The 144,179-nt window shown below is 38.4% G+C and overlaps 3 protein-coding genes across 6 annotated transcripts; 1 reads left to right on the top strand and 2 right to left on the bottom strand.

Moving 5' to 3' along the window:
- Positions 1 to 33,529: 33,529 nt before the first annotated feature.
- Positions 33,530 to 68,230, bottom strand: MRPL22 (mitochondrial ribosomal protein L22). The gene is made up of 7 exons (XM_063087078.1): positions 68,190 to 68,230; positions 68,067 to 68,115; positions 45,053 to 45,188; positions 42,822 to 42,887; positions 42,042 to 42,119; positions 40,570 to 40,639; positions 33,530 to 34,068 (listed from the first exon to the last, which is right to left on the bottom strand). Exons 1-7 carry the CDS (start codon positions 68,215 to 68,217, stop codon positions 33,857 to 33,859), a joined length of 639 nt encoding a protein of 212 aa, XP_062943148.1. The 5' UTR covers positions 68,218 to 68,230; the 3' UTR covers positions 33,530 to 33,856.
- A 1,458-nt stretch (positions 68,231 to 69,688) lies between these two features.
- GEMIN5 (gem nuclear organelle associated protein 5) lies at positions 69,689 to 117,412 on the top strand. Of its 2 annotated transcripts, XM_063085382.1 has the most exons (28): positions 69,689 to 69,925; positions 70,727 to 70,887; positions 71,726 to 71,907; positions 75,128 to 75,279; positions 75,497 to 75,613; positions 77,675 to 77,807; positions 78,705 to 78,870; positions 79,924 to 80,136; positions 81,323 to 81,408; positions 84,505 to 84,587; positions 86,086 to 86,222; positions 87,573 to 87,646; positions 88,438 to 88,619; positions 91,347 to 91,486; positions 92,478 to 92,649; positions 95,427 to 95,654; positions 97,271 to 97,384; positions 97,789 to 97,911; positions 100,604 to 100,699; positions 101,117 to 101,254; positions 102,408 to 102,555; positions 106,652 to 106,771; positions 107,426 to 107,636; positions 109,482 to 109,736; positions 111,527 to 111,689; positions 112,339 to 112,846; positions 115,636 to 115,732; positions 116,604 to 117,412. In XM_063085382.1, exons 1-28 carry the CDS (start codon positions 69,760 to 69,762, stop codon positions 116,769 to 116,771), a joined length of 4,533 nt encoding a protein of 1,510 aa, XP_062941452.1. In that variant the 5' UTR covers positions 69,689 to 69,759; the 3' UTR covers positions 116,772 to 117,412. The 2 variants fall into 2 exon arrangements, with proteins under 2 accessions (XP_062941452.1, XP_062941453.1); XM_063085383.1 differs by lacking the exon at positions 116,604 to 117,412 and having other exon boundaries at positions 115,634 to 115,721.
- Positions 117,413 to 120,656: 3,244 nt separating this feature from the next.
- CNOT8 (CCR4-NOT transcription complex subunit 8) lies at positions 120,657 to 135,546 on the bottom strand. 3 transcript variants are annotated; one of them, XM_063085386.1, is made up of 7 exons: positions 135,461 to 135,546; positions 130,130 to 130,313; positions 128,852 to 129,045; positions 125,634 to 125,795; positions 124,859 to 125,003; positions 124,039 to 124,149; positions 120,657 to 122,126 (listed from the first exon to the last, which is right to left on the bottom strand). In XM_063085386.1, the coding sequence occupies exons 2-7, from the start codon at positions 130,244 to 130,246 to the stop codon at positions 121,977 to 121,979; spliced, it is 879 nt and encodes a 292-aa protein (XP_062941456.1). In that variant the 5' UTR covers positions 130,247 to 130,313; positions 135,461 to 135,546; the 3' UTR covers positions 120,657 to 121,976. The 3 variants fall into 3 exon arrangements, with proteins under 3 accessions (XP_062941456.1, XP_062941455.1, XP_062941454.1); XM_063085385.1 differs by lacking the exon at positions 135,461 to 135,546 and adding an exon at positions 134,299 to 134,521; XM_063085384.1 differs by lacking the exon at positions 135,461 to 135,546 and adding an exon at positions 134,331 to 134,520.
- Positions 135,547 to 144,179: the final 8,633 nt, after the last annotated feature.

The following is a 144,179-nucleotide window of genomic DNA, read 5'->3' as shown; positions in this document are numbered from 1 at the left end:
GTTAACAATAGAAAGATTTTCCTATTTGCCAGTTCCTGGGACCCCAAAATCCCATTATCATCAACACCACAAAATACCAACATTTACTAGCACTTACTAAGTGCAAAGCATTACACTAACTACTTTCCATGGTTTTTCTTTTTAACCTTCATGTTCACCCTCTGAAGTAGGTACTATTATTAGCACCATCTTACAGGTAAGGAAATTGAAGCCTTAGAAAGTTAAGTAACTTGACTGAGTTACAGTAGTGATAGATTCAGGATTTAAATCCAGCTTTTCTGACCCCAAAGCCCACCAAAGTCTTTCCATGCTTTACTTTTGCTAAGCTGTATGATTTAGGGCAAGTAACCATCTTCTCTGGGCTTCAGTATCCTTATTTGTAAAAAGAACAGTGTATTAATTTTCTGCTGCTTATAACAGAGTACCTTAAACTGCATAATTTATAAGAAATAAAATTAATTCCTCACAGTTTTGGAGGCTGAGAAGTCCAAGGTCCAGAGAACACATCTGGTGAGGTCCTTCTTCTGGGTGGGAACTCTCTACAGGGTCCTGAAGTGACACAGAAAATCACATGGCAAGAATGGCAAGAGCTAGAGCTCTTTCAGGTGCTCTCTTTATAAAGCCACCAGTCCGTGCCCATGACAACCCACTAAACCATCAACCCATTACTCCATGAATGGATTAATCCATTCATGAGAGCACAGTCCTCATGATCCAATCACCTCTCAAAGGCCCCACCTTTCGAATACCATAATTGAACTTTCCACCCTCTTAACACTGTTACAGTGGGGATCAAATTTCCAGTACATGAACTTTTGGGAGACACATTTGACCTATAGCAAATAGTTCCTCTAGATTTATAAGGGCTCTTTCTACTATGAGTCTACAACTCTATGAATCTTTTCATCTGAATAACTAACTGATCTACATTTGAAATCCACTACAAAAAGATTTGCTTCCCACCCCATCCCTAATGTCAAGCAGATTATGCATGATTCAAATAAACAGGACTTACCCACATTCTGATAAGGGGCTCTGACAGCTTCATCAGAAGCAGCAATCATTTTCACCTGAGTTTGTGTTTTGGGGACAGCCTAACTGACCAGATAGGGAAAGACCAGCTCCAGCAGCAACACACATCTTTATAGCACTTGGGAAAAAACTTACCTTTCTAATTTGTTTCTTATCGGCAATGTACTTTTGGAATTAAGACAGAACATCAAGTTCATAATGTCTTTCACTTGACTTGAATGAATATTTCATATTCCCATTCTAGAGAATAGGTTAATGGAAAGTCTTTCCGTATTTCCTGATACCTCCTCTCAGCAATCCTCCTCTGCTTTTCATTCCATTTACCAACTAGGCCATGTGATGTGAGGCCCAGACATCATGTCAGATTAGAAACTGGCAAGGGAAGGGAGTGAGAAATGACACAAAGATTAGGGACAGAAAGGGAGCTGGTGGAAAGGTAAAGAACAGTGCTAAGAGTAAGCTGGAGCCAAAAATGATAACGAATTCATAAAATCTTCCATATCAAGCAAATGCTCCAACTATGGCTACCTTGTTAATGCAGAAGAAAGGAAAAATGAATCACATTTATTGCATGTTACTAGTTTCAAGCACATTTTCTCTTTTACTGCTCTCAGCAAGTATGTCGAGTAGCTGTGCTATGGTTCCACTTTGCAGATGCAAAAAACCAAGGCTCAGCTTGTAAATGAAACTCCAACCAGGGGTAGCTGATTCCAAAGCCTCTTTCCTCTAAACACAGGGGCCTGATGATCACGAAGGATAAAACAGACACCTCCCTCTTCCTAGGGTTTACATTTCCATTGGTGTCACAGTTGCCACTCTCAAGAGCATATACTCTTATTATTTTTTTTCATGGAGGAAGAGACAGGATTTTATTCTATTGAAGCCAAAAACAAATAAGACTACCCTAGATCCAGTCTCAGCACTTCCCAGTGCTTGAGAAGAGTGCAGGAGGAAGGAGGAAAGTGTCCTCTTCATTCTTGGTTCCCCTCCCTCTTACTCCACTGCAATGTCAGAATCAAGGGTTGAATGATTCCTTCCATCTCTCAAAGTTGCACGACCCTCATCCCCCGCGCTGTGTTCACTGCCACCACCTGGCCAAGCGCTACAGTCACACAGACCTACATTCCAGCCCTGGCTCTCTGAGCCTCCTTCATCTGAATCCCACCACTTCCCCAGTATCCACTCTCCCCTTCTTCCTTTTAGTAATTAAAACCTCAAGTTGTGATTGTACACTTTACAACCCAGCTAAAGATTACATTTCTTAGACTTTTTGCTACCAGGTATGTCCATGTGACCAGGTTTCTGCTGATTAGAATTACCAGGTACCTGATTAAATTTAAATTCCAGATAAACAACCAATAATTTTTTAGTATGAGTATGTCCCAAGTTAAAAGTCCCATCGTTTTTAAGTATATGTCCTATTTGAACAAAAAAAAAAAAAATATTTGAAATTCAAATTTAACTAGGTGTCCTGTATTTTTATTTGCTAAGTCTGGCCACCCTATGGCCAATGGAACATACATGAAAACATGCCTACAACTCCAAGGTCACGCCCTTAAAACTAAGGGGCCTGCTTCACTTTCCTTCCTCCTATCCCTTCCTCCTGGCTGAAGCACCATTATCTAGAGCGGTGTGAGTCATCTTTGACCCCATGGACCAGACAGCACTGTAGGACACACACAGTGCAGCAATATAACAGGAGGGGCCCTGTCCTGGAATGGCCTAATGAATGCTGCTGCTTATTTTCCAGGTCCGCCCGCTAGCTCAGACTTGCATCTGCCAATTAAAGCCGCTGTTATTTTATTCACCATTAAAGCAGCTAAACCAATACCCAAACATATGCAAACTTAGAAATAAATTATAGTAATTTGGGTGCCTGGTACATCAGCAAGCCTCAAGAAATGTTTATTTCCTCCTCTCACAGGGCTGCCCCCTCTTTTTACCAAATTTCACAGACCTGTTTTGAAAGAATTCAGCATCTTCATCCTTTATCAGCAGCTCTGAAAGCCCCATTTGTCTCAAAGAGCCAGGATGGGGCTGAGGGACTGCACTACCAGCAAAGGCTGCATGTCCTCTTGGCTGCTGATGAATAGGGTTCACATATCCCCAGGTTTAAAGTAAGCAAAGGGACCAATAAGATTTTTGGTTCTCCTAGCACTGATTCCCAACTGCCTGGAGAAACTTAAGCGTTCTATAACATAACTGAGATCTTGAAAAATTCTCATCTACAGAAACTCAGAGAAAAGACAAGGCACCCACTGGTGCTACCGTTGGCTTAGCCACAATTACAGATGCCCAGGGCAGGAAGGAACCTCTGTGATCTCTGTGGGGCATCATCTCTGTGCACCTGCCACGCCTGCTGCTTGGAGCGCTCTTCTGCAGACCTTCACATGCTGCTCCCTCACTTTGTTCGGTCTGGGCTCACCTCTACAGAGAGGCCTCCCCTGACTGCTCCTTCCAAAAGAATGGCCTCTATCACGGTCCAGCTCTTTGCCTTGCACTGTTTTTCTTTAGAGTATCTATCACTTCCTACTTGAGGTTTTATACCTACTTTGTTGCCTGCCTTTCCTACTGAAAGGTAAGCTCCATGGAGACAGGGAATTTGTCTGTCTTCTTCACTGCTGTATTCCAGCACCCCAAACAGTGCCTAGCAATTAGGGGGTACTGGATAGTTTTGAATAAATAGATATGGATACGGTCATAAATATAGATGGTATAGAGATAGAGATAAATATACCAGGATCACCAACAAGCCAGACATACTTTACAATGGCTTCCTCCATAGGGTGACATGAAAAGTGACAAACTTCCCTGTGCATGAAGATGCTAACTAATGTTTCAATAGAAAACAGCCTGTTGGCATAAGGCTTGTCTTCTTGTTGAGATAAAAACCTCTGCCAGCTAAGAAGTAACATTTCCACAGAATGTTAGAACTGAAAGGATCTGAAGTCCAAGCCCCTGATGGGGAAACAGAGCCCAGAGACAGGAATAGGGTCATGTGCACCTAACAACTGATATCTGTGAAGGACTTTTTACTTTACGAAGCATCTTTACGTCCTTTCTTCTCACTTGATCCCCATGATGATTCTGCCAGAAAAATGGTGGTAATATTGGTACTGTTATAATTGTATTTAAACACAATTATTAGCCTACTGAACTGTGCACTTAAAAATGGTTAAGATGATCAATGCGTATTTTGGCACAATTAAAAATACAAATTAAAATATATATGTGTATATAATTATTAGCCACAACTCTGTTTTGCAGATGAACCAAGTAAAGCTCAGAGAGGTTGTGATTTGTAAAGTCACACAGCTAAGGACTGGGGAAGCTAGCCTCAACACTGTGGACTTCTGAAGCTAGTTCTGCACCTCCTCCACAAGGAAGAGGGGACCTTCACTGCACAAGCAACCTTCACTCCACCAGATGCCAAGAACTGACCTGAAGCTACAACATCAGGGCCCAGATATTCCATGGAGCCTTCTAATATGCTTAATACAGGTCATGACACTCAGCTGCAGGGGTCTGTTTCTTCCATGACACCATGTGGGGGGGCGGCTGATCCAACAGACAACAGCTCAATACAGACCGTGTGTTGTTTATTCTCATTTTGTGACAATTGATTTGCTCAAGGATCAAGTGTGCTCAATGGTTACATTAACATGCAAAGTAAAATTAAACATTTATGCATCCTTTATCTCCTCATTTCTAGTGGATAAGTCCTGTCAGTGTCTGCAAAAGATATTTTCATTGGCATTGTTTAATCTGTTCCACTTGACTCAAAATTACACTCGAGGAACAAGAACTAACACACCACAGTGTTTTTATACAGGAGCCGTGACTAAAGGGGGAAAGATATTAAAGAAAAATATTTAGCCTGAGATTCTAGTGCCACATAAATTCAGTGTAATATGACATGAAGAATCAAGCCTGAGCATGTAAAAACTAAAAAGGCTTCTTGGAAGAACCCATCCGGGTTTCTTGTGTCTCTATTTAATATGCACCATTAAACCATATAGCATTAAACCAACGTGCTAGGATTGGCAGAAGGGATTCATCTCATGTTGCCAGCTTTGCTCTAATGAACAAATCACTGTGTTGAGAAAGAGTCTGAGGCCTAATTATAAGAGTTACAGTCATAGCATGCAGCAAATTCTATTGTTATTGTTCTCTTTTCCTCTATCAGCTCTCCCACCTCACTTGGATCATTCTTATCTCTTTCATACAGACTGCTTGGTCTCAATTCAATATCAGGTTTCTAAGGAAGTGCATAAAGGTTAATTTTGGAATCAAAGAGACCTGTGTTTGAATCTCAGCTCCATTATTTACCACCGGTATGACCTTGAAGAAGTTACCTAACCTAACTGATTGTATTTTCTCATCTCAAAAAGGGTAATTATAATATTGCCTACCTCATAGGATTGTTCTGTGAATAAATGAGATAATATATGCATAGCACTGAGTACAATGCCTTATGGCACTAAGAGTTCAATCAATGGGCTATTAATATATACCTCACTTGCCTAACACTGTGTTAATCACATAGTAAGGTTTCAATAAATACTTATTAGCAGTTATCTCAAGATCATGAGAGTGAATGACCCCTTAGTTGTTTTTCACTGTATTTTGTTCAATACTAGTTAGTATTTATTGAGCACATATTACATGCTAGGCACTATTCCAAGTGTTGTGTGTATTAACTCATTTAATCCCCATACAGTCCAATCATTCTTTTTTTTTTTTTTTTTTTTAATTTTATTTTGTCGATATACATTGTGGCTGATTATTGCTCCCCATCACCAAAACCTCCCTCCCTTCTCCCTCCCCCCTACCCCCCAACAATGTCCTTTCTGTTTGCTTGTCATATCAACTTCAAGTAATTGTGGTTGTTATATCTTCTCACCCCCCCCCCCCGGTTTTGTGTGTGTGTGTGTGTGTGTGTGTGTGTGTGTGAATTTATATATTAATATTTAGCTCCCACCAATAAGTGAGAACATGTGGTATTTCTCTTTCTGTGCCTGACTTGTTTCACTTAATATAATTCTCTCGAGGTCCATCCATGTTGTTGCAAATGGCAGTATTTCATTCGTTTTTATAGCTGAGTAGTATTCCATTGTGTAGATGTACCAAATTTTCCATATCCACTCATCTGATGATGGACATTTGGGCTGGTTCCAACTCTTGGCTATTGTAAAGAGTGCTGCGATGAACATTGGGGAACAGATATACCTTCGACTTGATGATTTCCATTCCTCTGGGTATATTCCCAACAGTAGGATAGCTGGGTCATATGGTAGATCTATCTGCAGTTGTTTGAAGAACCTCCATACCATTTTCCATAGAGGCTGCACCATTTTGCAGTCCCACCAACAATGTATGAGAGTTCCTTTTTCTCCGCAACCTCGCCAGCATTTATCGTTCAGAGTCTTTTGGATTTTAGCCATCCTAACTGGGGTTAGGTGGTATCTCAGTGTGGTTTTGATTTGCATTTCCCGGATGCTGAGTGATGTTGAGCATTTTTTCATATGTCTGTTGGCCATTTGTATATCTTCCTTAGAGAAATGCCTGCTTAGCTCTTTTGCCCATTTTTAAATTGGGTTGCTTGTTTTCTTCTTCTAAAGTTGTTTGAGTTCCTTGTATATTCTGGATATTAATCCTTTGTCAGATGTATATTTTGCAAATATTTTCTCCCACTCTGTTGGTTGTCTTTTAACTCTCTGAATTGTTTCTTTTGTTGTGCAGAAGCTTTTTAGTTTGATATAATCCCATTTGTTTATTTTTCCTTTGCTTGCCCATGCTTTTGGGGTCGTGTTCATGAAGTCTGTGCCCAGTCCTATTTCCTGAAGTGTTTCTCCTATGTTTTCTTTAAGAAGTTTTATTGTTTCAGGGTGTATATTTAAGTCCTTAATCCATTTTGAGTTGATTTTAGTATACGGTGAGAGGTATGGATCTAGTTTCATTCTCCTGCATATGGATATCCAGTTATCCCAGCACCATTTGCTGAAGAGGCAGTCCCTTCCCCAGTGAATAGGCTTGGTGCCTTTGTCGAAGATCAGATGGCAGTAAGTGTGTGGGTTGATTTCTGGATTCTCTATTCTATTCCATTGATTGGTGTGTCTGTTTTTATGCCAGTACCATACTGTTTTGGTTATTATAGCTTTGTAGTATAGCTTAAAGTCAGGTAGTGTTATGCCTCCAGCTTTATTTTTTTTGCTCAGCATTGCTTTGGCTATGTGTGGTCTTTTATTGTTCCATATAAATGTCTGGATAGTTTTTTCCATTTCTGAGAAAAATGTCTTTGGAATTTTGATGGGGATTGCATTGAATTTGTATATCACTTTGGGTAGTATGGACATTTTCACTATGTTGATTCTTCCAATCCAAGAGCATGGGATATCTTTCCATCTTCTTGTATCCTCTCTAATTTCTCTCAGCAGTGGTTTGTAGTTCTCATTATAGAGATTTTTCACCTCCTTGGTTAACTCAATTCCTAAGTATTTTATTTTTTTGGTGGCTATTGTAAATGGGCAGGCTTTCTTGATTTCTCTTTCTGCATGTTCACTATTGGAGAAAAGAAATGCTACTGAGTTTTGTGTGTTGATTTTGTATCCTGCTACTGTGCTGAAATCATTTATCAATTCCAACAGTTTTTTTGTAGTAGGATCATGTCATCTGCAAACAGGGACAGTTTGACTTCATCTTTTCCAATCTGGATGCCCTTTATTTCCTTCTCTTCTCTGATTGCTCTGGCTAGTACTTCCAACACTATGTTGAATAGGAGTGGTGAGAGTGGGCATCCTTGTCTAGTTCCTGTTCTTAAAGGAAAAGCTTTCAGCTTTTCCCCATTCAGGATGATATTGCCTGTAGGTTTGGCATATATGGCTTTAATTATGTTGAGATACTTTCCCTCTATACCTAACTTATAGAGGGTCTTTGTCATGAATGAGTGCTGAACTTTATCAAATGCTTTTTCAGCATCTATAGAGATGATCATATGGTCCTTGTGTTTGAGTTTATTAATATGGTGTATCACATTTATTGATTTGCGTATGTTGAACCAACCTTGCATCCCAGGGATGAATCATACTTGATCGTGATGAATAATTTTACGTATGTGTTGCTGTATTCTGTTTGCTAGTATTTTAGTGAGGATTTTTGCATCTATGTTCATCAAGGATATTGGCCTGTAGTTTTCTTTTTTGGTTATATCTTTACCTGGTTTTGGTATCAGGATGATGTTTGCTTCATAGAATGAGTTTGGGAGATTTGCGTCCGTTTCAATCTTTTGGAATAGTTTGTAAAGAATCGGTGTCAATTCCTCTTTGAATGTTTGGTAAAATTCTGCTGTGAATCCATCTGGTCCTGGGCTTTTCTTTGTTGGGAGCCTTCTGATAACAGCTTCAATCGCCTTTATTGTTATTGGTCTGTTCAAATTTTCTACGTCGTCATGGTTCAGTTTTGGGAGCTTGTGTGTGTCCAGAAATTTATCCATTTCCTCCAGATTTTCAAATTTGTTGGCGTATAGTTGTTTATAGTAGTCTCGAATGATTCCTTGTATTTCTGATGAATCAGTTGTAATATCGCCTTTTTCATTTCTAATTTTTGTTATTTGAGTCTTCTCTCTTCTTTTTTTTGTTAGCCATGCTAATGGTTTGTCAATTTTATTTATCTTTTCAAAAAACCAACTTTTTGATTAATTGATCTTTTGTATTGTTTTTTGGGTTTCAATTTCATTAAGTTCTGCTCTCATCTTAATGATTTCTTTCCGTCTGCTAACTTTAGGTTTGGATTGTTCTTGTTTTTCTAGTTCTTTAAGGTGAAGTGTTAAGTTGTTCACTTGCCATCTTTCCATTCTTCTGAGGTGAGGATTTAATGCAATAAATTTCCCCCTTAATACTGCTTTTGCAGTATCCCACAGGTTTTGGTATGATGTATTATTATTTTCAATAAATTTTTTGATTTCCTGCTTGATTTCTTCTTGGACCCATATGTCATTAAGTAGAATGTTGTTTAATTTCCATGTGTTTGTATAGTTTCCAGAGTTTCATTTGTTATTAATTTCTAGTTTTAATCCATTGTGGTCTGAGAAAATACATGGGATAATTGCAATTTTTTTGAATTTATTGAGACTTGATTTGTGACCTAATATGTGATCTATCCTGGAGAATGATCCATGTGCTGATGAGAAGAATGAATATTCTGAGGTTGTTGGGTGGAATGTTCTGTAGATATCTGCCAATTCCAATTGGTCTAGAGTCTTGTTTAGATCTTGTGTTTCTCTACTGATTCTTTGCCTAGATGATCTGTCTCATATTGACAGTGGGGTGTTCAGGTCCCCTGCTATTATGGTATTAGTGTCTATTTCCTTCTTTAGGTCTAATAGAGTTTGTTTTATAAATCTGGCTGCTCCAACATTGGGTGCGTACATATTTATGATTGTTATGTCTTCTTGATGCATCAGTCCTTTTATCATTAAGTAGTGTCCCTCATTGTCTCTTTTTATGATTTTTAGTTTAAAGTCTATTTTGTCAGATATAAGAATAGCTACTCCAGCTCGTTTTTCTTTTCTGTTTGCTTGGTAAATCTTTTTCCATCCTTTCACTCTTAGTCTGTGTGAATCTTTATGGGTGAGGTGGGTCTCTTGTAGGCAGCATATAGTTGGGTCCTCCTTTTTGATCCAGTCAGCCAGTCTGTGTCTTTTGATTGGGGAATTTAAGCCTTTTACATTAAGAGTTGTTATTGAAAGGTGTTGATTTATTCCTAGCATTTTGTTGGTTGTTTGGTTGTCTTAGGTGTCTTTTGTTCCTTGCTTTCTGATTTACTGTTTGGTTTCTGTGTTTGTTGGTTCCTTAGGTTGTAGATAGCGTTTTTGTTTGCTTGTTTTCTCTTCATGAATGCCATTTTTATTATACTAGTGGGTATTGATTTTTCTTGGGTTTTTATGGCAGTGGTGGCTATTTTTCAGGAACCAAACCCAGTACTCCCTTGAGGATTTCTTGTAAGGGTGGTCGTGTGGTAGTGAACTCCCGCAGTTTTTGTTTGTCTGAGAAATATACTATTTGCCCTTCATTTCGGAAGGATAGCCTTGCAGGGTAAAGTATTCTTGGCTGGCAATCTTTGTCTTTTAGTATTTTGAAAATATCATCCCATTCCTTTCTAGCTTTTAGGGTTTGTGATGAAAAGTCATGTTAGCCTGATTGGGGCTCCCTTATAGGTGATTTGATGCTTCTCTCTTGCAGCTTTTAAGATTCTCTCTTTGTCTCTGAGTTTTGCCAATTTGACTATAACATGTCTTGGAGAAGGCCTTTTTGGGTTGAATATGTTTGGAGATTGTTTAGCTTCCTGGATCTGAAGATCTGTGACTTTTCCTATACCTGGGAAGTTTTCTGCCACTATTTTGTTGAATATGTTTTCAATGGAATCTCCATTTTCCTCCCCTTCTGGAATACCCATGACTCGGATATTTGAGCGCTTAAGGTTGTCTGATATCTCTCTCAGATTTTCTTCCATGTCCTTGATTCATTTTTCTTTCTTTTTGTCTGCTTGTGTTGTTTCAAACAGCCCATCTTCAAGTTCAGAGGTTCTCTCTTCAACTTCGACAAGCCTGCTGGTTAAACTCTCCGTTGTGTTTTTTATTTCGTTGAATAACTTCTTCAGTTCAGCAAGTTCTGCTACATTTTTTTTTCAGGACATTGATTTCTTTGTACATTTCCTCTTTCAGATCCTGTATACTTTTCCTCATTTCATCATGATGTCTAGCTGAGTTTTCTTGTATCTCATTCAGTTTCCTTAGAATTATCACTCGAAATTCCTTGTCAGTCATTTCAAGGGCTTATTGTTCTATAGGATCTAGAGTTTGAGATTTATTAACTTTTGGTGGTGTACTTTCTTGATTTTTTGTATTTCTGGTATCTTTTTTTTTATGTTTATTCATTGTGGCAGGTGGTTTCACAGTCCACCATTTTGAGACTAATGAATAACTAGGATGTTGTTGTGGTTGCCAATTTGGTATGGCTACCTCCGTGACTGCTCAGTTGGCCTCTAGTGCCTTGTGTGTGTGTTTGCCTCAGGTCTCGGGCTTCTCCGGGGAGCCACCTTTCTGGTCAGCTTGTACTCTGCTGGGCTGGTGGATCACGTACCACAGGGGGTGTGATCGTTGTTGAGCTTTCACTTCCTGTGCAGGACTTCTCCCTGTTCCCTGTGCTCTGGCCCAGGCTGTTGGATCATGCAGTGGCGACCCCACAGGGTGTGTGGTTTCTGTCGAGTCTCCGCCTCCCTGGCCGCACGTCTTTCCACTCTGTGCGCACTGTGCTGGGCTGGGGCATGTCTTCTGCAACCCTCGTCTATCATCTGGGCCTTCAGGACCCTGCTCGGCACCGCCTCGCCCAGGAAGTCTACCAGGTTTCTGCTAGGCACAGACGACTGGTCGCTCTGGGTGCCTTTGTAGCACTGTGTAGATCTTTCTCGGGACTTGTTCACCTTTGTATCCGCCCGATATAAACCAAGTCTAGCGCCCGCCTGCAGCCAACTCTCCGGCAGGTTCAAGCGGACCTGGGACCTCTCTTACCACACTATTCCCAACCAGAAATTGGTTAGGCTTTTTTTCCGAGCTGGTGGCCGCAGAGATGGTATCTGCCTCCCAGTAACAGGAAGTTTACTGGGGGCTGGAGTCCAGGGTGCGGTGGAGTGACAGTCGGCCCACCTGTACTTCCTTGCCCTCCCAACACTGGCCGGGGACGCCCCCCGCCACCAACCCGCCAGAGAACCGCGGAGGGAGTGGGAGGGGAGGCTAGCCTGCAGGCTCCGGAATGCCCCGCACCGGGCCTAGCAAGTGGGAAGGCTCAGTGAGGGTCGAGCCGGGCGGAGCTGCCTGCACCTGGGAAAATGGAGGCAGCCCCGGGGCGGTGAGTGGCCTGGTGATGCAGGCGGGAGCCAGGTGGGCATCTGCCACCCACAGGGCTGGTCCAGGGGTCACTCACAGGGTTGTGCCAGGTCGGGCGCTCACTCTCTGTCTCTGGTTTGTCGCCTTTCCCATTCTCGGCCGCTGCCGCTTCAGGCTGTTCAGTTGCGGCGCGGCTCCGGTGCTCCCAGGAATCTTCTTTAATGCCGGCCTGAAACCTCGAATCCTGAATAGGGCAGCTGGCCGCCTTCAGCGCGGCCCCGGCCTCCGGGATCCTGTCTGCGTCCACAGCAGCCCTGGCGCCATGTTCCCTGTTTCGAGACTCGCTTTTGCAGCTAAGAAACAGTTCTTTTCCTGCTCCACACTTCAAAGCTGTTGCCTGTAAATGAGGCCCAGTCCAATCATTCTACTGGTGGGGGAGAAAGGAATGTGCACCCCATGCAGTCTGGCTCCCACACACCTGCCCTCTTGACCACCATCCTCACTGCCTCTACCAAGGAGCAGCTGTTACTTCCTTGTAATCAGAAAAACAAGATATTGTTTTTTAAAGAATTTAGCATTTTAAATACATATTTGTTGAATGACTGTCAACTCCTGTCTGAATCTTGAAGAACCTCAAGATTGAGAGATTGATACTTTAATTCTCATGAAAATTTTTGTGGAGAGCAGAGAGAGCAGAAATTAAGACACTGGGCTAGATGCTATGGGAAATAGAAGAAATAGAAGAAATGATGTCTACTCAAGCCCCTGTAGATGTGGAAGGTGAATTAGTAGCGTTAACAGCTGACAGTCATTCAGTGCTTACCATGTGCCCAGTCACTGTGTTAAAAGCTTTATCTACATTATCTCATTCAATCCTCATAAACAAATTGATGAGATAGGTACAATTAATATCCACATTGTGCAAATGAAGAAACCAAAGCTTTCAGAGGCTAATAGCCTGCTTTGTATTCCAAGAAAAAAATCTGAGGGAAACACATGGCGTCCACAGGCAATGATTCCTGTCCATCTTTCTTTTCCCCACCAGGTCTTAAAAAGCACGGTAACTGATAGGTGCTTATAACCTTCCTGGCAAAGTGAATACCAAGTTTTTAACACACTCCCATCACTAAATATCAGTGCATTTACCAGACACTAAACTTTAAATGTAGACACTTACAGAACCAATGAGTTCTAAAGAATTCCACTCTCTGAGTTTATGGACCTCTTCTTACATCTCTCCCACCAACATCTCTTTTCCCACCTTCAGCATTTAGAGATGGGCCTGAGATGAAAAGGAAACTATCTTACTGCTCTTACTTACTAATTCTCAATTTCAAGATGTCCTATTACACCTGATTTATGGCCTAACAGGGCTCATTCTAGTCCACAACCTTGAGCTTGTAAAATACACAGGGGGAAATTTACTAATGATTCTGTTCATCTTAATGCACTGTAGGGAATTTTTTAAGTGAAAAAGTCTCAAGAAGCAAGGATATATCAAGCAGCCAATTATGAATAACAATCGTTTGATGGCCGAGTGCAGTAGATCTTCCAGTTCATTCACTTTTCATCTAATTAAATCTTTCACTTCCACAGGCAGCATGCCATACAAGCTTGTGTTTGCCTTTGTCGGCAGGAGATAATCAATAGGAGAAATGTGGGTGCACTTAAGCATTTGTTAGCAGCTCAATTGAAAGTTGTTTCATTTTAATAACATCCTTGCCTTCGCTCTGTTCAGGGTAAATCGACAGCTTTGATGAATAACAGACAACAGAAAACTGGTTTACATTATTCCATTAGGAGTAAAGAAATCAGAGAATGAAAGGGAGCTCAGAGAGAAATTGAAAAACACTTTAAAACTGCATTTTCTTTGTTACAAAAAAGAAAAACAAACAAAAATGCCTTCCATTTACTCTAAAAGATCATCAAAACTATTTAATTTTAGCTAGATATACCTTCCAAGAGAATGACAATAAATTCCCTCTTTCTGAAGCTTTCCACCGCTTTAATTTGCAGCTCTTATTTAGTTATTCTTTGTTAATTTCAAAAAACAACAATATGGATTAGAAAGGGGGAACCAAAATGCCAATTGTTCACCAGAAGCAAACTCAAATGCCTGAACCTTCACATCCTCAAACGGTGTGCACAATGACAGGAGTAGGATGCCTTCTGAACAAATATGGGAGGTCCATTATGATGAGTTCTTTATAAAAGTTCTCTGCACACCTTGGTCAATGGGATTCAAACTGACCAAAAGATCTCTCTTCTGAAATCCAAGCTGGTATATCTAACCATGACTATCTCTTAAGCATCTCAAATTGAACAGCTAAAAATCTTGAGCGTTTTACCACAATAAGATACCACTTCGCATGCATTAGGATGACTATTATTAAAGAAAAAAAATCAGAAAATAACAAGGAGATGGAGAAGTCAGAACTCTTGTGCATTGCTGATAGGAATATAAAATGGTGCAGCACTTTGGAAAATAGTTTGGTGATTCCTCAAAAAATTAAACATAGATGGTCAAAGGGTACAAACTGAGTTAGATAAGAGGAATAAGGTTTTGAGATCTGTTGCATAGCACGGTTACTATAATTAATAATAATGTAATGTATATTTCAAAATTGCTAAGTGACTAGACTTTAAATGTTTGTAGCACACACACACACACAAAAATGGTAAGTATGTGAGGTGATGGATATGGTAATTAGCTTAATTTAATCATTCTATAATGTACACATACATAACATCACATTGTACCCCATAAATATATACAATTATTATTTGTCAATTAAAAAATTAAGTTAAATAGAAAGATTAAACATAGAATTACCATATGATCCAAAAGAAGTAGAAGCAGGGATTCAAATAGATGTTTGCATACCCATGTTCAGCATTATTCACAATAGCCAAGAGGAGGCAGCAATGCACGCATCCATTAATGGATAAACAGATGAGCAAAATGTGGTGTGTAAATGCAGTAGGACATCATGCAGCCTTAAAAAGGAAGGAAATCCTGTCATGTGCTACAACATGGATGAACCTTGAGAACATTACACTGAGTGAAATAAATCAGTTACAAAATGAAAAATAGTGTATGATTCGACTTACACAAGGCATCTAAAGCAGCCAAACTCATAGAAACAGAAAGAGAATGGTGGTTTCCAGGGGTTGGGGGAAAAAGGCGAATGCGGAGTTAATGGTTAACGGGTTCAGAATTTCATGTGGAAGATGAAAATGTTCTGGGGATGGATAGTGATGATGGGTGCACAAGAAATCCAGTAGAACTGTACACTTAGAAATGGTTGAAGTGGTAAGTTTTATGTTACGTATATTTTACCACAATAAAAAAAAATCTGAATATTTTAATCTCCAGATTTAACTGTCCTCTGATATTTCCCACCTGAGCATACTGGACATCCATTCACCCTACTGGTCAAGCCAGAGATCTGGGAACCTGCCCTGATACTTCACCACGTCAATTCTACTTTCTAAATGAATGTCCAGTCAGTCTACTTCCTGTCATCCCCTGCCATCTCCTTAGTCCAAGTGCCTGTCATTTCTTACCTGAATTCTTAAATTACCTCATACCTGGTTTCCCTGCAACTGCTCAGGCGCCACCCCTACATCCTCCATCCCCAGGCCATTATCCACAAGCAACCAGACTGAGCTTTCACAGACATAAACCAGATGCTGCCACTCCCCAGCTTTAAAGCTTCCCATTGCACTTAGAAGGAAATCTGGACCCCTCTTCAAGCCTACCTGTCCCTGAAGTCAGTCAATCTGTTTGTTCCTTGTGCCACATTCTCCCTCAGTCTCTCCTTCTGTGTTTCCCCATGCACTCTGTACTTCCTTTATTCTCAAACTGACTAGGTTTCATCCTCATTCAGAGCCCTTGCCCATGGCACTACCTTTGCCTGAAACATTCTCTCCTCATTAGTTGCCTGGCCAAACCCTCCTTTGACTTCAGGCTCCCACACAAATGGCACTTCCTCAAAAGGACCCTCATGGATGCCACACTGCTGAAAGAATTCCTCTGCTATCCTCCCAAGCACGCTCTTCTTTTCCTCCATGATGCTTTTTACACTTCTATATTTGTGTATTCCTCCCTACCCAGCAGACTGTTAGATCCCTGAAGTCAGCAACTATGTCTGTCTTGATTAATATTCCCAGTGCTTAGTACAATATCTGGTACATAGTAGGCACTCAATAAACGTTTGTTGGATAAACAAATAAAGGAATGTATGTTCTTTTAGGTTACACAAACAATGAAAACAGAAAACCTGCCTTTAACTCAGACAGCCTCTACTTTTTACTTTCTTAGATGCCCAGATGAGCCTCTGAACAGTTATCTGAAACAGACTTCATGTACGTTATTCCATATACCCTCTCATAACCACTTGATTTTGGACACATACACTTAAAGGCCCTCTTGCAAAGGGCCTCACTTTTCCTGAGACGGAGATAAAAGTGTTGCTTGTCAAAGACAAGGTAATTGCTTGAGTTGTTTCCTGCAATGATATAAATCTGTTGACAAGTGCCACACAGTTGTCCCTGTTCCTTGGTTTCAATGGCATGCTGCCTTCTGTATTAGTGAGCAAATTCCTTGAAACAACATGAGATCAGCAATATAGATGGAATATAAAATTAGGTCTGTAGTTGCCAGGCACCCTGGAGCGGTCCTGATTCCTTACCTCAGCAATGATGATAAAGCCATCAGCAACCTCTGCAGTTCCTCCTCCCTTTTGCAGGTGATCTTCCCCTAGGTAATGCTCCAACAAACAGTACTTGGGTAATGACCAGTGCTACAATGATTATTATTGTTATTATGGACTCTATTTTATTTTCATTTAATTAGTAATTATTTTAAATTACATGGCTGAAGAACTGCTACAATGGGTATTTCCTGACAGTCTGTGGCTAATTCTCTATCAATGCAGAAATATGGGCTATTCTGAATTCAGCTATTAGAGGCTATTAGTGATGAGCACCTCTCAGTGCCATATGGTGTAGTCTAAACCTAGTGTCTTTTCACAACAATAGTTTCATTCTTATTACCATTAAAGAGAAATATGTAAAAACTGTTTTTTCTCTAGACAGAGCTTCTGTGCTGGCAGCCTCTTGAGTATCTGGGAGGAGGAAACCAAATAATCCTGCAACATGGATCAGTGTTAATGCCTTTCCGTGTCCCCTCTCAAGGACAGTCAAGTTCACAGCTAATACTTAATTGGCCATAAAATGCACACCTCTTCTGTTGGGGTTGATACCTAAAACAAATCTGGTAACAACCCATGAGTGAAATCTCAAACCCAAAGAACAATGTGGTTGTGTATGCCCATGCAGACCAGATAACACACTATGGTTTTTCATTTTAAACATTTAGAAGTAGTCTTTTTTCTACAAATAAATATGCTCTATTTAAATGCTGAATCTAGGGAAAGAATAAGATAAGCCTGGAACCTTTTTTTTGAGTCATAAAGTAAGGAAGTGCTAAAACAATGATGAAGAAATGTCAGAAGGACACAGGAACCAACTTGAAGTGGCTCCCACTGGCCAAATCTGGGAAATTTTGAGCATTAACATAAATGGCAGTAATAGATTACAATCCATTGAATAAAGTAAACCCATGAATATATACTGAACTGATAGTAATAAATGAATAAATAATTGAGAAGAGAAAGCTCTTCTTTATAGTAGAAAGACAACTAATAGATGCAGAAGGAATGATTGTAAACTTAGAAAATCACCATTTGACAATAATCATAGCAATACAGTCAGGAAAAATCAATGGATGCTAAAACTAGTGAGTGAAAGGTTGATGATGAAAGAGATATTTACATTGTCTCAAAGTATCACCTCACAAGGTATTTGTTAATTACAAAGAGAGTAAATGTAACCTTGCAGACACCAGCCTAATAAGTGATCAGTGTTTAAAACACCAGTAACCAAATAGATGTCATGTGCTACCTGATAGGATGCAATGAAAACAAAAAGCACTGCATCTGCGACATTCCAGCCAAAATGCATAACTAACTCTAACCATGAGAAAATAGGATAAGACCAAACTGAGGGAGATTCTACAAAATAACTGACTTACAGTCTTCACCACGTCTAGGCCACAAATGTCAGGGAAAGGCTGGGGAACTGGTCCAGGTTGGAAGAAACCAGACAGACAGGACAACTAGCTGCCTTTAACTCAGACAGCCTCTACTTTTTACTTTCTTAGATGCCCAGATGAGCCTCTGAATAGCCATCAGCTGGAACAATTAGAGAAACATTAACGGGATCCCTAGATGAAGGTATGCCAGAGCTCCCTGTGCTGTTCTTATAACTTATCTGTGAGTTTGTTTTTGTTTTTGTTTTTTAAAAGATAACCGGTAAGGGGATCTTAACCCTTGACTTGGTGTCCTCGGCACCACACTCCCCCAAGCAAGCCATGGGCTAGACCCATTGTCTGTGAGTTTGAAACTGTTTCAAAATAAAATGTTTTCCTTTTGTGCTCTCTTCCACTTTTCTTGAAACAGGCAACCTCTCTTCTACTTTTCCTTTTGATAGTGGTGTAGTTAAAAGAAATAGCTGTTTTTCCATTTTTATTTTTTAAAAGAGCATAAATCCAGTAAAGAGTGGCACCTGACACATGGCCTCTGTATTAGAGACTCCAGGCAGTGATGGGGGCGGGGGGCAGGTGAGGAATGGGTGCTAATATTTTCTCTATAAATCTGTTGTCCTATCTGACTTAGTAAACTATGCATATTTATAACTTTGGTAAAAATTAAAAAGTTTTAATTTTTCAAATAAGAAGTTAGGAATTCAATCTCTCACGTGAAAAGATGCTCAAGATCCCTAATCATTAGGAAAATACAAATCAAAACCATGAGATGCACTTCACACCCATTAGGATGGCTGTTATAAAAATAGAAATAAATAACAACTGTTGTCAAGGTTGTGGAGAAATTGGAAGCTCTGTGCACTGACGGTGGGAAAGTAAAATGATGCGGCCACCATGGGAAACAGTATGTATGGAGGTTCCTCAAGAAAAGTAAACAAAGAATCACTATATGACTCAGCAATACAACTTCTGAGTAAACACCCCAAAGAATTAAAAGCAGCGACTCAAACAGATATTTGCACACGCATGTTCATAGCAGTATTATTTACAATAGCCAAAAAGTAGAAACAACCTAAGGGTCCAAAATGTGGTATGTGTGTGCTATGAAGACATGATGTTAAACAAAATAAGCCTATCAAAAAGACAAGTATTGTATGATTCTATTTATATGAGATTTCTTGAGTAGTCAAAGAAATAGAGACAAAAATAGGAATGGTGGTTGGCAAGGGGTTCAGGGAGGGGAAATAAGGAATTATTATTTAAAGCATACAAAGTTTCAGATAGGAATGATTAAAAAGTTCTGCATGGATGGGGTGATAGTTGCACAACAATGTAAATGTACTTAATGCCACAGAATTATACACTCTAAAATGGCTAAAATTTTATGTTATATATATTTTAAAAAGAGAGTTCAGGCTTTGGAGTCAAACCTGGGTTTAGATTCTGGCTTTGCCTCTTAGCTGTGTGACCCTAGTCGAATTATTTAATTTTTTGAACCTCAGGTTTCTCATTTATAAAATGAAGACAATATATTCAAGCCTACAAGATAAGACTATGAGAAGGGAGGTCATATATTTAGTAAAATGCCTGGCACATAGTAGGCATTTCATAATATTAGCAAGACTACAAATGCCCAGAGACATGAAATAACATGTCATGTGTGTTCAGAGAACTAAAACTATGGTTGGATTATATGGTGATGAGTGACTATCGCAGCATGAAAAGCAGATCTTCGTAAGATGAGGAGTTTAAACTTTGTCCTAAAGTCTGTGGAAAGCCACTGGAGAGTTGTAAACAGTGCTGGAAGATATTAGAGAAGAGGGCAGAGAGGGGAGTAAAAACTAAACTAAGTTTTTAAGGATATAGACATCTCTACATTTCACTTAGTCATGCATGGGCTTTCTCCTCTCCATTAACACAGACAATTAGCATGATGGCTTAAAGGAAAACAAATCATTAAGGGAAATGGGAAATGCCACATTTAACATTCTCTTTTTTTTTTTTTTTTTTTTTTTTTGGTGGCTGGCCAGTAAGGGGATCCAAACCCTTAACACCCTCATTTTGCATCAGCACTTTATGAGAACAGGGAACTCAGACATACAGAATTAACTAGCCACATAATAAAGTTAAGTTAGGCTTAAGCATAAACTCTAAAAAGACTGCTCTCCTTATCTCCCACTTCAAATCACTGGGTGTGGGTGTATAGGGACCTCCCTTGCTTCCGTGACTTTACCAAGCCTTCTCACTGTGTTTTCAATTTGTCCCTTGCCCTGTGCCAAGCTTTCTCTGGATTCAACATCTGTGAGGAACAGGGCTGGGTCAGAAGACAGTTTTGCTAAGGTTACAACCTACACATGCAAAGACAGCTTGTGTCACAACCTCATCTCATTTCAATATTCTAATGTGGTCACATCCACTTAATGTCATTTAATCACCTGCTCTCCCCTGATTTTTCTCTCCACCTATAAAACTTAAGGGTTTTATATGAAAACTCAAGGTAATGAAAGTAGCCAAAAGCATACATTTCTCCCGAGTTAGCCACGTTCTTCCATTCCTGGCTCTCCTCACAGTCCTCAACATGAGATTTATGTTAATTTTACTGTTTTTATAATTACCTGGGTAGTATATATTCGACATATAAAATATCAAAAATATAGAAAAACACACATAGTAAAATTAAAAGTCACCTATAATCTTATCACCCAGATAGATCTCTTAATACTCCTAAAATATCAATCTTTATGGCTTCTGTTTTTGCTTTATAAAAAGGCTTTCTTTCCAAGTCAGGTAGATTTCACCCATATTTCTTCCTTTTTTCAAAAGCATCTTATATGTATAACCTAGTTTCTTTTAAACTGGTCTTGGTTTATAAAGTTCAGAGTCTGTTAACTTACGCTAGATCATGTGGCTTCTTCAGCTGGTAGAGCAACGGATAGGGAATGAAAAACTGGACTGGGAAACGGAAGTAATCTATCACAAATAGACTTAGCCTCTCTGTGCCTAAATTCTCCTGTGTGTAGAATGCAGGAAATTATATTTGGACTACAAATTTGCCTCTTTTTTACTATTGTAAAATATGGCATATTTACAGAGGGCTGCACAATGTGATGAATAATCATAAAACAAATGCCCATGTAACTATCATTCAAATTATGGAGAGAGAGAAAACCTTCAATGGGTCCTTTCTCAAGGACACCTTCCTCTTACCTATTTGTAACCACTATCCTAACTTTTAAGGTCCTCACTTCTTTTTTTTTGCTTTATGTTTTTATCTCCTAATGTGTTCATCACATACATTTTCTATGTTTCTAAGTTTTTAATAGTTTGATTTTTGATTTTTATCGATAACATATTTGGAATTTGTCTTATTATGTGATGGGAGGAATGAAGTTATTTTTCTCAAAATGGTTACCGATTATTTCAGCACAATACTTTCTTCCTGAACCATTGTTTTTTAAGATTTCTTGAGATGTAATTCACATGAGTAAAACTCATCTTTTTTTCTTTGTTGAGGAAACAATATAAAAAACATCGTTTTTAAGAGTATAGTTCCATAAATCTCGAATATATAGTCGTGTCAATCAAGACATATAGATAGAATATCTCTATTATCCAATTTCCCTTGAACCCTTTTGTAGTTGATCCCCAACCCCCACTGCCAACACCTGTCAAGCACTGATCCATTCTCTGTCCTACAGTTTTGCCTTTTTCCAAATAGCAACATTATACAATCCTACAGTACATAGTCTTTCGAGTCTGGCTTCTTTCACTTAGCATAATGCTTTTGAGATTCATCCATGTTGTTGCTTGTATCAGCAGTTCATCCTTTTTATTGCTGAGTAGTATTCCATTGCATGGACATACCACAATTTATAGATTCAATGTTTCACATTAGGTATGATGCCAGCTATATGTTTTTCATAAATGCCCTTTATCAGGCTGAGGAATTTCTAGTTTGCTGAGTTTTTATCATAAATGGATGCTCAATTTTATCAAATGCTTTTTATGCATCTATTGAGCATTGCATCTTTGTCTGCCCTGGGAATAATAGATTCTTCCACCCCAGGGACTTGAGGCTTTAGTCTCTCTATATATATACATATACATATTTTTTAGTCCGGGGAAAATTATCCATGGATTTGGGCAGGAGAAAATTGTTCAAGTGAAGCTAGCTGGTTAGCTCATTTGGTTAGTGAGAGGAAAATGGAGACAGTATGGTCAGGCTCCCTCACCTCATATCTGGCTGGACATGACAGCATGTCCACTGTAAACATGTTATGTAAGAGTAGTATATCTGCACATGTGTATTCATGTACTCCTTGGCTAGTTGCCACTATTGTGTACTTCCATATAAATGACAATGGCTCTGATCCACTGGTCGGCTGAGCTCATGACTGAATAAAGCATGTCGACCTTGCCAATGGCTCCCAGAATCTTTTTCCAATTACATAGTTCATGACCTGCACAGGATGGGGTTGAGGGGTCTGTGATCTAGCCCGACAGAGTACAGTATTATAACACCAAGGTCAAGGGTTCAGATCCCTGTACCAGCCAGCCACCAAAAATAAGCAAAAAAAAATTGTTCAGGGAAGTGGACAAGGTTTTGTGCTTATCTGTCCCCCAACCAACCCCAATCCACATTCACAATCACTCCAAGCCCGTGGGCAACTCAATTTGCCTCCCTACCCCCAGTAGCTTAATGCTTTTGATTTCTATGAGCAAAGAATCCAGCGAGTTGTATGGCATTTGTATTCCCAACAGCCACTGATTGCCTCCTACCTACCTGCATCACTGAGGTGGGCTGGAGAGAGCCAGTTTCCTGTCTGTCCCCAATATTTCCTGTGAGTACCCTGTGGAAATCTATGGAAGAGTTTGCAGCTGAGTGCAAACTCTCCTTCTACGTTAGCTATTCCAGATTTACCCACTAACCTACACATGGATTTTGACAGTGTTTTACAATTTAGCTGATTTCTTCTTACTCACTTGAATAGTGGTGACCCCTCTTCTTGTGCTTTGCCAAAGCTGAGACAGTTTGCATAGCCCATCTCTCCTTGGAGGAGATTGTCTCTCTCTTAAATTAGGTTATTTGGTTGCCTCAGAACCTCATCTTTCTCATGGGCTTCATTAAAGTAATAATTTTGTCATTTACCTGCCATTTTTATTGTTAGGGTGGGAGTGATGTGCTTTGCAGCTTTCTATATTCTAAGCAGAAGTGTAAGTACATTTAAACTCTACCTTTATCCTATACCAAATGTATATATTTGAGGCTGGGGGGGTGGTATTTTTATTCTTACACAAGAATCATGCTGCTTTCATTATCTTTCTTTTTAGCAGAGTAAGTCACCCCACAATCTTCCAAAACTTCATCCTTTTATTGTTCCCCAGATGATCTTAGCATTATATTGTCTAGTTAAAAAAATACGTTTGACGTTTTTATTAAAATTGAAATGGCTGAATTATTGAGTGATGCTATTCAAGCATGTGGAATGTGCTACCATTTATTCAAGTCTTCCTCCAAGTCCCTCAGTAAAGTTTTACAGTCTTATTTATATGGGTCCTGCATACTTATGTTAGCTTATACTTTAGTCTTTGTTTTTAATGCCTGTCTCTGTTTTTAAAATTGTATTTTCTGATGATTGTTGATTTTAAAGGATAAGCATTGATTTCTGCATACTGATTTTGTAACCAACTGCCTTATTGAACTTTCCTTCTAATAATTCTTCTGTTGACTTTCTTGGGTTGCTAGGTAGAAATTATATGCAAGTAATAATTTGTCTCCTCCTTTCCAAGGATTTTCTCTTATTTTATTTATTTTATTGCTTTGAGTAAACTTTCAGAAAATATTAAATGATCAAGGATAGTGGGTATACTTGTCTTGTACCTGACTTTAGTGGCAGATACAATAAATCTGCTTACTCAACCATGCCCTTCTAGCTTATACTTGAGAAAGAAAAGAACAGGCTCTGACTTTCAGAAGCTGGCCAGGCATTCAAAGCTAAGCCATGTTGTTCTTTGTTGGACATAAGCCATGTCACAGAATGTCAACCTCAGACGAGGTTACTCTGTGACCATGATTAAATGAGACAATGCAAGTGCACACCACAATTTTGTCTAAACTCAGACAAAAATAAGGTCACTGCGCCACCTACAAAATGTCACACATCCCCCTCTCCTGGCTAGAGTGAGTGACTGTTAATGCTTTACCAATTACTCCTTTTTTCTCACTCTAGTTTGGTCTCCCTATTGATAAAATTTGAGATAATCATAGACCTACTCCCACTTTATGACGGCATCCAATACAGAATAAACCCCTGCTTCCTTAGACCCTCCACAAATAACCCAACCAAAGCTCAAATCTTGCAATAGGTTCTATCTAACAAACACTCTTACAGAGGCATCCCATGGCTCCCCATGATGAACGCTCTCCCTCCCTGCAACAAGTGATAAACCCAAGTTGTTCAATTACACTTGTGTTTGTGGTGGTCTCTGGCTGAAGAACACTGACATGTTTTAGAAACTAGAAAACTGAAAAGTACATTTCTAGATCCCCTTACAGCTAATGTTCAGTTGTATGACATATGTCAATCTTATACCTGTGCAAAATTCTGCTACAGAAGAGAACAATGTGAGGAAGTAGTCACAGACTAGGAGATTATATATCCTAGCAAGACAGTGCAGAGGCACCTGCCCTTTTGGAGCAGCTATGGCAGAATGCTGATATCAAGACCATGGTATAGTGGTCTTTCCACTAGAACAGTCCTGTTGCGGGGAGGGGTTTTTTTTTTTCCTGGCTATGTCATCCTTGGTTGCACTGTTCTTAGCTATGTAGCTCCAAAATTTAATTCTTGGGCTCAATTAGAGGTTCTTTGAACTATTGAATCTTATTTAAAATTTTTCTTTTGCAAGGAACCCTCCTATACTGTTGGTGGGACTGTAAATTAGTGCAGCCCTTATGAAAAACAGTATGGAGGTTACTCAATCAATTACAGATAGAACTGCCATACGATCCAGCAATCCTACTGCTGGGAATACACCCAAAGGAATGGAAATCATCACGTTGAAGGGACACCTGCACTCCCATGTTTATCACAGCTCTATTTACAACAGCCAAGAGTTGGAACCAACCTAAATGTCCATTGGGGACAAGGAAAATGTGGTATATTTACACAATGGAATACAACTCTGCCATAAAACAGAAAATAATTCTGCCATTCACAGCAACATGAACTTAAGAGAAAATTATGTTAAATCAAATAAGCCAGGCACAGAAAGAGAAATGCCACATGTCCTCATTCATAAGTGGGAGCTAAAAAAAATTTATTAAAAAAGAAAGATACAACAATCACAATAACTTGTTGAACTTTCAAAAGGAGAGAGCAGAACTTAGGCCACCAGAAGTGGGAACGGGGAGTTAGAAGGGCCACAGAAAATGATTACATTGTGTAATGTTACTAATTATCCTGATTTGAGCATCACATATTGCACACAGGTAGTGATATTCAATGCTGTACCCACAGGTATGTACAATTATGTTTCAATAAAAAAATTTTTTAAATAAAATAATAAAATTAAAGTTGACATTTAAGAAAACGTGTAAAAAACATGTAAAAAAAAAAAAATCTAGGTGAGAAAAACAGAAGCAGCACCAGCAGCAGCACCAGCATTTACTGAACCTACTGCTTTGATTCAAGCCCTCCAATCAAGAAAATCTGAATGCTGATAGAAAAAAAGAAAGGTACCAGTTCAAACTATCTAGCTACTTTTTTGAAGAAAACAGACATCTCCAAAGAGCTTTTTTGTGTTCTATGTAGCAAAAGAAATAATTGTTCAGTAAAAATGCACTGTTTATTTCAGCTAACATGTTAAATTCATAGCTAATGTAGTGGCTCCAAGCAGGGTAGTTGGCTCTCTTTACAATGTAAAATAATTAACGATTTATGCACCTGACAACCTTTTCATAGCCCTGTACACAGTCATCGTGTATTTATGACTGTTTTATTAAACCATTGAGTATAGTTTTACTATTTAAATGGATTATAATGTTTTGCTCTTCTGGGGGAAAAAATTCCCTTTTGCTTAGTCTTACAAGATGTTGGAATGAGATATTTGCTGTTTCGGTGGTCTTTGACTGAGGCAACACTATGATAGATATCAGGATGCCAAAATGATTGTAAGCATCACTTTCAACTCCTAAATCTTACTCAAGTTCATCTTTTGGCCTATTCTAACCCAGAACCATATACAAAGAAGGGAATTCTGGGAAATGTACTTCTGGGTCTACCAAGTTGGCAATAGAATGATCCAGCACATTCCTACACAGGACTTCTAATTTTCTCTGTATGCTGTATGCCCTATTCCCATTCCTAATTTTTTCATTTGTAGTTTTTGATTGGATTCACAGGATCTGTCCATTTCAATGATTTTTCCCCTCAAAGAACCAGGGGTGTTCTATTTTTGAGTAGCTTAACTATGTTTAAACTTTTTTAAAAAAGAACAAATGTCTAGTTTTAGGGCAGTATGATTTTAAAAATTAGTCTATATGATTCCTATTTGGAAGAACCTATTAAGGTCTTCTTTGTGATATGCTTAGAATCAATTTTATAAATCCTTACAGCCATTTGAAAAGGATAGGTATTCTCTGTAGGGTATAAAGTTTGAAATACTTATCACAGCCTTTACTGTGTAACAGACCTCCTCAAATCTCAGTGGCCTAAACAATAAGCAGTTATTGTTCATGAGTCTATACATCAGTTTGTGGTGGTTTTTCTCATCTCAGCTGGGCTTATTCATGCTTCCATAGTCAGTTTTTAGTAGAGTAAGCAGCTGTGCTAATGTAGGCTGGGATCTCTCACATTTAGGGGTTGGCTGGCTGTCAGCAAGGGAGCCCACAGCTCTCTTCCATGTGGTCTCTTGTCCTCTAGCAGGGAAGTCTGTTTGTTTACATGGCAGAAGCAGAGGTCCAAGGAAGAAAGAGGAAGCAAGCAAGGCCTCTGAAGCCTAGGCTAAAAACCAGCAAAATGTCACTTCTGCCACATTCTATTGGCTGAAGAAGTCACAAAGCCAGCCCAGATTGAAAGACTCCACCTCTTAATAAGAAGAGCTACAAAATCACATTGCAAAGAAAATGGATACAGGGAAAGGGTGAAGAACTATGGCCATTTAGATAGAAACACAGATAGATACTCATAAATCATGTAAGTCAGGATTTTTTACCTGACTTAATTGGAAAAAAAATTTTTTTCTAAAATTGCCTACAGAATGTGTTCCTCCATGTGAACACTAAACAACTCTTTTAAATTCATTTAACACTTTTTCCTTAAATTCCACATTGTTTGATATTATTTACATTCTTTCCTTTACAAAGTGGAATTTTTATGAGACTTCTTGGTCCATAAGTGAAAATAATTCATTCAAGTCCCTATTGGACAAACACTAAAAAAAAAATACTTTTAGAGGCAAGAGAGCAATGCCCAGGGTCGTAGGCAGGAGCCAAGGGCAGCCCCCTCCAACTGGAAGTAGGCAAGAGATAGCGCCCAGGATCCTAGGCAGCTGAGGGCAGCATCCTCCACCTGGAAGCAGGCAAGAGAGCAGTCTGAAAACACCACTTCCATGTGGGTGGCCCACCACAGCCACCACAATAGCCATGGCTGCTGCAAAAGCAGCTCAATGCCACAGCAATAGCCACAGCCACCATGCAGGCAGCCCACCAGACAGTCAATTGCATTGACATGAGGGGTCATCAGCAGAGACCAGAAAAAGAAGAGGACATCTCTCCTCAAAGCCCACTCCAGAGTAACAGAAGAAGCAACTGTTCTACCACATGACCAGAAACCAATGTAGAGATACTGGAAATATGAAAACCCAAGAAAATATGACACCACCAAAAGAATACAGTAATTCTCAAATACTAGACCCTTTAGAGCAAGAAACCCTTGAAATAACTGAAAAGGATTTCTGAGCAACAATCTTAAGGAAACTCACTGAGATATGAGAAGACTCAGACAACATAATGAAACAAGAAAAAAATCCAGGATATGAAGGAGGAAATTTACAGAGATTAATACCTTAAAAAAGAATGTAGCAGAACTCATGCAACTGAAAGATTCACTCAAATAAATAAAAAAAACACAACCGATAGCTTAAGCAGCAGGCTAGAACAAGCAGAAGAATTTCTGATCTTGAAGACAGTCATTTTGAAATAACCCAGGCATACACAAAAAAGGAAAAGAGAATTTAAGAAAATGAAGAAAATCCAAGACAGCTAGCAGACAACCTTAAGCACACATTTGAATCATGGATGTTCCAGAAGGGGAGGAGAAAGGAAAAGGCATGGAAAACCCATTCAATGAAATAATAATGGAAAACTTTCCAGGTAGAGGGAGGGAAACAGACCTTCAGATCCACAAAGCTCAAAGATTACCAAACAGATTCAACCCATAAAATCTCCAAGATACATTACAGTCAAACTGGCAAAGCTCAAAGACAAAGACAGAATCTTAAAAGAAGCAAGGGAAAAGCATCAAGTCACCTATAATGAAGGCTCTATCAGACTAACAGCAGACTTCTCAACAGAAACTCTACAGGCAGGAAGAAAGTGGGATGATATATTAAAGGGTAAAAACTGCCAACCAAGAATGCTATTTTATATACTCAGCAAGGCTATCCTTCAGAAATGAGGGAGACACAATGTATTTTTCAGATAAACAAAAACTGTGGGAGTTCACCATCAACAAAACCAGTCCTACAAGAAATCCTCAAGGAAGTCCTGCACCTGGAATCTGGAAAATGTTAATCACTACCACAAATAACACAAGAAAGAACAAAATCCACAAGTAGAACAAAAACGCAAATGAGAAAGAAAAAGAAACTAAATTTTATCACCATAAAAACCAGTAATGACAATGTAATAATGCCCCTGCTTTATTTCTGATTTTAGTAATTTTGGTCTTCTCTCCTTTTTCCTTGGTTGGTCTGGATAAAGGTTTGCAAATTTTGTTGATCTTTTTAAAGAATCAACTTTTGGGTTTATTTTCTCTATTGTTTTTAATATCCTTATTTCATTTATTTCTGCTGTAATCTTTGTTATTTCCTACTTAAATTTGCTTTTGGTTTAGTTTGCTCTTCTTTTGCTTTCTATTTTCTTAAGGTAGTAATTGACATTACTGATTTGAGATTTTTCTTATTTTTAATATAGGAGTTTACAAGTATTAAATTTCCTGTAAGCACTGCATGAGCCCTGCATCCTATAAATTTTGATACATTGCACTTTGATTTTTATCTCAAAGTACTCTCTAAGTTCCTTGTGATTTTTCTTTTTACCCATTGTTTATTTAGGACAGTGTTGTTTAATTTCCACACATTTGTGAATTTTCTAAATTTTTTTCTGTTATGGCAGTCAGAGAACATATTTTCTATGATCTTAGTCTTCTTAAATATATTAAGACTTGTTCTGTGACCAAAATAATATCAACTGAGCCATAAAAAAAGGAAAAAAAAAATCTTAAACAACAGAGCTGTTTTTGCTTACTGTCCCTTCCCCTATGACAAAAAAAATAAGAACATCAGTGACCTATAAGGATAAGGGAAACAGATTTCCATCTGTAAGCCTATAAGGGACCATTGAAGACAAGGGTATTAAAAGAAGTTTTAAAAGTTATGAGGAACACATTCAGAGACAACTTTCAAATGAAAACAAGCAATTATTTGGTAACAATAGAAACTGAGCATATGCCAAGTCCTGCTTTCTATCTCATGCCTCTTTCATAACCCTATGTAACCCTATCCTGAACTATGTGACCCTATCCTGAACTCTGTGACCTTCAGAGGAATGAAAGGTGCTCAGGACTATCACCACTGATAGAAGAATAAGAGACTAGTGGATTTATTGTTTAGAAACCATCCCAAGTAAGAATACCAAAGCAAGGAAATGAAACTTTATCTGAAAATAACTTTGGTACAAAGAACACATTGTTGCTGTAAGTCTATAAACTACATATAGTACTGGAATAACTACACAGGCAATGTGAAATGACATTTTAAGGAGTTTGTTTATTTATGCAAATACTAAATCTCGTTAATTTTAAAAAATATTTGTGACCTTGGGCAAGTTTGGTAATCTCATCCATAGAATGGGAATAACAAAGTACCTACCTCATAATTCGTTTTGTTGCTACTAACTCATACAATTTATGTAAAACATTTACAGCTGTAGCTGGCACAGAGTAAGCACTCAATAAATATTTTACCATGCCATTAATAACAATGAAAAAATATTTTAGTGCATAAGTATAATTCACCTACCAATATTTCCTTTCAAAGTATTTGTAATACCATGACAGATATATCCTAAATTATACATTAACAGAATCCACAGTAGGCTGGTTTAGGAATAAAGCTTTGAGCTTCTCTCTAAAATAGAGATCTGATCCTAAATAGTTATATCAGGAACATAGGCTTAAGAAGAGGAGCCCATTTCTAGAAGTGTTAATGTCCCTATGCAACTTTCTCCTGCTTTGGAATGTATGGATGCTCACCTGCTCCAGAAACATCTCCTGTTTTATACCCACAAGTGTGATTGAGGCTCTCTTCATCAATTAAAATTATTATTACAACCTCTGTATTAAAATGCATGGAAAAAATCTAATTACTCTTAATTGCTAACAGAGAAACACATCCACTTTATTTTGCAATGTCTGCAGTACATTTCACATCTTTCCCCTCTGGCTGAGCTAGAGCTTTATAAAATTTCTTGTACCTGAATTGGCTCCAAGGTAGTATATACCCTACACTACATCTCACATCCCACACAGATTTTAACTTGTGGAAGGACAAAGTAGTCTTAATGTTGGCATTTTGATAGCATAACTCTCTACTGATTCATATATTTGTCATTTTTTACCCTTTCCCCTCATTGTATCTCTTTAAGGAAATAAACTCCCCCCAAAATAGTAACTACTTTTTTAGGGACCCCTGATGTCTGCTCCCATAGCCTCCTGTTCCTCTGAATTCATAACACTCAGAACAGTAAACACTTGTGAAGACTTATTTACAGTCTGTCTTCCCCATCAGAGTGAGCTCCATGCGGAAGGGGCTGCGTTTACTCTATTTACTCCCTGTATCCTCAGCATCAGGCAGATAATGGTTGCCCTAAAAATTATGTTGAGTTGAAAAAAACAAAGGCTGACCATATTTCCTTAAATCTATCATATTTTAGTAGTCAATAGTTACCTTTGAATAGAAGGGAGTGGGAAGTGACTGGGAGGGGGCATTGAAAGGGACTTCAGGATTGCTATTCATGTTCTATTTCTTGACCTGGAGGGAATTACTTGGGCATGTTCACCAGCTGATAATTTATTGAGCTGTATACTTATGACTGGTGTGCTTTCTGAATGTGCTACACTCCAAAAAAGTTTGAGTCTATCATAGTTCTTTGAAAAAGAAAGAAAGAAAATTCACACACACACACAACCGGGGGGGGGGGGGGGGGAGAAGATATAACAACTACAATTACTTGAAGTTGATACGACAAGCAAACAGAAAGGACACTGTTGGGGCGGAGGGGGGGAGGGAGAAGGGAGGGAGGTTTTGGTGATGGGGAGCAATAATCAGCCACAATGTATATCGACAAAATAAAACTTAAAAAAAAAAAAAAGAAAGAAAAAGAAAGAAATTACAAGCATTCGGACATTGCCATTAAATAATAATAGATAATAGTTTCTGAACAAGTAAAGTTAAACTTCAAATTGGGACTAAAACATTCATTTATGTTAGAAAGTGCACTCTCAGCCACAGAAACTAACAAGTTGTACTCTGCCCCACAGTCACAATGGGAAAGATTCATTAATTCAGGAAGTGTATATAAAATGCTTAAAACAGTACCAGGTACATAGTAAGTGCTACATGTTAACTGTTATTATAATTTGTAACACACAATAAACAGTTCCAAATGAAGGCTTAACCTTAAATCACAAGCAAATTGTCTTCATTAGGATCCAAGGTTCGTTTTTCCCTTACGTCTTTCAAAATAGCTTCAATAGCCTTATTGAAGCAGTACCTTTATTTACATAATTTATAGTTATGGAGTCCATAACACCACCTGGCTTGTTTTAGTCACACCCAGGAAGTCAAAATTCCAAGGCTAAGAATAAGAATCATGGAGCATCTTCACTGAAAGCATAAAAATCCTCTAGTATGGTGATTCTGATTCTCCAATATGCAAATCACTGTGGCATTTGCTAAAAGCACAGGTTCCCTGGTCTCCCAAATCAGAGCTTCTGATTCACTTAGTCTGAGAGTAGGGCCCAGGAACTTGCATTTTTTAACAGATCCTTCAAGTGATTCTGAAGGTTGTTTATAGAGAACACTGGGCCTCTGGTTTTATAGATAAATGAAATGGAGGTCAACAAGGGAAGGGACCTACCCAGGGTCTTCTTTCTGGCTAATGAGCATGCAAGGACTAAAATGAAGGTGGCCTTTTACCACTCCAGTGTTATTTCCATGACTCCATGCTACAACAGCTTAGGACCCAGAATGGATTCTAGTAAAAAGGAGCTATTATCAATGCCATCTTAAAACATGGCACTAAAACTACACTCTTCATTCTACTAGAGGAGTGTTTTCAAAGTACATCCCCCTACAACAAAATCACCTGGAAGTGCTTGTTTAAAACGGACTTCTGGAACTAGTCCTTCATAAGACCTGGTGAATCACTGGGGTAGGACCCAGAGTTCTGCATTAACAAGCAAGCATCCCAGATTCTTCCTTTGAATACAAAATTCTGAGAAACAATGGACTAAGGCTGTGGACAAAGAATGCTTCTTGTCAATGAAAACATGTATCAATGAGAGCCAGGTAGTGTTGAACACGCTAATTTGATACCAACAATTTTCTGCTAACAAGAGGTAAGTGCCACCTACTGCTGTATTTTAGAATGCAATGCTGAGGCTAGTTCAATTCCTCTCTCAGTAATTGAATTCACCTTGAAAAATGAATCAGTCCTAAACAAGATATCCAAACAACAGAAAACGTTGCTGGAAGGAGACATGAAAACAGGCTTTATTTAACTAGAAGAAAACTTTCAAAGTTAAAGGGTTCTTGGAGTACTAGATTAGTATATCTAATAAACTCCTGTAATTTCATGTTACTGCTAAAACCATAAAAGAAAATATATTCCCTCACCCACTGGTCTTTGCCAACAGTAAAAGGAAAAACAGAATTGCTTAATGCCCTAAAATATTGCAATAAAACAACATGCAGTCACGCTCACCTCCAGCACACCTTCCCCTGCTTCCAAGAGAAAACCAAGTGAAATAAGGACAAGGTTTCTTATCCCATAACATTCCATTCAACTCCAGTATCAAAACTGCCACCTAGGGCCAAGCCCGTGGCGCACTCAGGAGAGTGCAGCGCTGGGAGCGTGGCAACTCTCCCGCCGCGGGTTCGGATCCTATATAGGAATGGCCGGTGCACTCCCTGGCTGAGTGCCGGTCACGAAAAAGACAAAAAAAAAAAAAAAAAAAACTGCCACCTACAGGACACTAGTTGGAAAGTTAACACTCCTTCAAAAGGTACTCAAAATTAGGCTTCTGAATTATAGGCTGTTATTATGTTTAAGGCTGATTTCCCTTTCCAAGTGGCAAACGCATACAATATGCCCGGAGGCTCAGAGATGAGCAAAGCCTTATAAATATTCATATAAAACTAGCAGTTATATACTGTGTTTCAATAATTCAATGACAAACCATAAAATACATCTGTCTTTAATTTTTGTTTGTTTTAGAAAAGAAATGGCAAAATATATACACTGTGGAGTTTGAATTGAATATACACTCCCATCATAGAGTATGAATGATGGTCCGGTTGCGAAGCTCCTGAATATACTCTTGGGCGTGGGTGACTGCCGTCTTTGGTGCCTCAGGTGGAGGAGGGGGTCCTTCCACCAATTTCACAAAATAATGGCAATAAACCTTCTCCATGATCCCAAAGCGACCTCTGCCGTGGTAGCGGATGCGTTTCAGGCACTGGCCCCGCCCTGAGGTGGACTCAGCTAGACAGGGAAGAAAAAGAGAATTATCGGAAATGATTGCTATCCACAATACTACAGCTTGATCAGCTGAGCAATTTCTGTTCTTTCCTTGACCGGATTCTAAGACTACATGAGCTCACTGGTTGCCTAGAGCAGGCTTATCTCAAACCAAGTGTTTCTTGAGTACTAACTAAGGACCAGGCACTATTCTAGGTGCTAGAGAAACAAGAGTGAACAAAACTAACAAGGCCCCTGCATACATGCAGTTTACATTCTGAAGGAGAAAGACAGAAATAAAATGATAATTTCAGTTAGTGACAAGTGCTATGAATAAAATAAATCGCAGTGATGTGACAGAGATTGATGGAGTGCTGTGAGCAACTTTGGACTGGGGGGTCTCAGGAGGTATCCCTGAGGAAGAGACATTTGACCTAAAACCCAAACGAATCATCCACAAAAATATCTAGAGGGAGGGTATTACAGGCAGAGGGAATGGCAAGTGCAGAGGCCCAATGGTTGGAATGTATTTGGCTTGTTTTAGGAAAAGAAAGACTAGCACGCTGAAGCACAGTAATCAAGGAAAAGACTGGTACAAACAGGAAAAGAGATCAAAGATGAAGGCAGAGGCAAAATTATATACGGCCCTATAGGCTAAGGCAAAGAGTTTTGATTTCATTTTAATTGTGATGAGAAGCCACTGGAGCCAATGGTTCCCAAATGCCGGTCCTCAGACCACCTACATCAGACTAACCTACAGAATATATTTAAAATGAAGATGCTAAGACCCCATCTATGGGGATTCTAATTTAATATATTTGGGATGGGACTTAGAAATTACATTCTTAGCAAATACCCCCACTCCCACCACCCCCAGAAACTCTGATTCACAGCCAGTTTTAGGAACTCTTGCATCACAACTTCCCCCCAACCTCCTCCCCCCATTCTGCATATCAAAGTCTAACCTTGAAAATTTGAAGAAGCCTTTCAAATAGTACATAGGAAGAAACACATTCACCCGTTCACCCACAGGAAATCACCATTCTTATATTCCTACTATGGTATAACTATAAATTTAGGGACTATATCAAAGTACACCCTTGTCAACCCTCTAACTACAATATCCTTTTGTGAGGTGGATTTCAGCAGAAGTATCCTAGCTTTGCCAAAGAGAAAGCTAAGGATGAAAGTGATTAAGAAAACTGCCTAGGGTCTCAGTGACATAAGGAAAGAGCAACTGCCTTCTTATCAACTTCTTCTACTGGCCACTAAAGCAATGAGTTTTAAGAATTTCCAAAAAGAAACCAGCATTACACAAATCACACTATAATGAAGTACCACCAGGTTCCTTGGATCAACCTGTCAAGAAGAAAACTACAAATACAAATGGTGAGATTGGGAAAAGAGTAGAAAACTTCTAAAAAGCATTTTACAAACACAATGGCTGCTTTTATCTTAAATTTCCACTCTACCCACTTGAGTACCAATTTCCAAATACTCCGAGGATAAGGAACATTACTCCAATGAAAGACGTATCAAAACTAGCTACCTGTGCAGCACTATATAGCCTACAAAACAAAATGATCAATCCTATCAGGATCTATGTCAACTCTGATTTGCCTTCCATCTCCCCCAAAACACAAATTATGGGGATCTGCACAAGGGCAGAAGAGCTCAATACCTGCTAAAAGCTAGTCATGATTTCATACTAAAGCCATAAAGGATAATCTGCCTATCTTATATAGCACATAATGCCATAATTTCCTTATGTCAAAACAAAAACATTAATTCTTCAGAAACACCAGGATTCTTGAATACACTGTAATGGGAATACGCAACACAGCCCCCCTGAGGTGTGAATGAAATCAGGCTTCCAATCTGGTTTCTGTCCTCCTCTCCTCCAATCTCTCCTCCACTAATCCCAAATGTTAGGGATTTCAAAACTGCTTTTGTATGTGGAACATTCCAATTAAAATGAAAACAATATGTAGAAGCCCAATATATAAAAACACTGTCATGTGGATCTGTTCAGATTGAAACATGAGTGGGGTAAGACCCAAACTGTACCGTTCATTCACTCAACAAATATTTCTGAGTTCCTACTGAGTGCCACTGCTTATGATTAATAGTCTTAAAACACTACCTTAATAATATAAATCTCTTGCCCATACCTCGTCAATACAGTTTGAACCATACGTCATAGCCTGCCATGTTCAGGCTTCTGGAATCTAGACCCTATCTACCCTTCCAATTTTATCTACTTTAGGTCAATCCTCTACTTTCTGCACACTCTCTTACTCATTGTACCAACACAATTACTGCTTACTTTAACCGATGTGGCCTTTGCTTATGCAGTTACCTTACTCTGAAAATCTGCTCTTCTCCTGGACATTCCTCCAGATCCCCAAAAACCTATCTGCAAAAGCCAAATTTTTCTAGAAAATCTCTGACTATTCTAGCCCATGTTGACCTTTTCTTCTCTACTCCAACAATACCACTTATCTATATTACTCTTTTTGTTCCCAAATCATATGCTATCTTTATAAGTGTTCTTGTTTCATCTGTAAAAGCCACTTCCTCAACCAAACCTATACTCTTTTTGTATTATCTCAAAAGTTCATGATCTACAAGAAAAAGAAATGATTCTGAAATATATCCTCTGCTAATTAATATCATTTTTTCAATATAAAAGTCTCTGGTAAATCTGCTCAAATTCTGAAATAAGTTTCAAAGTTTTCCAAGTATTTATAATAGTAATGGTGTACATGATTTTGTTCCAGCTCAGAAGAACAATTTATGTATTCTTCCAAAGGAATATTACTGTCAAAAAACAAAACTACATGTACTAGATGTTTTACACTGAAATAAAAGATATACCATCACCTAATTATGTGGGCAGTATAGGTACTCAAATACTTTTTGAATGAAAGAAAACATTAAGACATGTCAAAAATAGTAACAACCTGTGCTCTTCCAAAGATAATGCCCAACAGGTACCATGTAGTTAAAATACTGTCAAAATTTCCTGTTACTAGTACGTAGGCAAATGGGAATCTTGAAATTTTAACATTAGAAGCCCTCCACCTCCATAACATGTACAAAACCCCAGTTGATCACTTTCCCTAAAGCGAATCACTTTAGATGCCATGAATCACCACTAAAAGCAGTGACGCTGTATTAGTCCATGTCCACTTGTTATGGCCTAGTCACAGTATCATAAGCCATCATTATAAGTTTAAAAAGGAAATGAACTTTCTAAATCTGTGGTCATGCAACACTAGGTATTAGCTTTAGACCGATGACAGGCATTTGAAGGAATTACCATATAATGAGAACATATGCTATCAAAAAAGCACTTTCCAGTACTGAAAGAGCTATTGCTGAACTGAAATGGTAGCCAACAAGGCACTAGTCTTTTAAAACTCTAATAGAAGACTACAGAATAAAATGTCTAGGCCTTTTCTAAGAAAACAATGAAATAAATCAGTTTCCCACATTTTATGGGTAAGAACTACTAGGGAACTTACTAAACAAATAGCTTCCCAGACCCCTCCTCTGGGGTTTCAGATCCAGTGGGCCTGTGGTGAGGCCTGGGAATCTGTATTTTTAATAAGAATCTTAGATGATTCTTATTGAGGAAGTCTGGTAAATAGAGGGATAAAATGTCTGTCATGTCATAGTAAGATATTTCATCTTCCTAAGGGTTCTTATCTCTTTTGATTATAGAATTAGGCATCACAATAATTAGTGAATGAAAATTTTTTAAAATCATAAGACAAATCCAAACTTAGCCCTACTTAAGAAAAGTGATTTTTATACAGAACTACATGAAAACAGTGCAGGTAAGGCAGAAATGTGCATAAGAAGGCCTCTTAATTAAAGACCCATTTATGTAGGACTGGTTAAGTATATTCTTGCTTAACAGCAACACTGGACCTTGCTTAGTCATTTGGGAATGACAGGATTAAGCTCCTTACTCTCTCTCTCTTTACTACCATTACTGAAAAGGACTTAAAGACAGTTACTGAAACAGATTTAATGACAAACCCTATTTCATTTGTATCTGAATTCCATTATAAAGTCTATCAGCTAAGAATACCATATTCCTATTAAACTGAATAAAATTAATTAAATTTAATTTGATATTCAGTGTCATAGAGCAAGAAGGGTCACCAAGAGGTTTTAAGCAAATGATCTTGCCCCTCATCCATTTCATCCCTTCCAATAATTCTGGGCCCTCCGCAGCATTATTTATTCATGCTGCTCCCAGAAGAAAATGTTTATGATTAAATACTGTGGCCATGTACCTTCTGAGTTGCCGTTTTAATTTCCCTCTGTATCTGTGCATGTGTAAGAATTAGTTACACAAAATTCAGCCTTAAAATAAGGTATTTCAACTAAAAATCATAACTAATTTGAATTTCAGAAGAAGGTATGGCTGCCAGCATCAATTCCAGGTAACTGAGGTGAGATTTTAACTTAACCAGAATAAATATCTTCAGTACAGCAGAAGTTATGTGACAAAGTGGAATTTAGATGATTTTTTTTTTACTCTAATTGTTGAAAAATTATAAAATATAACTAATTTCCCCTGTAATAATTTTCCCCCCATTTGGAGAGTAGCAGTTCCTCATATCTTGATTTTAAAATATTTTTAGATAAAACAGTCTTCTTGTATGTCGGTTTGGCAGATTGAGAAAATTTTGCTTCGACATCAACATCTTTGTTTGATTATTAAACTGCTGAGGTTAGGAGTAATTGCTGCTGAAGTGAGAGAAAAACAATAACTCCAACTACTGTTCCACTTTACTGTGGTATTGGGAGGGGGCAAGAACGCTTTATAATAAATGTTGATCTCCTTCTAGGAAAAGAGCTGTGTGAAGGTATGCTACAAAAAAATCCCTTACATTTGTATTGTGTATCATGCTTCCCAAAGCATTTTCACTTAATTTAATGTGATATGGAACAAGCATATAAAAGCAGAGATAATGCTTCAGGATGTAAGAACAAAGGGGAACAAACACATCTGGGTCATCTGAGCTTTCCAAGTCCTCCTTGGTTTTTACAACTTAACAAATCTTTCATTCTGGTAATTGGAATGAAATTATAGGATTCCTTAATGGATTAGGCACCTGGCTTGGCATGTTATAAATAAATATTTTTTAAGTCCATCTGTGATCCTTTATTTACCTCCTTCTGGTTAACAAAAAACATATTTTTTTAACAAAATCAGTTATGCTCTTTCTTAGCTTCATTATGATTAAAGGACCACTCTATGTACCAGTCTTGGTATCCATTATTTTAAAAATATTGGCACTAGGTTTCATGATCTTAGTCTCATTACAGAATTGCTAATATAACAGCCTGAACAGAAGTGGCTCCATTTTGTTAAACCTTTGAACTGAAAAACTTGTTCTCTCCAGTAACCCAAACTACATAGCCTGCAGCTAATTGCCAGAACACGATGACTCTTGCTCTCACCTTATACACAAAATAGAGAAAAATTATTCACCCAGATGGCCATTCTTTACTAGCTTACTAACCTGATCTTATTTGAGAATAACAGAAACTGAACCTATGGAGAATGAAGTATGATGCTGGTCAACTCCCACACAGGAAGTTCCTTGATGATTTTCTGAAACACTCAAGCATGTCTGCATGTCCCTGCTTGGTCACCATGAATCAACTTTCCACCACAGACCCCTATATGCGGGGGCATGCCTGGGGTCCTCCCGCAGACCCAGAAGGAGAAGGAGCCGACAGGATTACCCCCGGTGTTGGGACTGAAGGATCTCGGGGAAAAGTGAGCCTGCTGCCCGCCAACCCAGCCCTGTGAAAGAGACACTCAGACACGGCAGGGGTTCTGTCAGGGCAGTTCCACTTTATTGCCATTACACTGCAATTTATATAAGCAAGCAAGTAGGGGCTTTCCATGAACTAACCAATCAATTAAAGGATCACGCGGGCATGCATTTTGTGCTAACATGTTGAGCATAGCGATCACGCAAGGTTCACGAGTGCAGAAATACTGGAGGACCAATAAAAACCTTTTGGAGCTATCTTGGGTTACGCCTCCCCTACTTCCCGCGGGAGCCATCTTCATTCTCCACCCATAGGCACCATGTGGCTCACAGATAATGTTTGCTCCTAAAAATGGGCCCAACACCTATAAAACCCTTTGACAAGCCTGGGAGAGTCGGAGATGGTCTTTGAGACATAAGACCACCATTTCCCCAGTCTGTCAGCTTCCTGATTAAAAGCTAACTTTCTTTGTCTCTCTTGGCTACTGAATGGCAGGTGAACAAAAGGTCCTTTGGGGTCTTGGTAACAGTAAGAATAGAACAGTATAGTTATTACCATTTATAACAGATTGACATGCTTAAAGGTAAAGAATAAGCCACTACCAGCAATTTTCATTGGCAAACCCAGTCCTAAATAGTTAGATATCAAAGACTGCTGTTAAATAAAGAACATTGGAAGAAAATGGAAGACATTTTCAAATGCTAAGAATATTAAAAATCTTACCTATATATAAATTGGATCTGAATTCCACATTGTGGTCTCTCACTGCCATATCTTGTGCTTCTAAGAGAATCTTAAACAAGGAAAAGAAAGGCATTTATAGGGCTAACCCTGAACTAAAGTGAAATTAAATTTCTTGTCTTTTGTTATCTCTGTAATATGACTGCTAATCACATGCCTTCATTTTCTAGTCAATTTTACAAAGAGAATATCAAGTGATAAGAATAATAAGGAAAAGGGAGCTTTCTTTCTCAGATAAGAATTGCAAATGCAGGGAAGACAGTCCATCTGGCTAAGTTTTAAATGGCATGTGTTAGCTGTGAAAGAGATAGCAACACTCATAAGCAGTACCCTTGGTAAGGAATATTATGACTTTGAGTCAGAGAGTTGTCAAAAAGTTCAAGAAACTCAAGAGTTATATCTTATTGAAAATTCTTAAACCTTGGATCAAAAGTAACCATTAACAACATCAGACAAGTACAGAAAATCATAATGGAGAATTTCCTTTAAGAAGTTAATTAAATTTACTCTCCATAGATATTTCAAATTAACTTCCTCCACTTTTTTAAAAAATAGGACAATTGTCAGAAATAACAGAAACCAGATCTTTTACTCCTTTAAAGATAAAGAACCTAGTATAAGGCTGGGTATACAACAGATACTTAGTAAATGCATTCTGGCTTGAATTAAATATAGTAAAACCACAGCACTACAATGGAACCTCTTAAAGACTAAATCCATCAATCTCAACTGTTCAACTACTAAACTGAAAGATAAGAACTGACCTTAAGTGAGAATTAACTGAAGATACAGAAAATGATGCTGATATCCCCAGATGGTAAGGGACAATAGTCAACACAGCTTTTTGAAACAAGAACAATTCATGTGCCTAGAATGAGTCAGCACTATTAATCATTAACACATTTGCACCTAGTGAATCAGCTACATTCAGAACTGGAAGGGTCTTTAGATATCACCTAATCCAATCCCACATAGTTTATAGATGAGAAAAATGGAACCAGACAGGTTAAGTGTCTTGCCCATAGTCACAAGAAAGATATGAGAGGAAGGACTAGCCAAGTTTCCTGAGTTCCAGTCCAGTGCTCTTTCCATTCAACTAGTTATAAAATCATAAGCTCTCATTTATGGAATTGATTAAAAAAAAAAAATCTTCTAAAAAATATACCAAGCCCCAAATCATTAAAAATAAGATTTATCTTCACAGACAGACAATAAAAAATAAATAAATGTTTGGTGTAAATGAAAGCATCTCAGGAAAAAAAAATTGCCTACAGCACACCACATTCCTGAGGCACAAGGACATTAATAAAACTGAATGCCCTAAATGTGTAATATATAAAGTATGCATTTACATCAGAAAATTCAGGGAATTCAGAATTTAGGCTGAGCTTACTAACATCCGCAAGACAGCTGGATGTCCCCACCATCTCCCCACCCCAATCGTACAAGTTTACCTCCTTAATTATTTGGGCCCCTTTTTTGTCACTGAATTCCAACTGAGCCAAAGCTTGGTTAATGGACATTCCTCGTATCTAGAATTAAAGGATGACAGGACAGAACAAACAAATTAGTTTACAAAGTCAATGTTCTCTTTTCAATGAAAAGTAACAGCCTTACATAATCTGAATAACTTTTAAAAACAGTGAACTAAACCCAGGCAAAAAAAGAAGAAAACTAGTTTGAGAAGGAATGCCACCCTCTTTAAGTCAAAAGTCAAACTTAAATAGTTTGATTGTAATAGCGTAATAGTTTCAATAACATTAAAAGAGAGCAGACATGACAGAGACCACAGGTTGGAAACGACCACATAAGGCATTAAAAGGGCATCTCCTTTTACAGGATAAATGTTATTACATATATATTTGCTGCCTTTTTCTCCCTTCACCTATAAATTTCATTTTTCAGGAAAAAAAACTTAAAAAGCAACAGTTTCGAAACAGATTAACTTTTACAGATAAGTAAGTTTCTTGGATTCTCTAGTTTTAGCTAGACTCCTGATGCCTTTATTTTAAATATCTATCTATCCAATGTGATTTAATTTCTCAGAAAAAGGTAAAAATTAAGCAAAATCATACATTTCTGAGGAATCATTCCTTTGATTACCTACCAATTGTCTGAACATGTAACTACACATTCCTCACTTTTTGGAAAAATCAGGGCAAATCCTTTTGATTTTTCAATTCCTAGGGGGTTCTTTTCTTAAGTATTACATAGTAATGGTCATTTTAGCTTACCAATTTTGCCAAATACCACATCTTGTCTTTGCTGTATTTTATTTGTCTTCGACAGTGGTAGATTTCCTCACAAATAGAAAAACAAAACACAAACAAAAAAAAAAGACTTTAGCAGATTTAGCAAAATAATAGTAATATAAACTATTAATAAAGTTTTCACTTTCTCTACCTAATGAAAATGCTGCCACAAGAAATTAAAACATTACTAAGTATTTGGAGATTCTTTATCCCTCCACAAAGTTGTATTTACATTAAAAGATTACTAAGGGAGAACCAGAAACTATAAAATGGCAAGTTTATGTCAACATTTGCAACATTTCTGTCCAGAGGAACAGTAAAAGATTTAAATGAAAATACCTTGAAAACATTTAGCTAGTTAAAAGAACAAAAGCAAAGGTACAACAACAAAAGTTCACTACTAGTGAGAATGATTTCAAGATGGACAAGTGTTTTCCTATGAAAAGCCAATATCTAGGTGTTTGGTCAAAAGCATAGGCTCTAAAATCAGACTGCATGGGTCTGAATACCAGTTCTGCCATTTACTATCTATATAACTTTAATCTCTCTCTTTAAAATAAAAATAATAGTATCTACTCCATAAAACTATAATAAGAATTCAATAAAATAACCTATGTAAAGAAAGCACTTTACAGTGCCTGGCACATGGCAAATTCTCAGTAAATCTTAGCTTTTATTATCTTCTACTTAAAGTAGTAGGTATATCCTGTTTAACATTTTTTTAATCAATCACCTACTAAACAATTTAAAGTTCACAAAGCACTTTTCAGACCCATTATTTCATTTAACCTAATTCTATGAGTTGGGAGAGGAAACATTTTATAACCTTTTTACAAACTGAAAATTGGAGAAATCAAGTGACTTATCTAAGACCACAAAGCTTGTGAGAGAGAGCTGGAAGTCAAAGAACAGGGAAGTAAGTGAAGCATCTAATATAATGTCTAGCAGGTATACCTCTAAAAATTCTAATACTAACTCTAAAACCCACTTTCTTTCCACCATACCACACTGCCACTTTAGAAAAATTATAAAATTCTGCCATCAGACAAATGACTGTTATGATTTATTTCCAACTAATATCTAAGTTCAAAGAGATCTGGTAAGAAGAAAGCTCACTAATTATAGGAAATAATATTTTATTTATTATATTTATGCAAATGTGTAACTTCTTCTAAATTTTGGTTCATTACAAAATGGAGTCAATACTTAATAGCCCAGATTCTGTAACAAATCTAACTATCAAATTCCGATGTCATAATAAAATATGAAAGTTAAAAAGTTATTTGTTTAAACTATTAACATAGTTCTTAAACTCTTTTTCCTCTTATTTATTATTCTGGTGGGAGCTCTTTAAGCCAATAAATTAACTTTCCCAAATCAGAAAAAAAGAAGACATAAAACTACTAATTCAGAACAATACTTAGACAGCAACTGAATCTTTTCTTAATGAAATGCACGTTTTGAAGTTCATATAAAAACTAAGCAAAAGATATGGTCCTTATTAGATGAGATTGATTATCCAGTAGCCTTGAATCCAAAGGCCTGAACTGAATGATTTATAATTAACACAGTAATTCTATTTCTAAAATGCTCATAACAGTGAATTTTCTTAAGGATTCAATGTTCCCATCTTGTTTATGCTATTAAACTCTTTAACAGATGTGTATGTATTCCACAGTCAATTCACATTAAGCTAAAAGTTAGTTCTATATTTCAGACTAGAGCAATCTATAGCAGTTTGGAGAGGGTAAAAGAATTCTGAGCAGCTATAGATAAGACAAATCTCTGCTAGGAATCTAATGATTAAATTCAGATCTTAGGTTCAAAGGTTTGTGAGTTACAAAAAGGAAAAAAAAACCCAAAAACCCCAGTGCGTCTATATTTAAATAGACAACATTGGAAAATCATGTATATAATTTAAACACTGGACAATGGTTTAAGTCATTCTTGCCAATTCCTTGTGCTCCATTATCAAGAATTCATCAGCAAGCCTCTTGGAGTCAAAAATCAGTAAGTCTCAAACTATTATCTGGCTCTCTTTTAAACTACTCAATTGATAAATCTATTACATTTTCTGTTTCACTTAAAGTATCATGCAAATTGTATAATTTTTCTTTTCTTAACATGAAATAAAAATCATTGCTAACTGCACTGCTAACCAAGTAAGAGCATTTTATCAAAATCAAGACTACTAGTTCTACCCATAAACTTACTGCTGGTCTCCGAGGTTCTCCAGGCAGTTGTGGAGGATAAACAATTCTATTCTTCTTCTCCCATTTTCGAGAAATGTCAAGAGAAGCACTTGTGTGGATATATGATTGGGGTAAAACACTATGAGATGAAAGAAGCCTGTAAAATAATAGACACTTAAGATCTTTTTGCAGAGTTTACATATATCTTTTGAACTGTATCAGCTCCATTTTGATGGAAATAATTTAAGGATCGCAAGTGGAAACATTCTAGAAGTATTTGTTAATAGAAACTGCTTTTAAATAAAACAGCACAAAAGCTAGTTCATTAGAGGCTAAAAAGAGTAAAAAGTCAATAACTCATATCAACAAAAGACCTCTTTCCCTGACAGGCCAATAAATGTTGACTCTCTACTATAAATCAGCCCAATCCTAAAAAAGATTTAAAACAGACATAATGGATCCCTTACCTGACCTGCGGAATTGCCCAACTTTGTTGAGTAACCAAGACAAATATAAGAGAAGAATATAAAGCCATATATAACTAAAATACAGGAAACACACGGTAGAGAATTTCAGAGGTAGCTTCAGGTGATTCTTAACAGATCCTAATTAGCAGAGGAGGGGAATGTACCCACCCACCAATGGGGCACAAAGTCATGCATCACCTATGCAGAGGTACAGAGCTGAGAAGTAAGGAGAGAGGTCTGACTGAATCAGGGAATCTGTTAGGTATTGAAAAATACTGGAAAGATAATTGAGGCTGGAGTGAATGTCTTTAAATGCCAAACTAATGAACTGGGACTTGATGATGAAGACCCTAAATTCACTATTCCTCGACCTCCCCTACTCTTACTGCTTTGATAATCAAACTACTCATTTTCCCTCTCCCATCTTCCCCAACATGTGCTGCTCCTCTGTATCACTAAATATAATCACTCTTGAATGGTGTCCTAGAATTTATCTTCACCTTCCCAATCTTCTTTATCCTGCCAGATCCAGTCACTAAGTCTTAGAGATGCATCCCCTGTAATATTTCTCAAATGCTTTTACCTCTTCTCCATTCTAATTGCCACCATACGTGTTGTCTTTCAGAACTAGAGCAATAGACTCTAGACTGATTTCTCTTCCATCAACTTACCCAGTTCCAATCCATGTTTCTCTACCTGAGCACCAAATAAGTTACCCTTCTTTAATATAGAGCTACTCATGTCATTCTCTGGCTTAAAGACCTTTCCTGAGATAAAGCAAATGAGTCATTATGTAATAATCTATCATTTTTTTCAGTGTCACTGATAACTGGGAGTCTTGCAAGCAGATACATACTCATATGTAAGAGGAAGAGGTTCAGTCAAAATCCAGTAAGTACAAGATCTCTCCACTGAAGAGGTCTAGAAACAATAACCAACCCAGTAACAATTAGCACCCCCAGTACCCAAATTATGGTCTTGAAATACCATTTCCTATAGAAAAGAATCAAAACACTGGGAAAAATGGCTGATTGCAGATCTCACATACTAGATGAGCCTGTAATATCTTGTCATACCAGAAAGCAAGGAAATTATCAAAGACCACTAGAATCACGTCAAAGGCACTCAAGAGACAAGTTGTGGATGCCCCCATGGGACAAAGATAGAACAATCCAAGCATTAATAAGTACAGTTACTGCAGTGGGTTGGAAGAAATCAAATATAATTAAAGCAATGAGTTCATAATGAAGCTAAAAAAAAAAGAGCAGATTTGTTATCATTAGGAGATGCTAGTGAGCCAACTTATTTTAAAAATTGGCAATAGACAAAGACAGTGGAATAGATGATCCCAGCATCACTCCCTCCTACAACCACCAGCTTACAATTTTTAAAACACAAAAACTGCTATCCTATAATCACTGGATGTTGCGGGAAGAGGAGGAGAGACCCTCTGAGTCTATGAAGGCGTGGAAAGCTGTGACAAGTGAGAAGAGAGATTACCCAGATCAGACCCAGACCCAGCCATTCACAGAGCAGCTATCAGCACACAGTGCAGCTACCAAAAGATGGCTAAGCCACAGCAGCTCCCTTTGCATGAAGCTACCTGAAATTTGAAGGGGAAAAGGGTGCCAGGACTGCTGGAAAAAAGGAAAAAAAAAATCACTTTGGAGTACACCATCCCATTTTCCAGGCCAGCCAAGCTGCTTGTAAGCCTCCCCTGCACCCACATAGGAGGGATGGACCACAGACAACAAAAGGAAGGAATCACCCAGATGTCAGTGAGACTTCCTGGGGGGACTTGTGCAGGACCTGCCCCATGGGAAACGTTTGCCTTGTGGGAGAGTGGGTGTGTGTGTGTGTGCTCCTCCACCTGTGGTTACATCGGGAAGCAGTGTAGGAAGCTGATCTGCCTTCTAATTGGCAAGGGAGCCACATAGTGGAGACTAGTCAGTGCTACAGAACTGCAGGAGGCACAGTTTGCAGGGAAGACTCAGTCCTGAGCCAGAATTTACACACAACCCAGTGGCATTTGTGGTGACCCCACATGACCTGGAAGTGACTAAAAGGATGACATTTAAAATCAGGTCTGCACAAAAAGTTTCCACCAGTCTGAGAAACAACAGTAAGGCAGCAATTTATCTGAGTTCAAGTTCCCATCTCTGTGAGGTTTCTCCCAATCTGGGAATTAACCGCAGGACAACAAATTAGTTCCAGCGTAGTTTTTAAGTGGTGGTTTTAAGCAGCTACCAGCACACAGAGCTGTAATACACTACAGATGCTACTAATTCACTACAGAACAGAAAAAAACCACAGAACAGAGACAAAGTTCTAACACTGAGCAGGAAAAGTCTACCACCAAAGAACACCTATAAAACCTGGAAGAGGTAGTTGTCTCCTCAAATGCCTAGGCAACAATTTAAAGACACAAAGATCAAATAGAACAGAGAAATATGACACCACCAAAGGAAACCAATGAAGTGCCAGAGATTGACCCAGAAGAACAGCAGATTTATGAAATATGTGACAGAGTATCTGACAGAGAATTCAGAATAATCCTCTTAAAGATGTTCAGAGAGTCACAAGAAAATACAGATAGAAAATTAAGTATTTGAAAAACAACCCAGAAGCACAACAAAGAAACAGAATCAATTAAAAAAACAAAAACAAATAGAAATTCTAGAAATAAAAAATACACTATCTGAACTGAAAAACTTCATGGAAAGTCCAAGAGCAGACTTAATCAAACAGAGGAAAGAATCAGTGAGCTAGAAGATAGAACATATGAAATTATTCAATCAAAGAAGCAAAAAAAAAAGATTAAGAAAAAATGAAACAAAATTGCAGCAATTATGGGACTCTCTCAAGTGAAATAACCTCCAATAACTGGCATACCTAAATGAAACAAAAAAGGAAGAGACCTAGAAAGCATATTTAAGCAGATAATGACTGAAAATTTCTCAAGTATGGAGAAGATGGGAGCATCCAGGTATGGAAAGCTCAGAGGTCACCGATCAAATTCAATCCAAAGAGAAACACTCTAAGGTACGTCATAATCAAATTATCAAAAACCAAAGATGAGAGAATACTGAAAGCAGCAAGAGAAAAGAAACACATAACATTCAATGAAAACCCTATATCTCTGTGGACTTCTCAGTAGAAATCCTACAGGCTAGAAAATAATGGGATGATATATTCAAACTGCTGAAGGGAAAAGACTGTCAACCAACAATTCTGTATCCAGCAGAACTAACTTTCCCACACAAACAAAAGGAAGGGAATTCATCAACACCAGAAGTGCCTTACAAGAAAAGCTAAAGGGAGTTCTTCAAGCTGAAAGAAGATGTTGCTAAAGTGTAACAAAAAAAACATGTGAAGGTACAAAACTCACTAGTAAAATAAGTACACCAATAATCTCAGAATATTTCAATGTTGTAAGGGTGGTGAATTAACCACTTACATCCTTACTGTGAAGACTAAAAGGCAAACCCAATAAGATAATAACAAATTCAACAACCATATAAGATACACACAATATTAAAAGATGTAACTTGAAACAACAAAATGTTAAAACGTGGTAATGATGTCAAAGTATAGAGTTGGCTTTGTTTTTCTTTTTCCTTTTTCTTAGCAAACAAAGTAGAGTTGTTATTAGTTTTAAATAATCTGTTATAACTATAATACGTTTTTGTAAGCCTCATGGTAACCACAACACAAAAACCCATAATAGACATACTAAAAATAAATGGCAAGAAATCAAAATATACTACTAGAGAAAACCATTAATCACAATGGAAGACAGTAAGACCTGAAAAGAGGAAAAAAGGGTCCACAAATTAACCAGGAAAAAATGTAACAAAATGGCAGTGACAGCCCCTATATATCAATAATAACTCTACATGTTAATGGATTAAATTCCCCAATGAGAAGACATAGAGTGGCTGAATGAATTATAAAACAAGAACCAAAAATATGCCACCTAAAAGAATTTCATTTCACCTATAAGGACACACACTGACTGAAAGTAAAGGGATAGAAAAAGATTTTCATGCAAATGGATACCAAAACAAGCAGGTGTAGCTATATTAATATCAGATAAAATAGACTTCACACCAAGGAAAGTAAAAAAATAAGATAAGGAAGGCCATTATATAATGATAAAGGAATCAGTTCGACAAGAAGATATAACAATTCTAATATATATACATCCAATACAGAGCACCTATATATAAAGCAAATACTACTAGATCTAATGGGAGAAATAGACTTCAACACAGAAATAGTTGGGGACTTTAAAGCCCCACTTTCAGCAAAGTATAGATCTTCCAGACAGAAAATTAGCCAAGAAACATCAGAATTAATCTCCACTCTAGATCTATTGGACCTAATAAACATCCAACAGCTGCAGAATATACACCTTTCTCAACAGCACATGCTCCATTCTCTAGAATAGACTACATGTTAGATCACAAAACAAGAGTCAACAAATTTAAGAAAACTGAAATGATACCAAATATCTTATAAGACCACAACAAAATAAAAGTGGAAAACAGAACGGACATTGGAAACTGTACAAAAACATGGAAATTAATCTACATGCTCCAAAACAATGAAAGGGTCAAAGAAGAAATTGAAAAGGTCAAAGAAGACATTGAAAATTCTCTAGAATAAACCATATGTTAAGTCACAAAAGTCAGAAAATTTAAGAAAACTGAAATCATACCAAATATCTGACCACAACAGAATAAAACTAGAAAACAGAAAGGACATTGGAAACTGTACAAAAACATGGAAATTAAACAACACGCTCCAAAACAATGAAAGTTGAAGTCAAAGAAGAAATTGGAAAGGTAATTTAAAAATTCCTGGAGACAAATGAAGATAAAAACACAACATACCATTAGAGACTATTATGAATGCCAACAAATTTGAAAACCTGAAGAAAATGAATGAATTTTTCGACACAAACTACCAAGACTGAACCAAGAAGAAAAAGAAAATCTAAACAGACCAATAACGAACAATGAGATTGAAGCAGTAATCACCAGTCTCTCAACAAAGAAAAGCCCAGGACCAGATGGCTTCACTGATGAATTCTATGAAACATTTAAAGAATTAAAACCAATCCTTTTCAAACTATACCAAATAACTGGAACAAAGGCCATTGTTCCAAACTCATTCTATGAGGCCAGTATCACCCTGATACCAAAATCGGACAAAGATTCAAAGAAAGAAAGAAAACTACAGACCAATATCCTTGAACATAAATACAAAACTATTCAACAAAATACAGCAGCACATCAGAAAGATTACACATCATGGTCTAGTGGGAATTATCCCAGGGAAGCAAGGATGGTTCAACATATGCAAGCCAATAAACGTGATACACCACATCAAGAAAATCAAGGACAAAACCATATGATTATCTCAATAAACATAGAAAAAGCATTTGACAAAATTCAATATCCCTTCATGATAAAAACTCAACAAATTAGGTACAGAAGGAAAGTATCTCAACACAAAAAAAGCCATATATGACAAACCCACTGCCAATATCATCTTGAATGGGGAAATGCTTAAAGCTTTTCCTTAAGAACAAGAACAAGACAACGATACCCACTCTCACCACTCCTATTTAACATAGAAGTGGATGTACTCGCCAGGACAATCAGGCAAAAGAATAAATAAAGGGCATCCAAATTGGAAAAGATGAAGTTAAACTGCCCCATTTGCAGATAACATGATCCTATATTTAGAAAAACAAAGACTCTACCAAAAAATTCTTAGAGATGGTAAACAAATTCAGTAAATCTGCAGGATACAAAATCAATATACAAAACATGGTAGCATTTTTATACTCCAACATGAACTAGTAGAAAAAGAAATTAAGAAAGCAAGCCCATTTAAAATAGCCATAAAAAAAATACCTAGGAGTAAATTTAACCAAGGAAGTGAAAGACCTCTACAAATTACTGCTGAAAGAAAAAATGAAAGACAACACAAAAAGATGGAAAGACATTCCGTGTTCACGGATTGGAAGAATTAATGTTATAAAAATGTCCATACTAGGGGAAGGCCCGTGGCTCACTCGGGAGAGTGTGGTGTTGAGAACACCAAGGCCCCGGGTTCGGATCCCATATAGGGATGGCCGTTTAGCTCGCTGGCTGAGCGTGCTGCTGACAACACCAAGTCAAGGGTTAAGATCCCCTTACCCGTCATCTTTAAAAAAAAAAAAAAAAAAGTCCATACTACCCAAAGCAATCTACACATTCAATGCAATTCCCATCAAAATACCAGTGATATTCCTCACAGAAATAGAAAAAACAATCCTAACATTCATGCGAAACAACAAAAGACTCCGAATAGCCAAAGCAATCCTGAGAAAAAAAAAAGCAAAAAAAAGGGAAGTCAGAGGCATTACATTACCTGACTTCAAATTATACTAAAAAGCTATAGTAACCAAAACAGCATGGTAGTGGCATAAAAACACACACAGACCAACTGAACAGAAGAGAGAACCAGAAATCAGTCCACATACAGTCAACTGATCTTCCACAAAGGCAACAAAAACAAACACTGGGGAAAGGACAGCCTCTTCAACAAATGGTGCTGGGAAAACTGGATATCTATGTGTGGAAAAATAAAACTAGACCTGTATCTCTCACAATATACCAAAATCAACTCAAAATGAATTAAAGATTTAAGTATAAAAAATGAAATTATAAAACTCCTAAAAGAAAACATGGGGAAGACATTTCAAGATATATGACTGGGCAAAGACTTTATGAATAAAACCTCAAAAGCACAGGCAACAATAAAAAATAAACAAAGGGGATTATATCAAACTAAAAATCTTCTGCACAACAAAGGAAAAAATCAACAGAGTGAAAACACAAGCTACAGAATGGGAAAAAACATTTGCAAGCTATACATCTAACAAGGGATTAATATCCAGAATATACAAGGAACTCAAACAACTTAACAGTAGAAAATAATAATAACAATAATAATAATCTGATTTAAAAATGGACAAAGGGGCTGAATAGACATTTCTCAAAGGAAGATATACAAATGGTCAACAGGTACATGAAAAAACGCTCAATATCACTAAGCATCAGGGAAATGCAAATCAAAACCACATCTCACCCAAGTTATAATGGTTATTGTTAAGAAGACAGAGAATAACAAATACTGATGAGGATGAGGAGAAAGGGGAACCCTTCTACATTGTTGGTGGGACTATAAATTACTATAGCCATTATGGAAAACAGTATGGAGATTTCTCGAACAACTACAGATAGAACCACCATATGATCCAGCAATCTCACTACTGAGTATATATCCAAAAGAATGGAAATCATTGAGTCAAAAGGATACCTGCACTCCCATGTTTATCACAGCTCTATTTACAATAGCCAAGACATAGAACCAACCTAAATGTCCATCAACAGATGACTGGATAAGGAAAATATGTTAAATATACACAATGGAATACTAGTCATCCATAAAAAAGAATGAAATTTTGCCCTTCACAGCAGCATCAATGAGCTTAGAGAAAATTATGTTAAGGGAAATAAGCCAGGCACTGAAAGAGAAATACCACATGTTCTCACTCATAAGCGGTAGATAAAAAAAAATAGATAAATAAGAGAGGAAGGAAGGAAGGACAAACAATCACAATAATATGTTGAGAAGGAAGGAAAGAGAGAGAGAGATCACAATACATTGACCTTTCAGAAGGAAAGAACAGATCTGTTGGTTAATGGAAATGGAAAAGGATGAAGGGGGGGCTGAGCCCGTGGCTCACTCGGGAGAGCGTGGCGCTGGGAGCGCCAAGGCCGCGGGTTCGGATCCCATATAGGGATGGCCGGTTTGCTCACTGGGGGAGCGTGGTGCTGACAACACCAAGTCAGGGGTTAAGATCCCCTTACCGGTCATCTTTTTAAAAAAAAAAAAAAAAAGAAAGAAAAGGATGAAGGGGGTTAGCAAAAAATCGGTTAATGAACACAAAGGATGATTACGTTTTCTAATGATGAATGTGCTAATTACCCTGATTTGATTAACACATATTGTTTACTGGTATTGATATTCAACTCTGTACCTTAGAAATATGTATAATCAATTATGTTTCAATAATAAAAAGAAAAGAAAAAGTAAAAAGATTTCAATTAAACAACCTAACATTACACCTCAAGAAACTAGAAAAAAAAGATCAAACCAAACCTAAAATTAGTAGGAGAGAAATAACAAAGGTCAGAGGAGAGATAAATGAATTAGAAATATAAAAAACAATACAAAAGATAAACTAAACAAAGAGTTGGTTTTTCAAAAGGATAAACAAAATGGATACACTTTTAGTTAGACTAACAAAGAAAAAAGAGAGAAGATTCAAATAAATAAAATGAAAAAGGAGACATTACAACTGATTCCACTGAAATACAAAGAATCATGAGACTATTACAAATAACTATATGCTAAGAAACTGAAAAAACTAGAAGAAATGGATAAATTCCTGAACACATACAACTTACCAAAGTTGAATTGTGAAGAATTACAAAACCTAAACAGAGCAATAATGATTAAAGATTGAAGTAGTAATAAAAAGTCTCCCAACAAAGAAAACCCCAGGGCCAGATGGCTTGACTGCCAAATTCTACCAAACATTTAAATAACTAACACCAATTCTTTGCAAACTCTTCTGAAAAATTGAAATGGAGGGAATACTTCCAACTCATGCTATGAGGCCAGCACTACCCTCATACCAAAACTAGAAAAAGACACAACAAAAGTAAGAAAGCTACAGACCAATATCCTTAATGAACAGAGACGTTAAAATCCTTGACAAAATACTAGTGCACCAAATCCAACAGCACATTAAAAAGATCATTCACGGGCCGAGCCTGTGGCACACTCGGGAGAGTGCGGCGCTGGGAGCGTGGCGACGCTCCAGCCACGAGTTCGGATCCTATATAGGTATGGCCGGTGCACTCAGTGCCGGTCACGAAAAAGACAAAAAAAAAAAAAAAAAAAAAGATCATTCACCATGATCAAGTGAGATTTATCTCAGGTATGCAAGAATGGTTCAACACACGCAAATCAATAAATGTAATACATCACAGCAAGAGAATGAAAGGAAAGAAATGATTGTTTCAATACAGCAGGAAAAGTATTTGATAAAATCTAACACCCCTTCATGATAAAAAGCACACAGCAAACTTGATATAGAAGAAATGTACCTTAACATAATCAAAGCCATATCTGACAAACTCACAGTTAGTATCATAATGAATGGATAAAAATTGGAGGCTATTCCCTCTAAGCTGGAACAAGACAAGAATGCCCACTTTCGTCACTCTTACTCAACACAGTACTGGAAGTTCTAGCCAGCACAATAAGGCAAGAGAAAGCAATAAAGAGCATCCAAATCGGAAAGAAGGAAATCAATCTATCCCTTTTTGCAGATGACATAATCATATACATAGAAAACCCTAAAGACTCCACCAAAAACTTACTAGAACTAATAAATGAATTGAGTAAAGTGGTAGGATACAAAATCAACACACAAAAATCAATAGCCAATCATCCTTTTTGGTCCTTGTTGCTAAGAAGAGCTATCGAAAAGGTCATAATACTGCAGTTCAGAAGAAAGGAACAAAGCTAAATAAATGAGAAAATGCCTCCTCTTGAAATGGATATAGAACCAGAATAGAAGCTACAGAAAGGTTTAAGAATTGTATGACAATGGAGTTTAACAAACTATCTGCAGTGATAGCGAAGGAGGCAGGGAGCTCAAAAAGCATCAGGGAGTTAAGAGAATTAAGAGAAAGAAGGTACAAGCTGGATTGTCCACAAAATCAAATTACTGAAGTAAATGCAAAACAAGAAAAAGTCTCACAGAATGCAGAGAAAAAGGGAAAAGATATCAAGAGAAGAATAAGAGAGACCTAGAGGGCCAGCCCAGGAGATACAATCTACACATAATAGGAATACCTGAAACAGAGGACAAGGCAAATGGAGCTGAGACAGTAATTAAGGAAGTAATTGAAGAAAATTGGCCAGAGTTGAAGAACAAACTGGATCTGCAAATGGAAAAAGCACACAGGGTAACTTTAAAATATGACAAAAGGAAAGCAACACTTAGACTTAGTCTGCTGACATTTTTAAATTTCAAGAATAAAGAAAAAATTCTGCAAGTATCCAGACAGTAAAAGCAAGTTACCTATAAAGGGGCAAAAGTCAAGCTGACCTCAGATTTTTCTCTTGCAACTCTAAATGCCAGAAGACAAAGGAACACTATCTACAGAGTTTTAAGGGAAAATAATTTTAAACCAAGAATTATATACCCTGCCAAGTTATCATTTCTGTACAAAGACAACAGGAAGACATTTTCAAATATGCAGAGGTTAAGAAAGTATGTCAACCAAGAACCGTCCCTGAAAATTTTGCTGAATGATTTACTGCAGGAAACAGAGAATATAAACTAAAGTTACTCAAGAGTAGAGAGGCAATTGTATGAAAGAACTAATAATGTTTTTAAGTTAACCTGGAGTTGCAAACTTGCTACAAAACACAAACTATCTAGACCCCTAGAAACCAAAGAAGACATCAATAAAGCGATGCTGATTCCACCCTGAAGCACATCAAAATCCAGCAGGACCCTAAGATAACATCAAGGATAGGAACAGAAACCAGATGAAGACTTGGTGAGACCTTGCACCTGGCTCCTTGCTCAGAGCACCCACAACTCACATCTTCCTCCCTCCCGCTTTTCACTTTCCACATGCCATTCCCTCAACTCCCTCTTTAAAAACCCTTCAGTAAATCTGAGTCTTTGAGATGGTTTTAGTCTGACCATTCTCCTTCAAGTTTACTGGAGATGGGTTTACGTACATCTCTCCTCAGGTCACTGGTATTCCTGAATAAAAGCTGACTTCCTATTCCACCAAAAAAAAAAAAAAAAAAAAAATTCAATAGCCTTTCTTTACGCCAATAAAAAAATATCTGAAGAAGAAATCAAGAAAGTAATCCCACTCACCATAGCTATCAAAAAAATGAAATATCTCAGAGTAAAATTTAACCATAGAGGTGAAAGTTTTCATTTTCTACAATGAAAACTATAAAACTGTGGTGAAATAAATTAAAGAAGACACAAATAAATGAAAAGATATCCACTGTTTATGGGTTGGAAGAAATATCATCAGTATGTCCAGATTAAGCAATCTACAGATTCAATGCAATTCTTATCAAACTACCAATGATATTCTTCATGGAAATAGAAAAACTATTTTAAAACTTCTATAGGACCACAAAAGACTCTGTACAGCCAAAGCAATCTTAAAGAAAAAGAATAAAATCAGAGGCTCACACTACCTGACTTCAAAATATATCACAAAGCTATAGAAAACAAAACAACATGTATTGGAATAAAAACAGACAAACTGACCAATGGAACGGAACAGAGAGCCCAGATATAAATCCACCTATTTATAACCAACTGATTTTCAAAAAAGGTGCCAAAAATAAACACTGGGAAAGGACAGCATCTTTGACAAATAGTGCCAGGAAAACTGGATATACACATGCAGGAGATTGAAACTACACCCCTATCTCTCATTATACACAAAAATCAACTCAAAATGGATTAAAGACCTAAATTTGAGACCCACAACTATGAAACTACTAGAAGAAAGCATAGGGGAAACACTGCACGAAAGAGGAGTGGGCAGTGATTTCGTTTTTGTTTCTGTTTTTTCATTATCATAGAGTTTATTGAAATACAGAAAACAAATACAGTTTCAGTCCAAAGAAAATACTAATACAGACAAAGCTCTTTAGTTTAATGGATTCAAGAGACTCACGTTTTGTGAGAAGAAAATTTTTTTAATGGTTATATTATTTTTCTAATAATAATTTAGTTATCAAAAATTTCCAAGTAGCCATGTCTGCATTTCATTATATCATGAGCAGTGCTTTTTTGAGCAAGACTACGAAGGCACAGGTAATTAAAGCAAAAATAGACAAATGGAAATACATCAAACTAAAAGGCATCTGTACAGCAAAGGACACAATCAATAAAGTGACGAGACAACCTAAAGAATTGGAGAAAGTGTTTGGAAACTACATATCAGAAAAGGGGCTGATATCCAGAATATATAAGGAACTCAAACAACTCAACAAGCAAAAAAACAAATAACCTAATTAAGAAATGGGCAAAGGACCTGAACAGATGTTTCTCAAATGAAGACATACAAATGGCCAACAGGCACCTGAAAAAATGGTCACCATCACTACTCATCAGGGAAATGCAAATTAACACTGACAATGAGATATTATCTTACTCCAGTTAGAATGGCTATTATGAAAAAGACAGAAGGGCTGGCCTGTGGCTCACTTGGATAACACCAAGGCCAAGGGTTCAGATCCCTATATAGAGATGGCCAGTTAGCTCACTTGAGAGAGCATGGTGCTGACAACACCAAGTCAAGGGTTTAGATCCCCTTACCAGACATCTTTAAAAAAAAAAAAAGACATAAAATAACAAATACTGACTGGCAAGGATGCAGAGAAAAGGGGACTCACCTAAATTGCTCGTGGGAATGTAAATTGGTACAGCCACTATGAAAAACAAAGCCGAGGGCAGCTTCCTCTGCCTGGAAGTGGGTAAGCACCAGAGCATGTCCAGGGTCCTAGGCCAGAGCTGAGGGCAGCATCACTGGCCCAGAAACAGGCAAGAAGCACACCAAAAACACCACTTCCATGCAGGTGGCTCACCACAGCCATGGCTGCCACAAAAGTGGCTTGACATCACAGCAGTAGCCACAGCTGTCATGCAGGTGTCCTGCCAAACACTAGACTGCATTGACATAAGGAGTGTCACCAGTGGAGACTGGAAGAAGAAGAAGCTGTCTCTCTCCTCAAAGCCCACTCCAGAGTAATAGAAGAAGCAACTGCTCTACCAGATGACCAGACACCAACTAGAGAAACTAGAAATGCAAAATTCCAAGAAAATATGACACCACCAAAAGAATACAGTAATTCTCAAATACCAGACCCTATACAGCAGGAAACCCTTGAAATGACTGAAAAGGACTTCTAAGCAACATTATGAAAACTCACTGACACAAGAAGACTCAGACAACATAATGAAATGAGAAAAAAAAAAAAAATCCAGGACATGAAGGAGGAAATTTACAAAGAGATTAATACCTTAAAAAAGAATGTAGTAGAAATTATGGAACTGAAAGATTTACTCAAAGAAATAAAAAACAACTGATAGCTTAAGCAGCAGGCTAGAAAAAGCAGACAAAAAGAATTTCTGATCTTGAAGACACTCATTTTGAAATAACCCAGGCATACAAATAAAAGGAAAAGAGAATTTCAAAAAATGAAGAAAATCTAAGAGAGCTAGCAGACAACCTGAAGCACACAAACTTTCAAATCATAGATGTTTTAGAAAGGGAGGAGAAAGGAAAAGGCATGGAAAACCTACTCAACAAAATAATAATGGAAAACTTACCAGGTATAAGGAGGGACACAGACCTTCAGATCCAAGACCACCTTCAGTGATCCCCAAAAAGATTCAACCCAAAAAGATCCTCTCCAAGACACATGATAGTCAAACTGACAAAGCTCAAAGACAATGAGAGAATCTTAAAAGAAGCAAGAGAAAAGCATCAAGTCATCTAATAAGGGAGCCCCTACCAGACTAATAGCAGATTCCTCAACAGAAATTCTACAGGCCAGAAAAAAATGGGATCATATATTCAAAATACTAAAAGAAAAAACTGCCAACCAAGAATATATACTCAGCAAAGCTATCTTTCAGAAATGAGGGAGAAATAGAGTATTTTCCAGACAAACAAAAACTGCAGGAGTTCACCACAACACAACCATCCCTGCAAGAAATCCTCAAGGGAATCTTGCATCAGGAATCCAAAAACCAATAATCATTCACCTTACTAGCTATATTTCTGTTCAAACGTTTTGTTTTTTCATAATTCAGTCTTAGTACATCACGTTACTAGGAAATTTATTCATTTCATCTAAATGATCTAATTTGTTGGCCAACAATTATTCATAATATTCTCTTATAATCTTTTTGATTTCTATAAATTTCATTGTAATAACCCCTATTTCATTCCTGATTTTAGTTATTTGAGTCTTCTTTTTTCTTAGTCCACCTAGGTAAAGGTTTGTCAATTATGCGGATCTTGTCAAAGTACCGACTTTTGGTTTCATTGATTTTCTCTTTTTTTTTTCTATTTTCTATTTCTTTTATCTATACTCTAATTTTTATTATTTATTTCCTTTGTTAGGTCTGAGCTTAGTTGGCTCTTCATTTTCTAGTTTCTTAAGGTGCAAAGGTGATTGGAGATTTGAGATCGTTTTTATTAATGTTCATATTTACATGAAATAAACTTCCCTTTTAGTTAAAAAAAGAAAAACGATAAGAGGTTCCTCAGAGAACTAAAAATTGAACTAGTTTATGACTCAGCAATCCCACTATAGAATATATACCCAAAGGAAATTTGAAATCAATATATCAAAGAGACACCTGCACTCCCATGTTCATTGCAACACTATTCACAACAGCCAAGTGAAGGAATCAACCTAAATGTCCATCAATGAATGAATGGATTAAAAAAAAAAAAAGAATACTATTCAGATATTAAAAAAAAAAAGAATGCTGTCATTTGCAGTAACGCGGATGGAAATGGAGACCACTATGCTAAATGAAGGTAGGTATAGTAAGACAAATACCACAAGATCCCACTCATATATGGAATCTAAACAAAGAAACAAAAAAAAAGTGGTTCTCATAAAAGTAGAGAGTAATGGTTACCAGAAGTATGGGAAGGGGTGGAGGGAGGAAGTGGTGATTAAGCTATGCTATCTACCCTAAGTAAATGAATATATAGTACATGCATGTATTGAAGCAACACACTACACCCCACAAATATGTACAAATAAATATTTTCAAATATTAAATTAAATTAAAATGATACATTCAACATGTAAAAAATATCAAAAATATCACAAAATAAAAGGCAAATAAACGAATAAAAGAATGTAATTTTTAAAAAAAGGAAAGAAAAGAAAACTGGTAAATAAAGAGAAAGAACCAAGCATTTATCCTGTCTTTCCTATACAAACTCTACCAAGTGGCCAACTAGCAGGTGAAGGAAAGTTTGACCTCTATACAGTTATCAGTGAAGAAATAGCAGAATTACAACAACATCATTTTGTAGACCTTAATAAATTGATGGACAAAGGGGCACTATATGCCCCCGATGGAAAAACATACCATCCATCATCCATGAAGTAGTCTTTCCCACAAAAAATGAACCTGGATTGATCAAACCTCTAGATTCAATAAAGAAAATACAGAGAAAGGGTACAAGTTAAGTAATATTGTGGAGATGCACTCAGCAAAATCCAAACTGAGGAAAACTGTACAGGACAAGCAACCCACTGTCTTCAACAAATAAATTACAAGGGAAAAAAAACAGAGTTGAATAAAGAACCCATTGATTAAGAGATTTAAGAGAAATGTCAATTTCAATGTGTGGACTTTTTTTAATCTAACAATTTTTTAAAATTTTTTTAATTGTACATGTTTATGAGGTACAGTTTCTCGTTTCAATACATGCATATATTGTATAATAATCTAATCAGAATAGTTAGCACATCTATTACCTAAACATTTATCAATTCTTCGTGGTTATAACATTCGAGATCCTCTTTTTTGGCTGTCTTGAAATACACAATACAATATTATCAGCTATTGTCACCCTACTTATTCTTCCTAACTGTAACTTTGGACCAGTCCCCAACCTTTCCCCAGCTCCCCTCCCCCTCCTGCCCTGTCTCTAATAACCACTATTCTACTCTGTATTTCTCTCTCTTTTTTTTTTTCTTAATTGACCTATGATAATTGTATATATATATAGATTATGGAGTACAATATGATATTTGGGTATGTTCATACATTCAATGATCATATCAGGGTGCTTAGTATATCCATCACCTCAAACATTTCTCACTTCTTTGTGTTAGGAACATTCAACATCATCTTGACTAGCTATTCAAAGATACACAGTACTTTGTTGTTAACTGTAGTCTCCCTATATTACTACAGAACACCAGATCCCATTTTCCCTATCTCTCTAATATTTCATATTCACTGATGACTCTCTCCCCATTAACCCCTTTCCCTTCCCCCCACCAGTCTCTAGTAACAACTATTCTTACTTTCTACTTCGATGAGGTCAACTTTTTTAGCTTCCACATATGAGGGAGAACATGTAGTATTTCTCTCTCTGTGCCTGGCTTATTTCACCTAACATAATTTTCTCCAATCTCATTCATGTTTCTGCAAATGGCAGAATTTCATCCTTTTTCATGGCTGAGTAGCATTCCATTGTGTATATATACCACATATTCTTTATCCAATCATCTGTGGAAGGACTTTAGGTTGGTTCCAACTCTTGGCTATTGTGAATAGAGCCATGATAATCATGGGAGTGCAGATGTCCCTTTGACTTCATTTCCATTCCTTTGGATATATACTCAGTAGTGGGATTGCTGGAGCATATGGTAGTTCTGTCTGTAGTTGTCTAAGAAATCTCTGTACTGTTTTCCATTGTGGCTGTACTAATTTACATTCCCACCAAAATTTATGAGTTCCTCTTTCTCCACATCCTTACTAGCATTTGTTATTTTCTGTCTTTCTGATAACAGCCATTCTAAGAGATGATATCTCTTTGTGATTTTGATTTGCATTTGTGTGAAGGTTAGTTCTAGATGTCAACTTGGTTAGATGAAGGAATGCTGAGAAACCTGGTAAAGCAATCTTCTGAGGTGTGTCCATGAGGGTGTTTCTAGCAGAGATTAGTATGAGAGTCTGAGTGGCCCAGGTGTGAAAGACCCACCTCAGTGTGGATGGGAACCATCCAATCCGCTGGGGGTCCAGAGAGAACAAAAGACAGAGGAAAGAGGTGAAGCCCTCTCTCTCTTGATCCGCTGGACCTGGGATACACTCTTCTCTCCTGTCCGTGGACATCAGAGCTTGAGACTCTTCAGCTTTTGGGTTCCAGAACTTATACCAAGGACACCATCAGCTTCCCTGGTTCTGAGGTCTTTGGACTTGGACTGAGCCACGCTACCGGCACCCAGTTTATAGACAGCCTATTGTGGGACTTTTCTTCATAGCCATGTGAGCTAATTCCCCTAATAAATCCCTCTCATATAATTATAACATATCCTATTGATTCTGTCTCTCTGGAGAACCCTAACACAATTTGTAAGATAATTAGCAATTTTGAGCAATTTTTCATATGCCTATTGGCCATTTGTATGTCTTACTTCAAAAAATGTCTGTTCAGTTCCTTTGCCTATTTTTTAATTGGATTATCTGCTTCTTTTACTATTGAGTTGTTTGAGTTCTTTGTTTATTCTGGATATTAATCGCTTAACAGATGCATAATTTGCAAATATTTTCTTCCATTTTACAATGTGTGGACTATTATAATTTTAAAAGTATAACTGTTATGAAGCCATTGGAAATCTGAACATCAACTGGATAATTTATACTGTTTAATGAAATACACTATAAAATATTTATGTATGAAATGGTATGGTGTGGGGGATTTCCTTCAAAATATGATTGGGGAGAGAAGGGATTATAGTTAAGATTGGCCAAGAATTAGTTATTGTTGAAGCTGAATGATGGTACATAGAGGTTCATCATATTGCCTATTTTTGTATAGGTCTGAGTATATCTAAATAAAAAGTTAACACAACAAACTTTGGTGTTTCCCCAGTGTCCAAAATATAGAGTCCAAACTCCTTAGCAAGACAAAGAAGGCCTTTCAAATCTAGCCCCAATCTACCCTTCTCAGCTTATTCACCTTATGGCCTCTAGCACAATGCTTTGCACTCCTCAAATCCTCAGTACATATTCAGTGAATTAGATATAATATTTAATAAATTAAACATGTGAATTAATAACGACATAGCTTTCTGAATACCTATAATACTTTTAGGGCTCAAATGGTTCATAAACTGAATTATCCAGCAAATAGTAAACTATTGTGATCAAATTAAATTAAAATTTATTCCAAATGGTGTACTTAATTTAAAAGTGCATTAAATCAAAAGTTTCTATGTGCCCTCTCCTGGCCAATTGTTGGAATAACACTGAATCAAAACGTAAAATGAAGTAACCTTAAAGTAAAATTGAAAACTCAAACTAATTCAAAACTGAGGCTTTTACGAGACGTTTTATGTAAGAAACCCTGTGAAGAGTAAGTGTAGAAAACAAACGCAAGATAAGGAAGTTGGTGGAATTAACTAATGATGACATAGGTTATTGCTAGAATCCATTCCTTCTGTAGAATTGTTTTTCAGCAAAACTTCCAACCAAGTTTTAGATTTACATATAGCTCTAGTTTACTGCTAGCAATCTATAGAATCAAAATAAGAGAAAAATTAAATTTTTTTAAAGCACTGAAAGGCAGTTTTAAAAAGAACCCAGGATCAACTTTTATCATTTTCAAATTCAAGTATCACCATTACCGATAAAACCCTTTCATTTACTAAGAAACCCAAATCCCTTTAGCTTTATCATATTGCTATAAATTGGGTGAAAGAATGGTAGGTGTGAAGCAGGTCTCCAGAGTGCTTATACATATAACATACACACAGGTGCCCACGGTACAGTGAGATTGTCAAAGCTCACACACAAAGCAGGTGGTATACTGGAACTAGCATCTGGATTTCCTGCCAATACTTGAAGAGAGACGTTTAAGTAACATTTTTCAAACTGTGCCCATAGTCAGGCAATGAAGAGTAGTAGATATAAGTCAAATTTTAGGATTAAGAGTTAATTCAGATAAGACAGAGTATCTGAGGACTCTCTAAAATCACAATTTGAAGAACAGAACTAACACTTCCTATGTATTACTCGAAGTTCATTTTGAAATTTAGTTCAAAGCAAACCCAAGTCCCAAGTGAAGATAATACTGGCCTCAGGCTCTATCTTGAGAATATCATGCTATTATAATCATCCAGGTGAAAAGTTCTTTGTTCCAAATTTACTTCTGAGAACATTAAGTGAATCCTACACTTGAGACTGAATAAAAGAACATCCCCTCACCAGTCTCAATTAAAAACTCAAATGAAGGGACTGTAGTGATATATACATTTGCGGAACTCAAAATAATTTTATCTTGTGAAGGGCAAGGACAATTGACCAAGGAAACAAGAATTTAGCAAACAAAAAATTGAAATTCCAGCAACTTTGAACCGTAATATGCTCAGAGTTTCTCAACCTCTGCACTATTGACATTTTGGGCCAGATAGTTCTTTGTTATAGGGGGCTGTCCTGTACACTGTAGGATGTTTGGCAGCATCCCTCACCTCCACCCACTAGATGCCAGTAGCAACCCCCCACCCCTGCCCAAGTTGTGACAACCAAAAATGTGTCCAGACACCGCCAAATGTCCCCTAGTTGAAAGTCACTATCATCTATGCTAACAGCAAAAAAAAAAAAAAAAAAAAAAAAGCTGGTTTTTGCAGACTAGGGAGCATGACCTCTCTATTCCAAATGGTTCCTGTTATCGTGCCTTCAAACTTTTACACTAGCCCTTCTATTTCTTTTTTTTGGCAGGGGTGGGGGACAGCTTGCCAGTACAGAGACCTGAACCCTTGGTGTTATCAGCACCACACTCTAACCAAGTGAGCTAACCAGCTAGCCACCCTTCTATTTCTTAACCACCAAAACATACTCTTTCACTCTTTAAATTTAAACTTTAAAATCACCTCTTCCAAAAAGACTCCCCTGACAAACTCCTTCTGGGCCCATCACTCCATCACTCCCATGATGTGATAGAACACTATCTAAAACCAGAGATTTTTTTGTTTAGATCCTAGTTTTGCAATTTACTAACTGTGTAACCTTCCATAGATTACAATACTTCTCAAATGGATCCACTGGTAAAATAGGAGACTTGAACTCAAAGACTGAAAGCTGTCAGTCTTCTACCAAATACAGCCTGCAGAAAAGTTTTATTTGGTCAGCAGTGTAGTAGATTGAATTATGTCCCCCCAAAACTCCCTGAAGCTTGAATTGTGTCCCCCAAGTTTTATGTATTAGAAACTTAGCCCCCACTGTGCCTGTTAGGAAGGTGGGAAATCCTATTATGGTAATTGAAAAGTAGAGCCCTGAAGGAGTGAGTGAATTGTAGGACCTTGCAGTAGTGAACTGATTAAAAATGGTAGTCAGGGGTGTGGTTCTGAGGGCTTTAAAAGAAGAGGAAAGTCTGTCTTGTGTCTCTCTCTGCTCTTTCTTTTTTTTTTTTTTTTTAAAAGATGACCGGTAAGGGGATCTCAACCCTTGGCTTGGTGTTGTCAGCACCACGCTCAGCCAGTGAGCAAACCGGCCATCCCTATATAGGATCCGAACCCGTGGCCTTGGTGTTATCAGCACCGCACTCTACCGAGTGAGCCACGGGCCGGCCTTCTCTCTGCTCTTTCTACTTCCACCATCTTGCAATGTGAGACACCTGGGTCGCTGTTGACAACCAGATGGACTTTTGACTTCTGAGCCTCAGAAACTGTAAGCAATACATTTTGTTTTTCTTTATAAATCACCCAGTTTCTGGTATTTTGTTATAAGCAACAAAAATGGACTAATACAAGCAGTATTTTTTCTTAACCCAATTCAATGCCTTTAGAAAAGAAATGCATTCTACTGACTGCCACAGGACCTACCACTCTTTCTCACTTTACATAGACAAGTTCTCCTAGTTCATTCATTTCTATTGCCTGTCTGGAGCCAATATGCAATTAAATTTCCAAACACTGAATCATATAATCTCTAAGATTTTACACGGTTACCATGAGCACTATTTATACCATTCTACTTAGTTTTTGCAGTCATTTCCCCCATTAGAAAGTTCAGAATGGGGATTCATAAAACTTATATGACTTTAAAACTGCAAAGAGCCTTAGAGATTATCTAGCAAAACCCAACTCTTGTTCACATGACAAGATGAAAAGACTGAAGCCAAACTGTTCAAGTTTCTTGCTCAGAGTTTCCTAGTATAAGTCAGTGCAAGACAATTCAAATCAATGAACATTATAAAAATATTTACTTTGTAAAAGACCCTATATTGGAGCTACAAAAAGAAACAAGAACTGTCCCTCTCTCTCCAAGATACACAAGCTAGTAAAGGGCAGACACGTGTACATGAAGCCATTATGCAAGGCATATATGCTAAGAGGAAGGAGAAATTAATTTATTTCAGTTTTAGAGAGATCTAAGAAAACTTCCTGAAGGGAAACATCTGAACAGGGGTTGAATAATGAGGAGGACTGCTGTTATAGACAGGAGGTGAGGTCACAGCATGAAAAAGCCAAGAAGTAAGTCAATGCACAGCATATTCTTTAAAAGTAAGTAAATCAGCATGGCTGTAAGTGGAGTGATAGAAAATAATTTAAGAAAGCAAAGCGTAAAAAAATCCTAAGAGCCAGTGCTTCCTATTTTCTTTAGCCCACTTCTTCATCCCCCTAAGACCCAAGAACCTAGGACAAGGCTAAATATAATAGGAACTCAATAATAATTTATAATGATAAAAACATTAATGGCAGCTAGGATTTAGGGCAGGATTATTACATGCCATGCACCGTACTAAACACTTCATATACATTATTTCATTTAATCCTCATGAAAAAAAATCTATGACATAGATATTAATACTACTCTCATATCACATAAGAGATAACTAAAACTTGGAAAGAATAAGTAAATTTTCCAAAATCACAGTTAAAAAGTGGATTCACACCCACTTTATCTGTCTCTAAAGCCTATGAACTAAACCAAAATAAATGCTAACAAATGCACCGATCAGAATCAAATAGCTGTATTGCAGAAGAGAGACTATGAGAAGATGGCAGGGAAAGGCTTCTTGACAGCCCTGACTCAATTGCATACCCTAACCTTTAAAGAACGCTTTTGTCCTAAGGCCACAGAATGCTCTGGAGAGTACAGTATAAATCCTCAAAACTTTCTATAATCGAGTGGTCTTGGGTAAGTTGTATAACGTTTGGGGGCTTCAACTGTCTGAAAAATGGATATAGCAGTACTTACTACATAGCTAAGGATGTTATAAGAATGAGATAATGCATATAAAGCGTTTAGCACAATGTCAGGCATGATGTAAACCACGGATATCTACAACACAGTCCCTGCCCACATAAGCAAGTAACCAGATAGGTATCTAGAAAAGTTGGATGCTCCCATATGGAAGTGGAAGACCAGAAAGGTCAGAGGAGACTGTTCAGAAAACACATTTACAACGGTCCTTCAGTAATGGGTAATCCTGATCCCTGCAAGGCTATGCAATATAGTGGCGGAGAAATGGTGTGAAAAGCAGAGATCTGGGCTGTCTTGTTCGCCTCAGTGGCCTCAAAACCGAAAACCCAGCCCGGCACCTAGGCGCTCAGTAATTGACTGACACATTAGAAAGGCGGCCTTGGGCACTTCTGAGACTCCGAGGCTAGACACTTACCCCAAGACCAGCTTCCCCCGGCTCTTCAGGCTGTGCATCCATAACGAACCTGGAACATTAACACAAGCCGTCAATTCAGATTCCCTTGTCGACTCTTCTCCTTAACCACTAAGAAGTCCTTACCCAAGTGACCCAGCGCTGCCGCCGCCATCTTGCCCGCTCTCTCTCTACGGAAGCCTCCGAGTTCAAACTTTGTGGGGACAACACGCATGCGCGGTACTATGGCTACCTTCCAAATCAGTAGATTTAACAAGTACTACACCCGCGGTGGTGTCATGAAAACCGCGAATGCGCAGAGGGTGTTTAAACTGTAACCAGCCTTGTTTAGGAATGAATGACTTGGGCCGAGCCCGTGGCGCACTTGGTAGGAATGAATGACTTAATAAAGGCCGGAAAGTAGCGGGTTTCCGGAAATTCACCGGTATCCAAAAAAATTGTGAAGTCTCACCTCACAAATGGTCTAAAAAGAGGGAACAGAGTCCGTGAACAAGCCGCCTAACCCAGCGGGCTTCAGTTTATCTAGTCGGTAAAATAGTCAGTAATAACTATCCCTACGGCACAAGCTTGTTGCAAAGATCAATCGCATGAAAGTTTGAAATCGCTTGAACGTTCTTTTAAAGATTAAATAATTCAAATACGTATGATGTTCTAATCCCTGCTAATCTCCAGGCTGACCTCCAAGACAGGTATTTCACGAAATTTCACGTATTCCTCACAGCAATCCAACAGGAATGGATTAACATCTTCGTTCTTCAAATATGAGGAAACATATTTAGAATAGGTTAAAGCCGCTCAGATAACAACTGGCAAAAAACAGTGGCCAATCTAGGGATGGGTGCCTCCAAAATTAGTGCCTCTAGACGCATCCAAATACACGACGCGTATCGTATATGTTTGATCTCTCTGTATTAAAGATAGGTATTTCAGGTTTTGGTTTGCTACGTATGCAGAAGTGCCAGATAACCCCATGCATAAAAGCAGTACAGGAATAGTGCAGAATCTGAGGATTTTAGCAGGTTTGAGTTGGAGAGAAACTCCCATTCTTTTTCCTCCACAGCACGTAACACATACAGTTCCCTTCCCGGAGTTGGTGCTCAATCAAGCAAATCAAGAGAGTCACTCCATTCGGTTTCCCTTTAATCTTTGAGTACCAACAACCCAGAGCCAGAACTTCCACCCAGTTGCAAAAACTGTTCCTTCCCTTTTTGACTTCTGATTCATACTGTTTTGTTCATAGGCTTCCCGTAGATATCTTCAAAGCATCTTTAGAACTAGCAAAATACCCTGGCACATAACGTTCAAAGAATATTGGACAGGATAGTGGGTCCAAAGTATAAACCGGTAGTGTGGAGAGGTGGCTCCACCAGTCTAACCCTTTAATTATGGGCATTGCTGTGGGAAGTGAGAATGCCTAACTCCGGGGCTGGGCTCAGGAAGCCCCAGATCCTCGTCAAGATTGGGGCGGACCTCCTGCTGCTGGCGAGGTGGAGAGGCGCTGAGCTCGTACCCGCCCTGCCCACCACGCGGCGGCGGGAACCGAGCGTGCGGTGCTGGCTGGGCCTCGACGCGCGCCGTAGCGGCGGTCTGAGTAGGCGGGGCTCGAGGTCCACCAGTCCCTTTTCCCGGCTACGGCGTGGGACTGCGAACGGTCTTTCCCTGTGGCTGCTTCCCTCATCCAAGGCGGCCGTCAGTCATGGAGCAGGACCCGCGGACGCTGCCTCCCTCCCCCAACTGGTACTGCTCCCGCTGCAGCGATGCTGTGCCCGGGGGCCTCTTTGGCTTCGCTGCGCGGACCTCCGTCTTCCTAGTCCGCGTGGGCCCTGGCGCGGGCGCGACCCTTGGGACGCCCCCGTTTCGAGGTAACTCTTCACCTATGGGCCCTAGACTTCCTGCCTTTCCTGTGTTCCCCAGGGGCGCCGAGTGAGTGTGTCCAGGCACCCCTTTTGTGGGGAGAAACTGAGGCCCAAACAGGGAGAAGGGCCTACCCGCAGGCACTAAGCTGAGTCGTGTCCGGTCTTCAAGCGTGAGCTACACCACTCTGTGGCCGAGCGGTCCCTCCTCCTGGCGCCCGCATGTGGGGCCTCTAGCTTACTGAAAAGTTAGACTTGTCTAGGCCCGAGTAGTTATAATATCTATGGCTCCCCCCAAGTGCGTGCTGGCCCTCTGGGAGCCTTCCTGGGGTTGGCAGTTGCCTACAGCTGCAGGCCCTAAGCAAGATCCTGCAAATATGTGAAACTTGTTTCTGTAAGATGAATGGGTTGAGCCAGATACTTTCAGGCTCCAAACTAGGCTTTGATTGTGCCTTGGAATATGATGTGCCAGATATTTATTCTATTCCAAACACTCTTTGGACAGATCTGAATAAGAATCACTTTCACGTTCTTCATTTGAACTGCTTTCCAGCCTATGAATTAAGCACAGCAAAGGGATCAACATCATTTTACAGTTGAGGCTCAATAACTTGTCTGAAGTCATGTAGCAGCGCTAATATCAGCACTTAGGGTTTCTGGTTGAGTCCGTGGATATTTTTGTTATACCATGGGTTAAGTAACTCCAGAGTATGCTCGCTCACTCATCGTCCTACAGCAGTTGATTTTGCCAGGAATCTTGGATTGCACCTTAATTAACCTAATTAACCTATTGTCTGGTTTTGCTTAAAGTCATAGGAGAGTTAGTGGGACACACCGAAAGGATCTCTGGCGTCACGTTTTCTCATCACCCTGGTCAATACAATCTCTGTGCCACCAGCTCTGATGACGGGACTGTGAAAATCTGGGATGTAGAGACAAAAACAGTTGTGACAGAACATGCACTCCACCAGGTACCATGGGTTACTGGGTTCTCAGACTGTTTCTACATATCTGCTGAGAATTCTTTTCTTTCAAGTATAGTTTTGCTAGCTTATCTATGCAAGGTGTTCTAACTGTGTTCATTAATTAGAAGCTGTATTTTGTAAGGTATCTCAAAACTTTTTTGAAAGAGATGCATATAAACCAGAAGTTGGCCAACTGCTTTGGCACTGGTTTTTGCAGATAGCTTTATTATAATACAGCCACACTTATTCATTTAAGTATTGTCTATGGCTGCTTTCATGCTACAACAGCAGAGTTAAGTAGTTGCAACAGAGATCGGGCAAAGTCTAAAACATTTACTGTCTGGTTGTTTACGTAAAATAGACTTCTGATTAAACTGTAAATGAGTGAATGAAACTCATTTCTAAACCAGATAATTGGGCCAGCCCGTGGCTCACTTGGGGGAGAGTGGTGCTGACAACACAAAGTTAAGGATTAAGATTCCCTTACCGGTCATCTTTTTTAAAAGATAAATAAATAAATAAAAGAAACCAGATGATTACTTGATATACTTGCCTTTTGTGACCATGAACAAAGGAAAGTAAAAGACCCACTTAATCTTTGTAAAAACTTTGTATTAATCTATTAAAGGAAGAAAAAAATTAAATGATTCTTTCGTTTCCAATAGTCTAAACTTTTTAAATCATTTTATTAATATACTGTTGCTATACAAGTAAGATTAACAAGTATGTATTAAATACCTATAATGTACCTAGCATTATGTTGGTTAGTGACACAGGTTAAAAACTAAGTAAAAATTCAGCATTGACAAATGAGAAACAAATACATTTTTGTTTTGTTTTAAAGCATACAATATCAGCACTGCATTGGTCTCCTCTAGTAAAGGACTTAATAGTGTCTGGGGATGAAAAAGGAGTAGTTTTCTGTTACTGGTTTAACAGAAATGACAGCCAGCACCTCTTTATAGAACCCAGGACAATTTTCTGTCTCACTTGCTCACCTCATCATGAAGATTTAGTAGCTGTTGGGTAAGTACTGTGTCATCTGTATTGGTGATTTATTTTTGTTTGAGATCATATTTTGCATTTGCTTTACCTTTTCCTATCACTTTATTCCTCAAAAGAAACCATTTACAGATATTAACTGCTCCCTCTGAGCCCTTGGCATCATTTATTCCTGTGACCTCCAGGTCCTTACTATCTCTTCCACTCCCTGTCTTTGTTTTTGTTTCCATGATACTGTTCTTTCCTTGTTCTTTACATCTAGTACCTCCAGTCAGCATCCAAATATAGGAAATGTCTACTTTCACCTTTTTCTTTTTCTGTACTGCTCTTGGATATAACATTAACTCCCAGAGTATCTGATGTCTCTGCTCTGTCTCTCTGGTTCTGAGTGCTCCTTTTAGATTGGGAAAGTGATATGGCATGGGGATCTGTATCCTCCTCAATCACCAAGGTTGTTTCACATGAGCTGCCTGAATGAGCATACTTCTTTTCCTCATGACTGCATGTACTTCTCACCCAAAGATGTCCATTCCCTCCAGTCAAAGTCTTGACATAAGCAGTTTGACTAGAATGTTGGAGGAGAAAACCTTCCTGGAGTAGATTCAAGAGACTTGAGCGAGGGGGAGGTAATAGAGATAACTTTTTCACAAAGTTGTGAAAATGTGCATAGACATGAGGAGGTTTATGGGGTCAAGGGAGTAATAAATGGAAGATAGCAAGGGCATGTTTTTATGCTGATGGAAATGAGGCAGAAGAGGGACACCTTGTTGCAAAAGTAAACTGTGATAAATACAGGAGTGATGTTTTTGACAAGTTGAGAGGTGATTGGATTCAGATGACAAGTAGAAAAGGTGGAAATAGGTGCAGATAGGTTTGTATATATGTTTGGAATAGGGGGTGTATTAGTCTGTTTCTGTTGCTTATAACAAAATACCTGGAACTGGGTAGTATGTAAGAAAACAAAATTTATTGCTTACAGTGTAAGGGGTTAGGAAGTCCAAAGCCCAGGGAACACATCTGGTGAGGGTCTTCTTAGTGGTGGCTGTACAGCAATGCAGGGGTCTCACATGGCAGAAAGTGGTGGAACAGAGAGAGAGATTCTCACGTGCTCTCTTTTTAAAGCCCTCAGAACCACTCCCATGAGCACCATTACTAATCCATTCAGTAGGGCATGGTCTTCACAATCTAATCACCTCTTCAAGGCCCCACCTTTCAATTACCGTAATAGGATTTCCTACATTCAACAGTTAATTTGGGAATTAAGCTTCTAGTATCTGAACTTTGGGGACCCAATTCAGTCTATCCACAGCAGGAGGGCATTCCCTTCTGTGGCTTCTGATTTTGAAGTGAGGAGTAAGTCAGAGTGGTGGAGTGAAGTTCAGGGTGGGGTTGGAACTGGATGTGAGAAGAAGGTATAAAAACAGTCATCTCAGAAAATGGGAAAGTGAATTTACTGAGGGAAATTGTAGATCCATTGTTCACTGTTCAGTGTCAAGCTAAGGATCATGGTCATGAATGTAAAGTAAACTACTCAAACTGGTTGAGAAAGGAGGTGGTTGGATTCATTCACGTTTAGGGTTTTGGCACTAAATGCCCCTGAGGGGAAGGAGACAAAGGGGATAATTAAAGAGGGATTATAGTAATGGATCATGAAATCTGTGCTGCCTGGGGGGAAGGATGGGAAGACCAGTGTGGGATAAGGTACATGATAGTGAGAATGTAAGGGGTCTGTGGGTCTACGGTCTTGCGAAGTGGGAGCATTGTTACAGTGAGGGTAGAGAGTGAGCAAAAAGGGTAGTAGGCAGAGGTCAGAGAGGCTTGCATCAAACTGACCTCGAAAGAAAAGGAGGACTTCTCAAGAGAGTATTTCGGGTAGAGGGAACTGCACAATTAGACAGAGGATTGAATCAGAAAAATTTGTTTTTAGTGGATCTTCAAAATGGTTTTTATTCCCAGAAAGCTTTGTTCAAATTTAAAAACAGTTTTATCTCATGACAATTCCAAGTCCAGATCTTCAAAGATTGATGGACATATTCTTTTTTTTTTTTTAATAATACAGTTGTAATGGTGTTTTTCCCTGTAGAATTATCTAATGTGTAGGAAATGTAAATAAGTACAACCGCTTTAGAGAGCAGTTTTGCACCTTCTAGTAAAGCAAAGATGCACCTGTCTTACATTCTGGCCATTCCATTACCATGCATTAAGCCTGAAATTGTCTTAGGTGTATACAACAACATTAATAGCATTTTTTGTTTGTAAGAGCAAAAAATGGAAGCCCTTCAAAAGAAAAATGAATGAACGATGAGATATTTATACAGTGCAGTACTAATACAGTAGCATAAATGACTAACCAGGAACTAGAGTTACATGTGTCAGCGTGGATAACTCAGAAGCAGAATGAGTGAAAAAAAGCAAGCTACAGAAAAACAGACTGCATGATACCATTGTATGAAGTTTTAAAATATACAAAACAATTCTGTAAATCTTAATCAGGAATATATACAAAGAAAGGCTAGAAATGGTATAACACAAAATTCACAAATAGTGGTATACCTCTGAGGAAGAGAAGGAGAGAGGTTTGGGGTGGAATATACGAGGGTACTTCAGAAAGTTCCTGGAAAGATTCTTATCTTTTAGTTCTATTTTTCCATGAACTTTTTGAAGTACTCTTGTATAGAGACTTCAGCTATATTGGTAATTTTTTTTCTTAAGCTTGGTGATAGATATTTTATGTGTCTGAAATAATTCATTGTTTTTTAAAAAGCTGTTAGGATTTCTTGGTTTCTTCTGAATTCATAAAAGCCTGGGATACATAGATCTAGAATATAGAGTTGTGCAGATTTTGTTAAGTTCATAGTTAGAAAAGTAGTATCACTTATAAAAACCTTTTTGGTTTTTTGGTTTTTTTTAGTGTACTAGGACAAATTCATCTCTGATTAGAGAAGTTACTGGATCCCTATAAGAACTATTCTTCTGTAAGTTCCCTGAGAACAAAAGTATGCTCCTCTATTTGAGCTTTGTGCCAGACAACGTAATTTGATCATGGAGGAGGGTTTTAACAAAACCAGAAAGTATGAAATGAGCACTTTGGAAAAAGGACCTAACAAAATTATTTATTGTCTTCTTCCCTTTTCTCCCACCCCAAATGCACCTAGTCCACAATGGTAACTCCTAAACCAAAATGTTTACTAGCAACTGTTCTGTCTTTATTTTACAGTGATAATTTCTAACTCTTGTTTTTTAGCTACAAGGATGGCATAGTGGTTATAACTGACATCAGTAAGAAAGGAGAAGTTATTCACAGGCTTCGAGGCCATGATGATGAAATTCACTCCATAGCCTGGTGTCCCCTGCTTGGTGAAGATTGCTTATCTGTAAACCAAGAGGAAAATTCAGGTAGAGAAGATTCAAGGGAGAGTTCAATACACTTTAGACTTAAAGAACAAAGTGGGGAGAGTTGTATTGTTTGAATTACATTTGAAACTTTAGGTTTTACAGATCAGACCTATGCAAGAGATAATTAAGTTTTGGGAACCTTTGCAAACTAAGTTTTCTTTGATAAGTGCATATTTAATGCTAATTAAAAACAATATTACTATCTCTCTTGGAGAAGAACCTGAAGTTCCTAATGGGAAAGTTACAGCACAAATTCCAGTAACAAGAGGATGTTATTTAGCCACTGGAAGCAAAGATCAGACCATTCGAATCTGGAGCTGTTCTAGAGGCCGAGGTAAGATTTATGTTTGATGGTTTTTTTGTGATATAACTTATACTGATCCAGTAGAAGTAGAAGCTTTTTTGTTCTGTCTTGTTGTCCCGTGAGTGTATATCATCTGTCAGAAAGCAGCTCTTTTCTGTCTAGAAAGTTGTTTTCCCAATTTAGCATGGGCTAGAACTCTCTGTGCTCTCAATGCCTGGCTTTTGTGTTGAGATGAGAGTTTCTGATACATCCATGAGAAGGCAGGGATCTCTGCTTTATCGAAGGGTCACTGTTTGGCATGGATAGCAAGATATTTGTTATAAGCACAGGAATATTGGAACTTGGCAAGGCCTGGGTCAGAGTAATGGAAAAGATCTCTGGAGTTAGAGCTTCTAATGTACAAATGCAGAATAAATAATGTACATCCAGCATAGAAATGTATGTTTAAATGTAAAAGCTCAATTTATCTGAATTATGGACCTCCTCAGTCATTTAGCTTTCCCAAGCTTCTCTTTGTTTTTTGTTGTGGTGTTTTTATTTATTTTTATTTTTTGGTGGCTGCCAGTACAGGGATCCAAACTCTTGACCTTGCTGTTATAACACCATGCTGAGCTAACCAACCAGCCCTCCCAAGCTTCTCTTTGAACAAAACTTTTACCTTAAGTTTATAAATTGAAAGAAACTACAGGCAGAATGGTGTTACCTTTATAGTAAAATTTTTGCCTTTCTTTTTATAGTGGACTTCTCTTCTTTCTCCACTTTACTTATTTATGTCAGTTATTTTTATTGTGGGAAAACACACATAACATAAAACTTAACCACCCTGACCACTTATAAGTGTACACTTTGGTATTAAATATATTCATAATGTTGTCCAACCATCACCACCTCCAGAACTCTTTTTATCTTGTGAAACTGAAACTCTATACCCAATAAGTAATAACTCCCCATTTCCCCCTCCCTGATCCCCTAGCAACCACTGTTCTACTTTCTGTCTCTGATTTTGACTACTCTGAGTATTTCATTTAAGTGGAATCATACAGTATATGTCTTTTTGTGATTGGCATATTTCACTTAGCATAATGTCCTCAGGGTTCACCCATGTTGCAGCATATGTCAGAATTTTCTTCCTTTCTAAGGCTGAATAATATTCCATCGTATATGTATGTACCATGTTTTGCTTGTTCATTCATCCACCAATGGTCACTTGGGTTGCTTCCACGTTTTAGCTATTGGGAATAATACTGCTATGAACATGGGTGAATTCTCCACTTTATTTTAAACCATGAAAGTTTTATCTTTGCCCAAGTACATTAGTGCATGTAAAGCAAGTAGCACAGGGCTTCGCACATAGTTCGGGTTTAGTCAATTGTAAATAGTAGAATCATTTTGGAAGACAGAACTTGAAGGTTTGTGGACTACTTTTGGACATACTACAGCTCCAAGTGGAGACATCAAGCTGAGGATCCCTCCAAAAAGTAACCTCTAAACTTACGGATGTGTCATATAGTAGTTTCAGTTCTGATTATGCAGCACAGTCAGCTGGACAGTTTTTGAAAAATGTGTGTTCCTGGACCCCTCCTCAGATCTACTGAATCGGAATGTCTAGGAGTAGGGCATGTGTATTTTTAAAAGCTGCATATGTGGTTCTACTGCACAATATGGATTGTTTGCAGCATGTTGGGTGGAGGTAATCCTCTGCCACAACTTGTTGACTTCCAAATGTTTCCCCTTTGTTGGATTTCTTGCCAACTAGGTAAAGGAATCTCCTCCCGCTGTCCTTCCAACTTTGGAAAATCTTAGGTTGTGTAATCACCTTGGTTTCTCATTTCTAGTTGGGAACTCATTTTCCCAGACAAAAAATATTCTTAGTATGTTTAGGTTGCCAAGGCAGCCTTAAAAGCTACCTAAATGTAAGTAGACTAGTATTAAACACTATTTATAATAATGTTTTCATAGGAAAATGAAGTCTGAATTCTAAGTAATCAAACTAACAAGATTTTAAACCATAGATTGTGTATTGTGAACTGCTGGTGACATGAAAGTAGTTACACATGTTGAGTGCCCCACTGAACTGTTTTTTATCTGCAGGGGTGATGATTTTGAAATTACCCTTTCTGAAGAGAAGAGGAGGGGGTACAGACCCAACTGTTAAAGAGCGCCTTTGGTTGACACTCCATTGGCCCAGTAATCAGCCAACACAGCTGGTATCCAGTTGTTTTGGGTAAGTCTTTTTTGGTCACACTTTCTCTGATTTATTTTGTTTCCCTATTTGGCCTCTGAAATTCCTAGGCTTCTCTTTGTAGACACAGAAGGTAAAGTAATGGTCATGGCTTGTATTATGATGGGCCATTTGAAACAGAAAAGTGCTGATATCTGTGCTGTCTACTAATAGTTGAAAAAAAGATCAAATAAGTGTAGCCTAGTGAGTAAGTGGGGACTCTGAAGTTAGGCAGAACTGAATTTTAGAATCTGTTACTTAGTCTGCTTTGTGTTCATGAACAAGACCTTTTACTTTTCTGAGCTTCAATCACTTTATGTGTAGAAAGGAAAGATAGTGATAATATTTTCTGTCTCTTAGGATGGTTATGGCCATTCAGTAAACAAAATTTATTGAGCACTTGCTTCTAGTAGCTGGAGATAAAAAGTGAATTTAACAGACAAGTTCCCTGCTTTTAAATGAGGTAATACAGGTAAAGCACATAGAAATCCCTCCAAAGTGGTCCCACTCCCCCCACCACCCCAAGAGAGAGATATTATTTTTTAAACTTTTGGAGCTCTGCAAATTATGGTGGCATTTTATACTTAAAGCCATTAGGGAAATCTGTTTAAAAGGTAGTTCAGTACATTTACATGGTTCAAAAAGAATGGAAATACAGTATATAATAAAGTATCCTTCCCACCTCTGTCTTCCCCTTCCTGTAGGCAATGCCTATTTTTCTGGGTGTGTTCTCCCAGAGATATTTTGTGCATATTTCAGAATATTCCATTTTTCTGTCCTTAAAGGAATAGTTAACAAAAATTATTTTGCAAGTAAGGGTCCAGTCCATCTGACTCAACAATTATTTGACTTCAGATTGTTTGTGAAAGAGAACTAATGTTTATGTTTTTTACTTCACAGAGGTGAATTGCTACTATGGGATCTCACCCAATCTTGGAGAAGGAAATACACTGTCTTTAGCACTTCATCAGAAGGGCAAAATCATTCAAGAATTGTGTTTAATTTATGTCCGCTACAAACTGAGGATAACAAACAGCTGCTGCTTTCCACCTCAATGGACAGAGATGTAAGAACTGCTTATTTTCATTCAGCATTGTAGAGCAGTGATTTACAACTTGGGAGGGATTAGAGGGCTTTTTCAAACCATCTGGCAGTTTTAGACATACTTCAGCTAAAACTAAGTGGAGACATCAAGCTGAGGATCCCTTCAAAATGGTGACCTCTAAACTTATGCATGAGTCGTATGGTGGCCTTCAGTTCTGATTGTGCAGCAGTCCTTCCAACGACACAGTTACCGTTACTGATCGCACCAAATATTATCAACGGTACTGGGGCAGGAGAAATGTGAGGAACTACAAGATGCTTTTCTGTTGAAGCAGACATGATAAAGTAGAATAGATATGTCCCGGGAAGGATGTGTGAGATCATGCTTATCCTGGTCTATGACTGGGTAACAGAATCATCTGCTCTTAGTGAACTCTGAGAGAGAGAATTAGCTTTATTTAAGAGTCTGTGACCTTTACTGTTTTGCACTAAAGCTAGTCTTATTTGATAGACTTTGTTTTTCTCCTAAGCCTCTCTGTTAAACAAATGGCCATTAAAAATGTATCACTTCTCCTCCCCTGTGTATGATATTTTGCTTTTTGAGATAGTAGCTTTTTGATTTTTCCACTGTGCTGAGGCCATCTTCATCCTTATTTAGAGTTTGCCAAGTGAGGAGGTTACCAATGCTGTAATAGAGTAGAAAGACCACTGAACTCTGGGAAATGAGGGGCCTGAGTTCTGGTTTATTAATTATGTGACCTCGAATTCACTCAATGTCTCTGAGAGTAAATTTGGGGGTTTTTTTTTGGGGGGGGGGTGGCAGCTGGTTGGTACAGGGCTCCAAACCCTTGACCTTGGTATTGTTGGGAATAAACATATTCTAAAATCCCTTTCATCTTTATAATTTATCACTGATTTTTTTTTCCTAAGGCATGCTTTTGCCTTTCCAATTTCTATTGCAATAAATTATATTATCCTTATCTACTCTTTGAGCCTATCCCATTTGAAATATTGGATCCGTTTTCCTACTTTTCTGCTCTTTTTATATTTAGGCCCCAACCCTTACTCTTTTCAGGTAAAATGTTGGGACATGACCACCCTGGAGTGCTGTTGGACCCTGCCTTCCCTTGGTGGCTTTGCCTATAGCCTGGCTTTCTCTCCTGTGGAAATAGGCTGTTTGGCCATAGGTGTTGGGGATGGCATGATCCGTGTATGGAATACACTCTCCATAAAGAACAACTATGATGTGAAAACGTTTTGGCAGGGTGTCAAGTCCAAGGTTACAGCGGTAAGGATGCTTTCTTTGAGTTCTCTTTGAAGTTTTTTTCAAATAAGTAGTTCTTTTTTAGAGAACACCTCTTCATTTAAATGAATTCTATTAGGAACCAAAATTGTTTAAAGGTATTTTTGATGAAGTTTGAAACTAGGTAAACAGAAGAACCTTTCTTTTAAAAAAAAAATCCTATATAAGATGACCTGTGAGGGGATCTTAACACCTGACTTGGTGTTGTCAGCACCACACTCTCCCAAGTGAGCTAACTGGCCATCTGTATATAGGGATCTGAACCTGTGGCCTTGGTGTTATCAGCACCACTCTCTCCCGAATGAGCCACGGGCTGGCCCCAGAAGAACCTTTCAACCAAACCATTATTCCTAAATTCAGATTTTAAAATTATTAAGGCTTTGTTGAACTCACCATGTTTTCCAATAGTAAGAAATTAGAAATAACCTGAGAGTGTGTGTATTCATGGAGGATACATTAAGTTATATTATAATCACATGTCGGAATGGCATCAAATTATTAAAAATAATAATGCAGATCTTTAATGTGGAAAGATGTTAATGGTTCACAAAAAATGCAAGTTATAAAACATGGAATGTGGGTTAGAAAACAGTATTATAATCTTTTGTTTGTTTTTCTCCAAAATTATATATCTCTGTTTTGGCTGTTAAGTTTAAAAGCAGTAAATATGATTTTAAAAGAATACCAACAATACCGAAATATAGAAAGGGACATTTTTTTTCTACCCTACACTCCACTTTAAGCCCCCACTTCCATAATCCAGAAAATTACTGTTGACAATTTATGATATATCTTTCCAAATTTTGTTAATTATTAGTAGAATTATGATTTTCTAAATTGTTCTAGAATCTTTTATCCCTACCCTGCAGTGTATCATGCACATCATTTTAATGTTTGAACCTATTCGTTTTCTTCAATTGTGTATATCTAAGTTTATTTACAAATATGTGTGGAAAGAGATATAAAATTGGCAATGAGTTTTTTGGATGGTGAGATTACAGGTGATCTCTTTGTCATATGAGCTTCTTTGTTTTTCTCTTTTAAACTGAGAATTAGAAGAAATCAAGAGTAACAAAGTTTTCCATTTGAATGCTTGAAGGATAGTGTAAAGATTCCCTTGAACATGAGCTCCTTTTCTCATAATTTCTCACTTGGGAATTTTTTTTTGCAGCTGTGCTGGCACCCAAACAAGGAAGGTTGCTTGGCTTTTGGAACTGATGACGGAAAAGTGGGATTATATGACACCTACTCCAACAAGTAAGGAATGGGTGATTCATGTTTAGGGCATTGACCAAAATGTCAGTGGTGGATTTAATTTTCAGTTCATAAACCTGGACGTACATCAAAATTGCATGGAAGGCTTTTTAAGAATTAAGATTCTGGCACTGAGATTGAAGTTCAGAACTTGGAATTTTATTTTTAAAAAATTATTTCAAGTGGTAGTGGTTCATCCCCCACCACAAGTCTGCTTGAGAATCACTAAAATAAACCATTTGCTTTTGTTTTTACAAGAGTTTTCAGGCTTACATGAACATTGAAAGAATCTAGTACAAAGAATATCTATGTACCTTCTGTCTAGATTCACCAGCTAGCATTTTGTCATACTTGTTTTATCCTTATGTCTCTCTATATGTTATATCTGAAACACTTCTCCTTTACAATTCTAAGAATAAGAACACTCTCCCATGTAACCACAATATCCTGATCACATTTAAGAAAGAAAATTAACAGTAATTTCATAATATGATCTAATATTCACCTCATATACAGATTTCCTCAGTTGAGCCAAAAATGTTTTTTCTAGCTTTTTTTTTCTTTATTATTATTATTATTATTATTATTAATTTGGCAGCTGGATCTAAAACTTGACCTTGGTGTTATGAACACCATGCTCTACCAATTGAGCTAACCAGTCAGTCCCAAATTAGTTTTCATTATCTTAGTCTCTTTATCCAGTCTCTTTTATTCCAGAATACTGCCCCCATTTCTTTTCTTTGCATAACATTGCCTTTTCAATTTGAAGACTTCAGATAATTTGCCTTGTAGACTACTCCACATTTTAGACTTGTCTAGTTTTTTCATTGTGGTGACTCATTTCTCTATTCCCTGTATTTCCTGTAAACTAGAAGTTATATCTAGAGCTGCATTGTCCACTCTACTAGCCATTAGCCATGGGTGAGTACTAAGCACTTGAAAGGGGGCAAGTCCAAATTGAGATGTGCTGTAAGTGTAAAATACACACCAGAGTTCAAAGTCTTAGTAGAATGTAAAATATCTCATTAATAATTTTATTTTGATTACATTTTAAATAATATTTTTAGCATGCTGAGTTAAATAAAATATATTATTAAAATTAACTTTCACTTGTTTCAACATTTTGTTTTTTTTAATGTAGCTACTAGAAAACTTTGGGTTACATATGTGACTAGTATTTATGGTTCACATTATATAACTATTGCACACAGTTGTTCCAGAGGCTGGATTAGATTCCAGACCTGCGCTGTGCAGTTTGGTAGTCACTAGCCCCTTGTGGCTATTTATACTTAAAGTAATTAAAATTAAATTAGAAATTCATTTCCTCAGGTGCACTAGCCACATTTCAAATGCACAAGAGCCATATATGGGTAATGGCTACCTTATTGGACAGCACTGTTTCACCTTTTTATATGGTTGGGGAGAAAATATCAAAATATTTTGTGGCCTATGAAGATTAAATAAAATTCAGATTTCTGTATCCATAAATACATTTTTATTGGCACAGAGCTACACTCATTCATTTACATACTATCTGTGGCTGCTTTTCATGGCTACTTTTGTACTACTACAGCAGAGTGGAGTAGTTGTGGCAGAAACCACATGGCTCACAAAGCCTGAAATATTTACTCTGTCCTATTACAGAAAATGTTTGCTTAACTCTGTCCTAGATCATTTACTTCTTTTTTTTTTTTTTTTGTCTTTTTTCGTGACCGGCACTCAGCCAGTGAGTGCACCGGCCATTCCCATACAGGATCCGAACCTGCGGCGGGAGCGTCACCGTGCTCCCAGCGCCGCACTCCCCCGAGTGCACCACGGGCTCGGCCCCTAGACCATTTACTTCTAAAAGAAAATCATTTATTGTACTGCAGAGCTAGCCTTTTTATATGCAATTCTTTAAGTACTCAGAACCTACATGCAGTTGACTATTTTTCCCTTTTTTTAACTCAGAAAAAATGCACTGTTTCAAAGAGGTATTTAACAAAATAAAACAGTGTATTTATTTACTTACTTATGTACTTATTTATTTTTTGGTGACTGGTGATACAGGGATCCAAACCTTTGACTTTGTTTGTTATAACAGAGTACTCTAGCCAACTGAGCTAACCAGCCAGCCCTTATCTATTAATTTAAATAGCTCTGTGTCATCATGAAATTGCTAACTACTTCTGTTAAATTAATATCTTCTGGTTATTATAAGACTAACACTAGAAAAGGTATGTAGTAGGAGAAAGAATATTGCCACGATGTATTGTTACACATTCAGCCAAAATTACTTATCTTTCTTTTAGCCAAAAAAAATTTTGGTTCATTGTCTAGAATGACTATTATAAATTTGTCAGATACATGGAAGTAAATAAGTCAACAACTAGTTCAATCATAGGTTCTAGAATTCTAAGTTTATACAAAGAATACAACTTACGTTAAATGATAACAGTGCTGTCCTTTTTTTCCCCCAAGAAGCTAAGCCTTCTTTACTGACACATCATGTATTATTATCATCACAACCACCTTAGGAAGTACTCTTAAAAGCAAAGCTTCCTTAAAGGATAATCAAAACCTAAAAATTTGTCTACTCTGAAATCTTGTCTCAGTTTAAGAATGTTAATGGCACAGGGTAAGTCTGAAATGATTTCTAATCTTTTACTTGAATGCATTTTGGATGGTGAAGATACATGCTTCAGTAGTCTTAGTTCTGGGCTGACTAGTTTGAAGAAACAGGCTGTTTTTCTCTAGTTGTGGTAACCTTTATGCTTCTGTATGACTACAGTAATATTGTAATACCTGACACTTAATTGAGGTGGGCAAATTCAGAGGGAGAGTAGAGGAAAATGGCCAGATGGGTGGCAGTAACATTTTTTTCTGGGTAAGGTGTATTTGGAGCTTAATCGTTTTGGTAGTAGATATTATTACATGGTATGATATTTAAGTGTTTGCTTCTTTACAACAAACTATTTGGAGAAGGATACTGTTCGATTATTTTTCTCTTATATCAGCAACTAAGTTTATGATATAAATTCTTTTAGGAAAAAATGCTGTGTTTTCCATTATACTTTTTGATTAAATCTTTCTGTTTGTTCTCCGCCCCCTCTCCAAAAGACCTCCACAGATTTCTAGCACATATCATAAGAAGACTGTGTACACTTTAGCCTGGGGGCCACCAGTACCCCCCATGTCACTTGGTAAGTATCTGAGCCATCTATAAACAAAGATGAGTGTATTCTCTTTCTTTCCATTTAATCCTAAGATATTAAAGCTGGAAAGAGTCATAAATGTTCTAGTGCAGTGGCTGCTTATGTAGTCTGCTGTGTCCCCAGGGGTCCATGAAGGCAGTATAGCAGGTGATAAATTGGAATTGCTGTGAGAAACCATTCACCCATAAACCTCCCCATACTAACTAAAGTATTGTTTCTTTTTGAGCTAAAATATTTTGTTGTAGATATAGTTTCTTATGCTGGGTCCTGATACCCAGCCTAATGTTCTTCATTAAAACTTGTTCACTTTTTAATTTTATCAGAATTAGAATGTTATTTCAGGGTTGGCCAGTTAGCTCAGACAGTAAGAACATGGTGCTGATACCACCAGTGTCTACCGTTCAATCCCTGTACTGGCCAGCTGCCAAAAAAAAAAATATTATTTCAGTGTATTCATGGAATAATGGTCATCTGTTTTCACCCTTAGTTAAAGCAAAATTAAAATTTCTGAAATAGTCTCTTCTTGCCTTTGATTACATTCTGCCCCTTTCCTTCTTCTAGCCCCTCAGCCTTCTCTTTTTCTTGTCCCTAAGGTAGGTCTTTCATATCTTTCTAAGTGAGTTTATTCAACAAAAGTGTCTGATAAACTTTTCTTAACCATCTTCAATGAAATATCTGTAAATTTCCTTAGTTGTTGCATTATGTAGGGAGGATAAATAGTATAAATCATCAGAACTAAAGCAACATTGGGATTATAGTTCATTCATCTTACAAATTTTTATTGGATACTTGGTTTGTGATCTAGCAGTGGTGAAAATAAAACTTGTCTTACAGAAACCCATGAGAACCAGTGTTTGCTTCTTAAAAATTAAGATTTCTCTAATACTAAGAAAATCACTACATTGAGTACACCTCTTTAAAGTCAGTCTTAGAAAGTCCTGTGGCTCCATAAATGTAAATGCCGAAAGAGTACTTATTTCTGGAAGAAAAAGTAAATTCTCAGAAACTTTGACAACAATGCGTTTGGCTTCTGATGCCAGCTTTTGTGCCCCCTACTTTTTTTTTTTTTTTTTAAAAGATGACCAGTAAGGGGATCTCACCCCTTGGCTTGGTGTTGTCTGCACCACGCTCAGCCAGTGAGCTAAATCAGCCATCCGTATATAGGATCCAAACCCATGGCCTTGGTGTTATCAGCACCATACTCTCCCAAGTGAGCCACGGGCCAGCCTGTGCCTCCTACTATTTTGAATGCTGGAAGAATGTTTAAAGTAAATACATTGCATTGTAGAAATTAATTCAAAATTAGTATACATCTTTTACTCTCCCAACTGTGTTCAAATGAAAAGAACAGTGACTTTATTCCAGTGTATTAGAATATTTTAAATATATATTTCTTTTAAAACAACTCAATATGATATGGTCACATTATAGCAAAAGGTCTTTAAGCTGGTAAAGTGTAAAACTGATAAGCTTTCTTATCTCATAGGAGGAGAAGGAGACAGACCTTCCCTTACTTTATACAGCTGTGGAGGGGAAGGGATTGTCTTACAGCATAACCCCTGGAAGCTTAGTGGAGAGGCCTTTGACATCAACAAACTCATCAGGGACACCAATTCAATCAAAGTGAGTTCTTGTGGTCTAAAGTCTTCTATTGATCTCTGCATCTCAAGTTCCTCTGAGTTTCCCATCTTACATAATAAATGCCATTATTAGGTATAACCATCATGCCGAATCAGATTTCTTAGATATTCTTATAAGGCCGTGAGTAAATTTGTGGATTATGACATATATCTTAGGAGTTTTTATCCTTGAATAAAGCAAAGAACTTAGCCCAAAAAAAAGGTTTGTCTCAATTGCAATGGTGATTCATTATAAACTCTCAGATCTTAGATATAAGCATTCTTTTCGGGCCAACTACTTCAACCAAAGTGATGCTGTGGTAAAAATGACTTTGTAGTACAGTATCTAAATGCAGCTGCAAAGTGTTTTGCTCAAGACAGAATTGTCATTTTGTTTTTAGGTTTTTAGTGAAATAACTTCAGATTTATACAAAAGCTGCAAAAGTAGTACAAATAATTTCCTTATATCCTTTACCCAGATTCCACATTTTATCACATTTGTTTCAGTGTTCTATCTTTATATCAGAACTGTCTTTTAAAGTGAAACCATAAATGTTGAGATTTTCTTACCCTTTCAAATGAGCATTTTTTATTGTTGCTCATTATTTTTGTATGGTGAGCGTAAAAGTAACATTTAATCATAAACTGAATCATATTTATTGAGTATGTTTCTTCATTGTCTAAATGTTATCTGAACATTAACATTTAGCAACTAGTAAAAGGGACAAAATTCCTGTTCTTAAGCTTTCAGTTTAGTGGCAGTTGAATATATGGGTTATAAGTTCATGTGAAGAGTCTGGGCTGGAAATAGAAATTTGGAATGCCTTCACGTAAATGATAGATGCAAAGCTGTGGGCATGTATGAGGTGGGCTAAGGAGAGTAGTGTGAAAAAAAAGGGCCCCAGCTGCTTTGGGAAACACCAACATATAGAGGTAGGAGAAAAATGATTCTGGAAAAGAAAGCTTGGAAGGATAGGAATAAAACAAGGAGTGTATGGAGCTTTTGTTAAAGACAAGGCACCCATATTGTCAAAGCCAATGGGCATGTTTCATTCTTTATTATGGGATAAAAATCATTTTAATTAAATTTGTTTTACAAGGTTATACATTTAGTAGACATGTACCATTTAGTAGACATACTTATTGGCCTCTTTTTTTGTTTCACTTAGGAAATTCTAATTAGAATTCTTGGTCTTAGTAATTCTTTGACTAATTATTTGCAAGAATGGCTGTTTTATAATGAGAACATTTTTAAACTCTAGGAATGTTTTTTTTCTTGTGCTGTCATCCTTGATTTGTAAGATATGTAAAAGAACAATGTTTATAGTCAAGACTGGTTTGTTTTACTTTCTAGTACAAATTGCCTGTACACACAGAGATCAGCTGGAAAGCAGATGGCAAAATTATGGCTCTTGGCAATGAAGATGGGTATGTATTTGTTTCTTTACAGAAAAAACGTATAATTGCACAGATATTTGATCACAGGCTGGCTAATGCCATTATTAAAGTTAGTTTGGGAAGCCCAGTTGTATTTGGTATTTCAATTTGTCCTAGATGTCCTTAACTGATCTAGGAGCTCTCTGCATCTTTCAGAATTATAGAATTTGGAAATTTTCAGTCCAAACAGAGCATTTGGCTATACTTTGTTTTGGCTGTTTCAGACCTCACAAAATACTCCTCTCTGCATTAAACTGCCTAAATCTCACTCGATTTTTTATAAAGTAAGCCTATTCAGAAATGCTTTTTAGGTCTCCCCATGTCCTGTCCAAGGTTGATAATGTTGATCGCGGTAACATAGTTCTAACTCAGCCATTGGTTCATTAATTCTTTTAGCTTTTCCCTATTATTTATTACAAGTGCATGATAAACACAACTTTCCTGAGATTGTTATAATTTTTCAAAGCTGAATATACTTGTTTTAGAAAGCAACCTTTTTCTTTTTTTTGAGCAGTGGTAGGGAGGCTGGCTGGTACAGGGATCCAAACCTTTGACCTGGGGGTTATAACACCATGCTCTAACCAACTGAGCTAAGCGGCCAGCCCTAGAAAGCAACCTTTTGTCTGGTTCTTTATGAGAGATTGACCTTTGTAGTGATAGAAAGGATTATCTTATTCCATTTTACCTTTTCTTGACTGATGGAATGAGGGAGATATGTTTGTTTGCATTGGACTGTAATTTGATCATCCATCTTTCTTGTTTTGGTATGTTTTTTATTCCAGATCAATAGAAATATTTCAGGTTCCCAATTTGAAACTGATCTGTACCATCCAGCAGCATCACAAGCTTGTGAATACCATTAGCTGGCATCATGAACATGGCAGCCAGGCAGAGCTGAGCTATCTGATGGCCTCTGGCTCCAACAATGCAGTCATTTATGTGCACAATCTGAAGGCAGTCATAGGTAACCTTAGTTTCTTCCATACTGTGATGCTATTGTGGGTTCAACTACTTTCCATTCTAATCTTTGTATCTTTATTTTTTTTTTACTTTATTTTTGGCATTAAAATAAGCATTATTCTTACTGTTTTTCTGCTTTCAAAAATAATATATTCATCTTATTTTAAAATCCTTTCAAACATGACAAAAGCATTAACTTAGTGAAGTTTCCGCCATAATCCCATCCCTCAGTAATAACCAATGCTATTAGTGCACTACATGTTTTCTCCAGATTTTAAAGTGTTTGTTAACCTATATATGTGTATATGTAACTATATAGGTTTACGTTTCTATGTACTTGTGTGAAAGAACAGTCTTATGTATCTAGCTAAAAAGATATCACTGTATACAGTTAGCCCTCTGTATCCGTGCATTCCGCATCCATGAATTCAACCAACCATTGATCGAATATATTCAAGGGGGAAAAAAATTCCACAAAGTTCCAAAAAGCAAAACTTGAATTGAGTCCATGTGAATGAAATGATGTATAAGAATTATATTAGGTATTATAAGTAATCAAAACAGAATTTAAAGTATATGGGAGGACATGCATAAGTTATAAGCAAATACTAAGCCTTTTTATATAAGGAACTTTAGTGTCCTTGGATTGTAGTATCCACAGAGGGTCCTGGAACCAATCTCCGTAGATACCGAGGAATGACTGTACATACCACTTGCAGGTTTTCTTCTTTAAATGTAAAATATGTATCTTGGACATCTTTTTATGTCAATGCATAAAACTCTTTCCTACAGCTATTAACAGCTATTCATTCCATTGTATATATGGTCATACCGTAACTTATCCATTCCATAATTGATTAACATTTAAATTATTTACATTTTTTACAACTTAAGTAATATTACAGTGTAGGGCCTTGTACATATATCTTCATGAATATGAGTAAATAATTTTCTTGCAGAAAATTTCTAGAATTGGAATTGCTAGGTAAAGGGATGTAGACATTAAAAATGTATAGTTTTTTATAATTACTGCTAAGTGGCTCTCCAAAAAGATTGTGCCAGCTTATACTCTCTCCAGCAGTATTTGATTTTCCACACATGCACACACATACACATACATGACATACCTCATTCCCATGTTTGATTGCATCTAAATCTCACAATCCTATGAACTAGATATTGTTATCTTCATTTTACTGATGATTAAATTGAGGCCCCAGAGAGGTTAACTAACTTCTCCAAGTCCCACAGCTAGTATATGATAGAGCCTGGATTCACGCGCACACTGTCTAATTGCAGAGCCTACATGTGTTCTAGCAAGTACTATTCCCTGCCTGATAGATTAACTTTTTTATATATGTATGACTTAATCCATAAGGACTTAAACTTTATAGTAGGTGATCAGAAGAGCCTTTTTTAAAAATATGAATCTGACACTAAACTGTTTTTAGAGTGCTGCAAAGTATGCACTCTCAGACATAGTGAAAATAGTTGATACTTTTAATTTCTCTAGACCTAATTTCCAGTGGTTTTCCGAGAATCCTATTTGTATCAAAAAAATACATTTTTTTAATTCTAACAGTGGCTCTCCTAAATTAAAAACAATATGGAAAAGTGTTAAAGTGTAGACATTTTCCTAATAGTAAATAATAGACAATGTATAACTAATGGGCATATGTTAGAAAGCCAATCCTGGTACTTGTATTATTGGGATTCTAAATTCATCATCCACTTTAGAAAAGAGCATTAACGTAGTTCTTAATAACAGTGCAAATCTTTGTCCATTGTAACATTACCATCTTAGATTTTTATGTATTTCAAAGCTATTGGATGGTAGAAAAAGGAAGAAAACTGTCAGAATCAACTTCATTTTATTTGCACCTTCTTATTCTGAAGTAATTTTTAAAAGTTGCAACAATAGTACAAAGAACTCATATATACCCTTGCCCAGATTCAACAGTTTTTAACATTTTGTCATAATTTCTTTATTGTGTGTCTATATGTGTGTATATGTACATATTTTTTCAGAACCATTTTAAGATTGTTTTGTGTGCATCACACCCCGCATATCCCTTAGTATTTGCATATTTTATAAGAATAAGGATATTCCCTTATAGAACCACAGTTTCTTAATCAACTTCAGTTAATTTAACTTAATATGCAATAGTTTAATCTACCGTTTATATTCTAGTTTTGTCCATTGATTCAGCAATGTCCTTTATAGTAATTTTTTCTCCTCAAACACAGGATCCAGTCCAAGATCACCTGTGTGCATTTTGTTATGTCCAGTCTCCTTTAACCTGAAATAGCTTCTTAGTTTTTTTTTTTTAATCTTACATGACATTTCTGAAGAGTATAGGCCAGTTATTTTGTTGATGCTCCTTCAGTTTGGGTTTGTCTTGTATTTTCTCATGATTAGCTTCAGATTACAGTATACATTTTTACCTAGAATTCCATATAACTGATAATATGTTCCTCTTGGTATCACATCCAGAAGGCATTATTTTCATTTTGATTGCCTTTAGAAAGAAATAATAATAGCTGACACTTCTTGCAGTAAGCCTACGTGTCAGGCACTGTGGATGTGCCCACACTCTTAACCACCAAACAGTGTTGCCTGCTAAAATCACCTAAATATGGCAAAATTATGATTCTTGCCATGTTAACACTTTCCTGTATGTCCTTTTGTTTTTGTTATTGGTAGCAATGACATCTTCCCCTTGCCTTTTAGAAAGCAGCCCTGAGTCTCCAGTCACCGTTACAGAGCCCTACCGGACTCTATCAGGGCATACAGCCAAGATCACCAGTCTGGCGTGGAGCCCACATCATGATGGAAGGCTGGTATCTGCTTCCTATGATGGTACAGCCCAGGTACTATTGTGTCCTTGACCTTATGGGTTCTTCACTGTATACTCTAACTTAAACTTTCTTCTTTTCCCCCCAGTTATGGACATGTTTTCCATCCCCTACTGTCATCTTCTACAGAAAGGGATTTTCTGGGCTCTAGAAGGCATTTTAGTTCTATTCCATGTATCTGAGCCCTTAGCAGGCTAAGACTGGGTTTCTTATTTAGATGAAAGGAAAAGTATTGGTAGGAACCAGCTAAATTGTAACATTTTTACATTTCTGATTTACTATCAGTATGGTGGACTAAACTGAGTGAAAAGTACTGTCCTTTTCAACAAAGAAATGTTGGCTAATAAATCACAAAAACAGTTTTTAATAAACAAATTGATAAGTAAGAAATCTTCAAGTTTTAAAACATAAAGATAAAAGCCAAGCCAGAGCTATAAGGTAGGAGTTTTATATATCAGAACCAGAATAGGCCTTAGGAGGTGGGATCTAACATCCGTGATGGATGTCTGTCTCAGTGTTGAGTTGTAATTGAGCTATCTACACAAAGCTAGGAACCAGGAAAGGCTGCCTCTGTAAAATGGAGACCAAAGTAATTCAAGAAATAGCATGGAAATTGATCATTTGCCCAGGTGACTTGAGGATAAAAGAGTCACATGTGAGAAATTAGAATCTTAATTTTTGAATTAGGTTGCGCTATTTTCTTTATGATACCAGAACCCCGAGCCCAAAAACTAACATGCAGTATTGATTTGGGGCAGTGAAATGCATAGGGCACCAATAGAAGCTCATTCAAAATCATCCCCATAGGAATGCCCATGCATCCTAAAGCGAACACATAGGCCTCCCACAGGAAATAATACTCTCTGATATTGAACTCTTAACAGAAAAATTACAAATCACATGAGGAAATAAGACTCCACAGGTTTTTTAACAATTGAAAAACTTATGCCCCAAAACAGTAGAATAACCAGAATTGCCTGTTCTGTCATGTGACTTTTGGGTTTAGGTGTGGGATACCCTCCGGGAAGAGCCTCTGTGCAATTTCCGAGGACATCGAGGTCGACTGCTTTGTGTGGCATGGTCCCCATTGGATCCGGACTGCATCTACTCAGGGGCAGATGACTTCTGTGTGTACAAATGGCTCATTTCCATGCAAGATCATTCTCGGCCTCCTCAAGGTTAGTCAGAACCTGGAACTCATAAAATGCTTGTGTGATTTCCTTTCTCCCTCCCTTAATAATTGAGTTGATTAGGGTTGAGCAAGGAAGACATTCATGCAGGACAGCAGTGACAGAATAGCAGGAGTCTGGAGCCTAAGCAAGGAAGGTAGCCATGAGGAGCCTTAGGGCAACAACAGCCAAATAGTCACAAGTATACACCACTCAGCTTTTGGTTTCTAAGTATCATTCTCCATTAAAAGAGTCCAGGGCTTCTTGGAGAAATGGCTGATTCCAGGTGATTCCAGGTCAGGACAGGGAAAATATAAGATGAAGGAAAAAAGTACTGAAAGAATTAAGGAGACATGTCAAAAGGACAAAGAAGCCAGCTTGAAGAGGCTCCCACTGACCAAATCTAGTAGAATTAGAACTTAGAAAATCAGCCACCGCAATAACCATGGCTGCTGCAAAAGCAGCTAAATGCCACAACCACCACGCAGATGGTCCACCAACCATGGAGTACATTCATACAAGAAGAGCCACCAGCAGAGACAAAGAAAAGAAGAGGATGTCTCTTTCCACAAAGCCCATTTCAGAGTGACAGAAGAAGCATCTGCTCTATGATAATATTGGAGGACCTGATCACATCTCTCAGTGTTGGCAACAAATTAACATAGTAACCATTATTCTTTCAGAAGGAGAGAAGAAATCTAGGGCAGTTAGAGGGGGAGGGGGAGGGAGAGGGGGCTGGGGGGGGATTGGACAAGGGGTATAAAGAATAATTACGATTTGTAACAATATGTATGCTAGTAATATTGATTTAATCAGCATATCTCAATGTTCAACCCTAAAAATATGTGTAATCGATTTTGATTCAATAAATAAAATTTTTTAAAAAGAACTTTGAAAATAAGTAACAGAAAAATTCCCCAAAGATTAACTGGTACCAAACTTGCCCACCTTCCATAAGCAACTAGAAAACTAGACAGAATGTATTAAACAGCTAGAAAATTACCCAAAACAAATGAAGTTATATGTCCACAAAGACTTGTAAAAGAGTGCTCATAGCAGCTTTATCTGCAGTGACCCAAAACTAGAAGCAAGCCAAATGCCCATCAGCAAATAAATGAATAAATTGTGGTGTATACCTACAGTGGAATTCTCAGCAATAAAGAGAAGATAACTACTGATACAATGGGCTAGTCTCAAAAAACATGCTGAGCAAAAGAAGCCAGGCACAAAAGACTACATACTATGTAATTCTGATTATATTTAATTCTAGAGCAAGCAAAACCAAACTACCATGACAGTAGATCAGGGACTGCCTGGGACTCAGGGAGATAATGCATTTTACCTACCACAAAAAGGCATGAGGGAACTTTTCTAGGCGATGAAAATATTTTATAAGCTGTTTATGATAGAGATGGTGGTAGTGGGTTACATGACTGTATGTGTCTCACAACTCATCAAGTATTAAAAAGTGGGTATATTTTATTACTTTATACCTCAATAAAGGTGATTTTTTTAAAAGCAAAGGTAAAAACTTTAAAACTAGAAAAGTAACTAAGTAACTAATAGATTATAACCTAAAATAGGAATCCATGAGTTCATACTGATATAAATAAATGAGTACCCAAATAAATGGGGAGAAGCACAAGCCGTTCCTTATAGTAGAATGCCAACTAATGAAGGTAGAGTGAATGATTGAATTAGAAAATCACCACTTGGCAGTCATCATAGTAACAATTTTTAGTCAAGAAACATCAGTGTATACTAAAACTAATGGATGCAAATGCTTAGTAATTAAACAGAGGAAACACTTTTCAAGGGGTAACCTACAAGATACCCTCTTTAACCAAGTGATCAAAGTAAACCAAACAATGGGATAGATAAAGATTATATGCTACCTCATCGGTTGCCCTGAGAGAACACAGCATAACTTCTGTGTATTCCAGCTGAAAATGCATAATCTAAATCTAATCATGAAAAACATTAGGCAGAGCCAAATTGAGGGAAATTTGACAATAACTGTCCAGTAATCTTCAAAAGTTTCAAATCATGAAAACCAAAGGAAAACTGAGCAACTCTGCCAGGCTGAAGAGAACCACAGAGGCATGACAACCAAGTGCAATGTGCAATCCTGGCTTGACTTCTTTTGTTCCAAAAGACATTCTGCGTGCAGTTGGCAGAACTTGGATGGAGTAGATGGTAGCAATGTGTCAATGTTAATTTCCTAATTTCTGTGGTTGTACTGTGGTGACGTTGGAGAATGTCCCTGTTTGTAGGATACACACTAGAGTATTCAGGAGTGTGGGGTGGTGGGGGGTGAGGGCTTTTGCCACACTCCCCTGACATCTGCACCCAGCCCAGCAATGACCAAGCCACTGCTGGAAGCCCCGTGGTCTCCTCTGTAGGAATGAGAGGGGTGCCATGGGCCTCAATCATGCCCCTCTGCCTTCCTTCTCCTTCCATCCCATTTCCTTCCCCTTTCCCCTCTCCCCCTCCCTCCCAACTGCTCCACAGCATCATAGAATATAAAAAACTAACAAAAAATATATATATAAAAAAATAAGAAAAATATTAAGGGGTGATAGGGCATTATAGTTATGATTTAATGAAATCCCAAAAGGATTTGGTTAATACTATGATAATATAATTTTTAAAATTCATTGGGAGGAAGGAAAAGGTAAGAATGCTACCAAAATGAAGAGTAATGAGGTACTGGAGGTTACTACCTAGAGTGCTTTTAACCAGGAATGTATATTTTAGTCTATCCTTTTTTATTGTGATTCCTATAGGCAAAAAGAGTATTGAATTAGAGAAAAAACGGCTTTCTCAACCTAAGCCAAAACCCAAAAAGAAGAAAAAGCCCACCTCAAGAGCACTTGTAAAGCAAGAATCGTTTGACGGGAATGAAGAAGAAAGCATAAAGGAGAACATAGGACCTGTTGAGAATGGCGTGTCAGACCAGGAGGGGGAGGAGGAAGCACGGGAGCCAGAGTTACCCTGTGGCCTCGCTTCAGAGGGTATGTGGCAGAATCCTGTGTTTCACTAACTCCAAGATTTTTAGTCATATCACTAAACTGTCCTTAGTTTGAAACGTCTCTGTCTCTGACCTCCCTGTTTTCCCAACTCCTTAACTTAGGTTGTATCTTTGGTGCCCTTGGAAACTGTATCAGTTTTCATTAAAGTTTATTTAAGTCTTGAAAAGAAGCAACTTTGAAGTGTTAAAACGGATCTTGTGGATGATTGGGAAGTAGTAAAGTTCTGTAGAGAAAACTTAATCACCCTGGTCAGGGTAAGACCATGGGACAAAGTGAAGCTAGGGTAATATGTTACACAGAAACTTATATGGAAAAAATTTTAGCAGTATGACATCTTCAGCCATGTTTATTGACAGAAATCACTGTTCCTTTTGAGTGTTTGATCTAGAAGCTGCCACCTCTACAGGAACTTGCAAGTTCTCACCTCTCCTACCTGGAGCCTGCTCTTAGCTTTCTGTCTTCTCACAGAAAAAGAAAAAGAAAAATTATGAATCGTTATTAGATTCTTTCAGTCAGTTAAGCTATAGTAGCAGTTCTCAGATTTCTCACAAAACAGCATTTCATCACAAATTTTCAATAAGGCAATCTATTTCTAATTTGAAGAGAAAAAATTGGGGGGTAAAATTTTAGTACTTTTATTATTCCTTTATATATTTACCTTAAATATCTGGTGGCTGTTACCTGTTAAAATGAATGATTCAACAGCAAACAGTATAATGCTTGATTCTAAAACAATATTTTGATGTGGCAGAATTAAAATGGCCAAAATATATGGTTCAGAGGCATCCATGACCTTCTCCATTCCAAGGGATGGCTGTTGGACCCATAGTTTGGGTAAATAAAGAGCTAAAAGCTAAAAGCTGAATGGATTTATTTTTTAGGCTCATCAAAATGCCTTTCTATTACAGAATGGCTGCACAAAGTGTCCTTTACCCCTGTAGTTCAACAGCTTGTTTTTTTAAAAAAAAAGAAAAAAGTTTGCTTGTTTAGGATTATGACTCCATATCACATACACATAACATTCTCTATTAGCATTGTTATTTCTTGTTTGTATAATTAAATATGCAATTAATACTTTTTGCTGTAAATATGTAAAAAGTGCTTTGTCATCTGAGCAAAGTTTGGGAATTTCTGGGCCTATAGTATGAAGTTGAGAAGGCTGGAAGCTTAGAACTTTTTCTTAGGTGGTCAAATTTTTTTTGTTGTTTTTTTTTTTTTAAGATGACCAGTAAGGGGATCTTAACCCTTGGCTTGGTGTTGTCAGCACCACGCTCAGCCAGTGAGTGTACCAACCACCCCTATATAGGATCCGAACCCATGGCCTTGGTGTTATCAGCACTGCACTCTCCCAAGTGAGCCACGGGCGGGCCCAGGTGGTCAAATTCTAAGTAATAAACTTATAGATTCCTGAAACACAACTGATTTGTGAGATGGGGAGACCACTCATGCTTTTTTTCAAAGCATTTTATGTCCCATGTTTTGGCAATAGATGAAATTGCATTGCTAAGCCTGGTATAGCACTTGATTTTTAAAAAGAACTAGATTCTACATTGTTCTTATCCTATACTTTTTTTCTTTCTTTTTCCCCCATGGTGTAGTTTCTAGAGAACCAGTTGTCTGCACTCCAGTTTCTCCAGGCTTTGAAAAGTCAAAAGTTACCATTAATAACAAAGTCACATTACTGAAAAAGGAGCTGCCTAAAGAAAAGCCAGGTTGGTATCTAATAATTAAAATATTTTGTTAAAGCACTCTAAAATATTACGTGCAACAGAGAACTCAAGTATATGGTTTAAGTGTGTGGTTTTGGGGTTTTAAATATTTGTAAGCATTTTGATTATGTTTCAATTTTGGGTCATGCTTCTAAATATTGTTATAGCACTTGAAATGTTTTGCTGTTGTTGATACTGCTTTATAATTGATAGTAAGGGCATTTTTGTGTGTATTGCGAACATTTGCTCTAGCTAATTTAACTTAATTTTAAAGCTTTTTCATAGGAATAGGAATTTTCTGTGCCCGGTAGTATCCCTCCAGTAGGTTACACTCGTACAGTGGGCATTCCATTTTGTGTTTCTGGTCAGCTCTTCTTCAGACAGTCTGTACTTTTATTACATTTCAGAAGTGTTAATCAAGAAGAAAAAAGCTCGTTCCATGCTTCCTCTGAGTACAAGCCTGGACCACAGGTCCAAAGAGGAGCTTCATCAGGACTGTTTGATACTAGCAACTGCAAAACACTCCAAAGGTACAAAATTATACTTCTTTGGCCTGTCTGTTGTCTTCTGGGAACTGGTATATAAGGGCTGCTTACTTATTTGTTCAGTGAATGAGCAAACAAATGTTTAAAATTGTCTTTATTTCTTTGTTCTTTTCCAACCTGTCTTCTCCCTGCACCCCCACACTCCTGCACCCCAAACTACCCATTCTGACTTACTGTCATCACTGCCCAATGCCTTTGAGATGTAGTGCTCTGCTTTTATTGTTCTAAATCTAGTTGCTACCAGCCATCTGTGTACCAGAATTGGTATGTTGGGTTAAATATCTCAGCATGAATCAACTCCTTCCTCTATTTTTCTCCACTGAACAGTGTCTTTATGCAGAAAAAAATTTTTTTCTTATTGGAAATATAGTCATGCACAGCATAATGGGGTTTCAGTAAACAGTGGACCACGTATACGACAGTGGTCAGAGCAATAGGCTATACCATACAAGGAGATTTTAAAAAGTTCACAGAAAAATAGAATTAAAAGGTAAAAATTTTAAATATAAACTTTATTTCTCAACATGAGCTCCATCAGGTTTAAGACATTTTTGTAAGCAATGATACCAGCACTTAGTCCGTCCCTAAAGAACCGAGGATCCTGGGAGTTTAATCATGTCAATGCAGTCTTTTTTACATTATTAACTGAAGAAAAATGGATGCCCTTAAAGATTTTTTTTTAAGATTAGGAAAGAAAAAGAAATCAGAAGGATCCAAACTAGGACTGTAAGGTGAATGCCTGATGATTTCCCATTGAAACTGACAAAATTGCCTTCGATGAGAGAAATGAGCAGGATCATTGTCGTGGCAGAGAAGGACTCTCTGAAGAAGCTTTCTTGAGTGTTTTTGTGCTAAAGCTTTGGCTAACTTTCTCAAAACATTCTCATAATAAGCAGATGTTATTTTTCTTTGGCCCTCCAGAAAATCAACAAGCAAAATGCCTTGAGCATCCAAAAAACTGTCACCATGATCTTTGCTCTTAACTGGTCTGCTTTTGCTTTGACTGGACCACATCCGCTTCCTGGTAGCCATGGCTTTCATTGTGCTTTGTATTCAGTATCATACTGGTAAAGCCATGTTTCATCCCTGCTACAGTTATTCAAATAAATGCTTCAGGATATTGATCTCACTTGTTTAAAATTTCTGTTGATAGCTCCACTCCTGTCTGCAGTAGATCTGGGCACAACAGTTTGGCACCCATCAAGTGGAAAGTTTGCTCAACTCTAATTTTTCAGTCAAAATTGTGTAAGCTGAACCAGTTGAGATGACTGTTGTTGGCTAGTGTTTCTTTAATTGTCAGTCCTCTTCACTTAAGGCACGAACGAGATTAATATATTCCTTACATTTTGACATGGATGTTCTGTCACTGCGGGCTTCATCTTTAACATTGTCTTGTCCCTTTTTAAAGAGAGTCCATTTGTAAACTGCTGATTTCTTTGGGGCATTGTCCCCATAAACTTTTCATAAAGCATCAGTGATTTCACCATTCCTCCACCCAAGCTTCACCATAAATTTGATGTTTCTTGCTTCAACTTTAGCAGGATTCATGTTGCTCTGATAGGGACTCTTTTCAAACTGTTGCCTTATTTGTAGTGTCTCAAACTAGATCCTATTCAGGTATGTTATAACAAGTTAATACAAGTTTATTTTGATGAAAAAATTCTTGAAATCCATGCATAGTTTTCTTATAATATGCATTTTCCGTGAATTCTTTGAAGACCCCTCATATAGCCTATGTGTGTAGTAGGCTATACCATGTAGGTTTGTGTAAGTAAACTCTATGACGTTTACACAGTGACAAAATCACGCTTTTCTCAGAACATATTCTTGTTGGTAAGCGCACATGGCTGTATACCAATAATATGGCAGTTCCTTAAAAAAAGGTTTGATGGAAGTTTATTATTAGGGGAGATTTTTTGATTTTTGTTTTCAGAGTCCTGATTTAATGCCCTCTCTTTTGATATTTGACCAACTTTTTTTTAATTTTGAATTTTACATGTTGAAAAGCAATGCACATAATAAACTGAAATTCAAACAGCATAAAAAGAAAATAATCTTCCTCCCACCCCTGACACCCAGTCCTTCACTTCTCTTCCTGAAAGGCCACAATATTATCAGTTTCTTGTGTCTGGCCAGAGATATTTTATACTTTCATTATATACATTGCCTTCTTTTGGGGGCTTTGCTATGACTTCCTAACTTATACAAAAATTATACAATCCATACAGTTATACATTATTCCCCTTATTGGAAAATTACTCAGTCGACTTTTTTAAAACAAGAATGAATATTGACCCCTTTGTAGTAGGTCTCAGTGTATATTAAGGACATTTCTTTACTTGTTAATTTTGTTTTGTTTTTTACAGTATTTAAATACATAACGAATTTTGGGTCATTTTTAACATTTTCTTTTTTTTCCAAAATCTGTCTTTGAGCAACTACAAACTGTGTTGTCTCATTGGATTTTGCCAAAGCTGAGGTTAAAAAACTAAGTGTTTTTATATTTTGGTACCTTTGTAACCAGCAGGGGTCTCTGTTAGGGTAAACAAGGGCACAGAGCTCTGACTTTCTCAGTATCTGAAACAGGTGTTCTGGATATATATTCAGAAGTTGTTGGACAGAAAACAGAAACCTGTGTGATGATTTCATCTGATGTTTTGTCTTTTTCAATTAACAGAGCTAAATGAGGATGTATCTGCCGATCTTGAGGAAAGATTTCATCTGGGGCTTTTCACAGACAGGGCTTCCCTGTATAGAATGATTGAGATTGAAGGTGAGATGAATCCAGTCAACATGATCTCATCCTTTCTTATACTTCCCTAAACACTTCCTATGCACCCCTTTTATGGATACCATCCTGTGGTATTTTAAAGGTTAGTTTTACATGTCAACTAACTAGGTTTTGAGCTGTCCCACTTGGACATTCATATGCACCCCTTGCATCATCATAGATCCTAAAATACGTAGTTCTCTCTGAGTGACTGAGTGCAAGTGAAGGAGGGTGGGTGGACAAGTGACCAAGTGAACTTCAGGTCCCATTATGATCACTCTGGTGGATGACTCACCCATCAGTGAGTGACTACATATTTTAGCAGTTCATTCCTCTCTTTCTTCCTGCCTTTCTTTTTCTAATAGTCAATGAAGACATGTTTCTGAAACATCTTCCACACATTATCTCTCTTCCAAACAGGAAAAGGTCACTTGGAAAATGGCCACCCTGAGTTATTTCACCAGCTCATGCTTTGGAAGGGAGATCTCAAAGGTGTTCTCCAGACCGCAGCAGAAAGAGGGGAGCTGACAGACAATCTCGTGGCTATGGCACCAGTAGGTATGTTCTTTTCATCAAAAGCGCTGTCATCTCTAAGATGTGTCCACTAAGGATGGTTCTTAGCATTACAAGCCTTAAGCTTAAAGTCATTTACAAATACTGTTATATGCAAAGCTAATACAGCTATGTACAAAGTAATAAATCAACCCAACCTCTAAAAAGAAGGTCACTGACACACTTTAATGGCAAAAGCATAATTGGTGAGAACTTCTGGAAAGGTAGTTTGGCCATGTCTGATAAATTTTTAAATGCATGTAATCTTTGGCTCAGCACTTCTAATTATAGAAATTTATCTAACTGTACTCACATATGCAAATTGACAAATATACATGGACTTTCACTGCAACAGTATTTGTAATAGTAAAAGATTGCAAGAATCTCTGTCTGTCAGTAAGAGACTGGTTAAATCATGTACGTACATACAGTAGAAACTCCTACAGATACCAAAAGAATGAGGCAGCTCTGTGCATTCTGATGTGGAATGGAGCTCCACGGCATAGGAATTGAAAGAATCAAGGTGTAGGTGCACAACAGTGTATTTAATACTCATTTGTATTTACACAGTAATATGGTTGTATATTCATAGACTGTTTCTAAATGTTTCAAAAGAAATTGGTAATGATGGTTGCCTAGAGGAAAAGGAATTTAGGCAAGGTTTGGTAAGAGTATGCCAGGTTAACAGGGAAACCTTTTATGCCATGCCCAGTTTTTTTAAACTTTTTATCCGATTATGCTATAGAGAAGCACACAGATGGAGAAAGTACAATGAATTTCACAATCAGAATATACCCTGGGACCAGCACCCACATAGAGAAACATAACATTACCAACACCTGGAAGCTTTCCCCTCAGTCACTTTCTGCCCTCACCCTAATAAGGGAAACCACTATGCTTGATTTCTATACCTTTCTGTATGTTTTGAATTTTGTACTATTTTGTGTGTATTACATTATCAAAGAAACAATTTATGTTTCAGGATGTGTGTATGGGGAGAGGTAGATGAAGCAGATGATCTGTTATGGCAGTTGAATTAGTATCTAAATATTCTGCTTAATGCAGTGACTATGAAAACATCATTTTTCAACCCAAATGTACCTGCTATTTTGTTTCTTAAACTTTTTTTTTTTTAACCACCATCTTTTATTTTTTTCAGCTGGCTACCATGTATGGCAGTGGGCCGTGGAAGCTTTTGCCAAACAGCTGTGTTTTCAAGATCAGTATGTGAAGGCTGCCTCTCACCTGCTTTCCATCCACAAAGTGTATGAAGCTGTGGAGCTTCTCAAGTCAAACCATTTTTACAGGTCTGTATGGCCCTAGAATTGAGCCAGTAGTAGTGGCCATTATGTGAAAATAATCTAAACTTCTTTATTGTTAAAGTAACATAAGTAGAGGAAAGAGCATAAAACAATGAACAGATTAATGAACTATTGTAAGTGGAACTCCCTTTTTAAGCCTCACCTATGAAAGGAAATAGAATCTTGCCAGCAATCCCAAAAGCTCTTCACATGCCCCCGGTTGTTTTTTTTTTTTAAGAAATATATAACATTCCAGATTTTGTTGAAATGCCTCTCCCCAATTCTGTCCTCATCCCCTCTTCTCTAGTAGTAAACACTCTTCTGAGGCTGGTATGAATCCTTCCTGTCCAAGTGCTTATTCTTTCACTGCAGTACTTAATGTAACTGCCAACAAACAAGGAGAAAAATATTTCTCGTAGACAGCATATGAGGAGTGTATTAGTCTGTTTCTGTTGCTTATAACAAAATACTTGAAACTGGGTGATTTATAAAGAAAAACGAAATTTATTGCTTACAGTTTCTGAGGCTAGGAAGTCCAGAATCCATCTGGTGGTGGTGACTGTGACCCAGGGATCTCTCACTGCAAGATGGTGGAAGCAGAGAGAGAACTGAGACAGTTCCTCGTATACTGTCCTTTCAAAGCCCTCACAACCATGCTCCTGACCACCATTTTTAATCAATTCACTACTGCATGGTCCTACAATCACCTCTTCAAGGCTCCACCTTTCAATTACCATAGGATTTCCCACCCTCTTAACAGTCATAGTGGGTCTAAGTTTCTAATACATAAAACTTCAGGGACATAATTGAAGCTTCAGTGAGTTTTGGGAAGACCTAGTTCAATCCACTACAAGGAGTCTTCAAAAAGTTCATGGACAGTGCTGGCCCGTGGCTCACTTGGGAGAGCGTGGTGCTGACAACACCAAGTCAACGGTTAAGATCCCCTTACCGGTCATCTTTTAAAAAAAAATAAAAATTCATGGACAGATTCATATTATCTTTTAATTCCATTTTTCCACAAACTTTTTAAAGTATCTTGTGAAGATGGGTCTTGTTTCTTACCCAGTGTGACTATTTCTGCCTTTTCAGCACCACACTCTAGCCAAGTAAGTTAACTGGCCAGCCCCCATCTCTGCCTATTAATTGACGTGTTTAGACTATTTACATTTAATATGAATATTAATGTGGTTGATTTTAATCTGCCATCTTGGTATTTTTTTCCATTTGTCCTCTATTATTTTTTCCTTTTTTCTGTTCTGCTTTCTTTTGAGTCAACTGAGTATTTTTTACTTCTAGTACTGACTTATTAGCTATATCCTTTGTTTATTTTATTTATTTATTTATTTATTGTTTGACCGGTAAGGGGATCGCAACCCTTCGCACGGTGTGGTCTGCACCACGCTCAGCCAGTGAGCGCACCAGCCATCCCTGTATAGGATCCGGACTCGCAGCCTCGGCGCTACCAGTGCTGCACTCTCCCGAGTGAGCCACGGGGCCGGCCCATCCTTTGTTTACTTTTTAATGTTGCTTTAGAGTTTACAGTAAGCATTTTAAATTTATCACAGTTTATTTTCAAATAATACGGTACTACTTCTACTTCTTGTGTACAACAGTATAATTCTTTCCTTCCTTTCATCTTTTCTGGTATTGTCATATATTCGACATATTAGATGTGTTATTACCCCACACTACACTGTTAGTATTTTTGCTTTAAACAATTGATTGTTTTTCTTATATACTTTTTAATGATTTTTAAACATTTTGTATATTCACCTACATTCTTATTTCCAGCACTTTTCATTCCTTTATGTAGATCCAGGTTTCCAATAGCTACCAATTTCTTCACCTGAAGAACTTCATGTTTTTTGTAGTATGTTCTACTAGTCACAAATTCCCTTAACTTTTGTCTGTCTATAAAAGTCTATAATTTTACCTTCACCTTAAAGGACTTTTTCTCTGGCTGTAGAATTCTAGATTGGAAGTTTTTATTCAGCACATCAAAGGTGCCAGTCATTCTATTTTCTTCTTGCTTGCATTGTTTTTGGCTTGACTGCAGCATTTATTTTTACCTTTGTTTTTATATAGGAACTGTGTCTTTTTTCTCTGGCTTTTTTTAGGGCTTCATTCATCACTAATCATCTTAGTCCCTTTTGTGTTGCTGTAACAGAATACCTCAGACTGGGTTAATTTATAAATAAAATGAATTTATTTGGCTCTTGGTTCTGGGGGCTGGGAAGTCCAGTGTCAAGGGGCTCACATCTGGCAAGGGCTTTCTTGTTGCATCATTCACTAGCAGAAAGCAAAAGGGCAAGAGAGAGGAAAGAGGCCAAACTCATCCTTTTATCAGAACCCACTCCTGCAATAATGGCATTGATCCGTTTATGGAGGCAGAGCCCTCATGACCTAATCACCTCTTCTAGGTCCCACCTCTCCACTGTTGCATTGGGGATTGTTTCCAACACATGAGCTTTGGAAAGGCACATTCAGAGGACAGCACTGATATTCATCAATTGATGTGTTTTAGTGAGATTTTCTTTTTTTATGCTGTTTTGGTTTTGTCATCTTCATTTCAAGAATGTTGAACTTTGTTTTAGCGAGTAGTGAAGTTACTTGTGAATCAGTTTAATCTTTTTGTAGCTCATATTTAAGCTCTGTTTGGGCAGGTTTAGAGAAATCTGTATTCTAGAATTAGTTTGGCTCTTCTACATTTAACCAAATTCTCAGTGGGATCCCAAGCAGAGTTCTGGAACTTTTTCTCTGGAAAACTTCTTTCTTCCTAGTATCCTGCCCCTCAAATTCCAATTGTTTCATCTCTCCTCAACTCTATGAGACCACTGAGGCTCTGCTGGGCTTCCCCTTAGGAAAATGACTTTAGACAGAAAACCATAATAGGGCTCACATTGTTTATTTCCTTTCTTTGATGGATGACAGGTCTATGCTGCCTGTTGTCCAATGTCTGAAAACAGTTCTTTCATACATATTTTGTCCAGTTTTTTAGTTTTATGGCAGGAGGGTAAGTCTGGTCCCAGTTACTCTATCATGGCTGGAAGCGGAAGTCACAAAGTACTTCTTAAATATTGCTCTCTCTCTCTCTTGATCACTTTAGTCTACAACACTTTTATTCCAGCTACAACTTTATGTTGGCTGCATCTCAGAAATTGAATGTCATTTGGAAAATATTAGTCACCAAGTTATATATATCCTCCAAGTGTCAACACATTTTATTATAAACTATCAAAAAAGAAATCACATTCATTAATGTCACCATCCATCTCATCAGAAAAGTCTTTAACTTTTGGGAAGCTGTCAAGCTCACAGTGGCAGGTACAAGTTTTCCAAAATTCTAATTTTATCATGGGCAACAAACATTTTTTATTATTTTCCAGTAAGTGACAGCCTTATTTTGTTAATTTTTGAGAAAATATCTGTTAAATACCCTGGGCTGAATAACTGTTATTTATCTGTTAGTCATTTTTTCAAGAATAAATGAAGTTCCATGAAAAAAACACCTAATTCAGCTTGCAATTCATTCATGTAAGTTTTTCCTAGAGACAACCATGGTACTTTGGAATGTAGCAGAGAATACAGAATGTTTCCCATTTTGTCACACAGAATATTAAAATGATGTGGACTTGAGGGATTTATTGAAATTAGTAATTTTTACTGCTTAATCAAGGGCATTCACCCTTTTTGTCTTTAACTACAAAGACCAGTACCATGATTCTTGCTCAGATGGCAGCAGTTTAACCCACCATTGCTTTTGCACAATCAGTGCAAATGTCAACGCAGTAAAAAAAATTAATAATAATAATGCTAAGAGGTTATTGAGCATCATGAACCGCCCTTTCCTGCCCCCCCCAAAAGGGTCTTGAGGACCCCTGGGATGCCACAGACCACACTTTAAGAATGTTGACATAGGTGAAGAGTTGAACACAGTGTGTTTTCAAGTTGCCTATGTAATGCAGGAGTACAGTTTTATATAGGAAGTTGGGACAACACAGATAATACTAAAGGGACAGTTTGTCCTGTCTGGTAGCCCCTCCTAGTATGTCATACAGAGGAGCCTTTTCAGATTGGCTTAAGTGTCTGTTCTTGCCTCTAGGGAAGCTATTGCAGTTGCCAAGGCTCGGCTGCGCCCAGAGGACCCAATCCTGAAGGACCTGTACCTCAGCTGGGGAACCATCCTAGAAAGAGATGGCCATTATGCTGTAGCAGCCAAATGGTAAGCCTGAGGGAAACAGAAGTGCACCCATACATCAAAGACCTTCTATCAGGAAGAGCAGGACAAGAATAAAAGTAGTAAGTTTAGAGGTGGGGTAAGGTGGCTAGAAAATTTTTAAAAAGATATGTGTAGTAAACCCAGCTTCATAAGACTCATGAGATCTACATCCTCAGTGTTTATATAAATCACCATAACCATTCTAGGGATCTCAGTAGCAGGGTTGATCAGTTTGCTCATTTGGTAGAACATGGTGCTGATAATACCAAGGTCAAGGGTTTGGATCCCTGTACCTGCCAGCCGCCCAAAATAAAGAAAGAAATCTCAGTAGCAGACTGAGAAATTATACCTTTTGCTAGTGATGTCTTACACCATCAACTAAGGAAAATGAGAGGAAATGACTTCTCTGTTAGGGTTCAATTCAGTATTTCAGATGAAGTTCCTTTATGTCTGTAACCATATGATATTATCTCTTATACACTGTGCTGAGCTGTGCTGGCCTCAGCCTTCACAGGAACAACCAGAGGTAGTGACACACCTGGGACCACAGGAAGGCACATGCATCAAAATGGACAGAAAGAAATGGTTTGGCCCTTTGGGAAATGGGAATAGAAGATCTGTTTATGACACTTGTTTGGGTTTTCGTTTGTATTATAGCTATTTAGGGGCTGCTTCCGCTTACGATGCAGCCAAAGTTTTAGCCAAAAAGGGGGACGCAGCATCCCTTAGAACAGCTGCAGAGTTGGCTGCAGTCATAGGAGAGAATGAGTTGTCTGCTTCCCTGGCTCTCAGATGTGCCCAAGAGCTTCTTCTGGCCAGGAACTGGGTAGGAGCCCAGGAAGCCCTGCAGCTACATGAAAGTCTACAGGTCAGTCTGTTATTTCACCTCCTGGTATGTATGTATGTATGTAATTTTTTGTGGGGGGTGGCGATTGTCTGGTACAGAGATTGACTCCTGGACCTTGGTGTTATCAGCACCATGATGTAACCAACTGAGCTTACTGGCCAGCCCCTCATCTCCTGGTATTTAAGAGGAAAGAGTCCCAAATCCTTTCCTAGTCAAATCCAAATGATAACTCAGTTGCACAAGCCATACCAATTTTGCAGATATCCTTAGAAGTCTCCAGCAAGTCCTGGCCATGCTATTCCACTGAAGTGCCATGACTTGTCAAGTGCCACATTCAGAATAAGAGATAATATGGTCATTCATGATAATTCCCACTCCTTGTCAGTTTGTGTGGAGCATCAGTAAATAGACTTTAGTCAGCCCAGCTCCTGGGTTGACATTCTAGTGTTTCTTCACAGATGTCATCAGCACTGTCTTTCTTGAAGAGGGAAAGTAGTTGACCTCTAACTAATCATGGTGCTCTGCCTGTAACACCCCTCTTCAGCTTAAGCTATAGAAAAGTGTGGGGAAATAGAAATGTTTTATCTCTTAAATATTTATTTGTGTCCACGTGGTTAAACATGACTAACTTACCACTGCCTTTTTGACACATCAAAATTGAGATTACTTTAAAAGCTTTGGCATCCTCACCTAGTTTCTAAAACATGTAAACATTTGGTCCATTTTAGATGACTCTGATGGTCAGATACTAATGTGAGCTTTTTAAGTTTCTTTTTCTCTAGCAGAGTAACTGGGCCTAAAGACAGTTTCTAGCTGAATATTCAGAGACCAAAGAAAAATGCTGGATGGGGAGGTAGCCTTCTGGGAATGGCAAAATAAAAATGGAGGCAAAAATAGTACACTGTGAAAGATAGTGCCACTGGGTATATTAATTATAAAGTGACCAAATCTAGAGAGATTTTAATTTATCCACAACCAAAAACAAGTTTCCAGAATGGTTATTTAGTACTACATTTTTTCTCTTAAACATTATCCTGCAAGAAAATCTATAAGCTTATGGTAAATATTCTGATAAGGGCTATATTTTGGCTATGTGGAACAGAGACCCTTCTAAGCTTAACTGAGAAAATAGTGTAGGGGTACACAAGTAATCTTATGGCATCTGAAAATCCATCTAAAAATTTTTTCAGGTCTTTTCTCTGTGCTTCTATTCTCTTCTCTTCTAGCTGATTCCCTCTGTTAAACCTACTTGGACATGGCCCCTAATGCCTGCCCCAGATCTCAGATCTACAAAGATTGTCTGCTCCAGCACTTTCGGCCCATTAGGTTGTACTTCTGTATTCCTTAGTCTGAAGTTTGGGCAGGAAGGAAGAACCTGATGAATCCAGCCCATCTTTTCTCAAACTGGGCCACAAGTCTTAGGTGGCTGGCCTATATGTGACTTAAACTATGGTGGGTAAAGCTGTAGTTGGGGTTCCATGTTAAACAAATGGTTTCTTGGAGGGCTGGCTAGTCAGCTCAGTTGGTTAGAGCATGATGCTGATAACACCAAGGTCCAGGGTTTGATCCCTGTACTAGCCAGCCCCAAAAGAACTATCCAAAAATGTTCTCTTGGGCTCCAGGTGCTCAAGGGGCCAAATTCTCCCAAAGACACCGGGAAAAGGTCTGTCAGATGGTATATTCCCTGCCCCTCCCACCCCCATGCTTCCCCTTACACGTGGTTCAAATTGGGCAAGTGGCTCTTGAAGGGGGTTTGTTGCTACACATGCAAAGGGGGATACTTTGAAGAACTGGGGAAAAGCTCTCTATATAACCCAAGTGCTTTCTCTGTATAACAAAAATCTCTTCTTTGTTGTTGGATGCCAGGGTCAGAGACTGGTGTTTTGCCTTCTTGAGCTACTATTCAGGCGGCTGGAGGAAAAGCATCTTTCCGAGGGCAAAAGCTCTTCCTCTTCTTACCACGTTTGGACCGCAGGCACTGAAGGGCCCTTTGTGGAGAGGTTGACTGCAGTTTGGAAGAGCATCTTCGGCCTTGACACCCTAGAGCAGTATCAGGCAGCCTTTCAGAAGCTGCAAAACATCAAGTATCCATCTGCTACAAATAACACTCCCTCCAAACAGGTACTTCACCTGCACCAGCCTTTGACATTAATCACTCGGTACTAGAACTTTCTTAATCCATGTCTACTGTTACAGGGAAACAAGTAGGATACCAGTTTGCATTTCAGAAAATATTAAGGCAGGCCAAGGTCACCTGGAAAGATCCCTTCAGACGAATTAAAGCCCTTTAGTTTTGAAGTTAGCTTTGATCAGTATTCCCTTCTTTAAAAAAAAAAAAAAAAAAAAATCTAAAAAATATAGAAAAGCACAGAGATAGTACCCATCAGCCAGAATTAACAAATATTCACATTTTGTTATTTTTGCTTTGTAGGGTTTTTTGTCTGTTTCGTTTTGATTTTTTTAAAAATACAGTGAAGTTGAAGTCCCTCTTTTTCACTTCCTCATACCCCTTCCCCTTTCCTAGCTCACCAAAGCCAACTCCTATGTCATACTATATGTATTATTTTGCAGCTAGCTTATTTCAGTGGTCATTGTTATAAGAGCTATTCATGTTGATACAAACAGATCAAGACGACTTATTTTATCTGCTATGTCCACCTTATTAATACACCTCAATTTATCTACTTTTTGTTTCTAAAATGAGGAAACATTGTTATATTTTTGAGGAACAAAACTCCCTCAAATAGTATATACTTTGGACAGTTTCTTCTTATAAAGTTTAGATGTGCACATGCCCCATGACCCAGCAATCCCACTGCCTAGATAGTTCACTAAAAGAAATGAACTCAGGTATCCATGTAGACTTGTACACAAATGTCTGTAGCAGCTTAGAACACAATAGCCAAAAGCTAGAAACAACCCACATGTTCATCAACTGGTGAATGAATGTGCAAACTGTGGAATACTATACTGTTTAATCATAGAAAGGAACAAATTACTGGTGCACAAATAATAATCACTGAATCTTGAAAATAGTGTGCTAGGTGAAAGAACCAAACCACAAAAGACTACATAATCTCTGGTTCCATTTATATGAATTCTAGAAAAGACAAAATTGAAGTGTCAAAAGCAGGTGAGTGATTGCTAGGGGGTGGGGTGAGGAGTATTACCTGTAAAGGAGCTTATGGGGATATTTTCTGCCTTGATTTTGGTGGTAGTTATAGAACTATATACATTTGTCAAAATTCATCAAACTGCATACCTAAAATTGATTACTTTTATCTTAATTATACTCCAAGTTTTTTGTTTTTTGTTTTTTTTAAAAGATGACCGGTAAGGGGATCTTAACACCTGACTTGGTGTTGTCAGCACCATGCTCTCCCAAGTGAGCTAACTGGCCATCTGTATATAGGGATCTGAACCCATGGCCTTGGTGCTATCAGCACCACACTCTCCCAAGTGAGCCATGGGCCGGCCCGCTCCAGGTTTTGTTTTACTTTTTTATTATAGCTTTTAGTTCCAGAAACTCAACTTTTAATTAGATGCATATGTCAAGGCATTTTCTCAGCATGAACAGACTTTAACACTAGGCATTGTATATTGCTGTGCAACTAGAGATAAGAGGGTTTTTTTTTTTTTTTTTTTTTTTTCCCCAGCTGGCCAGCAAAGGGATCCAAACCCTTGACCTTGGTGTTAACAGCACCACCTTCTACCGAGTGAGCCAACTGGCCAGCTCCAGATATGAGAGTTTCTGATGGGAAAGCAAAAATGGGTGATGGAGATAGGAAGACCTTTCATAAATGTGAATTATGTATACTTATTTCCAAGTGTAATTAATAGAACAGTTTGGTGTCATCCTTGTTGCCTACTGTGGAAGGATGTTTAGCTGAGACTCTGGCTTCTCTCTCCAGCTCCTGTTTCACATTTGCCATGACTTGACCTTGGCGGTGCTGAGCCAACAGATGGCCTCCTGGGACGAGGCTGTGCAAGCACTGCTTCGGGCTGTGGTCCGGAGTTACGACTCAGGGAACTTCACCATCATGCAGGAAGTGCACTCAGCCTTTCTCCCAGATGGTAAATGATCCTGCCTTTGCCTGAGGCAAACCCATTAATGGACAACATAACCACCACTAATGGTGTGGCACCAGCAATACCTAGGTTGTTAAAAGATGGAGGTTGTCTAGTTGTGTCATTTTAGTAGAAAGTTTGAATTCTTTTACCTGAGCTTCTGAAAGATAGAATGACTGCACTGTTTTCCTTTACGTGCTCCTACCTGCCTTACTGCATGGTACCCATTTTCCACAGTTTAATAAAGAAATAGTAACATAGTCACAAGTTAGTAAAAATAGAAAACATAGCAAAAAGATAGGCATTCCTTGAGCTACGTAATTAATCACTGAACAAAATCATTGTGATTTTTTTCAGAGACACAGTGTGACTGAGGTCAGAGTGACCCCAGAGCCTTCAGTAGGACAGGGGGAATACTTTTTCTGTCATGCTTTGAATGACTCCTAGCCTGTAACATTGAGAACATTATCCCAAACCAGGAAATGTTTAGTTCCAGTTCATTTCTGGCAGAAGGCATGTGCTCCCATGGATCACACTGCTGTCCTTTATCTTTGGGTCTGCCTCTTGGGTAATAGGAAACAGAAAATGAGAGGGCAGGAAGCCAGATTCTGGCAGATAAAGAAATGCACAACCCCAAATCTTTTTCTTCTTCTAGGCTGTGACCACTTTAGAGACAAACTGGGTGACCATCAGTCCCCCACCACACCAGCTTTTAAAAGTTTGGAGGCCTTTTTTATTTATGGGCATCTCTATGAATTCTGGTGGTCTCTCTCCAGGCCTTGCCCCGAATCTGGTGTCTGGGTAAGGACTGGGCACAGAAGTACACCCTCTGTTGAGCAAAGCCAGCAGTTGGATAATGCCAGCACTGAAGAAACTGACCCTGAAACTTCATGTCAACTAGAGCAAAGCAGGCCCCCAGAACTAGACTTGAGACTCACAGAAGAAAGTGAGCGAATGCTGAGTGCTTGTAAGGTGCTCTTTTCAGAAAAGCATGCCAGCCTTCAAAACTCACAGAGAACTGTTGCTGAAGTCCAGGAGACCTTGGCAGAAATGATCCGCCAACACCAGAAGAATCAACTCTGTAAATCCGCAGCAGATGGTCCTGATAAGAATGAATCTGAACGGGAAGCAGAACAGTCCCTCTCTAATCTGCAGAGCCAGTGGTAAGTACTGAATCAAGTATAAGACAAAATGAAAAATACCCTGCTGGATTCTCATGTGTTCAGGTCAAAATCAGTACATGGTGTTGATCAGGTTACTTGGAAGGGACATAATGTAGATGTTAAGGTACAGGTTTTGAGGTCAGATGTGGGTTCTCATCCTGGCCCTGCTGAGTGACCTCAGGCAGGTTTCTTAATGTCTCTGAGACTTAGTTTCTTTTTTACTCATTTATTCATTCATTCACTTATTTATTCATTCATTCAGTGGCTGGCTGTATCCGAACCCTTTGACCATGGCATTATAACACCACGTTCTAACCAACTGAGCTAACCGAGCAGCTCCTTTAGTTTCCTCATCTATAAATAAGGGTGCCAATTCGTACTTTGGTGGTTTTGAGAATTAAACAAAGTCACATACATTGTTAATAACAGTACCTGTAGTACAATAAAATCCTACCATTGTGCACCAAGTAGATTCCCCCAAAAAATCAGTCATGTGAAATGTGGAGTTGCATTATTACATCATTAATGTAAAACATTTTGACTGGTCTGTACTATTACAGAAATACACACAAAAAGGGTAATGTACAAAACTACACACTGAACTGAGGAAATTTCAAGTGCTTGGAATTTTGTTGTCAATCACTATAGAACTGGATTTGCATTATTACAGGGCACTTTTCTGGGAGGTCTGTAGTTATTAATCATTGCTTGGTTATTATGCTGAATACCTTCTACCTTGATTATGTTCCCCAACACAGGGCCTAGAACATCATAAATAGTACAATGAATGAACTTATTGCTATTATTACTAACTTTAAAAAATTAAAACTAAGAATCTTTAAAGTACTTATTTTTAGTCCTCTAAAAGTACTCCTGTTGAAATCATGAGTCAGAGATTTGGGTCACTTCTTTAGTAAACTACCACACTTTAGGCAGTTTTAGGTTTGCTTTCTAGAATAAGAAAAATGGTAAAAAGTTCTCTGCCCAGAAAAATTTGTATCCACACATCCTCATGTTAGGAATCCTGGCTCTAACTTCCCCAGAAAGATCCAGGCCTTCTGCACTTGGCTGCAGTCAACTCCCCTAAAGGTCCTAAATTTTCACTGAAGCTGTGTATCTAAGAGATTTGGAAATGGTGAGGAATAATACTGCATTTTGGAAACTTTATATCATATAATATTAAATTGCCTTCTCTTGATCTCTGTATTTAAAGATGAGAGATAAAGAGCCAGGTGACAAAGGAATTTTATTTATAAGATGGGAGAAAGTTACCCAGGCATAGCAAAAAACCAACCCAATTCGAAAATGGGCAAAGGACTTGAATAGACATTTCTCCAGAAAGATGTACAAATGGCCAATTAACACATGAAAGGATGCTCAACACTTACCATTAGGGAAATGCAAGTCAAAACTACAATGAAAAACCACCTTACAGCCCTTAGGATGACTACTATCAAAAAAATAGAAAATAACAAGTGTTAGAGAGGATGTGGAGTATATTAATCTGTTTCTGCTGCTTGTAACGTAAATATCTGAAAATAGGTGATTTATAAGGAAAATGAAATTTATTGCTTACATTTTCAGAGGCAGGGAAGTCTGAAGTCTAGGGAACACATCTGGTGAAGACCGTGGTGGTAGTGACAGTGACCTAGGTGTCTCACATGGTAGAAATGGCAGAGCAGAGAAAGAGAGATTCACGTACTCTCCTTTTAAAGCCCTCAGAACCTCGCCTCTGACTACCATTATTAATTCATTCACTACATGGTCCCTACAATCTAATCATCTCTTCAAGACCCCACCCTTCAATTACCATAATAGGATTTACCACCATCTTAGCAGTCACTGTGGGGATCAAGCTTCTAATACATAAAACTTGGGGGACACAATTCAATCCATATTATGAAGAAATTGGAACACTTGTGCACTGTTGGGGGAATGAAAAATGATACAGCTACTGTAGAAAACAGAATGGTGGTTCCTCAAAAAATTAAAAGTAAGGGCCGGCCCATGGCTCACCTGGGAAAGTGTGGTGCTGATAACACCAAGGCCATGGGTTTGGATCCCCATGTAGGGATAGCTGGTCCACTCACTTGGGAGAGTGTGGTGCTGACAACACCAAGTCAAGGGTTAAGAACCCCTTACTGGTCTTTTTAAAAAAAAAAAAATTAGAATTACCATAGGGTCCAGCAATTTCACTAGTGGGTATATACCCAAAAGAATTGAAAGCAGGGTCTCAGATATTTGTACACCCAAGTCCATAGTGGTATTATTCACAATAGCTAAAACATGGAAGCAAAATCTAAGTGTCTACTGACAGATGAATGGATAAACAAAATGTGGTATATCCATACAATGGAACATTTTCAACCTTAAAAAGGAAGGAAATTCTGATTTATGCTACAATATGGATGAATCTTAGGGACATTACGCTAAGTGAAATAAGCCAGTCACAAAAAGACATGTACTGTATGATTCTGCTTAGTATGAAATTCTCACAGTAGTCAGAATCATAGAGGCAGAAAGTAGAATGGTGGTTGCCAGGGGCATGGGCAATTATTTAATGGGTACAGACTCTCAGTTTTACAAGATGAAAAAAGTTATGGAGGTGGATGGTGATGATGGTTGCACAGCATCATAAATTAATTTAATATCACTGAACTGTACACTTAAAAAGTGGTTAAGATGGTAAGTTTTATGTTGTGTATTTTACCACTATAAAAACAGTTGGGGAGAAAAAGGTTACGTGGCGCAAGACATATGACTTGTACTTTTTTTGTCATTATTAAGAGTAAAGAAGAAAAAAATGAGCCAGTTTCTTTGCCTGAATTAACCAAAAGGCTTACAGAGGCAAATGAGAGAATGGCTAAATTTCCTGAGAGTATTAAGGTAAGTTCTACAGCTGTTCATTTGGTAAAACATTACTGTTTTGTTTTGTTTGTTTTATTCTGGCAGCTGGCCCATATGGGTATCTAAACCCTTGACTTTGGTGTTATCAGCACCATTCTCTAACCAAGTGAACTAACAGGCCAGCCCTAAAAATTACTCTTTGTGTTATCACTTGACTATACCAAATTTTTAAAGGCCATCTGCTTTTCTGTTTAGTTACTAAAATCTTTACCCGTCTGTAAAATGCTTAAAAATTTAGGATCCAGTACCATTTGGTTAGCCAAAAACGTTTTGTGAGAATAGAATTAATGATCACACAAGCAGTTTTATACCTCAGTCTTCAAAGAAACCAAATAAATTTTATAGTTAGGCAGTAAGAAGTAAAATTTTAAATAGTATCATGTATTTGATAGCCTTCAGATTGATAGGTATATTTGGCTGTGCCCCTACTAGTAATAGAAGCACCATCTTTTGAGCTCATTTGTATAGGGCTCTAGAAAAAGACTATATAATTTGAGAAGGACATCCCAGTAACAGCCTGGTTTTGAGTATCATCTCTCCTTAGAGTAACTGATGAAGAGCAAAAAAGAGGGCCGAGCCCGTGGCGCACTCGGTAGAGTGTGGCGCTGGGAGCGCGGCGATGCTCCCGCTGCGGGTTCGGATCCTATATAGGAATGACCGGCGTACTCACTGGCTGAGTGCCCGTCACAAAAACGACAAAAAAAAAAAAAAAAAGAAAAGCAAAAAAGAACATTGCCTTATGAGAGAAATGGCTCAACTGCGCCTGAGTCTGAGTTACTGGTGCCTTCTCTGCAGGTGTTTGTGGCTCTTTTGCAAATGCTTCTTTCTTCATCTTGATGTCATCTTTCAGACCTGGCCCTTCCCAGATGTGCTGGAGTGCTGCCTCGTCCTACTTCGCATTGGGTCTCAGTGTCCTGGCTATGTGACCCAGGAAATGCAGCAACAGGCCCAGGAGCTCCTCCAGAAATACGGCAGTACTAAAGCTTACAAAAGACACTGCCATACCTTCTGCACGTGAACTTTCAAAGGCCTTGAAGAAACCATGCCAAATTCAAAACATTTGACACCTTTCACCTCTGCAATTACACCTTGCCAGATGCTCACTCTGATCCATAGATGTATTTGCAGTAATCCAAAATGAGGGTTAAGTTTGAATTAACTCTGTCTACCCTTAGATGCTGTGGAATCTGACTTTGGTCTCAATTGTCGTTTCCTGCTGGAGGAAAGACCATGAAGAGCCAGCAGTAGTTATTCAGAACTAATACCTGTCGAGTGATAGTTGATCATCTCTAAAGCCTTATTATGCAGGTTTCACCCAAAGAGGAGAAACTTTTCTAATCACCCAAAGTGTTATGTTTTTAAACACAAACTACCTTTATAAATATTTCACCTGCTTGATCATAAACCTGTCATTCTTGTTTGAGATAGAAGAGCTGCATTTTATGGCTATTGGAGTAGTTTTTTCAACTGTTTTGTTTACCCAGGCTCTCTCCCCTTTACTTTTTCAAAGATTGAAGTTTGAATGTGAAGTAGGCCTTGTCCATCATGTTGACTCTTTACCCTGTGTCTGAGCATTAGGTTGAAAATTTGGTTTCATTGTTTTATTTATGTAATTGCTTGTTTGGACAAACCACGTACTAAAGCTTTAGAAACAACTAACTCAAATGTGTGTTATCCCTTCAGTTTTATAAGAAATGATTGATGGAGATGAAATAGCTCAGGAAGAAATTATTGTTTCAGTGGTTTGTAATCTTTCTTGGATCACAGGACCCTTTTGAAAATTTTGTGCATATTCCTAATTTTGCATATATGACTTTTGGATCATTGGACACCAACTTTAGCATAGTGAAACCTGAAGTACTATCTAATTATAAATCTTCATCCTCTCCTCTTTGGTTATCTAAACTATTGAGAAATGTCAGGAACAGATGTTTTTGTAATATACCAGTTTCTAGGATGTGAGAATCAGCCTGGGGTGGGGGTAGGAGGGAACACTCCTTCCTGGTAATTGAACTGTTTTCTTTGGGGATTCACTGTGAAGGCTTTCCAGCTCCAGTATCTAAGGTTGGGGTTGTGGGCAGCAAGAATGAAATTCCTTAACAAGAACTTTCTCTGGGACAGAAAAAGTTTTAAGAGGCAGTTTTCAAAGATAAGTTGTATATGCCTGGCTTTAGACCTTAAAAAATGCTAAACCCAGCCAGTTAGCTCAGTTGGTTAGAGTGTGGTGCTGGTAACACAAAGGTCTGGTGTTCAATCCCTGTACTGAGCAGCAAAAAAAAAAAAAAGCTATTCCCAAAAAAGGAAAATTGTAGAAGTTATTTATTTTTATTTTTATTTTTTAAAGAAAATGATTTTATTAATATTATTTTTTACACTCTATGATGTTGTTGCAGAACAGTTGGGAGGGAGGAGAGGGGAAAGGGGAAGGAAATGGGATGGAAGGAGGAGGAGGAGGGACGGGATCAAGGCCTGCGGCATCCCCCTCATTCCCATAGGGGAGACCGGTGGGCTTCCAGCGGTGGCTTGGTCTTTGCTGGGCTGGGTGCAGATGTCAGAGGGGTGTGGCAAAAGCCCTCGCCCCCACCATCCCAGGTCAGGGACCTGGGGCCCTTCTTGCTGTGGCTTGGTGGTCACCGCTGGGCAGGCTGTGGGTGTTAGGGGGCGTGACCAAGGCCCGAGGCCCCCCGACTGCCCTGTCTTGGGAGAGCCTGAAGTGCTTCCTGGAGCACCTCAGTCATCTCCGCTGGGGTGGCTGTGGGTGTCGGGGGGAGCCATGACTGAGGCCCAAGGCCCCCACCACCCTGGCTTGGGAGGCCTAGGGCACTTCCTACAGTTGCTTTGGTGGTCACTGTGGGGCTGTCTGTGGGTGTCGGGGGAGTGACTGAGGCCCAAGGCCCCCCACCACCCCAGCTCAGGAGAGCCTGGCACACTTCTTGTGTGGTGTAGAATTTAGAGCCTCAGAGTTCTTTACACCATTAAGTGAGCTTCAGGAAGAGCGTGCATTGTTACTAGGGGTTGAAAATCTTCTTTATTGCAAAGATGTAAATAGACATGGCTAAGTAGAGAACTGGATAACAGTTCTATAATCTGCTAAAATGAACAACTTCACTTACAGAGTTGGTGGGGGCGGGGGGGATGTATTCCCTTCCACTTGAGTAAAGAGCAGTATTAAACTATAAATTCTTAACTTATTTATGATTTACCAAAACTATCACCTGTGGAAGGAAGAATTCTACACATTCCTTAATTACTGCTTTGGTAAGAATAAGAATTACTACTTGAAAACTAAGTAATTAAACTAGAAGAATAACAAAAATGACAACTCAGTTTCCCCTTAAACTCCTCCATTTTCCAATCCTGTATAATGTACTCAAGCTATTATAATTTGAATAAATGGTTTACATTTATATCCCTAAATTGCAAATCAGATTTTATCAGCTCCCTGTTAAAAACCCCTTCGGTAATTTCCCACTGTGCTTGGGAAAAAGATAAAAATCTTGACTGTGGTTTACAAGGCCCCACCAGATCCCAGCCTTTACCTCTTGGCCTCCTGTCAAGGCACTCCCATCCTTGCTTCTAGATTTCAGCTACACTTTTCTCTTAGCTGCTAGAACCCACCAAATTCTCTGGTCACCTCAGGGATTTTGTCTATGTTCCTCTTACTGGATCACTGTTACGCATCTTTTAGATCTCAGTTTATGTGTCCTTTCTCCAAAAAGGCTGTCCCTATACCTCAACCTGAGCAACATCAAGTGTCCTGTATTTTACAGTTCATAAATTGTATTTGTGTAAATTATTCAACGTCTGGCAACAGGTAGATTGTAAACTCCAGTAAGGGTAGAGATCATGTCTTCTATGTGCTGTTTTACCCACAGCACCTACTTATAGTGTTTAGTATTTGGTAGGTGCTTTATGAAAATGTATTGACTGAATATACTAGAAAATTGAAAGAATACTTATTGATAACTTGGACTTAAAGGGCTCTAAATTGGGACTATTCATACCAGCACTGGCTCACAACTGGGCTTGTAATTAGTATTAACCCCTTACCGGGTTAGCAGAACACTGGAGTTGAACATTTGGCAGTATATGTGGAAGAATTAAATTACACCCAAAGTTATTTTGGTTACCCATCAGCACCATCCCTTTTTGAGGATAACTACTCACACAGCCCTGTATGCACTCATATACACACAAAGCAGAGTTTTTGCCAGTTCAGACTTGTGCTCTTTCTTTAGCACCACTTCAATAAGCTCTTACCTCTGCAATGACCAGACAGTCCCCCACCCCTCAAGTCAACACAGAGTTCTTCAACCTTCATCTCAGCATTTCTCCTGTTATGTATGTCCTCAATTGTAGAAAAGATAAATTCCCTTTTTTAACCCAAATTTGAAAGGACACCTGTGTAGGGCTCACAGGCAAGGCACCCTGGTTGCAAAGTGGTATACTTTCACCCCAAATCTTACAATGATAAATCTCTCTCTTCCTATATGTGAACCTCCCAGTCAAAATTCTAGATCTGCTCCTGTACCTAACTTTTTACAACCCTACATTTTTGTGCCTATAGAAAGGGCAGGAAACAAAGTGCTGAGCCAAGTCTAAGATAGCTGGTTTGTCTAAAAGAATTCTAATTAAAAAGCTAATTCACCATATATAACGGAGTGGCCCTTGGAAATAGAATTAAGTTGGTTTCTTAATAAGACCTGACAATCAGCAGGGGGTATGATGTGAAGAGATAATTCCATTTACACAGGTGTTCATTAAAAGCTTCCTCCCAAGTGAGACATTTTGTATTGCAAGCCAACTCATGGACACTAAAAGCAAGATGTGCCCATTTCTCTAACAGCTAACAACCATCTTCTAGAGTCACCAATTCATAGCTATGAAAGACCATACCTTCATGTCAGTGGTTAAAAGAAATCTTTATTTTACAAAATTAAAAACATGAATATTTACACGCATCTTAAATACCAGTTTATACTTGACATTTTTGAATCATTTCAAATTGAGTTTTCCATTAGCTTTTAAAAATGCAAGGATAGTCAACCACTTCAATGAGTTAACAGGTTTTATATCCACCATTCCAAAGGGATTTTTGGTTTTTTGAAATTGTAGTCATTCAAAAAAAATAGTGTACTTTTTAAATGACTAGCTTTAAAAAAAAAAAAGTCCAGAGCTTCTCACCCCAGTTGTGGGATACTAACTCCAAGAAAACTCCATAAGCCAAATTCCTTTACTGCACTATTTATGTGTAACCATTATACCTTTTTAAAGACTCACATTCCTGGCACTCACATTAATCCATCTCCCTAACTTCTCAGGATTGTTGAAAGAAGAAGCAGGAAAAATGGAGAAGAGGGGTAGGAGAATACAAATGACCATCTGAAATCATATTACTAAAAATACAACAGCCATAACCCCAAAATCTGATCTTATTAATTTCCTTCAGGAACAAACCCAGGATTATTATATGAAAAAATTATTTCAGATGATGCATATGTGATAGCAAATCTCACTGGCACAATGGAACACAGACACTGAAGTGGTCAACTTAATACCAGTTCTGGAGTTTCTCATGAATGAAGGGTAGACAGATTCAGTAGAATTGTTTGCATTTAAGAAAAGTTTCATTATCTGGTCTCTAATTTCAGCACTGAGCAATTCATTTCCGTATAATAGTACATAAAGTAAGTACCAAAATGTGAGGAAAGCAAGTGTCCTCGAGCAGGGTCAAAAAAGGAAACAACTCAGTATTGATAACCCACTTCATAAGAACACCATTTTGTTCCATTTTCCCTGAAAGCCCTCAGTTCAGCTGAGAATCATAGGAAGAATCATCAGAAATTAACAAGAAATTTAAAAGAAAAAAAATGACAACAGGTAAGAGTCATATACATTTTACTAGTTTGTTTCAGACTTGTCCTAGGTGTTTAAAAAGTGTCAAATGAGCCATGAATGCTGGTGGCAGGAGGCAATTGGAGAGGAGAGGCTTGGGGATAGAGAATAGGGAAGACTTGTTTAGAAATTCAGAGCAAACTCCTCTCTTCTGGATCTAAAATGAAGACATCTTTTGTCTTCCGTAAAACAAAAGTCTTTCTGCTCAATGCAGACGGTAGGTAGGGTTTGCTCAAAAGATGCATTTTCTTGTGGGGAAGACAAGTATACCAGTCAGCACAGTAAGCACCACTTGAGGATTGAGCCCACCCCGCAGAGCTTGCTGTCATCACTGCTGCATGTTGTTGATAATCGCCAAGATGCTCATCTTCTCCTGGGCAGAGTCCACATCCTCATTCTGCTTCTGGACCACTCCCGTGCCTAGGCCATAGAGCCGTCCACAGTACTTGGCATCATCAATACTGTCCTCAAAAAACAACTGCAGAATAAGAACCGTGGTGAGAATCATGCCAAGTCCAAACCCTACCACATCAGCACCTCTCAGCTCTTGTAAAGCCCTGAAAACCCAGCAAACTAGAAACTATCTTAGCAAAGAAAGGCTCCAAACCTTTCATACACATAGTTTTTTCATGCTCCTTTCTCTAAATATAGGCTCTCCTTTCTGAACAGACTTATACTTTACATGAATTCCTTTACTGCCAGGATCCCTATGCTGCTGCTGCTGCTGCTTAAAATAACTGGCAGGGCAATGGTTAAGAGCATGGGCTCTGGATTCAGCCTGACTCATTGTATGGACTTGGCAAAGTCACTTCCAACCCTTTTAGCCATGGTGTTGGAGTGAGGAGGACTGAAGCCATGTTGGGACCTAAAACCGCATGGGCTCTAAAAGATTTTAATAAGACACAGTTTTTTTTCTTGGCATGCATTTATCTGACTTCCCTCTTTTCCCATGGTTATTTGATATTTTGAACCTTGGTTATGGGGCAAAATGACATTATTTACATGAACATAAAGTTGTTTTCCAGCCAGCCTAAAGCTGCAGACGTGCTACCCAGACCCTGAGATAATAGCAAAGATGAGAACAGAAACCAGACGAGGCTTTGGTGAGACCTTGTACCTGACTCATAGACATGGACCCCTCGCTGTTCACATGCCCCTCCCTCCTGCTTTTCACTTCCCATGTTCCATTCCCTCATCCCCCTCCTCTTTAAAAACCCCTTGGTAAACTTTAATCTTTGCGATGGCTTTAGTCTGGCCATTCTACTTCAAGTTTACTGGAAAGAGATATGGGTTAGCCTAACATCTCTCCTCAGATCACCGGTATTCCCGAATAAAAGCTGACTTCCATTTTCACCAACATGTGACTTTTGTTTTTTGTCCGGGGGCAGGCAGCCAGACTTGTGAGTTTGATATCAGTTTGGGGGAGTCTCAGCCAGGAGCTGAGTGTGCCCTGTAACAATGGCTCCCTATCTATAAAATGGGGTAATATAATAGTAGGGTTCTTAGGAGGAGTAAAATAATGGACATTAAGTACTTACAGCAGGTATCTCAACCTTGGCACTATTGGGCAGAATAATCCTTCACTTGGGAGGACCTGCCTAGTGTATTGCAGGAGGTTTAGCAAGCATCCCTGACCAGGAGCACACCACCCTCCCTCACCAGGTTGTGACAACCAAAATGTCTCCAGACACTGTCAAATGTCCCCTGGGGGCAAAATCATCCCCAGTTGATAACCACTAACCTATAACATTTCCCAGCACATGGTAATGGCATAACAGTTGTGGTTTATGATGAAGATTAACAAAGAACAAACATAGTCTCTTTCCATGTTCTTTGGTCTGAAAAGAACTTATCAATTAATCTGATTCATTCTTCAATAGTGTCAATAAAATCACTTTTATTTTTTCAAAGCAGCTTCTCACTCCCTCTACTTCTTCAGACACATTTTAAAGCCTTGAGTGGGTGAGTAAAGAAACTAAAAGGGAAATTCAGAGTCTTTTCACTAATGAGTTATAGTAAACTCTGTACAATACGTATTTAATAATTAATAGAACTTAGTATAATGTAAGTGGTAACAAATGTGTTTCTATTATAGAAATCAGAATAAAAGCAAATAATTGAAAGTATCAGAGCTGTTAGGAACACCAAGTACACTTCTGGACTTGGGTATGCCAAGAATACTTGAGTATTCTGAAGTGGCTGCTACTTTTGATTCTCAAACTACATTTGATATGTTAAACACTGTAACAAACAAAAAACTGTTTTCATAGTAGGCATTAACTTCCAACAGAAACTATAAATGCTCAATAAACCACAGCCCACAAAGATCACCCACCTCCTTAGCTTTCAGCAAGTTAACTGCACAGGCCCTCACATTGGACGGAACTTACCTCTTTCATCCTGAAGAACGCCATTCCCGTCAGCAGTGAGTCTGAGCCTGCCTGGTGCTGCCTTCCAATTCTCTGCAAATCCAACTGATCAGCAACTTCCTGAAGACCTCCCTGGAGATGTAAGGAAAACAAAGATAATATTACAGACCCAACACTCCTCTACTGAAGTCAACTAAGTCCATTCCTGAGTTCACCTAATTTTGGTGACAAGAAGTGGGAACAGACCATTTACTTAATAGGCCTTAGTATCCCCTTTTTAGCCCTTAACTCTTTTTCTTCCCTCCAAATAAAACACTGTGTTATATTCTACTTTTTGCTCCTTTCTTCTCTGTATCATTAATTTTGCCAGACCTCTGTCCTTTAAAGTCAAAACTGCTGCAAAGTCAATTGTTCGGATCCCAGTGCTGGCCAACCGCAAAAAAAAAACAAACAAAACCAAAAACAACCTTTATAAAGGAAGACAGAAGAAATAGTAAATGCCAATGCAATTCTAGAGAGCAAACCTCTTACATTAACAGTTTCTTAGGGTAGTGAGTTCCCAAACACTCTATGAGGAACCCCTCTGAGAATCTGGTACACTACAGACCCCACCCCTAACAAATTGCACATCTACCTCAGGTTGTCAACTGTTTCACCAGGTTAAACAAAGTTATCACACAATCCTTGTGCCAGTTACCTGTATATTATACCCTGTCTAGCATAATGTTAGCACCTCACAAGTACTCGAGAAAGCATGCTGAACACATATTGATAAAGCAAAATGACAAGTCTGTTTTTTTTGTATTCTTTTGTTACTAGTATTAAGAAACACATTGTTTACCTTAAGATTTTTACAACTCTTCATCAAGTATTTCACATCATAAATGGATGGGAAGAAAAGGTTCAGAATATGAAAGAATTCATGTTCCTCTTCTGGCAAACGAGAATCTGTAAGCAACTTTACCATATAGCCGAAATCATAGCCACTACAAGGAGAAAATGAAGCACGGAGGTTAAAAAAAAAAAAGCAGCAGTTACGAGGCCCCAGCACTCAACCACATTTATTTCTCAAAGCTTATGATGCTACCTCATGTTAGAGACTTTCAGTATTCCAAACAGTTTATCCTACTGTAATCTTAACTTTCTATTAAATAACATAAAAAACTAATATGGGAGATATGTAAGAGAACTCAAGGGTTTATAAATGTGGATTTGATTTGTAAAAAATCCAAAAGTACTGAAAAGGTAAAATAACATTAAAGATAAAATAAATATTAAAATAATCTCCTAAGAGATTTTGAGTACCTGAGAAACTCCAGAACAGCCATTTAAAAAGACAAGCAAGTGCTGCAACCCTCTTCACCCTCCATCTTTCCACTTGGAATTACATCCACTGATGGCCACTTAGGAGATACTAAAGTTCTATCTGTCTGAAACAAACCAGTATGAGCACCAAAGTGTTTTCTGAAAAACTGAAACACATGCAACAGGTACCACTTCAACTTCTGACTGCTACTGATAAACAGAACAGAGGCTGCAAAAATACTCCCCCAGCTCCACTGTAGCCCAAAGCAAGAAAGAGAGACAGAGACACATATACATTCTCTGAGACTGACCTGTGAAATGAAAGCCATTTAACATTGTCACAGAGAACCACTCCTGATGTCATAAGCAGCTCTGCAAAGTGTAGTGTGTCAATCCCTTCCTCTTCATGCTTCTGAAACTGCAGTCCTGAGTTAGCAAGGAGGTCTATGGAATCCTGGGAGTACATGTCCTCTCTAAAAAACAAAGTTTTTATTTATTAGCTGGTGGATAAAGAAACAGAAGTAATGGGCAAAATATTACCATCACCTTATAATTATAGTACAAGTATCCTTGAAGTGCTTTTCATAATTTAAGACTAGATCAACTCAACTCATTCTTTACAACATTCCAGCAAGCATGCAAAGTAGATCATTTTATTTCTGTAACAGATAGAAAAATGGGATTCTTCCCCACAGTCTAAATTTCCTAATTATAAAAGATCCACATTTGCTTTGTTTAAAAAAAAAAAAAAAACACAAAAATATTAAAAATAACAGAAAATGAAAAAAATGTTCTCCTAATGCTACCCCAGATATAACTAACGACTCAGTTTATATCCTTCCAGACTACTTTCTCTATGTACACATACACACCTACACCCCTACATCTACATACAATAGACCATCTTTCCACATCAATACTTATAACACATGCTTTGTAACTCTGGCATAATATTCTACCATAGAGACAAGTCCATTAATTTAAACACAGGAATATTTATAATTCCACATAACTTAAAGTAGAAAAATAGTAAGCTCTTCCACAGGATTTCCATTTTCATTTGTTCTTCATATAAATTTGGGTTAAACAATCAGAAACAAAACCACCACAATCTTAATTTATTCCCACTAAATTAAACCAGTGTTAAATCACGACTTTCTCTTCCACCTTAAATAAATTCATACATATACAAACCCCTCAATGAGTAACCTTAATTTTTTTTCCTTGTGTTATATTATCATTATGGTACAAACTACAGGCCTTGGGCAATAGACTAAAAAAATGCAGTTAAAGGAAAGATCCAGAACACCTCCCAAAATTATCTGAACCTCCTCAAAGAAATTTTCAAAACATATGAACAACAATTAAAAAATTATTCCTGAGCTATCAAATGCTCCAGATGCCTAGTTAAACAAAGCAGTGTTAAAAAACTGGGACCCAATAAGAAATACGCTAACACCACCTTATGCAATCAGCAAAATGACAGTCCCCTGCCCCAATTTTCTTCTTAAAAAATTACATCATCTTCAAAAAGTTAAAAATAGAACTACCATATGATCCAGCAATCCTACTTCTGGGTATACATCCAAAATTATTGAAGGCAAGATCTCAAATTAATATCTGCACACCCAAGTTCACAGCAGCACAATTCACAACAGCCAAGGGGTAGAAGAAACAAGATGAATATACAAATCAACAGATGAATATACAAAATGTGGTGTATGTACACAATGGAATATTATTCAGCCTTGAAAGGAAGGAAATCTTGCCACATGCTAAAACATGGATAAATCTTGAGGACATCACACTAAGTGAAATAAGCCAGTAAGAAAAAGACAAATACTGTAAGAATTCACTTATAAGAGATATCTGAAGTAGTCAAAAATCACAGTAGGGCTGGCTGGTTTGCTCATTTGGTTAGAGCATGTGCTGATAACACCAAGGTCCAGGGTTTGATCCCTGAACTGCCCAGCCTCCAAAAGAAAAATAAAATAAATAAAAAATTGTAGAAACAAGAAAGTAAAATGGTGGTTACCAAGAGCTGGGGGAGGGAGAAAAGGGGAGTTGTTTAATGGGTATGGAGTTTATGTTTTGCAAGACGAAAAAGTTCTGGAGATCTGTTTCACAACACTGTGAATTTACTTAACACTACCAGACTATACACTTAAAAATGGTTAAGATGGTAAGTTTTATGTGTTTAACCAAACAATTTTTTTAATTACATTAAAATTTGCCCACTATCAGATAGACTTCAGATTTAACTACCCTTGATTAGCACCCACTCTACACCTTATTTCTATTATGACAGGTTACTAAAAACCCTGTTTTACAGAATAAGGAAATCGAGTTACAGAAGGTGAAATGACTGACCCAAAATCACCAAGCTAAGAAATGACAGAACTGCAATTCAAACGTTGATCTCCTAACTACAACTAGGAACTTGACTTACTGAGGTATAATTCACTCATATACCAAATGCTTCACTCATTTAAAGTATACAATTAAAAAATAAAATAAAGTATACAACTCAGTATTTTTTTAGTATATTCACAGTTGTGCAACCACCACCATAATCAATTATAGAACATTTTCAGCATCTCAAAAATAAAACCCCATACCTATTAAGCCATCACCTCCCATTACCCCAAAACCTCCGCACCCCCTGCTCTAGACAACCACTAATCTATTTTCTGTCTCTACAAATTTGCCTATTATGGACATTTCATATAAATGGAATCATACTATATGTGTTGTGACTAGCTTCTTTCTCTTAGCACAGTGTTTTCAAGGTTCATCCATATGTAGCATGTATTAGAACTTCATTTTTTTTTATTGCCCAATAACATTCATTGTATGGATGGATATATCACATTTTACTTATCCATTTGGCAATGCACAGACATCTGAAATGAATTTTGGACTATCACAAATAATGCTGCTGTGAAAATTCATGTACAAGTTTTGGCATGGACATATGTTTCATTTATCTTGGACATATACCTAGAAGTGAAATTGTTGAGTTATACAGCGACTCTGTTTCACCTTTTGAGGAACTGCTAAATTGTTTTCCAAAGGTTTTCCAAGAATTCCACATTCCCAACAGCAAAGTATGAGGGTTCCAATTTCTCCACACCCTCACCATCACTTATGTCTTTTTGACTATAGTCATCTAGTGCCTGTATAGTGGTATCTAAATGTGTTTTGGATTTGCATTTCCCTAATGACTAATGATGTTTAACATCTTTTCATGTGTTTATTGGCCATTTGTATATATTCTCTGGAGATATGTCTACTCAGATTTTTTGCCCATTGTTAACTGGGTTATGTCTTTTTATTGTTGAGTTTTAAGAGGTCTTTAAGGGGGACTTTACTTTCTAAGATTCCCTATTCCATCCTCTATTTGACTGCTCTGTCCAACACCTACCTGTGCTCAGTGGAAATAAAAAAAATTAATAAAATCAATTAGAAACCAGTCTGCACAAATGTAGCAGATCTAAGAATAATACTGAGAAGTGTTTCAAACACTTACGTAAGGTTGAATTTGAAGTTGAACTGCCAAGTGTTGATTCCAGAAGGATATTCCCCCTTCTCGTTCGTGAACGTAAGGCCCAGCTGGATAATTTTCAAAAGGTCAACGTTGCACCGCAGAAGCTGATACTGATAATCTATGGAACTGCGAAATTCACCAATTGGTCGCACCACAACACCTGGAAATTCTGTGTCCTAGAAAAGGAAAAAGTCTCTTGTCATAAGGTTTCACAAAAAAAGGGATGCTGGGGCTGGCTGGTTAGCTCAGTTGGTTAGAGCATGGTGTTATAACACCAAGGTCAAGGGTTTGGATCCCCATGCCAGCCAGCCAACAAAAAATAAAGATCCTAAGCAGGATGTGAATAGAAGTAATTGAGTAACTATAGGTAGATATGCAATTAATTAAGAACCTTCAATTCATATTTGACAACAATATATGAATAAAAAATGTAAATATAGGGAAGTGAAACAGCCATTTACAAAAAATAAAGAACCATGTTTAGCTTGAGTAAAAAGACTGGAATGAGGTCACAGAGTTCTGAATACCAGGCTAAAGACTTAATTCTATAATCTCTAAACAAGAATCACAAACTCCAAGCAGCTAATGTAGAAGAGTAAAGGAAGCTGGGTATGAAAATGGTAACAATGGGGACTGGAGTAAAATAGAGGACATAGGCCTCTCTACAGGAGGCCCTTAAAATGACCACAACACTCATCTCCTTCTCTAGCCACACTATGGCAGGAAGGAATGTGCACCATATATTGTCAGATCTTCCCATTTTTTTCCAGAGATGACAAAAATCTGGAATTCAAGTGAGGTCTCTTGATTTTTAAATGATGGCAATGAATTTTTTACATAATTTTTAAAACACTGTACAGTCAAATTCACCATATCTGTGGAACAGATGTGCCCTATGCACAGATATAACTTCTGCTTTAAAGACCTTAGAACCGGGCTGGCCAGTTAGCTCAGTTGGTCAGAGCCTGGTGTTATAACACCAAGGTCAAGGTTCAGATCCCCACACTGGCCAGCTGCCAAAACAAAACAAGACAAAAAAAGACTTGAGAACAGAACAGCATAACAAAAAAAATTAAGATATTAGAGGTGTGACATCCTTCTCTGAGACACTGGCTACCTTGATATTTCATAAAAGCAACACAACCTTCCATCAAGTTTAATTTACTATAGCTTTAATATAATCATTTCTTTTCAAAATCTCACATTAATTGTTCCTTAAGCCCATTAAAAAGGTGAGTCAAATAGAGTGGAGCTCCTTACCATGGCAATGTAACTGTAACTGAGCACGATTTCTCGGATCTTCCTCATCTCTTCTTCTAGATTGCTGGCCCAGACTTCACAAATAACCTGGCTATTCTCCACAAGTGCTGCAGGCATCCTGAAGAAACCTAAGAAGTCACTTTCGGCTATGTCAGAGGGCAAGGCAGACAATGTTTCATCTGATCTAGATTAAAAAACATATTTTGAAATCATGTCAGTTTATACACTGGCATAAGATGGCAACAAAACAAATACATCAAAACAGTATTTTACCATCACTTCACTAGTTTAAGCTTAAACGTTGAGATCATTATATTTATTCTCAGTTTTATATGATGGTGAAACTTGACTTTGTCAAGATGCAAATGCACACAAAGTTCTTTAAATAGAAGAAACTAAAATTAAAGAAACTTTTGCCCAAGTAGCCCTTTAGCACAGCACAGCAATGAAACCACTACCTTTTGTTTAAAAAAAAAAAAGATGACCGGTAAGGGGATCTTAACCCTTGACTTGGTGTTGTCAGCACCACGCTCTCCCAAGTGAGCTAACCGGCCATCCCTATATAGGGATCTGAACCTGTGGCCTTGGTGTTATCAGCACCACACTCTCCCAAGTGAGCCACGTGCCATCCCTTGAAACCACTACCCTAAACCAGTTTCTCAGCCTTCTGCAGACTACCTAAAAATTAAAATAGACTCCCATGACCACAAATATTCCCTTAGCCATGACTTTTACATCACTTTCCAGAGAGACCACATCATGAAAACATTTCTAAAGGAATCACTTCAGCCATTTACAATGTATCTGGGATCTCCGGAAGCTTTCCTGAGTGAATGTGGTCCTAAACTCCGGCTCAGGTCTTTACACCCACATGATGAATATGGGTATGGGATTCCCTCCACCCCCAATGAAGGAAATTCTTTTTTCCCACAATCCAAAAGTCAAATACAACTAGAGGCATTTAACTAAACTTAATATACTGCCTCTCTAGATTTGTGCAAATAGATCATAAAGTGAGGGATTTAGGTGATAAAAACCAATCCCACTTGCTAATTTGAACCCTTAACAACCACAACAGAAATCAGAATTTGAGTTATTAATATCTACTTTTAAAAACATAATATTGTAAAGAAACTAAACAGCAATTCAACAATAAAAGTAAAGATGGTAGGTGTAAATAATTCAACCAGAACAGAATGATTTATGGTGTATTTTCCATGAAGCTGGGAAAGGAAAATTATTCGGCAAAATAAAATTCAACATAGTTCAGCCTCAGAGTAATGCTGTTATTACAGCAAACTCAACATGAGAGACTTAGTTATAAAAACACCAAAAAAGGAATTTTATCATAAGGGTGTTTACTTATAAGGCCACCCAATGGCATAGATCCTCAACATAATATAATGTGGGCTCCAGTATATACATATTCAGGGGAAAATTCCTAGAAACAATAAAATAAATATGAGTGGTTTCCAAAGTACAGAGCAAGGAAAATCTTTGCTTACTGCTTTCAAGACTGGCAGATGCAACAATGTGAACAATGGAACAAAACAAAATTGGCATTCTCTCAAGTGTCATCATTTCTCTGAGAAATATCTGAGAAACCAATCTGTTGGTTTGTCAACAACCCTTGAAGATTCCATTTACTCAAGGTATCCTATATTTCTACAGATGTTTCTCTAAAATTATAGTTATTAAACTTAAGAAGGCTATGTGCTATCTCCCCAATAAAAGTGTAAAATTCTTAACAGTAAAATCTATTTCTTCTCTTGTTTTTGTTCCATTAAAGGCTTGCAAATGAATAAAAACATCGAGAAAAGACAGAAGTTCAGACTCAATGTGGAGTAAATTCCACTATCTGACCATAATTAAGAAAATGATGGGACTCAGAATCTTAGATTCCTAACCATGCTTTAGACTTTCCCCCGTAAAACCATTAAACCCATTAAAACCATTTCCTATGCCCATTTAATATTAAATCAGTGCCACTTCCTTATTTCCCTAACTGAAACACTTCAGATGTCACTTCAAACACGACCATAAACTACTTTAGAAGAAGTGGGTATCACTCCTGAGGTTTTGAGAGAGGTTTCCATAAAAGCAAAAACAATAAAAGGGACACAAGCAAAAGATGTCTTTGGCCTCCATTTACAACAGAATTTGTTTTTTAAAAGCTAACCACTGTTATACATATCTCACAAACGGGGACTGCACAAGCCAGACCACTGGCAAAAATATGTAAAACATTCTTGCACCAAATTCTTAGCTAGGAAATCTGTGGGGAAATAATAATTTGCAAGCCCCTGAATACAGTGCCAAACAAAAATTGAAGAATCACATTATGCACATTTAACTTTGCAAGTCAAATTACTGAGTATGCTGGCCAAAAAAGAGAGAGAAAATAGTAATTTAAATAACACCAGCAATTCTGCCTGCCACTTTCCACTCAGTAAGCACATGCTCCAGAATGAGCCTAAGATAGGAACCACAAACATCCTGTTTGTTCCCTTGGTTTGTTTTCCTCCTTTTAAGTCTCTGAGTGTGAGCATCTCACAGTGTAGAATGACTCTATGCCTTTCAAATGTTTTTTTGTACAACACAGCCCCTAAAGGTAACATAATTACTTTATCTGGGTCACAACCAAAGAAACGGAACAGGTTTCTTTGTTTTGTTTTGGAGGCTGGAGGGTGCCGGGATCTGAACCCTTGACCTTCGTGTTATCATCAACACCACGCTCTAACCAAATGAGCTAACTGGTCAGCCAATAACAAGTTTCAAAGCTGAAGGAAAAACTGACTATGCTGGATTTACTCAGAAATGGTATGGCAATCTCAAACTGCACCTTCCTAAGGAATTTTTAAGGATAATTTTAATCACATTTGCCTCACAGGCCGACTTGACTCCCACAGGAGCTACATATGAACACACACACACACCCCTACACACACACCCCTACACACACACCCCTACACACACACACACACACACACACCCCTACACACACACCCCTACACACCCCTACACACACACCCCTACACACACACACACACACACACACACACACACACACCCTACAATTAATGAGGTCCCCCTGCAGCACAATCTGTTCAGATGGTTCCCGATGACTTCCAGCATAAACTTCTCCAAAATAGAGTTCCTATTTACCCAGAAAAGCTCTGAAGAGCAACTAATTAATGATAAAGCCACCAAAAGCTTTCTCTGCAAGCAATCCAGAGTACCAGGTCTTGCATGGGAAAAGAATGTTTAGTCGAGTTTGGTTTTCCTGCTTTGATTTAGGCTTAACTAAGTGTGCAAACAAATAATAAACACCACTTCCCCATTCTAAAGGACTGAACAAAGCCCATGCCGTGCATGAATAAGATGGAAAAGGAAGTAGCAGCACGCAGCCGCGTGGAAGAGGGTCCTCTCTGTACTCGCCGCCGCGATCCTCCGCCCCCAGCGCAAACACAGTATCTAAAGACACTGCCCTGAACCGCAGTTAAAGTAGTTCTTAAAACCACCCGAGTGGCCCACGTCTGTGAGCTGGCTCCTCCAGAGCAACGGCCCTGATTCATAAAGCCATTGAACAGCAAGAAAAAGCCGTGGGGCCGCAAGAACTGAGGAGGAGGAGACGAGTTAGAAGGTGCAGACCCTGAAGGTTCCAAACTCAGGTCAGGTCCCTACTCAGTCTCCCGTCATCAGTCTCTTCTCGTTCAGATCACGATCCCACTTCAGACCACACTCAGCCATCCACTCCTAACACCCCATTCCTTTTCTTTTTTTTTAAACTTTTCTTTCCTTTTTTTGTTAAGCAAAGATATTAAAATTACAGGCTTTGAGGCCAGACTTAAATCCGAAGCCAGGCCAGGCCACGTACTAGCTGTGTGGCCTTGCATAAGTTACTTAACCTCTTCCGTGCCTCACTTCTTCTACCTTGCAAAATGGGTTTGATAATAGTATGCACCTCGGAGGATTGCTAAATAAAGCATATAAGTTGCTTTCTAAAGTCTTGACACATATCACTAGAATATTATCGTCCTGTGGCTGTCGTTATTAATACTACTCTTCGGTGGGCTTCTTCCCTCTTCACACACCCTACCCCTCACACATGCACCCGGTCCTCGTCCTCCCACAAGCCCCCGATGGCCTCCCACACTCTTTCATCTTACGCTCCTCTCTCCGGTAAGCAGGGCACGCTTACCCTGACTGGCAGGGCACGCGAAGCGCAGGCTGGCGTACTGACGGGCGGATTCGGCTGCGGCGGCGGCGGCGGCGGCGGCAGCAGCCCCTGACCCGGAGTTCTCCTCCCTCTGCCCCGGATCAGCTCCTAGAACTGGGCGGGCCAGTGAGATGGCAACCCACGTGCCCAGAGCGGTCTTACGTACCGCCGACCGAGCGACCTGGCTGCACCACTCTACCCACCCGATCCGTCCAACTCGCCTGCTCTCTTGCGCCACTCCAGACGCGCGCGCGCCTGATCATGCCCGCTCCTCCCCCTTTGCGCGCTCTGGCTCTTCGCGGCGTGTTCGCTCAGCCGGTGAGCTCGCAGGGAGCCGCGCGCAGGCGCAGAACCAAAAGGGATGGGGGGGAGGGAAAGATGGGGCGGGGCGGCGTCAGAGGACGCATGCGGAAAACGGCCCCCCCCAAGGCCTTCGCGCCATTGGTTGTGAAGGCTCAATTCAATTACGGCCGCCACTCCTCCATTTCTGTTCTTCTTCCGCGCGCCCAAGGAAAGGGCGTGGCCTAGAACTAACCGCCTCTGGTGGGCGTGGCGTAGAAAGGCCGAGGAAAGAACGTGGTCTGCCCTACCAAGTCGTCTGGAGTCACAACTTTCCGTCCTCCCAGCCTCCCAGCTCTGAAGGACCGTTAAAATCGTTGCGGTGAATTTGACGGCGGGAAGGCCTGACCCCTCCTTTTGTGTTAATACGGCCCCCTGGATCCCTCACTTACAAAAATCTACCTCACGGGTTTCTTTCTGGCAAACAATTAGTTGGGGGTGGGTCGTGCGGCACCCCCAAACCTGGTCTGGGGGACGTACCCCAAGGCCCGCCTCCCTCCCCACCTCAAGAGCTGGGCGAGGGGCGTTGCCATAGCAACCGGCCCGCAGATGCCTGCTGGAGTTACAAAGAGGACAGCGTCTCCCGTGGGGGAAGCGCCGGCGAGAAGCCCCCAGACCTTTTGGACGCTGAGCAGGCTCGCCAGATTGTAGTTTTGAGAGCCGCGGGGCCCAGGCCTCGCCCAGGACGTCTCTCCCAGCCGCTTGATTCTCTTTTAATCCTGTTTGGAGAGAGGACTCTTTTTTGCCCACGCTTGCCCTTGGCAGCGTCTTACCAGGCTGAGATGCCCCACTGCCTCGTGTTCCCCGGCAGTGGGGAAGAAGACAAAGCACCGACTTGACTATCGTTCCGGACCGCGCTCGCTGTCACTCTCGCAAGTGCTCCACCCCCGTCCCTGAGGGGAGGTGGGGGCGGCCCCAAGCACGCTTCTAGTCGTAGTCCCAGCGGCTTTTCCTTGCAGGGGGCTGTTGGTAAGCGTCCTGTAAATGGTCCCCTGGTAACCGAGAGAGTGGCCTTCGTGCTATTCACTTTGCATTTTTAAACATCTCCCCCTAAGGGGATTCTCCAAAATCCTACTTCCCCCTCCTAGGCTAGATGCTGAGCCGGCCTCAAATGGCAATTTCAAACTACTCTCCAGGGAGGTGAATTCCTAGCCCCAGCCTCCGGGATAAGCGCATCAAATACGCTTTCCGAACCCCACTCCCCTTCTTTCCCTCCAAGTGAGTGTCCCCTTATTTATAAATTAGGGATACGAATCACTCTCTCCAAGGTGATTGTGAAGATTAAATAGTTTTTTTTTTTTTTTTTTAAAGATGACCGGTAAGGGGATCTCAACCCTTGGCTTGGTGTTGTCAGCACCACGCTCAGCCAGTGAGCAAACCGGCCATCCCTATATAGGATCTGAACCCGTGGCCTTGGTGTTATCAGCACCGCACTCTACCGAGTGAGCCACGGGCCGGCCCAAGATTAAATAGTTAATAATCGAAAATGCACCCCGTACTGAGGAAGGTAAGAGCATTCAATAAATGATCGTTTCTGGCCTGTCTCAATTTGTTTTCTCATAAAAAAAAAAAAAGAAAAGAAACATGACCTGTAATGGGATCTTAACCTTTGACTTGATGTTGTCAGCACCACACTCTCCCAAGTGAGCCACAACCGGCCCTTGTCCCTGCTTTTCTTATGTAATGTATTAACCTTCCTCTGGCTCTTGGATGTTATCAAAATAGATCATCAAACTTTAGAGCAAGGATTATGCTTCATGACTAAGCATTTGAATAGTATTTTGATTACAACCCAAAACTTTCTGATATCTGATGATTTCAGGTTTCTGAAAAGTTTTCAGAGTATTATTTTTTTTAATCTGGAAATAGATATCAAATCTATTTTATTTATATCTCATTTGAGTCCAGGGTTTGATCCCTGTACTGGCCAGCCACCAAAAAAGAAAAAAATTGTATCTCATTTGATTTTCCCTCTTCCTTAGATTTTACTAAAGTTACAACATTTCAAAATCTACCAATAATAATCATAGACCTGTAAATCTCCAAAGCTGAAAGTGTCCATAAAAATCTTCTAAACAATACATCCCCTAATTTCACAGAAAAGATTAACTTGATTAAGTTCACCCAGCTCTCAGAGATAGGACTAGGAGGTAAGTCTTCTGATTCTCAATCCAGTATAGCAGATTAGATGTTCATTCAGTCAGTTTTGTTTATGGTCCATTTTCTATGATTGGGGCCCCATGTTGGCACTGGAGGATACACTGGTGAATGAAACAGACATGGTTCCTGGCCTTGTAGAGATTAACATTTGGTGGCAGGGACTGGCAAAACAAGTAAACAAGCATTCAAGTAAAAAAAAAGATAATGAGAAATTGTGATAGCTGTCATGAAGGAAACTAATGGAATAAAGTGACAATAAATAACTGGATTGGGAGAGGATAGGGGAAATTACTTACATGGAGGTCAAAGGCCTCTCTGAGGAGGTAGCATTTAGGCAGAGATGAGAAGGACAAGAAGCACCCAACCAGAGAGAAAGAGAGCAGCATGAGCTGGGGACAGTAGATGTCAGGCAGAAGAAAAGAAATGAGTTTTACATGTTATAGGTAGTGAAAGGAGGCCAGGGCAGCTGTGCAGAGGTGGACCAAAGACAGAATGGCCCAGGATGAAGCTGGAGAGGAAAGCAGAGGCTAGGTGAGGCAAGGCCTGGGAGGTTTAAGACAGTATTCTATTCGAAGTGCAATGGGAAACCTTAAAGGATTTACTGAGAGGAATGACTTGATCCTAATTTATGTTTTTAAAGATTATTTTGGCTCCTATGGATGTAGAATAAAGGCAGAAACATCTTAATTTTATTTGAATTACACTAAGTTTGGTAAGAAAAAAAAAAAACGGTACCCTAGCTTCTCCCAGGCATGGTAAATATTTTGCCTGTGAAAATATTAGGTGACAACTTAGGTAATTTTATAAGGTGATTCTGATTGAGAATGAGTTGCCACTACATGCTTTTAGTTATTGTTATTGTGAAAATCTTCAAGGTTGCTTTATTAGCCCATTTTGTGTTGCTATAACAGAATACCTGAGACTAGGTAATTTATAAAGAAAATGAAATTTATTGCTTCAAGTTTCTGAGGCTGGGAAGTCCAAAGGCCATCTGGTGGTGGCGACAGTGACCCAGGGATCTCACATTGGAAGATGGTGGAAGCAGACAGAGGAGAGAGAGAGAGAGAGAGAGAAAGAGAGAGAGCGACAGCGACTTTCCTCTTCTTTTAAAGCCCTCAGAACCGTGCACCTGACCACCATTTTTAATCCATTCACTACTGCACGGTCCTACAATCCAATCACTTCTTCAAGGCCCCACTTTCAATTACCATAATAGGATTTCCCACCCTCTTTTTTTTTTTTTTTAAAGATGACCAGTAAGGGGATCTTAACCCTTGGCTTGGTGTTGTCAGCACCATGCTCAAGCAGTGAGCAACTGGCCATCTGTATATAGGATCCGTGGCCTTGGTGTTATCAGCACCACACTCTCCCAAGTGAGCCACAGGCCAGCCCTTCCCACCCTCTTAACAGTCACAGTGGGGGCTAAGTTTCTAATACATAAAACTTGGGGGATACAATTCATGCTTCAGGGAGTTTTGGGGGTACATAATTCAGTCCACTGCAGCTGCTAACTGAACACTCAGTACTTTACATAGAAGAAAGTTGATCTCCACCTATACAGAGCTAGGTAGATGGAAATATCGGCCAATGGAAAGAAAGCAAGTAAGCACATTAATATAAATAAGAGTAAACTGTCCTGTGGGACTCTAGTCAGTTCTAAAACACTCTCTCCCCACTCAGTGTACACATAGCTCATAGTCTCTGATGTTACAGCTGTCAACCTAAAAAACATACAGAGAGATTCTCCAAAGATAATGAGTTTATTCAGGAGTGTGCAGGGGATTTGCAAATTTGGGATATGCAGGGTCTGGAGACCATGGGCATATTCAAAGAGATTGAGGCAAGGAGAAGCTTTTAAAGCCAAAAGAGAGAGCACATGTAATTTGTTCTGAAGCAAAGAGAACACTGGCTCCAGGAGCTCACTGCAGAGCTGACATCAGTTCACAGGTGGAGACAATGTATGAGAGAAGTGTTCTTGTGTATTCAGCTAGCTGTCCTTGTGATCCATGTACGAAGCTGCAGTTTGGAAAGTCCTTGGCAAAAGTTCTTATTACAGACATGTGTGTGAGAGCCCTTCAGAGAATCTTTGTAATAGGTGTTATCATAGGCATTTGAGCAAGAGGGCCCTCCCTTCTTAATCTCCCAGCTTTATCTATCTATCCATCTATCTATCTATCTATCTATCTATCTATCTATCTATCTATCTATCTATCTATCTATCTGGTTAGTGTTTGACACATTATATACCATTTTGTTTTGTTTCGGCTTGGTTTGTTTTTGGGGGATCAGCTGGCTAGTACAGAAACCTGAACCTTGACCTTGGTGTTACCAACACTGTGTTCTAGCCAACAGAACTAACTAGCTAGCCCCTCTATTTTGATTTTGACTACTTTCACACAGCAAAATCTTAAAAACCTCTGTGATTTTTTTTTTATATGACCAGCATTGAGAATCTTCTTTTGAACTTCTCTAACAATCTCTTTTTTTTTTTTTTTGTGACTGGTAAGGGGATCGTAACCCTTGGCTTGGTGTCACCCGCACCGCGCTCAGCCAGTGAGCGCACCGGCCATCCCTATATAGGATCCGAACCCGCGGCCTTGGCGCTCCCAGCGCCGCACTCTCCCGAGTGAGCCACGGGGTTGGCCCAACAATCTTTAATGTCCTAGGAGCAATGGGACCCCAAAGGCTTCAGAATTTCTCTGAAGTCTCCAACCAGATGTGTGTGTTTAGGGTGGGTCATAGGCATATGTTCCAGAGAAAGTGATGAACACGATCATAAATCTCAATTCCAGATCATCAGATGTTAGAACTGGGAAGGGTCTCAGAGATCCACTAATGCAATTCACTCATTTTACAGATGAAGAAACTGAGATTTCAGAGAGGTGGAAGTCACACAGCTGGCGAATGGCAGCCACTCTGAGCTGAGACCCACCTTCTCCCAGGTTCTCAGGGTCTCTCCTTAGGAGTACTTCCTTTCAAAGAAATCAGCTAGAAAGGGGCTGCCCTATACAACCTTAAGATGACAAGAAAGCTGATCAATCCCCTAAAGACAGGACAGAGAAAAAGCCCCGAATGACTGGAGAGAGATTCTCAGTGCAGAGGCTCTTCTGTGTAAGGCTTGCCTAGCAATCAAATATTTACTGAGGGCCTATTATGTGCCAGAGTTACTAGTGCCATGGAAATACATAAAGGCTCTATATGAAATGATTATAGAAAAAATTACCTGGGAGGAAAACAAGGAGTCTGGGGGAGTAAAAAAAAGACTTCACTGTACACTCTTCTGATTTTTGACCCTTCTCTATTTTATATCATACGTACATATTGCCTATTCAAAAATAATTTTTAGAAATTTAAAAATAAGAATTAGTTCTTTTTCAAAGGTGATCCCCAGTTCACGTCATGGATCTTGTGTCCTAACTTCCCCTGTCTGAATCAAAGTGTAAACAGGGTGTACCCTTCCTCCATATAGACTCACAGTAATAGCTGATATGTCTCTCTTCCCCTTCCTGACCTCCACAGGAAGAGAGCAACGAAAAAATAAGAAAATTAAGTCCTCTGGTCTCTGTAACCTTTTTATTAACTTGGACTACCTGCCGTTATCTGATACCTACGTCTTTTATTGAACCTGCCTCCTACAGGACAGGAACATTTTCTTAAGTTGCAGAAAATGAAGCAAATTAAAAAAAAAAAAAAGTATGGGGGAAAGTCCGGAGCTTGGCCAAGTGCACTTTTCTAGCTCCTGCTTGAACTGTGTATTTTTTCTGGGCTTTAAAGACATGCCATTCAGGAAGAAGGGCATTTTGTTTCTAGCCCACACAGACCCAAACTTTTTATCTCATCACATGCCTGGCCAAGCCAGCCGGCAGTTCTGTAATGTGATCACCATGAACAGCCTCCCGACCTACCCAAGTAACAACAGGGTTAGACGGCGGCAGCAGCACAGCAGCAGCAGAAACCAAAGACGGACCGAAAGGGAAGATAACAGCCTTGACATGTGGCCGAGACTTTGGAGGAGCTTAGAAATGCCCACTTCAGAGGTAAGAGGGAGCTGCTGGGGAGGGGCACTATTTGCAAAGGTCAGGACATGTCCAAATTGACTTAAAGAAGGGCAAAATACATTCTTCTCACCTCTGCCACCACTCTGCGCTCTCCACTTACAGTACAGGTGAGATATACCTCTGAGAAATGAATGTCCTGCAATGTTTTCTTAATACAGAGTTCCCTCCATGTCGCTCGCTAATGTCTACATCCTTCCTCTGCCTTTGTGTGTACCACCTACCTCCTCTGTAATCTTGTTTTCCTAGCAATTGACAGGTGATGCTAATGGACTGGGTTTGACTTCAAAACCATATGAAGGAGCAACTCCTAAGTCAGAGGCAAATCAAAAGAGACTGTTGGGAAGCAACTGCTGCCTAATTGCTTATCTCTAATCTGCCATCACCTGGAAGGGAAGGGACAATTTACAACAATTTTAAAGTCTCTAGGTAGATGTGTGGGCTATGAGCTGGACAACTGAATCAAAGCTGTTTTGATGCAACATACTGGGATTTATCAACAGTGGCTCCAGTCTTGGAGTTATTAGTTGCCTGATGGTACCTATGGAAAGACTCCTGGAAAGTTTATTGGGCAAAGGGCATACAGTCATACATACATCATACAGTGTGTAGATGGAGGTGAACAATAGACCAGTGATTTTCAGAGTGCCTGTCTATAGGTCCTTTGGTGCTTAAGGCAAGTGCTGACTTGTGCCCTGCTTCAGTTTCATGTGCAATTCCAACTAAATTTCTCTGGTTTGGATATAGAGATTCAATTTGCTTTTCTAAAACAAGTGCACTTGGGCCGGCCTGTGGCTCACTCGGGAGAGTGTGGTGCTGATAACACCAAGGCCCCGGGTTCGGATCCCATACAGGGATGGCCGGTTCGCTCACTGGCTGAGCGTGGTGCTGAAAACACCAAGTCAAGGGTTAAGGTCCCCTTACCAGTCATCTTTTTTAAAAAAAATAAAAAATAAAAAAAAAATAAAACAAGTGCACTGAGCATCAGCTTCTGACCTTAGATAGGAAAGTCACTGCACAAGGGAAAAGCACTGAAATGTTGGAAATATGCTGAGGGCAAAAAGCAATGCTTTTTATTCATTGATGCCTTCTTTCATTTATTCAGCAAATATTTCCTGAGTATCTGGTACATGCTAGGTGCTGTGGATCTCATAGTAAACAAGACAGGCAGGCTTCATAGGCATGCAGTTAAGTGGGGCAGTAAACTCTCTTTTTTTTTTTTTTTTTTTTGACAGCTGTCCAGTATGGTGATCTGAATCCTTGACCTTGGTGTTATAACACCGTGCTCTAACCAACTGAGCTATCTGGCCTCCCAAGCAGTAAACTCTTAAAGGGTACAAGTACAATGTAGTAAAAGGACTGAAGGGAGCATTCCTAAAACTGTCCAAAGGGAGTTATTTTTGTCTCCAAGTTTAACCTTTTCCTTCAGGCATTTCATCTTTTTGAATGAACATCAGCCACTCTTTCCTCTGTATAAGCCTCAGATACATACAGACCTTGGGTCATAGCAGCTCCTCAAAATCCTCTTCACCGGAGGCTTTAAACTATGTAATTACATTTCAGGCCAGTTTCCCCACCCCTAGACACATGACCATGAGATCTTTTTTTATTTTTCCTCCTCTAAGAATAAAGTTTTTAATAATTTTACAAGATGTTTACAAAGAAACAATTCACATTCACGTAAAAATGATATATCTTATACCTATGAACATTCATCAACCATGCAGAATATTCAGGAAACTAGAATCTGAAAGAAAATCTGAGAATTGGGCTGCGGACAAATAAAACTCAAAATTAAACCTTCCCATTCTCACCATATTTCTTTGTCCTGTGTTCAGATTCCTGAGGTCACGAACATCAGCTGTAGCCTCATTGTGTCATTTATCCAGATTGGGAATTCTTCAATAAAAAGTTTGTGCAGCCAGACCATGTTTTCAACAGAACCACACTAAAAAGTTTCTAATTTGTATAATCTCACAATATATATCAAATTTCCTTTAAGGGAGAATCAATTTATTGTTATAAACTATTAGAATCTTTACTTTTAGTATATTTCATTTCTTTCTCTTCTCTAAATACATTCCCTTCTTAAACATTTCATCTTCTCCTCCTAAATACTTTCTCTTTTGGAAAATCAAAGTTATATAGTATTATTTTATAAAACTGGGCAAGAAGCATTCCTTATTCATCTTCGTATCCCCTGTGTCTAGCATTATATCTGGCATACAATAAATGTTACTTGAAAGAATGGTTAATATTTTAGAGAAAACATGTTCTTTGGTGTTAAAACACACTATCTATTCTATTATTCGTGGTTAAAACAGGCTGGTCTCATTCCTTCGTGTTCTTTTCAATCCCTGACACCACCCTGCATTCATCAACATCAATGCGTTCTATACTTTTTATAGTCTCAGTTGGTATAATGAGCACTGAATTCAAGTTCTGCCAGTAAATACCTGTCAAATTTGAAGCCAAATACTGAATAATCTCTACATCTCCACTTCTTCAGGTCGAAAATGGGGGCATCAGAATAAATGAGCTCTAAGACAACTTCCAGTTCTTAGAGGGAAGGCTTCAAAAGGTAGAGAAAAAGAATTAGACAGTCAAGTCAGAGTGAGGAAGCCTAATAAAAATGTAATGATCGTAGTACCTTAAAATATTAAATATTTATAAATGTTGATAATTTACTTTCCAAAATTTCTGTCTTGAACACTCATTGGAAGTGTTAAAGAACTTCGAGTGAAGACTCATCCACCTACCATGTTTGAGGTGTCCCCTAGAACCTTTCAGACTGTGTTCACATAAAACTGAAAACATGTCTGCAGGTAGGTAGAGAGGTACAGAAAGCAAGCTGCTTTCACATAAAATATTCATCAGAATGATTCAGTTGTGTAGCTTAGAGCACTCAGCTACCTAGATAAATATCTCAGGAGATGCCATATGGTCTTGTTGGTGTAGCTGAAGAATAAATAGCATGTTAGCAAATGCTTTGCTGGTTCTAATGATATCAGATGTCAACAGATAAATGCTGTTACTTCTACAGCCGTGGGGTCTTCCCACCACCAGAAGATGAACAGTCATTTTCCCTTTGACCAAGTATACATGGTGCCCAAGGTCAAATTTACATATCAGTCCCTAATCACTCAGTCTCCGCAATACTCAGTTTCCATAACATGGACATAGTGGGCATCATCAGCACCCTGTCTTGTAGGATGAATCAGAGATGCCTCCTCCCAGGATCAAGGTCTTAGTGTACTGATAGTCATGCTAGTTTCTC

Source organism: Cynocephalus volans, chromosome 2 (assembly GCF_027409185.1).
Source record: "Cynocephalus volans isolate mCynVol1 chromosome 2, mCynVol1.pri, whole genome shotgun sequence".
Taxonomy (NCBI): Eukaryota; Metazoa; Chordata; class Mammalia; order Dermoptera; family Cynocephalidae; genus Cynocephalus; species Cynocephalus volans.
Note: the sequence above shows the minus strand (reverse complement) of the source record. Positions and strands in the feature narration are given on the sequence as shown.

Excerpts from the sequence above, each read along its gene's own strand:
- MRPL22 (XM_063087078.1), bottom strand. The coding sequence starts at position 68,217 with ATGGCGGCGGCAGCGCTGGGTCACTTGG. Across the intron at positions 42,888-45,052 it reads GAGAACCTCGGAGACCAGCA|GAAATCTACCACTGTCGAAG; the intron begins GTAAGTTTATGG and ends TCTATTTGTGAG. Across the intron at positions 42,120-42,821 it reads TGTGGTATTTGGCAAAATTG|ATACGAGGAATGTCCATTAA; the intron begins GTAAGCTAAAAT and ends CTTTAATTCTAG.
- CNOT8 (XM_063085386.1), bottom strand. The coding sequence starts at position 130,246 with ATGCCTGCAGCACTTGTGGAGAATAGCCAGGTTATTTGTGAAGTCTGG. Across the intron at positions 129,046-130,129 it reads GTTACAGTTACATTGCCATG|GACACAGAATTTCCAGGTGT; the intron begins GTAAGGAGCTCC and ends TTCCTTTTCTAG. Across the intron at positions 124,150-124,858 it reads AGAGTTGTAAAAATCTTAAG|GGAGGTCTTCAGGAAGTTGC; the intron begins GTAAACAATGTG and ends TTACATCTCCAG.
- GEMIN5 (XM_063085382.1), top strand. The coding sequence starts at position 69,760 with ATGGAGCAGGACCCGCGGACGCTGCCTCCCTCCCCCAACTGGTACTGC. Across the intron at positions 75,280-75,496 it reads AAACCAAGAGGAAAATTCAG|AACCTGAAGTTCCTAATGGG; the intron begins GTAGAGAAGATT and ends CTCTTGGAGAAG. Across the intron at positions 84,588-86,085 it reads AGTACCCCCCATGTCACTTG|GAGGAGAAGGAGACAGACCT; the intron begins GTAAGTATCTGA and ends CTTATCTCATAG.